We start from the raw sequence: 104,744 nt of genomic DNA, 5'->3' as shown, positions 1-104,744 counted from the left end.
CCTCTCTCTCTCTCTCTCTCTCTCTCCTGCCTCTCTCTCTCTCTCTCTCTCTCCTGCCTCTCTCTCTCTCTCTCCTGCCTCTCTCTCTCTCTCTCCTGCCTCTCTCTCTCTCCTGCCTCTCTCTCTCTCCTGCCTCTCTCTCTCTCTCCTGCCTCTCCCTCTCTCCTGCCTCTCCCTCTCTCCTGCCTCTCTCTCTCTCTCTCTCTCTCTCTCTCTCTCTCTCTCTCTCCTGCCTCTCTCTCTCTCTCTCTCTCTCTCTCTCTCTCTCTCTCTCTCTCTCTCCTGCCTCTCTCTCTCTCTCTCTCTCTCTCTCTCTCTCTCTCTCTCCTGCCTCTCTCTCTCTCTCTCTCTCTCTCTCTCTCTCTCTCTCTCTCTCTCTCTCTCTCTCTCTCTCTCTCTCTCTCTCTCTCTCTCTCTCTCTCTCTCTCTCTCTCTCTCCTGCCTCTCTCTCTCTCTCTCCTGCCTCTCTCTCTCTCTCTCCTGCCTCTCTCTCTCTCTCTCCTGCCTCTCTCTCTCTCTCTCCTGCCTCTCTCTCTCTCTCTCCTGCCTCTCTCTCTCTCTCTCTCTCCTGCCTCTCTCTCTCTCCTGCCTCTCCCTCTCTCCTGCCTCTCTCTCTCTCTCTCTCTCTCTCTCTCTCTCTCTCTCTCTCTCTCTCTCTCTCTCTCTCTCTCTCTCTCTCTCTCTCTCTCTCTCCTGCCTCTCTCTCTCTCTCTCCTGCCTCTCTCTCTCTCTCTCCTGCCTCTCTCTCTCTCTCTCCTGCCTCTCTCTCTCTCTCTCCTGCCTCTCTCTCTCTCTCTCTCTCCTGCCTCTCTCTCTCTCCTGCCTCTCCCTCTCTCCTGCCTCTCTCTCTCTCTCTCTCTCTCTCTCTCTCCTGCCTCTCTCTCTCTCTCCTGCCTCTCTCTCTCTCTCTCTCTCCTGCCTCTCTCTCTCTCTCCTGCGCCTCTCTCTCTTGCCTCTCTCTCCTGGCCTCTCTCTCTCTCCTGCCTCTCTCTCTCCTGCCTCTCTCTCCTGCCTCTCTCTCTCTCTCTCTCCTGCCTCTCTCTCTCTCTCTCTCTCTCTCTCTCTCCTGCGCCTCTCTCTCCTGCCCTCTCTCTCTCTCTCTCTCTCTCCTGCCTCTCTCTCTCTCCTGCCTCTCTCTCTCCTGCCTCTCTCTCTCTCTCCTGCCTCTCTCTCTCTCTCTCTCCTGCCTCTCTCTCTCTCTCTCTCCTGCCTCTCTCTCTCTCTCTCTCCTGCCTCTCTCTCTCTCCTGCCTCTCTCTCTCTCCTGCCTCTCTCTCTCTCCTGTCTCTCTCTCTCTCCTGCCTCTCTCTCTCTCCTGCCTCTCTCTCTCTCTCTCTCCTGCCTCTCTCTCTCTCCTGCCTCTCTCTCTCTCCTGCCCCTCTCTCTCTCCTGCCTCTCTCTCTCTCTCTCCTGCCTCTCTCTCTCTCCTGCCTCTCTCTCTCTCTCCTGCCTCTCTCTCTCTCTCCTGCCTCTCTCTCTCTCTCCTGCCTCTCTCTCTCTCTCCTGCCTCTCTCTCTCTCCTGCCTCTCTCTCTCTCTCTCCTGCCTCTCTCTCTCTCTCCTGCCTCTCTCTCTCTCTCTCTCTCTCTCTCTCTCTCTCTCTCTCTCTCTCTCTCTCTCTCTCTCTCCTGCCTCTCTCTCTCTCTCTCCTGCCTCTCTCTCTCTCTCTCCTGCCTCTCTCTCTCTCTCTCCTGCCTCTCTCTCTCTCTCTCCTGCCTCTCTCTCTCTCTCTCTCTCCTGCCTCTCTCTCTCTCTCTCCTGCCTCTCTCTCTCTCTCTCTCCTGCCTCTCTCTCTCTCTCTCTCCTGCCTCTCTCTCTCTCTCTCTCCTGCCTCTCTCTCTCTCTCTCTCCTGCCTCTCTCTCTCTCTCTCTCCTGCCTCTCTCTCTCTCTCTCTCCTGCCTCTCTCTCTCTCTCTCTCCTGCCTCTCTCTCTCTCTCTCCTGCCTCTCTCTCTCTCTCTCCTGCCTCTCTCTCTCTCTCTCCTGCCTCTCTCTCTCTCTCTCCTGCCTCTCTCTCTCTCTCTCCTGCCTCTCTCTCTCTCTCCTGCCTCTCTCTCTCTCTCCTGCCTCTCTCTCTCTCTCCTGCCTCTCTCTCTCTCTCCTGCCTCTCTCTCTCTCTCCTGCCTCTCTCTCTCTCTCCTGCCTCTCTCTCTCTCTCCTGCCTCTCTCTCTCTCTCCTGCCTCTCTCTCTCTCTCCTGTCTCTCTCTCTCTCGTCTCTGTGTCTTTCTCTCTCTCTTTCTCTCTCCTGCCTCTCTCTCTCTCTCTCTCTCGCCTCTCTCTCTCTCTCTCTCTCTCGCCTCTCTCTCTCTCTCTCCTGCCTCTCTCTCTCTCTCTCTCTCTCCTGCCTCTCTCTCTCTCTCTCTCCTGCCTCTCTCTCTCTCTCTCTCTCTCCTGCCTCTCTCTCTCTCTCTCTCCTGCCTCTCTCTCTCTCTCTCTCTCTCTCTCTCTCTCTCTCTCTCTCTCTCTCTCTCTCTCTCTCTCTCTCTCTCTCTCTCTCTCTCTCTCTCTCCTGCCTCTCTCTCTCTCTCTCTCTCTCTCTCTCTTGCCTCTCTTTCTCTCTCTCTCTCTCTTGCCTCTCTCTCTTGCCTCTCTCTCTCTCTCTCTCTCTCTCCTGCCTCTCTCTCTCTCCTGCCTCTCTCTCTCTCCTGCCTCTCTCTCTCTCCTGCCTCTCTCTCTCTCCTGGCTCTCTCTCTCTCCTGGCTCTCTCTCTCTCCTGGCTCTCTCTCTCTCTCTCCTGGCTCTCTCTCTCTCCTGGCTCTCTCTCTCTCTCTCCTGGCTCTCTCTCTCTCTCTCCTGGCTCTCTCTCTCTCTCTCCTGGCTCTCTCTCTCTCTCTCCTGGCTCTCTCTCTCTCTCCTGGCTCTCTCTCTCTCTCCTGGCTCTCTCTCTCTCTCCTGGCTCTCTCTCTCTCCTGGCTCTCTCTCTCTCTCTCCTGGCTCTCTCTCTCTCTCTCCTGGCTCTCTCTCTCTCTCTCCTGGCTCTCTCTCTCTCTCTCTGCCTCTCTCTCTCCTGGCTCTCTCTCTCTCTCTCTCCTGGCTCTCTCTCTCTCTCTCTCCTGGCTCTCTCTCTCTCCTGGCTCTCTCTCTCTCCTGGCTCTCTCTCTCTCCTGGCTCTCTCTCTCTCCTGGCTCTCTCTCTCTCCTGGCTCTCTCTCTCTCCTGGCTCTCTCTCTCTCTCTCCTGGCTCTCTCTCTCTCTCTCCTGGCTCTCTCTCTCTCTCTCCTGGCTCTCTCTCTCTCTCTCCTGGCTCTCTCTCTCTCTCCTGGCTCTCTCTCTCTCCTGGCTCTCTCTCTCTCTCTCCTGGCTCTCTCTCTCTCTCCTGGCTCTCTCTCTCTCTCCTGGCTCTCTCTCTCTCTCCTGGCTCTCTCTCTCTCCTGGCTCTCTCTCTCTCTCCTGGCTCTCTCTCTCTCTCTCTGCCTCTCTCTCTCCTGGCTCTCTCTCTCTCTCTCTCTCCTGGCTCTCTCTCTCTCTCTCTCCTGGCTCTCTCTCTCTCTCTCTCCTGGCTCTCTCTCTCTCCTGGCTCTCTCTCTCTCTCTCCTGGCTCTCTCTCTCTCTCCTGGCTCTCTCTCTCTCTCTCCTGGCTCTCTCTCTCTCTCTCCTGGCTCTCTCTCTCTCTCTCCTGGCTCTCTCTCTCTCTCTCCTGGCTCTCTCTCTCTCTCTCCTGGCTCTCTCTCTCTCTCTCCTGGCTCTCTCTCTCTCTCTCCTGGCTCTCTCTCTCTCTCCTGGCTCTCTCTCTCTCCTGGCTCTCTCTCTCTCTCCTGGCTCTCTCTCTCTCTCCTGGCTCTCTCTCTCTCTCCTGGCTCTCTCTCTCTCTCTCCTGGCTCTCTCTCTCTCTCTCCTGGCTCTCTCTCTCTCTCTCCTGGCTCTCTCTCTCTCTCCTGGCTCTCTCTCTCTCTCCTGGCTCTCTCTCTCTCTCCTGGCTCTCTCTCTCTCTCCTGGCTCTCTCTCTCTCTCCTGGCTCTCTCTCTCTCCTGGCTCTCTCTGGCTCTCTCTCTCTCTCCTGGCTCTCTCTCTCTCTCTCTCTCTCTCTGCCTCTCTCTCTCCTGTCTCTCTCTCTCTCTCTCCTGGCTCTCTCTCTCTCTCTCTCCTGGCTCTCTCTCTCTCTCTCTCTCTCTCTCTCTCTCTCTCTCTCCTGGCTCTCTCTCTCTCTCCTGGCTCTCTCTCTCTCTCCTGGCTCTCTCTCTCTCTCCTGGCTCTCTCTCTCTCTCCTGGCTCTCTCTCTCTCTCCTGGCTCTCTCTCTCTCTCCTGGCTCTCTCTCCTGGCTCTCTCTCTCTCTCCTGGCTCTCTCTCTCTCTCCTGGCTCTCTCTCTCTCTCCTGGCTCTCTCTCTCTCTCCTGGCTCTCTCTCTCTCTCCTGGCTCTCTCTCTCTCTCCTGGCTCTCTCTCTCTCTCCTGGCTCTCTCTCTCTCTCCTGGCTCTCTCTCTCTCCTGGCTCTCTCTGGCTCTCTCTCTCTCTCCTGGCTCTCTCTCTCTCTCTCTCTCTGCCTCTCTCTCTCCTGGCTCTCTCTCTCTCTCTCTCTCTCTCCTGGCTCTCTCTCTCTCTCTCTCTCCTGGCTCTCTCTCTCTCTCTCTCCTGGCTCTCTCTCTCTCTCTCCTGGCTCTCTCTCTCTCTCTCTCTCCTGGCTCTCTCTCTCTCTCTCTCTCTCTCCTGGCTCTCTGCCTCTCTCTCTCTCTCTGCCTCTCTCTCTGCCTCTCTCTCTGCCTCTCTCTCTGCCTCTCTCTCTGCCTCTCTCTCTGCCTCTCTCTCTGCCTCTCTCTCTGCCTCTCTCTCTGCCTCTCTCTCTGCCTCTCTCTCTGCCTCTCTCTCTGCCTCTCTCTCTGCCTCTCTCTCTGCCTCTCTCTCTGCCTCTCTCTCTGCCTCTCTCTCTGGCTCTCTCTCTGGCTCTCTCTCTGGCTCTCTCTCTGGCTCTCTCTCTGGCTCTCTCTCTGGCTCTCTCTCTGGCTCTCTCTCTCCTGGCTCTCTCTCTGCCTCTCTCTCTCTCTCCATTGCTTTCTCTTTTGCTCTTACTCTAGTGTGGTTACTGTATTTCACTTTTTCTTGATGTTTCTCTTTTGCTGTCTCCATCTCTCTCTTTTGCTGTCACTCACTCTTAAACTGTAAATAAGTTGTGTTTGTGGGTGGTTGTAAGTATGGAGGGTAGGTAGTAGAATATTATATTTGTGTTTAACATATTTTTTTTTCTTCACAGATCTAAAGAAGATGTACAAGTTTTTGTCTGTTCAGCAGAAAATGCACTTCTATAAGAATAAAATAAACTGTGTGTTATGTGCGTGATATATATCAGCAAAGTATCCTGATGAGATTTGTGTTCCTGTTCTACCTTGTTGTAGCTAATTGGAGTCTTATTTCAAGTGTCATTTGAGACTCATTCCTACTGACCCCTGCTCCTTTAGAAATAAATGCTTTTATCAGTGATATCATTTTAAACATGCATTAAACACTAGTTTTGTGATATAAAATGTTTAATAATGTGCAATTAAACAACTTTACAATATACTGTCATTATTTATCAATATGGCTGCACCATTACTTTTATGGAGATTAAAACTTTACTCTTACATTAGTTGTTTTAAAGGGAAAGTCTACTCTTTAATTGTTATTGTTTATAAAGATAGATAATCCCTTTATTACCCATTCCCCAGTTTTGCATAACCAACACAGTTATATTAAGTTACGTTTTACCTCTGTGATTAACTTGTATCTAAGCCTCTGCAAACTGCCCCCTTATTTCAGTTCTTTTGACAGACTAACATTTTAGCCAGTCTGTGTTGACTCATAAATAACTCCACAGGACTGAGCACAATGTTATTTGGCATACCTGAACTAGCACTGTCTAGCTGTAGAAAAACTTAAAATGCACTGAGATAAGGAGGCACAAAGTAGACTGTCCCTTTTATTATTTTTGATTAATTTAAATATATTGCATTTTATGTTATTGTGAATTGCATTAAAGGGACATTTCAGACAAAGTTGGAATCCGCATTGATGCATTTAAGTTTTGAATAGCAGCATTTCCGTAATATAGATGTATTAGCAAAAATGCTTCTAATAAAAGTTATAGCTGTTTCAAAAGTGTATTTAAGTATGCACCGTGCACCAGCATTTTATACACAACACATGCTCAGAGAGCCTAAGGTGCTTGTACCATCTGGTAATGACCCAATATGTTTGCTCTCTACAGCTGCAGTATTTAAAAAACTGTTGAACTGAGAATATCTAGCTATGCGTCACATGCACGTGCAGAGAAAAAATGTTAACACTAAAACAGTGATACCGTTTACTAGAAGCATTTTTGCCAAAACATGTATATTGCAAATATGTTTCTATTCAAGGATGTAATTCATCTGAGTGCATTTCAATTTTGACCGGAATGTCCCTTTAATATGTGTTTTCATACTTTGATTCTATATTATGCATTTTTTCACAATCCCCCTTAGATCCATAACACATTAAGGAGAATATTGACTATAAACAAAGATGTAGAAATTCTTATAAATGTTTATTTATTCTGTACAAAAGAAAAATTTCTCTGTTCCTACAAAACTGTCATCGGCACCACTATAAACGCACTATACACAAGCACTACTATAGACGCACTATACACAAGCATACTATAGACTCTCTATACACAAGCACTACTATAGACGCACTATACACAAGCATACTATAGACTCTACACACAAGCACTACTATAGACGCACTATAAACAAGCATACTATAGACTCTACACACAAGCACTACTATAGACGCACTATACACAAGCATACTATAGACTCTATACACAAGCACTACTATAGACTCACTATGCACAAGCATACTATAGACTCACTGTACACAAGCACTACTATAGACTCACTATACACAAGCACTACTATAGACGCACTATACACAAGCACTACTATAGACGCACTATACACAAGCACTACTATAGACTCACTATGCACAAGCATACTATAGACTCTATACACAAGCACTACTATAGACTCACTATGCACAAGCATACTATTGACTCACTGTACACAAGCACTACTATAGACTCACTATACACAAGCACTACTATAGACGCACTATACACAAGCACTACTATAGACTATACACAAGCATTACTATAGACTCACTGTACACAAGCATTACTATAGACTCACTGTACACAAGCATTACTATAGACTCACTGTACACAAGCATTACTATAGACTCACTGTACACAAGCATTACTATAGACTCACTATACACAAGCACTACTATAGACGCACTATACACAAGCACTACTATAGACTCACTATGCACAAGCATACTATAGACTCTATACACAAGCACTACTATAGACTCACTATGCACAAGCATACTATTGACTCACTGTACACAAGCACTACTATAGACTCACTATACACAAGCACTACTATAGACGCACTATACACAAGCACTACTATAGACTATACACAAGCATTACTATAGACTCACTGTACACAAGCATTACTATAGACTCACTGTACACAAGCATTACTATAGACTCACTGTACACAAGCATTACTATAGACTCACTGTACACAAGCATACTATAGACTCACTGTACACAAGCACTACTATAGACGCACTGTACACAAGCACTACTATAGACGCACTATGCACAAGCATACTATAGACTCACTGTACACAAGCACTACTATAGACTCACTGTACACAAACACTACTATAGACTCACTGTAAAAAAAACGACAGGGGTAATCGACTACGCCCAGAAAAGAAAACAAGCCCACTATAAAGTGACCTCCTAACAAAGGACCCAGCTAATTACGTGGGAAAAAAGTGACAGAGTAGGAGGGCCAAAGGCTAAAGTAATCTATCAGGGCTATACAAGAAACCTGCAACAGATAATGTTGCAGTGGGCCACTTAAAGACAAAAGATACAAAAAATGGTGACCTATCTAACAAATAGATAGTGGCCTATCTAACAAATAAATATTGGTAGCAGATATAAAAACAGATATTATTTAATTGTAGCAGATATAAAAAAACAGAAATATTTATACAGTTTACTAAATCTGGCTAAGCATAAGCAGATAAATTAGGACCTGTGATAAGTGTGTGCCACCTTAAGGTGCAAATTATGTGCCAGATATAGTGAGTTACAAATAAATAACAGACATTGGCATATGTACAATAATACAGTCAAGTGGGTACCCAAGTGAATAAACGCCCCTCTTGGGGCAAAAAAATGATTAATTCAAAAATGCAAAAATAGTGTACAAAAAGCATCTCTGATGAGTGTTTTTAATAATCCCAGTGACAGTCTGTTCTTAGAACATATAAGTGAAAGGATCCTGAATATTGTCCTTTAGAATTTACTGAGATAATATCCTAAAAGGGTGTCCTTAATAGTGCTGCAACAGCCTTGGTGGTGCGGAACAGCTAGGTATAACAACCAGTGGTCACGGGACCTGGATATGCTCAGCCTGTAACAGTAAAAACAAATGCAAACCCCATCTAACCAAGTGAGTAAAATAGGGAATTAACTCACCAGTGAAGAATACAAGCCTATCTAGCAATGATTTATTTGTTAGATAGGTCACCATTTGTTGTATATTTTGTCTTTAAGTGGCCCACTGCAACATTATCTGTTGCAGGTTTCTTTTATAGCCCTGATAGATTACTTTAGCCTTTGGTGCTCCTATGCTATATACTCACTGTACACAAGCATACTATAGACTCACTGTACACAAGCATACTATAGACTCACTGTACACAAGCATACTATAGACTCACTGTACACAAGCATACTATAGACTCTATACACAAGCATACTATAGACTAACTACACAAGCATACTATAGACTCACTGTACACAAGCATACTATAGACTCACTGTACACAAGCATACTATAGACTCACTGTACACAAGCATACTATAGACTCACTGTACACAAGCATACTATAGACTAACTCTACACAAGTATACTATAGACTCACTGTACACAAGCATACTATAGACTCACTGTACACAAGCATACTATAGACTAACTCTACACAAGCATACTATAGACTCACTGTACACAAGCATACTATAGACTCACTGTACACAAGCATACTATAGACTCTATACACAAGCATACTATAGACTCTATACACAAGCATACTATAGACTAACTATACACAAGCAAACTTAGCTATCAAACTATAAATGGACAAACCAATCACATGTTTATATGTAGAGAAATGTAAAAATAAAGTTACAGTATTGTTTGGTTTGTGGCCTTTATTGGGAAAAGCTACCTTACTGCTGCTATAGTCTGATGATTCAAATGGGGCTGATATTAATGAGAGAGTAAACTGACGAGTCAGACAGAACATGCAGTTTTAAACAATTTTCCTATTTCTATTAACTAATTTGCTTCATTCTCTTGGTATCATTTGGTGAATAGCAAACCTAGGTAGTCACAGGAGCAGCAATTCACTTCTGTCAGCTAGCTGGTGATTGGTGGCTGCACTAATATGCCTCTTGTTATTGGCTCACCCAGTTCCCAGTAGAGCATTGCTGCTCCTTCAAGAAATGATACCAAGACAATTAAGCAAATATCATAGTAGATGTAAATTGGAAATTTCTTTATAATTGGATTCTCTATCCAAATCGTGAAAGAAAAAATGTTTTTTTATCCCTTTAAGTGCTAGGAACATAATCTCAATAAACATGTAGAAGGGATTTTAACTTGGCGAAGAGAACATTCTAAACACGAGTTATATGATATACTGGTCTTATCAATACAAGTGTAGCATAAAAAACTAGTGAAACCATGCAAGGCGCAACTCCATTACCTGCTAGCATACAATTAGACACATTACACTGATGCATTACTGGTCTTATCAGTACAAGGGTAGAATAAAAAACTAGTGAAACCATGCAAGGCGCAACTCCATTACCTGCTAGCATAGAATTAGACACATTACAGAGATGCATTACTGGTCTTATCAGTACAAGGGTAGAATAAAAAACTAGTGAAACCAGGCAAGGCGCAACTCCATTACCTGCTAGCATACAATTAGACACATTACAGAGATGCATTACTGGTCTTATCAATACAAGGGTAGAATAAAAAACTAGTGAAACCAGGCAAGGCACAACTCCATTACCTGGTAGCATAAAATTAGACACATTACAGTGATGCATTTTGGTTTTAACAGACACTTTTTTACAATAGACTTGTATTAACAAAATAATTTTTCTGTCATCACTATATCAACAACATATGCACATATGCTGTTTATGCCTTATACACAAAGATTTAAACATGGCACCTTTTTAAAGACAGCCCTGTTGAATATTGCCCCCATTTATTTCATACAAAATGCCACAGTCTCTCTGAGCAGGGTGGTGTCTGATTGCTGGTGCATGGGGTGCACACAGCATATGTCATTGAAACACTTATAGCTTCTAAATACATACAAAGAATAATGTGGTTTAGCTTAGAAATGATCATTTAGACAAAGGGCCAGGTGTACAATTGGCCGTGTGGACAGGGTTCTAAACTTGAATCTGTATGTCCTCTATTTGTATGTACCAACATTTACCGAGTGTGTACTGCCACCCCCTTCCCGCAGGGTGCTCAGGGTGATTTCTCTCTGTCAACTCAGAGGTGACGGAGATTGTAAAAAGCAGCGGTTATCACACTACTTAATAAATGGAGCCCTTAAAGGGACAGTCTAGTCAAAATTAAACTTTCATGATTCAGATAAGGCATGCAATTTTAAACAACTTTCCAATTTACTTCTATTATCTAAATTGCTCAATTCTTTAGATATCCTTTGTTGAAGAAATAGCAATGCACATGTGTGAGCCAATCACACAAGGCCTTTATGTGCAGCAACCAATCAGCAGCTACTGAGCATATCTAGATATGCTTTTCAGCAAGTGATATCAAGAGAATGAAGCAAATTAGATAATAGAAGTAAATTAGAAAGTTGTTTAAAATTGGGTTTCATGTCCCTTTAAAGCCTGAAGAACTCCAGGGTTGTCTCATTCAATTGTCTTCTATTTAATGTGTAAATGTTAGCGGCTTCTATGGTCATTACAGAGAATTCACCACTTAAAATCCCTATGCATGATATTGATGAGGGGGCAAAATAACCTGCAGTCCCTGCTGCAGCTCTCCCAGCCCTTATAAATGTCCTGTTTTGCTGAGGACCGCTTGACCATGCCCTGATTTGCTTACTATCTGCCCTGCTTCACTCCTTTCTGGAGGAATCTTTTAAGGTTTGAAGTTTAATAGGGCATATTAGTAAAATAAAAAGTTATCATTCTGTACTAAAACGCCACTGAAATACCTATCTTATAACACAGTTACTATAAGAGATGGGACAATAAACAGCTGTATAAGCAAGCTTATATGGGCAACATGTTTTGCAGTATGTGATTTAGCTCTGTCCCTATCCCTATACAGGACATGACCACTAGGGGGCCAATGTCATTTAGCAGTATGTGATCTAGCTCTGTCACTTTGAACAGGCTAATTCCCATCCCTATACAGGACATGACCACTAGGGGGCAAGATGTCCTTTAGCAGTATGTGATCTAGCTCTCTCACTGTGAGCAGGCTAATTCCCATCCCTATACAGGACATGACCACTAGGGGGCAAGATGTCCTTTAGCAGTATGTGATCTAGCTCTGTCACCTTGAACAGGCTAATTCCCATCCCTATACAGGACATGACCACTAGGGGGCAAAAATATCCTTTAGCAGTATGGGATCTATCTTTGTCACTGTGAGCGGGCTAATTCCCATCCCTATACAGGACATGACCACTAGGGGGCAAAATGTCCTTTAGCAGTATGGGATTTAGCTTTTTCACACTGAGTGAGCTAAATCCCATTCTCAGAAAGGACAATGTCCTTTAGAGGGATAGAATCTAGTCTCAACCTTTTGCAAATGGATAGCATTCTTTTAAAATTTCTGCCGTATGGTGCTCCAGACATGTGCACACTCCTGAGCTTTTTTTTTCCCCCAATGAAAAAAAAAACCAAGAGAACAAAGAAAATTTGATAATAGAAGTAAATTAGAACGTTATTTGCATGATCTATCTGAATTATAAAATAAACCTTTTGACTGTAATAATCGTGTGTATTAGAGTTCATACATGTATCAAAACTTACAAGTTAATGCGTTATATTTTTTGGTATCTATGAAACCCAATTTTTTTTCATGATTCAGATAGAGCATGCAATTTTAATCAACTTTCTAATGTACTGCTATTATCAATTTGTCTTTGTTCTCTTGGTATCTTTATTTGAAAAGGCAGGAATGTAAGCTTAGGGGCCAGCCCATTTGTTTGTTTAGCACCTTGTGCTTGCTGATTGGTGGCTACATTTAGACTGAAAATCAGCAATCTATAAGATGCGTACTCTGGTCGCCTCACGCTACAGTGCACTTTTTTTCTCTGCCTTTTTGTCTATTAGCCAATCAACACGTTTGCCGAAAGGCATATTTACATTACACTAAGCAGAAACCATGACATGGAAGGGGGGCTAAGGAAGGACACGCAACTATTAAGAACTAATTTATAACTTTGTGAACATTTTTTTTATAAAAGTATTTCAGAAAGAGGTGTTTATGTACCATAAGTAATCTAACGTTTTCCAAAAACCTTAAATTTACCATCGCTTTAACAATAATTTAAAACCATTACTCTGAAGGAGGGAAAGGCTTTTTGAAAGGGTTCAAAAAAGTTACATTATTTATGTGGGAAAGGTTACACAAGTTCAAATTTAGACTTTTAAACAACTAATTCCAGCACTGTCCTTGTTAGCTCATTGATTCCTATGGCAGCCTACAAGCATGTAAGCTTCATCTTTGATTCTTACTAATCCTGACCCCATATTTTTTTTAAAGAAATCTTTTTTTTGTGAAGCTGCTGGAAGCAGTAGCACTGGCCACTAAAGGGATATTAAACACTTAGGGCCAGATTATGAATGGCGTGCTAACTTTTGCGCGCGTGCGATGTTGGGTTTATTACGTCTGCATGTATCAGAAGAAGCGTGCATATTACTAGTTGAACGTAAACAAGATCGCTTGAGCAGAATGGAAGTTAACGCGATTTGGGTTAGCGCAACCTCAGAGCCCTGGTTAACTGTTACGCTCAAATAAACAGTTGCACAAAACACCTCAAAATTACACGTAAAAGTACAGTTACACTCATAATAACACCATCTAATAAAAAATATTAAAACAAACTATTGCACAAAAAAGTTATAAGGGCTTAAAGATATGAGATATCTGATGTTAGGAAATAAAAAGGCAGGCAAAGGTCTTTAACATAGAGATACATATATAAATATATATATATAACTCACAAATATCAATTGCCTTAGGCAATTGCAAGAATGTACTTGTGTAGCACTCACCAGCAATTGATCTATTTTGGTCCAATGCTACCTTAGGTAAAGAAGCCCAAAGAGGGGCGATTAAAACTTAACTTTTATTTTGTTAGTTAAAATCTTTACAACACATTAAAATCCACAAACAGTGTGGGGTGAGGGAATGTTGTTCCAAAAAGGAGTAGACCATTAGTTTTATTGGCCAGCCAATAAAAAGCCCCAAGTTCGGCGGGCGCCCCACCTTTGACAAAGCCTTTGTGGCGAAACATGTCAGGGCAGCTGGAGAACTTTTCTCCTTTTTAAACTTTTCAAACAGTGTGACTTGGTGTATGAATGTTTAATTAGAAAAATAATTTAAAATGGTACATGTGTGAACCGTGTGTGGACTCGAGATCCTCTAGCCAGACAAGCTGTCAATAGTCAGTATTAGTACTTTACTAATCACTACCGTAAAAATAGACAAAACGAAATTAATATATTACGGTTAGAGGGTACTACAACCCTGAATGGTAAGGGATTGATTTTTGTGTTTATACTATAAGCTGGGAAGGCGAAAGGGTAACTCAAATTTTACCATCTAGACTATTATAACTGTTTAGCCACTACATTAACGCTGATTACAGAAAACCTCCGGCTAAACTAATCTCATTTGCATATTATACTGGGGAGCAAAACCCGAAAAAAAACGGGGGGTTTAATATAGACAGTAATGACTGATGAAGTATACTGATAAGTCCTACTTTACGATAAGGAATTTAAAGGTGTATCCGCAATACTAAGAAAACCTATATATATATATAATCAAGCAGGGGCAGGTTTTGATATCACAGATATAGAAACCAGTTATTCTGACCTACAGGAGATTAGTATCTAATAAAGCAACCAATTTTTTCTGAATACTACTACTGTCCTTTGACAGTTAAGCTCTGCTCATTTTCGCCATTCAGGCTCTCTAGATACCAAGTATTACAATACGAGTAGAAGCACCGCACACTATAACAGATATTCAGTATAAATTAACAGCGTACTTAACTTATATGTATATTTAGCTCTCTATATGGAATTATAATAACATGTGTTGATAACTATAAATAATTCTAATTAACCCACAGGGCTATCTATACACCAGTTAAGAATATTTGCAATATCAGATCAATACTGTAGCACGACCAACCTGATCCCACATATAAACAGGAGAATACCTCCTAACCCTCGTAGATAAGTGGGTTAAACAATTTCTCTACATAAACGTGCTATATTGTCACCCCCCAGTTATAATCTCCACAATATAAGCATATCCATCTAACCCAGCACGAAGCAGCTGATAGACTCCCTAGCACAGCCAGTCTGGTGATAATTCTATCCTATCCTTCAACAAAGGAGTGGCAAAGAACTGTAGGGGACCGTTACATTTTGGTTCCCAAATAAAAACCAAAATAAAACACAAACCAGAATTAGTAATCACACTCCCCACATTGCGGACTACACACAACTATTGGGGGATCAGCTACACCTGAGATATAACTCAGGACCCTACATATAAAAGGGTGACACCAGAGGTATATTGTAGCACCCCACATTAGTGAGGGTATTTTCCCCTGGATTTACCAAAAATGTACTAATGGTCTACTCCTTTTTGGAACAACATTCCCTCACCCCACACTGTTTGTGGATTTTAATGTGTTGTAAAGATTTTAACTAACAAAATAAAAGTTAAGTTTTAATCGCCCCTCTTTGGGCTTCTTTACCTAAGGTAGCATTGGACCAAAATAGATCAATTGCTGGTGAGTGCTACACAAGTACATTCTTGCAATTGCCTAAGGCAATTGATATTTGTGAGTTAGTCTTTCCCTATGTACAGCACCCGGTCTCCCTAATCACTATTGGTATTTCTCATATTCAGAGAAGAAATTTAAAAACCAGTGAGACACAGCATTAGTAGTGCCGTCGCCTTTCTCTTGTCAGTTTCTCAAATATATATATATGTTTACATATGAATTTATATATGTATTTACAGACACATATACACATATAAACACAAATACATATGTATACATATATAGACACCTATATATATATATATATATATGTGTGTGTGTGTGTGTGTGCGCATTGGAGCCCTTTGCAGTCAAGTAGAAGAAAACATGTAAAAGCATATTTATGCAATATTTATATTTAAAAAAGGTTTAATATGTATTTGCTGTAAATATTTCATATTCCAATGTTCTGCACATAGCAGAAAATGTTCTATGTATTTGTAAATATATATATATATATATATATATATATATATATATATATATGTATGTATGTATATATAGGTATAGATATATATTGTACAAAAAAAAATCAGATATATGAAGAACATTGGAATGTGAAATATATATATATATAATGAATATGCATTCAGGTTAGCGCACGAGTAAAGTGTTTGTTTTTTCCACTTTTTTGCTCCATTGACTTATATGGGGAATAGGATAACGCGTGTGCGATATTGGAAGTTTGGCTTTTTTGCACGCATCAGGTTAGCGAGAGAGAGAAAATGTTTTACTTACAATTTGTAATACGTGCTCTGCCCGACGCGCATGAAAAGCTTACTTCTTACCCAGAAAATCATATATATTTAAAAATATGTATTTCTGGTTTCACTGCAGGTATCAGAGTTTTTGCACATGTGCAAACATGTCAGCACTTGTGTATGTACACAATGTGATAAAGTAATGAGATCTGATTATACCTACAAGCTCAACCCATTTTATAAGGCTGTGGCTTCAAAACACACAATCAGCTAATTCATATACACAAATAAGTAGGGTTGCACCGATACCAAGTATTTGCATAAGTACTTGTACTCGTGCAAATGCACCGATACTTAAAGGGACACTCAGGTTTTATTAAATTTTCATGATTCAGATACAGCCTGTAATTTTAAACAACTTTACAATTTACTTCCATTAAAAAAAATGTGCACAGTCTTTTCTCATACTGAGCATGTGCAAGAACTCAGACTATACATATATGCATTTGTGATTGGCTGATTGCTATCACATGGTACAGGGGGAGTGGAAATATACATAACTTTAAAATGTGTTAGAAAATAATCTACTACTCATTTAAAATTCAGAGTAAATGCTATTGTATTGTCTTGTTATCTTGCATTTGTTGATTATGCAAATCTGCTGTGTTTACTGGTCCTTTAAACCAATACCTCAATTTCCTACCCATATGCTATCTTGTGGCGTTTTTAAGATGTAGTGGAGTGTTGTTTACTACTGTTCTGCCAATACAAATTGCTGTTATTTGTATTATTACTGGAGAGATTACTTTACCTCATTCAGACAAACCCCTGAAGTACTGGGCAGTTAATAAAATGAGATTTCCAGCTCTGGCTAAAATGGCCCAAAAATATATTTCTGACCCATGCAGTAGTGTGGAAAGTGAAAGACCGTTCAACTTAGAGTCAAACCTCCTTACTGATAGCAAAAACAGACTTATAGCTGAACATGCAGAGAAAATTATTCTAATTGCTAGATTGCCTGTTATATTGCTAGGTCTTATCTTGCACAATTATGTTCAAAACATACTGTACTCTGAGGAACATCCATAGCCAGGGTAGGTATCCTGGTAGGCCAATCCGGCCCTGTCCTTAGTTTATATAATTGCAGGAAGAGTAATCATATGAAAAATTAAGTTAATTCCAATGAACACTCATCCTGCAATTATAGCACTAGATTTAGATTACATTCGATTGGTAAGCTTTACCAATGCTATGTTCACATTTCCAAATCCATAGACTTTAATGGAGTAGGACATGTAATGAGAGCATTGGTAAAGCTTACCAGTCAAATGTAATCTAGCCCATAGTGTTGTTCCCCATGATTAAACAGTGCACTGTTATATTTTTTACTGTATTGCACTTTTGGTTGGTTGTTATTTTATATTTGTTATTTATTGTTATTATTAATATATTTTATTGTAATATTTATTTATAAACATGTTCTGTGAATTTTGTGACAAATAAAACTGTTTTATTATTTCATAATGTCTTTTGAGTTACAGTTCTTCATAATTATAAAGAAGGAATCTTAAATAATTAGTCTGAATTGTGCTTGGTAAACTGTCATGTGACATAAAAAAAAAAGTATCTGTAATTGGTATCGGCACGTATTTGAAATTAAGTATCAGTACTTGTACTCAGTCTTAAAAAAATGGTATCAGTGCAACCCTACGGGTAATTAGCATAGGTGGTATTTTTTTCCAAGAAAGTACTTTACATGGCAACAATTGTTTTTAAGAGATATACTCAGTGGTTCTTCAAAAATAGGCCCTAACATTTTCTCTGTGGGGGAATGGATTCTTGGGGCGAAATTACATATACTGAATAGGTTTCTGCGTAACTGCTGAAACCCATGCTGCCCATAAGTTCTCCTCACACATTGGGTGAATCACATATACGACGCCGGCAGATCATATACTGCCATAAGTCGGATAAGCTGGCGAGGTTCAGAAATGTGCGGAAATACACATTTCTGGAGTCGCCATTGACTTACGGCAGTATATGATCTGCCAGCACCTAAGTAAAAAACAAAAAAAATTTAAAGGGACACTGAATCCAAATTTTTTCTTTTGTGATTCAGATAGAGCATGCAATTTTAAGCAACTTTCTAATTTACTTCTACTATCAAATTGTCTTCATTCTCTTGGCATCTTTATTTGAAAAGCAAGAATGTAAGTTTAGATGCTGGCCCATTTTTGTGAAAAAACCTGGGTTGTCCTTGCTGATTGGACAGCACCAATAAACAAATGCTGTCCAAGGTTCTGAACCAACAATTGGCTGGCTCCTTAGCTTAGATGCCTTCTTTTTCAAATAAAGATAGCAAGAGAACAAATAAAAATTGATAATAGGAGTAAATTAGAAAGTTGTTTAAAATTGCATGCTCTATATGAATCATAAAAGAAAAAATTTGGGTTCAGTGTCCCTTTAATCGCCAGTAAAAGTCTAACCCGCCTCCAAAAAATTAACCCAACACGTCAAAACCCCTATATCCGCCAGTAGGGTTGCACCGATACTAGTATCGGTATCAGTGCCGATACCAAGTATTTGCATAAAAACTTGTACTCATGCAAATGCACCGATACTTAAGCCAATAAGTCCAATTCCTACCCATACTCCATCTTGTGGCGTTTTTTAAACTGCAATTTCTCATTTCATTTTTTTTTTTATTCTTTATTATTGAGGTTCAAAAGCAGGCATACATATAAAGTATATGTCATTAGGAAGTACAAACCCCCCCCCCCAGCTGTTTACATATTTATATGACATATTATGGAAATATAGGGCTGTACATAATTTGCCTAATAGAATTGTATACCTCCTGGAAGATGTCTGAGACCACTCTTGGACCCATATTGATGTAGAGGGTACCAATCTACAGGAAGTAGTCCTGAATAAAAGGAGACCACTCTTGGATCTCAACTGATGAACCTCCTTTTCTAAATGGTATAGGTAATAAACTCTCAAATAATAACAAACTTTGTCCCCCACTGAATTTTCTCAACAAAGTACAAAACACACACACACTGGGAGTTACAATTTCCCACATCGACTAGAGCTGAGCAAACACTATGTAAATATGCACAAACCTCCGAAGCCATCTAGATATTGAGTACTATCCATGCAATTAAGCTAGTGTAAGGTAGGGCAGTCTATTAGTGAGATTTAAAATTATACTCTCGCCTCTTCGGCCGCTAGGGGCGAGAACTGGAAACTAGGGAAAAAACCTGCCCAATGGCTTAGCTGAGAACGGAGTTCCTCTTTAAATTATGCCCAATTATATGTTGGGGTAATATGATTTATGCTAACCTAGCCTCAGGATGTAACAAAGGTCTGGAGGCTGGTCATACAAGCCTATTGGGAGTAAGCGCAAACTAAAGCAATAGTAGGTACTTATGTATTAACTGGGTTTAGCGAGATAGCAAGCTCATATGAGGCGTAGTATATAATATAACACGACCCATGGGGTCACTAGGCTTGGAAACAGCAAATAATGAATATAGAGTCTCTTAAAAGCACATGGCAACATAATAACAGTAATAGGTTAAAAGGTACCAAGGAGATTCAATAGTGCACACTAGAGCAAGAATATGAACTTTGTAACATTGAAAGGCATACGTACATGCTTAGAGTTCAAAATACTAAAAATGCAAACAATATAGGTATTCAGCTTACACAAGAGTATAAAATATAAGTGGAACAGCCTAATAGATCAGAGAGAAAATTATTTTGACAGCAATCCACCCAGGCGCTATCTTTCCCAAGTACTCTGTAACAATCCCACTCTCATAAGGCAGTTCAGATTAATTATACAGGAAAAGTAAGGGTGCTTAAAATAAGTGTGTATATATATAAATTTATGTTGATATAAATATATATAGTATAGCTACGCTATTATACTAAGATACAATTAGTTGGATTAGAGCCTTACGTAAATTTGTTGGTGTACCGTGTATGGGTGACTTCCCTTATTACTAGCTAGTGATGGCAGGGCAGTGACGACCACCTAATCCTATGTCAGCCATGTATTTCTCAATATCTATGCTAACAGCCTCAAGGTGTAACAAAAGTCTGGGCGGCTTGCTATATAAGCATATTGTGAGTGAAAGCTAATTGGAGCAATAGCGTGTTCATTTGTGGTATCTGAGGTTAACAAAATAGCAAACACTTAGTAGGAGCAATAAATGGCACGACACTTAGGACCACCAGACATAAAGGCATTTCCATTTCATTTTAAGCTGTTCTGCCAATACAAATTGCTGTTATTTGTATTGTACGTCAGAGCAGTGCTCCAAAAGCTGCTACTTTACAGCTGGAGGTCTACCTGGGAGAGATCACTGTACCACGTTCAGACAAACCCCTGAAGTACTGGGCAGTTAATAAACTGAGATTTAATGGCGAATAATATCTTTCTGACCCATGCAGTAGTGTGAAAAGTGAAAGACTGTTTAGCTTAGTGTCAAACGTCCTTACTGATAGCAGAAACAGACTTATAGCTGAATATGCAGAGATGCTTCTGTTCCTTAAAGGGACACAGAACCCAAAATGTTTCTTTTGTGATTCAGATAGAGCATGACATTTTAAGCAACTTTCTATTTTTACTCCTATTATCACATTCACATTTTCTTTATTCTCTTGGTATCTTTATTTGAAATGCAAGAATATAAGTTTAGATGCCGCCCCATTTTTGGTGAACAACCTGGGCTGTTCTTGCTGATTGGTAGATAAATTCACCCACCAATAAACAATCGCTGTCCATGGTCTCAACCAAAAAATATATCTTAGATGCCTTCTTTTTCAAATAAAGATAACAAGAGAATGAAGAAAAATTGATAATAGGAGTAAATTAGAAAGTTGCTTAAAATTGCATGCTCTATCTGAATCATGAAAGAAAAAAATGTGGGTTCAGTGTCCCCTTAATAAGAACTTGCCACTAACTTTTGAAAAATTATTCTAATTGCTAGATTGCCTGTTATACTGCTAGTTCTCATCTTGCACAATTATGCTTAAAACATACTGTACTCTGAGGAACATCCTTAGCCGGGGCTGAACTGGGGAAAAAAGCAGCCCTGGAAAAATATGAAGACCAGCCTTATTTTATATTAAATCAGTAGAATGCAAATTCCCCATTTTTCTCAAAGGGGATTACTGGGATACTCCTTCCCCAATATTATTTTCAGAATTAAATTATGTTACTATGTATTAAGTACAAATGCCAGATTGATGAGTTATATAGGCACCCTACAACCCAATTGCATCCAGTAATCACGCCTTTAAATTGTAGCTTTCCAGTCCCAGCTGCTGCAGCTGTTATTTATTGTTGTTATTATTAATATATTTTATTGTAATATTTTTATTTAGAAACATGTTCTGTAAACTTTGTGACAACAAGCACATAAAACTGTTTTATTATTTCAAAATGTCTTTTGAGATACAGTTCATAATTATAAAGAAGCGATCTTAAATCATTAGTCTGTATTGTGCTTGGTAAACTGTCACATGACATAACAAAAAGTATTGGTAATTGGTATTGGTGAGTATTTGAAAAAAGTATTGGTACTTGTACTCGGTCTTAAAAAAATGGTATCGGTGTAACCCTACAAATAAGCATTAAAAAAGCAAATCTCATACATTTTATACTCTGCAGCTGGTAAAAAAATAAATAATTGGAAACACATTAAGGGAAAAACAATTGTATAGTGTACTGTCCCTTTAAGTACGTTCAGCTCACAAAAAGAATCCCTATACTTTTCTTGGGAATAGTTTGACACTGCTATTCCGATCCTTCAGAAAAGTCATTTAGGATTGTTACATTTTTATTTTGTGTTTTTAATTCTACAACTTGGGCCCTCGACAAATCTATTTATTTATTTGTTTGCCCTTTTAAGCCCCTAAAACAAAGTGACATGGAAGAATAGTAATATTAAAGTTATATATCAAAAAACAAATGGGACCCTACTTGTTCTCACGTAGTGTGTCCAAAAAAAAATATATAATAATATTAAAGTTGTTGCACATGCTAGGTTTACATGTTTAAAACATTAAAGTGAAGGTAAAGTTTTGGTTAGTTGAATTAATTTTTTAATATATTATGTGACCAACATTATAGTCGCTAACTTTGTTTTTTAAAAAATAAAATTTATAATTATAATCATTTATAATTGAAAAAGCAAACAATATACTGTATAGCTTAGATCATACTTTCAAACTTAAAACATATACAAATTAATAATAATTGCACATCATTAATATTAGTGGTGAAGTGATCAAATTAAAACAAGACAGTTATCAATATATAATTATTTATCTGTCATGTATTATGTCTTCCTCACATAGCTTTTACTTCTGTAAAAATCCTTACAAGAGCCTACATGAAGAAAAGCCACCATATCCCTATTATTATTTGTCTTATCAAATGTATTTCGTTTTCTTGCTATCCTTTGTTAAAAAGTGTACCTAAGTAGGCTCGGCAGCATTGATGCACTTAGTGGGAGTTAAAAAGCGATTGGTGCCTTTTGTCACTGTCACACTAGATTTGTTTAGCTATCTCCCAGTAGTGCATTGCTGCTCAGGAGCCGTTGTAGGGATGAAACACTCATTTATATGCAGCACATTATTATTATTATTTATTTTACAAGTAGTAATTTATGTTTGTATAGGACCGGAAAAGTGGAGAAACGAGTATTCTGTTTCGGTTCTTTCCCATGTTTATAAAGGTAAAAAGTGTAACAGTTGCAAAAAAATGTTGCTGCTGCCAAACGCCTGTGGCAAAATCTGGTGTTGTATACTAATGTACTATTTTCTGCCCACCTCCAACATCATAGACTGCAACTGACAGAAATATATAGAATTTTTATAAAGTAAACAGATGCACAGTCATTGCTAAAAACCCGCTTACAAATCGTGACAGTTTCAACAAATAATACCGCCTAAGATTTTCTTTAAATTCCTAAATTTACAAAACTGTATTAAAATTATCTACCATCTGCATTAACAAATCATTATGAAATGATCATTCTTATCGTATAACAAATATTTAGCTACAGTGATTTTATTCTGCACTATCAGCGTTTCCATAACAGCGCTAATCCAATCCCTAAACAATTTACTCAACCGGAAACGGAAGTGACAAGTTCCTGGCACAGAATGTCTAGCTATGCCAGGTTGATGGGAAGGGTACATCCTTTTAGGATAACACATTTTGCCCTTTAATCTCAGCCATTGGAGCGGTTGTTTAGGTTTAAGTCATTATTGAAAAAGCTCCGGTAACTACCTGCTTGCTAATACTCAAGTCGGTCTTACTTCCCAGAGGTGCATTGCGAGCCCATAGAAATGAACAAGCAGGATATGGCTGATGAGGCTCTCTTCTTGCTCCTGCACAATGAGATAGTGTCCTGTGTGTACAAGTCAGGCGAGCAGGGAGATGTGGTAAGTGGCACTGCAGTGTGTACGGTTATATGTAGCCTTTTGCACCACCTACATCTTTGTGTTTATGTTCAGTAGGTCACCAAAAACAAGCTAATCTGCAAATAAACAATACTGGTCTGACTAAACTCAAACGTTCATTGATAAATCCTGTTTACGTTTTAGTGGTATCAAAGCAGATCACATTGATTACATGTAATTACAATCACTTCTAGTGTAAGGGAATGTGAAGGACACTACTCAAGCTTCCTACATGTTATATTTTACTTGTATGCCTTTGGTTGGCATTGGTAAATATGCCAGCTTTTCTGGTAAGCAATTGGTTACTCATGAAACCAGAAATCTAATAATATTTAGTATTTGTTGTAAAAATATATTTTTTTAATAAGAAATCACCCTTTGTATCAAAATAGACTTCCACAACGTTGTTCCTAAAAAGTGGAATTTAATATCATTTAACCCTTGAATTTGTATTTGATTAGATTACTTTGTTTTTATATAAAAATATATAATTAATCTTTTATGGATATCTGAAATATATAGTTGTCATAAATGAACAATAGTTTATGCTTCTAACTTTCTGAAACTCTCTACCCCGCTCCATCAAACTGTCTCCAACCTTGTCTCTTTGAAAACCCAGCTATTCAGAGAGAATTACCAGCTCTTCTCTGTCTTTTTTTTTTTTAAATATATTTTTTATTGTTTTACACAATGTTTACATTCAGGGATACCGTATATGGAATACTTATACATTCCTTATGCTGTATACCATACAACTTAAATAGACTGAAACATTTCCAAATCCCACAGCAAACTTCATATAACAATGAAACAAACAAAGGGGGAGGGAAGGCATAGTTTAAACCTTATTGTAGCTTCTCCTAAATTGGAGATAAATGATCACTTCCCTCCTAATAAGAACATACATTGGCTTCCAATTGATGCTCATATTTTTATTACCTAATAATTAAACTACTGTTACCTTGTTACTAACTAGGTCAAATGTCATTCAACGTATCCATATTGATTGTTAAAGGCTTATTTTTCACAAGAAATAGACACTAAACCAAAAAACAAACAGGGCAAAAGGAAAAGTGAATCCACCAGCCTTCTCCTCCAGGGCAAAGGCGGCAAAAGAAGAAAAAACAAACATATACCTAGCTGGTGTGCCAGGGGGTATGGGAGAATGACATATGGGAGGGGAGAACCCACTCTATAATATGTGTCTCCATGCGGTTGCTAACTCGTTAGTAGCTATCCAGTCTTTTACTGAATTGGATTTTGCTAAAGGCTTAATAATTTGTAATTGCATATTTATCGTTTGTGTCTCTATTACCTTTAACCATTTGTAGAAAACCCTTTTTAACTGTTTCTAAGAATCTAGTAATATGTTATATTGTTCCATTATCATTTGATTTAACATCTCAGATGTAAATTGTGCTATACTAGGCACTTGCACCGATTTCCACTTAGATAGTATTAAAGGGACACTGTAAGTAAATATTTTCTATGCCTGTTACTAATTAACTACCCCAAATACGCTTTTTATCAATAGCATTTCATTAACATATCTCTACCGTATATCAGAAATCTTGTCTGCAAATTTAATTGTTTTCCAAACCCACTCCATGGGTATCCTTTGCTCTGTACCAATCCGCTTACAATACCTAGGTTTCAAAATGGCGCTTTAAACACAAAGTTATTGGTTTAAGTATTTTGAACAAGCAGTGCTGAAAATAGTGGGCAGGATAACGTGACATCATCGGCGAATAAAAGATATAACTTTTAGAACGTTATGAAACTTCTTTTTGGAGAAAATATAGGTCAGTAGGTTTTAATTAATGTTTATTAACTTTAATATGTTAGTTGTTTAGCTTAAAAATTATAACAGAAAGTAATCCTTTAACATACGACCCTGTAGAATCGCAGTATTAATTAGTTTTGGGTTGGTTCACCAGTCTGCACTCTGGTATAAAAGGAAAACAGATCTGATCTGTTACTAATTTGGAAATTGTAATCTAACATCCTATTTAACCAGTATTGAATTTTTAACCAGAACTGTCTGATTTTTGGGCACGCCCAAAAACAATGCTCTAAATCTGCATATCTTGATCCACATTTATAGTGTACTATATCCTCTTCTTTATACCATTGTGCTAATTTACTGGGTGTAATATAGAGTTGATTTATTAATTTAAAGTGTGATTCTCTCCAGGAAGTTATATTATTTACAACGAGGAGAAAAAAGTGCAGGCACTACTTCCAAAAGGTGCAATAAAAAATAAAACTTTAATGAAAAAGTTTAAAAATACAAACACTGGCAAGACACAAGACAAGGGAGTAGGGGAAAAGAAACAGCCTGACGCGTTTCATGCACTCTAGTGGCGCTTAATCATAGGCTATAGGGCAAGGCAAGAGACACCCATATATAGGGCAATGCATTGACCCTTCCATTGCTTTACAAAATCAAGTAAAAAGAAACAATCATAAAAGCAATAACAAACATACAACAGGATCAATATGAAAAAGAAAAACAGGATGACCTGACTCTATATGATGTAGGAACATGGGAATATATAAATATGCTTACATATTTATTAAATTAAAATAGATTAAAGGGACAGTCAAGTCCAAAAAAAACTTTCATTTTTCAAATTAGGCATGTCATTTTAAACAACTTTCCAATTTACTTTTATCAACAATTTTGCTTTGTTCTCTTGGTATTCTAGTTGAAAGCAATCCTAGGAAGGCTCATGATAATTTCTAAGCCCTTGAAGGCCGCCTCTATTTTATTTACTTTCACAGCAGGGGAGAGCTAGCTCTTGTAGGCCATATAGATAGCATTGTGATCACGCCCGTGGCTAGTGGCAGACACTGCACTAATTGGCTAAAATGCAAGTCAATAGATAATAACTAAAAGTCATGTGATTAGGGGCGGTCAGAAGATGCTAGGATACAAGTTAGTCACAGAAGTAAAAAGTGTATTAATATAACAGTGTTGGTTTTGCTAAACTGGGGAATGGGTAATAAAGGGATTATCTATCTTTTTTAAACAACACAAATTCTGGTGTTGACTGTCCCTTTTAAATATCAAAAAATGTAAACAACAGGTCACCATCTTAACAAATACTAAGGATACAGTAAGTAGGGTTATATCGTCATAGCACATAAAAAGAATAATTGAAATATGTTAAGTTTAATACCCTCTTAAAACCATTTAAAGAATGTATCTATGTATAACAAGTGAAGATTTAGTCATCTATCAGATAATTATCACATTCTTTATTCATACCATTAGGTTATCTAGTATTTCATTTTAAAATCCAGAATATTTCTTTTTTATCTAGGATTTTATGTCTATTACCACCTCTAGGCTGAACAATAGCTATATCAATAATTTGTACAGACATATCTGCTATGTGGGAGAAGTGAACACTGTTGAAATGATTGGCTACGGCTGAGTCCTTACAATAGTTCTTAACATCTCTGGCATGTTCGCCAAATCTAGTTCTTATCTCACGTGTGGTTTTTCCCCACGTATTGACAATTGCAAATATTGCAAGTCAAGAGGTATACTGCAAATTTAGTTTTACAGTTGGCATAAAATGTAATGCCATACTCTTTGGTATCAAAACTAGAAGAGAAAGAGTCACCTTTGATTAAATAGGAACAGGTAACCCACTCTATAATATGTGTCTCCATGCGGTTGGTAACTCGTTAGTAGCTACCCAGTCTTTTACTAAATTGGATTTTGCTAAAGGCTTAATAATTTGTAATTGCGTATTTATCGTTTGTGCCTCTATTACCTTTAACCATTTGTAGAAAAACCTTTTTAACTGTTTCTAAGAATCTGGTAATATGTTATATTGTTCCATTATCATTTGATTTAACATCTCAGTTGTAAATTGTGCTATACTAGGCACTTGCACCGATTTCCACTTAGATAGTATCAACATACGACCCTGTAGGATCGCAGTATTAATTAGTTTTGGGTTGGTTCGCCAGTCTGCACTCTGGTATAAAAGGAAAACAGATCTGCTACTAACTTGGAAATTGTAATCTAACATCCTATTTAACCAGTATTGAATTTTTAACCAGAACTGTATGATTTTTGGGCACGCCCAAAAACAATGCTCTAAATCTGCATATCTTGATTCACATTTATAGCATACTATATCCTCATCTTTATACCATTGTGCTAATTTACTGGGTGTAATATAGAGTTGATTTATTAATTTAAAGTGTGATTCTCTCCAGGAAGTTATATTAGTTACCTTAAGGCTATCTATTACCTCTGCAGGTGTAAGCGTGCTATATAATTTTAACCACTTATTCTGTACTACCTGCAGGGCCGCCATCAGGGGGTGACAGGGGTGACTCCTGTCAGGGGCCCAATGAGCCAGGGGGGCCCCATGAGGCAAGAACTAAAAAAAAAAATTTTTTTTTTTTTAAAATTTGGGCAGCCACCAGTGCAGTGGGTACTACAGCAGAGTGCTAATTGAGCATGGGAAATGTTATTACAAGAAGTAAAGTATTAGCATTTGAGAGGATTTCTTAGTGTGCACTAAACCACTATGCGCAATGTGAGACAGACTTGGCACTTTGTACAGTGTGTGTCAGTGGTAGTAGTTTTTTTGGGGCTAGGGGTCCATAAAAACACGTTTTTAGCAGCAGTGTATTTATGATTATTTGACAATGCTGTAGAAATTCTATATTTAAAACCATGCAGAAATGTTTCCTCCTCAATACACAAATGGTAGATGCCCTTTTGGCAGATATGCATTATATATATATATATATATATATATATATATATATATATATATATATCATTCCAGTTTACTGCCCCTTCATGCAAGGACTTTCCAGATGCAAGGAGGCATTTTATCTAAGATTTTTACATCTGCATAAAATTTTATACTCTCAGACTAAGATTGCTCAGTGTTTGAAATGAGACAGGTTAACTTAAAACTGTTCAGTTTACACTACAGCTGGCTTAATTTTGAAATACATACCAACAAGCCTAAATCCTGCATTTATCCAGATCTAATGGTATGAGTACCACAGCTTATGGTCCCACCAAGACCATATAGAGTACAGCATTTTCAAAATCCATAAGTACAGCTGACAGCTGGGAAAATGTGTACACTATAATTGAAGTGGGGCGCTTGGTTGGGGAAAATGGGGAAAAAACAAACAAACATCATATGTCAACCTTTTAAAGGTACTTTTCTTCATCTAGCCATCTACCCAGCTCATTAATGTACAATTTTGAATTCACAGAATTATTTTTGTTTGCACATTTACAAATATGATTCTTTAAAAAGTGATCTCTTAATTTCTAAAAAAATTTGTATCATGCATGTCACACACTGTTGATTTAGGGGATGCAAGGAGCATAAATGTTATCTCCTGTGAGTGTTTCTGTGGGTGTCTGTGTTTGTCTTTGTGCTTTGGTTTGTGTCTCTGAGTGTGTATGTATTTTTTATCTGTGGGTCTCTCTGTGAGGGTGGGTGTATTTATCTTTGTGCATTTTCTGTGGATGTCTGTGAGGGTGTGTGTATGTTTGTCTTTGTGTATTTTCTGTGGATGCCTCTGTGAGGGTGGGTGTGTATGTCTGTGTTTTCTGTGGATGTCTCTGTGAGGGTGTGTGTGTATATGTATATATGTCTGTGTTTTCTGTGGATGTCTCTGTGAGGGTGTGTGTGTATATGTATATATGTCTGTGTTTTCTGTGGCTGTCTCTGTTTGGGTGTGTGTTTTATGTGGGTGTCTTTGTGTGTTTTCTGTGGATGTCTCAGTGAGAGTGTGTGTATGTATGTCTTTCTGTGTTTTTTATGTGGTTGTCTCTCTGTGTATGTATGTCTTTGTGTGTTTTCTGTGGGTGTCTCTGTGTGTGGGCAAGTTTGAGTTTGTGTGTGTGTGTCCATTGTCTGTTCCTTTTTAGGACATTTTGACCTTACTACTAATTCACATCTTTCTACAGACTTTGAGACTAACAAGACCTTTCCGGAAGTAACCAATCCACCATTTAACCTTTAAATTATTGTTTAGGCAGTTCAGGGCCCTTCCTTTCAGCCACTGCATGCTGTTGTCATAATTTAGTTGTCATCTTCCTTTACAAAAAGTTAATCAGAACTCCATATTTTGTTTTCTAATTCTCCTTACAAACTGTAGTTTACCTCATTACTTGTCAGGTCAATGTAAACGAGTGCTAAGTGTCTGTTTGGGTGTCTGTGTCTGAGTGTGTTTCTTTGCGTGTCTGCTAGAGTGTCTATATGTGAATCCTTATGTGTGAGTGTGTGTGTGTGTTTCAGTGTATGAGTGTGTCTGTGTGTTTGTATGTTACTAACTTTACAACATTTCCAAGTTTAAATAGACACTTAAGAATAAAGTGCATATACGTTTTAGTCACTTGGTCAAAAATTGCACATGTCAAAGGGGGGGGCCTGATCAATGGTTGAGTCAGGGGCCCCAACATTTCTAGTGGCGGCCCTGACTACCTGTATATATGCTTTTGATTTATACCCCATGTGGATGTTATATATCGTGTTAATTGCATATTTCTTTTGTGGGAAGGTTCTGATAACTTTTTCTAGATCTCCTAATTGCCTGTTGTTCCCAAACCTTTCCTGTAGCTCATTAAAAAAAATGTCTAATTTGCAGATATGCAAAGAAATCCGTTTTAGGTAATTGAAATTCTCTGCTTAATGTTTAAAATGATTTAATCGATTTTAATGAAACATACTGCAGTTGTATCATATTAATAAGGCCCTTGTTATACCATCTTTGAAAAATTCCCTTTTTGGTACATCCTGGCCTGAAGTTGGGGTTACCCATAATTGGTAGGAATCGAGAGACACACGCTTTCACTCCTATCCCGTTACCAAATCTGTGCCAAGCCACTATCACATTCTTACTCACTATATATTGGGAAATTGCTTTTGGTACGTTTTTAGATTCACAGTGCAGAAGCGCTTTTAAGGAAAGGGGTGCGCACAGGTCAGATTCTAACTGCCAGTATGTCACGTAATCCCCTTCTAGAATCCAATCTATGGCATATTTGGCCAATGCCGCAAGATTATATATCTTTATATTAGGTAGCGCCAAACCCCCTGCTTTAAAAGGAAGACAAAGCGTCTCTGCTGCACATCTTATTTTATTTCCCCCCCCATAAAAACCTAGCACATATCTTTTTAAACTTGATACAATATTTCTGTTTTAAAATTATACTGATGTTTTGTAATAATTAAAGCATACAAGGGAAAACAAATTAACATTTTTTTTTACATTTTTATTAACATTACTCTAGCCGAGGTAGAGATAGGCAGGGCTGTCCATCTTTTGCAGTCTGCTTAGCATTTATCTAAGCTGCCTTGGCATACCATTGTCTAGGGTTTTTTGTGATAACTAGTCCCAGGTATTTAATACAATCCACCTTTTTGAATGGACACTGAACCGATGAGCCACATAATCTCTGATTTGTCTACGTTGATCTTATAGCCTGAAAATGAGCTGAATTGATTAATTATATCAAGGAGATGGTTAATACTTTGCAAAGTATTGGTAAGAAATATCAGCAAGTCATCTGCAAAGAGAGACAGGACTATCTTATGCTGCTGTATAATAACACCCGATAGTTCTTGTCTCAACATGGTAGCCAATGGTTCTATTGAGAGATTAAAAAGCATGGGCGATAAAGGGCAGCCTTGCCTTGTTCCCTTCTTTAACTGTATATTGGGTGTTAATTTGTTATTTATAATTAAATTGGAGGTCGGGTTCCTATAGATCAGTTTTATAAAAGCGTTTATATTTCCTTGCAAGCCAAACTTGTCAAGCGCTGTGAATAGATGAGCCCATGTTATGGAATTGAACGCTTTTTCAGCGTCTACAGCCAAAACAGCTGTATCTGAGTTAGCGTAACTTATGCCTTGCTTTGAATATTGCCAACAGTAATTCAACATTGTAAATACTTTGCGGGTATTCCTAGCAGGGTTACGTCCCGTCATAAAGCCAGTTTGAAGCTCTTCTTTTGTCTTTCTTGCTACACAAAATAAATCTTTAACTGCCTTGATTCACTGCTACAACAAAAAAAAACAAAAAAAAAAAGCTTAGAGGCCTTCTTTTTCAAATAAAGATAGCAAGAGAACGACGAAAAATTGATAATAGGAGTAAATTAGAAAATTGCATGTTCTATTTGAATCACGAAAGAAAACATTTGGGTTCAGTGTCCCTTTAATAAAGTATATTCTTTGTAGTGTTCTCCACATATTTTTTTTCCAGATGGGGGAATTGTAATACTTTTGCAATATTATAAAGTTTTCTGTAATTTATAAATGTTACTTAAAGTGATGGTAAATCCTAGCGTTTTTGAAACGCTAGGATTTACCAGTGCAACAAATAAAGGGGACTTTCAGTCATGAAGTTTAAAATATTTCATGCTGAAAGTTCCTTTATTTGCCTGTAGAGTATGCCGCACTGATCGCTTCAGACCGCCCACAGCAGAACGCTATTTTTTTCAATGAGGTGACGTTTACGTTTACTCTTAGCCAATAGCCGTTCAACCCAGCAGGCATTATGCTGAATATTAGAACATATAGAATTTTTTTTTTTTTTACAGAGTTAAGAAATATATCGCAGGTATTGATTTTATGTAAATATACTTGTATTATAAATACATGGATTTATATTATTATTAATAATTTTGAAATCAATGCCTGTTGTGGAGTCTTAATTTAAACAAGACAACTAGATAAACTAATTGTAAGTAGAGATACAATTTAGTATGTTGCAATAAGCTCCACAATTATAGAATACACGTAAACTCTGCAAGACATGAGGTTAGATGAATCAAAAAAACTATTAGTTAAAAAGTTCCATCACATTCATTCATTTTTAACCTTTATTGAATCAACTAGGAACAACCACGCATACAGTAGCAAAGGCTGAGGTAAGTTAAAAACACTTAAACCCGGTTATTTAAGAGTGTCAGATATTATCACTAATGTTTATTAGAGTATACTTACAGTCTGCAGTCAAAGGTAAGCTTAATTAAACTAAGCCCTTACAATCCGAGGGCTAGATTACATTTAACAATTAATAGCTAAGACTGGCAGCTGTAGAAATGATTACGATATAGTTATTCAGTCATATTTTAACCAAGGTAAGCAATTCAAAGGATAACTAGAAGAGACAACGCTACCCCTGTCGGGCCCCTGACACGCGTTTCACAAAGAACGCTTCCTCAGAGGGAGTGCGGGCCGCTGCTACAGAATATTATTTATTCCGATCTATCGCCCACCTCCCAAACGTGATAGGTTGGTATGGTAATGCCAAAGATATTTGATAGGTTTCAATGTCTGTCACTCATCTTGACACGTTCTGACGTAACGGGCCCTCGTGATGAAACGAGGGTGTGTATAAGGCAACAAATCACTTTCAGCTGCTAACATCAATCCTCGAACCGACTTGCCACGTCAGAGGGGGATGAGTTACTAAGAGTAAAATTGATTGAACAATCTAACACCAATCCTAGATCCGACTTGCCACGTCAAAGGGGGATGTGTAGTTATGAATAAAATTGATTGGACGATCTCGTTTGCATGTAAACAAAGTAAATGCTTACGTACCATTTATTGTGACAGCTGCAAAAATGTCAAATTGGGATCGGTACCTACCGATATTATGTCTGAGAGTTAGATCTATTTATGTAGACATCATATCATGATGCATATTTCCTTCTGTTAATCTGTAGATAGCCATAATAACTATACTATGTACACCTGTTGGACATCATCACATATTGATATCACTGCTTATTACATAAATACAGGAGAATGAAGGATTGAAATCCAACTGACATACAACTATATGAATTGTCGCTGTAAGTTGGATTATTGCTTACCTTGGTTAAAATATGACTGAATAACTATATCGTAATCATTTCTACAGCTGCCAGTCTTAGCTATTAATTGTTAAATGTAATCTAGCCCTCGGATTGTAAGGGCTTAGTTTAATTAAAGGGACATGAAACCCATATTTTTTCTCTCATGATTTAGAAAGAGCATGCAATTTTAAACACTTTTCTAATTTACTTCTATTATCTAATTTACTTTCTTCTCGTGATATCCTTTGCAGAAAAGCATATCTAGATAGGCTCAGTAGCTTGTGATTGGTGGCTGCACATAGATGCCTCATGTGATTGGCTCACCCATGTGAATTGCTATTTCTTCAACATAGTATATCTAAAGAATGAAGCAAATTAGATAATAGAAGTAAATTGGAATGTTGTTTAAAATTATATTCTCTACCTCAATCATGATAGAAAATGTTTGGGTTTAGTGTCCCTTTAAGCTTACCTTTGACTGCAGACTGTCAGATATTATCACTAATGTTTATTAGAGTATACTGACACTCTTAAATAACCGGGTTTAAGTGTTTTTAACTTACCTCAGCCTTTGCTACTGTATGCGTGGTTGTTCCTAGTTGATTCAATAAAGGTTAAAAATGAATGAATGTGATGGAACTTTTTAACTAATAGTTTTTTTGATTCATCTAACCTCATGTCTTGCAGAGTTTTCGCGTATTCTATAATTGTGGAGCTTATTGCTACATACTAAATTGTATCTCTACTTACAATTAGTTTATCTAGTTGTCTTATGCTGAATATATCGCACACTATTCGCTATGATCACCTCACTGAAAAATAGCGTTCGGCTGTGGGCAGCCTGAGGCTCTCAACGCGGCATACGCTGCAGACAAATAAAGGAACTTTCAGCATGAAGTATTTTATACTTAATGACTAAAAGTCCCCTTTATTTGTTGCACTGGTAAATCCTAGCGTTTCACAAACACTGGGATTTACTGTCACTTTAAAGGAATAGGAAACCTAAAAATTTATTTCATGATTCAGACAGAGCATGGGATTTTTTACAACTTTCTAATTTACTTCTTTTATCAATTCTTTGTTCTCTTGGTATCTTTTGTTGAAAAGCAGCGGCATATGCTTAGGAGCCGCACAATTTCTGAAGCACTGTGGCAGCAGTTTGGCAAGAATGTTATCCATTTGCAAGATCACCAGATGGCAGCACTATTTCCTGCTATGTAGATTTCTACCTAGGTATCTCTTCAACAAAGAATACAATAAAAAACAAAGCAAAATTGATAATAGAAGTAAATTGGCTATCCAATGTACAAATGAATTGCATAATTTAACATAAATTGATTAAATGATAAGTTGCGCAACAAATATTGAAAACATTAAGGGACAGATTGCGAGCGGAGCGCTAACAGTTACGCGCGAGTGCTAAGGGGTATATCGCTGGTGTTTGCGCCTGTCAGGAAAGTAAACATGCTCACTTGAGCGCATTTGAAGGTAACGCTTGTCAGGTTAACGCTTCCTCAGAGCTCTAGTGAACTGTTTCACAAAACAAAAAAGTGTCACAAAAAACATCAAAAATACATTACAAAGTACAGTTACACTCATAATAATGAAATAATAATAAAATTGCACAAAAAAAGTTATAACTTCTCCGGTATTAGAACAAAAAGCAGACAAAAGGCTTTAGCATAGAGATACATACATATACATGTCTAAAATATGTGTGTATATGTATAGTAAGTGATTTTTGTGTTTTGCAATAATCCTGTTAAGGGATTTACTTTTGAGACATGGAGGATTTTAATCTCAGATTTTTATCTCCCCCATAATTTTAATGAATTTTGATTTAACCCTGAAATTAGGTTTAACAATGCAACAACCAGAAATCTATCTCCTACTGACAAATTCTAAAAAGAACAAAACTAGCTTGTCTAGTGAGTGATTTTTGTGTTGTTGCAATAATCCTGTTAAGGGATTGCTGTGTTAAAAGAGTATTTGAAGCAAAAAACCTGAGATTTTGCGTATATAATTTGCATAACTTACCCAGAATTCTCTGGTGCATTGGTAACAATGTATATGGAGTTTTACTGGGGAATCGTAAGCGGGGTACTTGCCTAGATGTGCTAATTTTCTATACAAAAATTTATATTGAGATATATATATATATATATATATATATATATATAAATATATATAAATGTGTGTATATATGTATTTACTAAAATATATACACACAAATACATATAATATATACATATATAGACACATATATAAGTGCATTGGGTCCCTTTGCAGTTAAGTAGCTGTAAACATGAAAAAACATAGTTATACAATATTTATATTTAATAAGGGTTTTAACTATGCATTTACTGTAAATATTTCACATTCTTATGCTCTGCACATTGCAGAATATGTTCTAAGTATTTGTAAATAGATATTGCTATGTATATATCTAAACCTGTATATAATTATATATATATATATATATATATATATATATATATATATATATATATATATATATATATATATATATATATATATATATATATATATATATATATATATAATAAATAAATAGAACCTATACTATGTGAAGAACATTGGAATGTGAAATATTCATATTTTCATGTCGGGTTAGCGCACTTGACAATATGCTATCGGGCTAGCACATTAGTAGGGTATTAGGTTTTTTTCCAATTTTTTTTTTGCTTCATTCACTTCTATGGGGGAAGAGCGATATTGTAAGTTTGGCTTTTTACGCTCGGCTGGTTAGCGTGCGAGAGGTAACTTTTTACTTTCAACTTAAGCTTGCAAAAAGCTTACTTCTAGCGCTGCCGTATAATCTTACGGCTAGATTACGAGTTGTGTGTTAAGGTAAAAAAACTAAATTTATGCTTACCTGATAAATTTATTTCTCTTGTGGTGTATCCAGTCCATGGATCATCCATTACTTGTGGGATATTCTCCTTCCCAACAGGAAGCTGCAAGAGGATCACCCACAGCAGAGCTGTCTATATAGCTCATCCCCTAACTGCCACTACCAGTCATTTGACCGAAGACAAGCAAGAGAAAGGAGAAACTATAGGGTGCAGTGGTGACTGTAGTTTAAAAATAAAAAACACCTGCCTTAAAATGACAGGGCGGGCCGTGGACTGGATACACCACAAGAGAAATAAATTTATCAGGTAAGCATAAATTTTGTTTTCTCTTTTAAGGTGTATCCAGTACACGCATCATCCATTACTTGTGGGATACCAATACCAAAGCTATAGGACACGGATGAAGGGAGGGACAAGGCAGGCGCTTAAATGGAAGGCACCACTGCCTGCAAGACCTTTCTCCCAAAAATAGCCTCCGAAGAAGCAAAAGTATCAAATTTATAGAATTTAGAAAAAGTATGAAGCAAAGACCAAGTCGCCGCCTTACAAATCTGTTCAACAGAAGCCTCATTTTTAAAAGCCCATGTGGAAGCTACCGCTCTAGTAGAATGAACTGTAATACTTTCAGGACGCTGCTGGCCAGCAGTCTCATAAGCTAAGCGTATCATACTCCTTAGCCAAAAAGAAAAAGAGGTTGCCGAAGCCTTTTGGCCTCTCCTCTGTCCAGAGTAGACAACAAACAATGCAGATGTTTGACAAAAATCTTTAGTAGCTTGTAAATAAAACTTTAAAGCACAAACCACGTCAAGATTGTGTAAAAGACGTTCCTTCTTTGAAGAAGGATTAGGACACAGTGACGGTACAACAATCTCCTGATTGATATTTTTATTAGATACCACCTTAGGTAAAAAACCAGGTTTGGTACGTAACACTACCTTATCTGCATGAAAAATGAGATAAGGGGAATCACATTGTAAAGCAGATAACTCCGAAACTCTTCGAGCCGAGGAGATAGCTACTAAAAACAGAACCTTCCAGGATAAGAGCTTAATATCTATGGAATGCAAAGGTTCAAACGGAACCCCTTGAAGAACCTTAAGAACTAAATTTAAACTCCAAGGCGGAGCAACAGGTTTAAACACAGGCTTGATTCTGACTAAAGCCTGACAAAACGCCTGCACGCCTGGAACCTCAGCCAGACGTTTGTGCAAAAGAATAGACAGAGCAGAAATCTGTCCCTTTAAGGAACTAGCTGAGAAACCCTTCTCCAATCCTTCTTGGAGAAAAGATAATATCCTAGGAATCCTGACCTTACTCCATGAGACACCCTTGGATTCACACCAATGAAGATATTTACACCATATTTTATGATAGATTTTCCTGGTGACAGGCTTTCGTGCCTGTATTAAGGTATCAATGACCGACTCTGAGAAACCACGCTTTGATAAAATCAAGCGTTCAATCTCCAAGCAGTCAGCCGCAGAGAAATTATATTTGGATGGTTGAAAGGACCCTGAAGTAGAAGGTCCTGTCTCAGAGGCAGAGTCCATGGTGGAAAGGATGACATGTCCACCAGAGCTGCATACCAAGTCCTACGTGGCCACGCAGGTGCTATCAAAATTACCGATGCTCTCTCCTGTTTGATCTTGGAATTCAGACGAGGGAGCAGAGGAAACGGTGGAAACACATAAGCCAGGTTGAAGAACCAAGGCGCTGCTAGAGTATCTATCAGCGCTGCCTTGGGATCCCTGGACCTGGATCCGTAACAAGGAAGCTTGGCGTTCTGGCGAGACGCCATGAGATCCAGTTCTGGTTTGCCCCAACGTTGAATCAACTGTGCAAACACCTCCGGATGGAGCTCCCACTCCCCCGGATGAAAAGTCTGTCGACTTAGAAAATCTGCCTCCCAGTTCTCTACTCCTGGGATATGGATAGCTGATAGATGGCAAGAGTGAATCTCTGCCCATCGAATTATCTTTGAAACCTCCAACATCGCTAGGGAACTCCTTGTTCCCCCTTGATGTAAGCTACAGTCGTGATGTTGTCCGACTGAAATCTGATGAACCTCACTGCCGCTAGCTGAGGCCAAGCCTGAAGAGCATTGAATATCGCTCTTAGTTCCAGAATGTTTATTGGAAGGAGTGCCTCCTCCTGAGTCCACGACCCCTGAGCCTTCAGAGAGTTCCAGACTGCACCCCAGCCCAGAAGGCTGGCATCTGTTGTTACTATTGTCCATTCTGGCCTGCGGAAGGTCATATCTTTGGACAGATGGTCCCGAGATAGCCACCAGAGAAGAGAATCCCTGGTCTCTTGATCCAGATTTAGTAGAGGGGACAAATCTGTGTATTCCCCATTCCACTGACTGAGCATGCAGAGTTGCAGTGGTCTGAGATGTAGGCGGGCAAACGGAACTATGTCCATTGCCGCTACCATTAAGCCGATTACTTCCATACACTGAGCCACCGAAGGGCGAGAAGTATAATATAGAACATGGCAGGAATTTAGAAGTTTTGACAACCTGTCCTCTGTCAGGTAAATCCTCATTTCTACAGAATCTATCAGATTTCCCAGGAAGGAAACTCTTGTGAGAGGGGATAGAGAACTCTTTTTTTTTTTTTCGTTCACTTTTCACCCATGAGACCTCAGGAATGCCAGAACAATGTCCGTATGGGACTTGGCAATTTGGAAATTCGACGCCTGTATCAGAATGTCGTCTAAGTAAGAGGCTACTGCTATGCCCCGCGGCCTTAGGACCGCCAGAAGTGACCCCAAGAACCTTCGTAAAGATTCTTGGTGCCGTAGCTAACCCAAAGGGAAGAGCCACAAACTGGTAATGCCTGTCTAGGAAGGCGAACCTGAGAAACCAATGATGATCTTTGTGTATCAGAATGTGAAGATAATCATCTTTTAAGTCCATCTTTTGGCAATTCGGAAATTCGACGCCTGTATCAGAATGTCGTCTAAGTAAGAGGCTACTGCTATGCCCCGCGGCCTTAGGACCGCCAGAAGTGACCCCAAGAACCTTCGTAAAGATTCTTGGTGCCGTAGCTAACCCAAAGGGAAGAGCCACAAACTGGTAATGCCTGTCTAGGAAGGCGAACCTGAGAAACCAATGATGATCTTTGTGTATCGGAATGTGAAGATAATCATCTTTTAAGTCCACGGTAGTCATGTATTGACCCTCCTGGATCATAGGTAGGATGGTTCGAATAGTCTCCATCTTGAAAGATGGAACCCTGAGAAATTTGTTTAGGCTCTTGATCACTCCCATAACTAGGAGGTCTTGAACACAATGTAAGAATGCCTCTCTCTTTATCTGGTCTGCAGATAATTGTGAGAGGTGAAATCTTCCTTTTGGGGAAGAAGCTTTGAAGTCCAGAAGATATCCCTGGGACACAATTTCCAACGCCCAGGGATCCTGGACATCTCTTGCCCAAGCCTGTGCGAAGAGAGAAAGTCTGCCCCCTACTAGATCCGTTACCGGATCGGGGGCTGATCTTTCATGCTGTCTTAGAGGCAGCAGCAGGCTTTTTGGCCTGCTTACCTTTGTTCCAGGCCTGGTTAGGTCTCCAGACCGGCTTGGACTGGGCAAAATTTCCCCAGAAAGGAAGTTGATGCCGCGCTCGTCTTAAAGTTTCGAAAGGCACGAAAATTAATTTGTTTGGTCCTTAATTTATTAGACCTATCCTGAGGAAGGGCATGACCTTTTCCTCCAGTAATATCAGAAATGATCTCCTTCAGTCCAGGCCCGAATAGGGTCTGCCCCTTGAAGGGAATGTTGAGAAGCTTAGACTTAGAAGTAACGTCAGCTGACCAGGATTTAAGCCATAGCGCCCTACGCGCCTGAATAGCAAAACCTGAGTTCTTAGCCGTTAGTTTGGTTAAATGAACAACGGCGTCAGAAACAAATGAATTGGCTAGCTTAAGCGCTTTAAGCTTGTCAAGTATATCATATCATCCAATGGAGTTTCTACCTGTAAGGCCTCTTCCAGAGACTCAAACCAGAAGGCCGCAGCAGCAGTGACCGGGGCAATGCATGCAAGGGGCTGGAGAATAAAACCTTGTTGAATAAACATTTTCTTAAGGTAACCCTCTAACTTTTTATCCATTGGATCTAGGAAAGCACAACTGTCCTCGACGGGAATAGTTGTACGCTTAGCTAGGGTAGAAACTGCTCCCTCCACCTTAGGGACCGTTTGCCATAAGTCCCGTGTAGCGGCATCTATTGGAAACATTTTCTTAAAAATAGGAGGGGGAGAGAACGGTACACCTGGTCTATCCCATTCCTTAGTAATAATTTCTGAAAACCTTTTAGGTATTGGAAAAACATCAGTGTAAACAGGCACTGCATAGTATTTATCCAATCTACACAATTTCTCTGGCACTATAATGGTGTCACAGTCATCCAGAGTAGCTAAAACCTCCCTGAGCAACACGCGGAGGTGTTTACGCTTAAATTTAAATGTAGACATATCAGAATCAGGTTGAAGCATATTCCCTGAGTCAGAAAAATCACCAACAGAAAGAAGCTCTCCGGCCTCAGCTTCTGCATATTGTGAGGGGATATCAGACATAGCTACTAAAGAGTCAGAGAGCTCTGTATTTTTTCTAGTCCCAGAGCTGTCTCGCTTTCCTTGTTACCCTGGTAATTTGGACAATACCGCTGTAAGGGTATGATCCATAACTGCCGCCATGTCTTGTAAAGTAAACGCCATGGGCGCGCTAGATGTACTTGGCGCCTCTTGAGCGGGAGTCCCTTGAGCGGGAGTCAAAGGTTCTGACACGTGGGGCGAGTTAGTCGGCATAACTTCCCCCTTGTCAGTTTCCTCTGGTGATAAATCTTTTAAAGACAGAATATGATCTTTATAACTTAAAGTAAAATCAGTACATTTGGTACACATTCTAAGAGGGGGTTCCACAATGGCTTCTAAACATAATGAACAAGGAGTTTCCTCTATGTCAGACATGTTTAAACAGACTAGCAATGAGACCAGCAAGCTTGGAAAACACTTTGATAAATGTAAACAAGCAAAAAATAAAAACGGTACTGTGCCTTTAAGAGAAACAAATTTTGTCAGAAATTGAAAAAACAGTGATAAAAAGCAGTAAATCTTACGAAATTTTTACAGTGTGTATAATAGACTAACAGAGCATTGCACCCACTTGCAAATGGATGATTAACCCCTTAGTTTCAAAACCGGATCAAAAAAACGATATAAACGTTTTTAAACAGTCACAACAAACTGCCACAGCTCTGCTGTGGCCCTACCTGCCCATATAACGATTTTGAAAGGCACAAAAACCCCTCAGAGAGGTCCCAAGTGTTCAGGAGACTCCTTCAGGGAAACTGGATGTCTCAAGCTGCAAAATCTGATGCGCATTTATAGGCCCCTCCCACCCTGTATTCACAGTGAGAGGGCCTAACAAAACTAACCCTAGACAAAATCTAGCTAGCCATGTGGAAAAAACTGGGCCCCAATAAAGTTTTATCACCAATATGTATAAAAAAACGTTTAAAACACTTTCCAGCAAACGTTTTATTTTTCAGTAATGTGAGAAAGTAATAAGAATTACCTTTTACAGCAAGCATGATACAAGTCGTTATTAAATCACTGTAATCAGGCTTACCTTAAATAACTCCGGTATTAACAGCATTTTCTAGCATATTCTTTCTCTAGAAAAATTTAAACTGCACATACCTCATAGCAGACCCTGCACGCCATTCCCCCAGCTGAAGTTATCTCTCTCTTCAGTTATGTGTGAGAACAGCAATGGATCTTAGTTACAACCTGCTAAGATCATCAAAGACCACAGGCAGACTCTTCTTCTATTTTCTGCCTGAGGCTAAAATAGTACAACTCCGGTACCATTTGAAAATAACAAACTTTTGATTGAAGATAAACTAAATAAAAAAACACCACATCTCTCTAGCTACTTCCTTACTTGTCGAGAGCTGCAAGAGAATGACTGGGAGTGGCAGTTAGGGGAGGAGCTATATAGACAGCTCTGCTGTGGGTGATCCTCTTGCAGCATCCTGTTGGGAAGGAGAATATCCCACAAGTAACGGATGATCCGTGGACTGGATACACCTTACAAGAGAAAGCACCGTTAACAGGTCCTAACGCTGCTTTTTTTTACGCCCCCTGGTATTATGAGTCTTGAAGGTTTAGGGTCACCGCACACTTCTTTGGCCTTACCGCAAAACGATTAACGTAAACTTCGTAAAGTATTTTTTCTATGGGACTTCCATAGCGCCGGTATTACAAGTCTTTCCTGGGAGGCCAAAAAGTGAGCGGTACACCCTACCCCATCAAGAGTCCTAATGCATTTAAAAGTCAGTAGTTAAGAGTTTTATGGTACAACGCCATAACATAAAACTCATAACTAAAGTGCTAAAAAGTACACTAACACCCATAAACTACCTATTAACCCCTAAACCGAGACCCTCCTGCATCGCAAACACTAAAATAAAATTTTTAACCCCTAATCTGCTGCTCCGGACACCGCCGCCACCTACATTATACTTATGAACCCCTAATCTGCTGCCCCCAACATCGCCGACACCTACATTATATTTATTAACCCCTAATCTTCCGCCCCCAATGTCGCCGCAACCTACCTACACTTATTAACCCCTAATCTGCCGCCAACGTCATCACCACTATAATAAACATATTAACCCCTAAACCGCCGCACTCCCGCTTCGCAAACAGTTAAATATTATTAACCCATAATCTGCCGTCCCTAACATCGCTGCCACCTAACTACATTTATTAACCCCTAAACTGCCACCCCCAACGTCGCAGCCACTATACTAAATGCATTAACCCCTAAACCTAAGTCTAACCCTAACACCCCCTAACTTAAATATAATTTAAATAAATCTAACTAAAAATTCCTATCATTAACTAAATTATACCTATTTAAAACTAAATACTTACCTATAAAATAAACCCTAAGCTAGCTACAATATAACTAATAGTTACATTGTATCTAGCTTAGGGTTTATTTTTATTTTACAGGCAAGTTTGTATTTATTTTAACTAGGTAGAATAGTTACTAAATATTTATTAAATATTTAATAATTACCTAGCTAAAATAAATACAAAAGTACCTGTAAAATAAAACCTAACCTAAGTTACAAAAACCTAACACTACACTATAATTAAATAAATTAACTACATTAACAACAATTAAATAAATTAAATTAGCTAAAGTACAAAAATAAACAAACACTAAATTACAGGAAATAATAAACAAATTACAAGACATTTAAACTAATTACACCTAATCTAATAGCCATATCATAATAAAAAAAGTCCCCCAAAATAAAAAAACACCTAGCCTAAACTAAACTACCAATAGCCCTTAAAAGGGCCTTTTGTTTGGCATTGCCCCAAAGTAATCAGCTCTTTTACCTGTAAAAAAAAAAATACAAACAACCCTCCCAACAGTAAAACCCACCACCCACACAACCAACCCCCCCAAATAAAATACTATCTAAAAAAAACTAAGCTCCCCATTGCCCAGAAAAGGGCAGTTAGCTCTTTTGCGGCCCAAAGTCCCTTACCTATAAAATAAAACCCACCCAATACACCCTTAAAAAACCTAACACTAACCCCCTGAAGATCGACTTACAGTTCTGAAGACCGGACATCCATCCTCAAGGAAGCGGCAGAAGTCTTCATCCAACCGGACCGAAGTCCTCAACGAAGCTGGGAGAAGTCTTCATCCAAGCCGGGCGAAGTGGTCCTCCAGACGGGCAGAAGTCTTCATCCAGACGGCATCTTCTATCTTCATCCATCCGACGCGGAGCGGCTCCATCTTCAAGACATCCGAAGCGGAGCATCCTCTTCTTCCGACGAATAAAGACGAATGAAGGCTCCTTTAAGTGACGTCATCCAAGATGGCATCCCTTAGAATTCTATGAGCCAATAAGAATCTATCAGCCAATCGCAATTAAGGTAGAAAAAATCCTATTGGCTGATGCAATCAGCCAATAGGATTGAAGTTCAATCCTATTGGCTGATTGCATCAGCCAATAGGATTTTTTTCTACCTTAATTCCGATTGGCTGATAGAATCGCACTGCTTCTCTTATTTCAATAGTAAATCCAAAATAGAATCTTAGTTAATTGTTGGCCTTATTTGGCATTTTTTGTTTAGCCTGTGGAACAGTTAGTTTATAGACTGTTGTTTCGGATATCATAACATAAGTGGGGATATAGTGACCTTAAAATAGCAGTCCGTCTTAGACTCGCACTGTCATATGTAACAGCGCTATTGTACTGCTAACCATATAATTATACCCAATGGGGAAATAGTCTGCTCGCTACACGGTCTATTTCTTACTATCCATAAGGACTAACTAATTCATATATTTGGTATTTAATAAGTTTCCTTGGGAAAATGGATTTTCCCCCTATTCATAAGAGAAGCTAGTGCCGTAATAAATACAATTTCTGTTATCTAGGGTGTGGGTTTTTTTTTCTCCCGACACACTTTTTTTAACTTGAATTTTCATGTTTTATACATAGAATGAAATAGATGACATTCCTTTTTGTCATCCTAGGTATACCAATTGAAGACCTATACCAGATGTCTTCTAGTAATAAAAATTAGTTCGGTAACGTAATGTGCACATGTAAATAATCAATTCATGATATTTCTATGCTCGCCTAACCCACTTCCTGTCCGCCAACTCCTTGCTTGACCCCCTGCAATCCGGATTCCGCCTCAAACACTCAACTGAGACTGCCCTTACCAAGGTTATGAACGATCTTCTCTCTGCTAAAAATATTGGCCACTACTCCATACTCATCCTACTTGACCTTTCAGCTGCCTTCGACACAGTTCACCACCCCCTCCTCCTACAGACCCTTAGCTCTTTTGGCCTCTGTCGCACTGCTCTTTCCTGGTTTCACTCTTATCTTTCTCACAGGTCTTTTTCTGTGTCATTTGCCAATGACTCCTCCTCTCCAATGTCTCTGTCTGTTGGAGTACCTCAAGGATCTGTTCTGCGTCCTCTACTCTTCTCCATTTATACTTCTTCTCTGGGTAAACTTATCAACAGTTATGGCTTCAAATATCACCTCTATGCTGATGACACCCAGATCTACCTCTCCACCCCTGCTATCTCTCCCTCTGTCCTTTCTCATGTCAGCAACTGCTTATCTGGTATTTCTTCCTGGATGGCCTCTCACCACCTAAAGATAAACATGTCCAAAACTGAGCTCCTTCTTATCCCCCCCTCAAGCTCTACACCGACCTGTGACTTCTCTATCCCTGTTGACGGCATTACAATTTCCCCATCGCCCCAAGTCCGCTGCCTCGGAGTTACACTTGACTCAAATCTATCCTTCACCCTCCATATCCAATCGCTTTCTACATCCTGCTGCAACCATCTACGCAACATTTCCAAGATTCAACCTTTTCTGTGCGCTAACACCACAAAGCAAATAATCCACTCCCTTGTTATTACTTGACTACTTCAATAACCTACTTACTGGCCTTCCTCTTTCCCGCCTCTCCCCTCTTCAATCCATCCTAAATGCCTCTGCCAGGCTGATCCACCTTTCCTGTTGCTCTGTATCTGCTGCACCTCTCTGCGAGTCCCTTCATTGGCTCCCCATACACAGCAGAATTAAATTAAAAATTCTCACCCTTGCATGCAAAGCGCTCACCAACGCCGCTCCCCTCTACCTATCCTCTCTAATACACAAATATACTCCAGCCCGCCCACTAAGATCCAACAATTACCTGCTCCTTGCTTCTGCGACTATCACCTCCTCTCATGCTAGACTGCAGGACTTCTGTCGTGCAGCACCTACCCTCTGGAACACTCTCCCTCGTGCTGTCAGGCTTTGCCCAAATCTTTCTTCCTTTAAATGCTCTTTGAAGACTTTTCTGTTCAGAGAAGCCTACCACCCAACTCAATAATATTCCTTTAAGCTAACAACATTTCCCTCCTCTAACTCTGCATTAACTAACATCTTTAACATCTTTCTCAATATTGCAGTCCTCACCTCCTGTTTCTCAACCTCCTACCCTATAAGATTGTAAATTCCCACGGGAATAGGGCCCTCAATTCCTCCTGTATGTGTTTGTAAATTCTGTCCTGTCTCTTAGTCCTAGAAGTTTTATACTATTGTTTTATTTAAATGATCTGTATCCATGGACAGCGCTGCGGAATATGATGGCGCTTCATAAATAAAGTATAATAATAATAATAATAATAATACCTATTTGAATTGTTACCACATTATAATATAACAGCTATACCCTATTTTAATGCACCACAGTCCTATTTTAATTTTATTTTTTTAATAAATAAAAGTTATATTTTAATATTTCCTGTCCTTTGTGCTCACCTAGATTTTGATTATTTAGGCTCTCACTTCAAGTGTGCCACGCGATACCTCTGTTCTTTCCCTTTCTTTATTACTAATATCCAATACCTGTATCCAGGCACTGCCCTTTAGGGATACATAGGATTACCCTACAGGGATTTTTTGAGAGTCCTAAATTTGTTCCCCCCCTGTAACTTCCCCTTTTTAAGAGGAGCTACTATCCAAAACTGTTAATAAATGTAGGTAGGTGGCGGCGATGTTTGGGACGGCAGATTAGGGGTTAATAATATTTAACTAATGTTTGCGAGGCAGGAGTGCGGCGGTTTAGGGGTTAATATGTTTATTATAGTGGTGGCGACGTTGGGGGCAGCAGATTAGGGGTTAATAAGTGTAGGTAGGTTGCGGCAACATTGGGGCCGGCAGATTAGGGGTTAATAAATATAATGTAGGTGTTGGCAATTTTGGGGGCAGCAGATTAGGGGTTCATAACTATAATGTAGGTGTCGGCGGTGTCTGGAGCGGCAAATTAGGGGTTAATAAATATAATGCAGGTGTCGGCGATGTCAGGGGTGGCAGATTATGGTTAATAAGTGTAAGATTAGGGGTGTTTAGACTCGGGGTTCATGTTAGGGTGTTGGGTGTGGACATAAATTTTATTTCCCCATATGAATCAATGGGGCTGCGTTACTGAGTTTTACGCAGCTTTTTGGCAGGTGTTAGACTTTTTCTCAGTTGGCTCTCCCCATGGATTCCTATGGGGAAATCGTGCACGAAGACGTACGACCAGCTCACTGCTGACTAAAGCAGCACTGGTATTGGAGTGCGGTAACGCTCACTTCTTGTCTTTTAACGCCGGGTTTAGAAAAACCCGTAATACCAGCGCTGTAGGTAAGTGGGCGGTGAGAGAAATCTGCTTGTTAGCACCGCATAGCCTCTAACGCAAAACTCGTAATCTAGCCGTTAATATTGACTAATGTTAGCTTAATAATGGCTTACATTTTAGCCAGGTAGTGAGCAAAATCAGCCGGGTAGTGCGCCTGCTAAAAAGCCCCTGGTAAAAACACTGCTTTCTATAGTTCACTTTATAGTGTTATGGTTTATTTTCAGTTCTAAAGTAATACAAGAGTAATTAGACAGTACTGTAATAAGAGTAATTAGACAGTACTGTAATAAGAGTAATTAGACAGTACTGTAATAAGAGTAATTAGACAGTACTGTAATAAAGTATTTCTTTGGTACAGGCAAAGCTGGAAGACTGGTCTCCTGTATATATACATTTTTATTTTTAATGGGGTTTTTTTTATTATTATTTTAATGGTTTACTTGATAGACACTTAGGGCTTATGTACCTCTTGTTAGTTTTCAATCTTTTTTTAAACATTATTTAGCTTGGTACTTGGTACATGATGTTATATTCTCATAAAGACTTATATTTTGTTTTAGGAAAATGGACGGTGCATCACCAAACTGGAAAACATGGGATTTAGAGTAGGGCAGGGCCTTATAGAAAGGTAAGTAGCCACATTTGTTTAATTTCAATCAAGAATGTTATCTCAGTATTCAAGCTTTGCATGGGAGTTTGTCTAGCGTTAAAGTGGAATTAATGTGCAATCACTTAAATTCAGTAAATATATTTGCAATATACCAAACACACACACACAGATATATATATATATATATATATAACAGTGCTCGACAATCCCAGGCGCCACTGGCGCCTTTTAATTATGGCCTGGTTTGAAGCCCCTAAAATACCCTTTGGTTCCCCCCCCCATTTGCCGCCGCCGATCACTGCCAGCCGCACCTCAAATTCAGCCTGGTGCAGCTGGTTCCTTTTTAGGCCATGCGCCTAAGTGCTGGAATGCCGCACAGCCAATGAAGGAGCAGTCCGGCTACTGGACGGATGTCCTCTCCAACGCAGGGGGACTCCTAGCCTGAGCGACACAGAGCGTAGCACAAGCTTGGAGGTAGAGAGGCAGCTTTCTGTGCTGGCATGAGCAGAGTGCGTGCAGAGTCTGGATGATGCAGATAGGAGCTTATTTAGGTGCAGGACACGATTGAGGTACAGCACACTCTTACTGGAGATATGCATTAGAAGCGTAGTGGATCTAACCCATAAATAATCTGCAGCCACAAAGTTCTGCACATTGCCCCCTCTGTCTCCCATTTCTTCTCTCTCTTGGTTCACTTCCTTTGCATCCACATACATCACTTAAAGGGACATTAAACACTTTGAGATGGTAATATAAAATGATAAATTGTATATATAAAACAACTCTGCAATATACTTTCATTATTTATTTTGTCCTCTTTGCCAGTAATTCCATTCTGAAATTGTGAGCTTTTCAGTTCCTGTTAGAAATGGAAGTGCAGAACACTGTTAAATCCAGCACAGCCATTGGCTGCACACTCTAGTGACCTATTTATAACTGACCCTAATTGGCCACAGCAGAGAAGGTAACACAAGTTACAACATGGCAGCTCCCAGTGTTTTATAGACACTAAAACTTTACACTTATTCTGTGACTTTTTAAACAACTAATGAAACTTTAAAAAACATCTGCATGTTAGTCATGGACCAATCTTTTTTTTGAATGCATCATTCTATCTAGCATGTATTTAGTGTTTAATGTCCCTTTAACTGCTACAGTGGCACTAACGGTCATGATTTTATTTAAAGGGACAGTCTAGGCCAAAATAAACTTTCATGATTCAGATAGAGCATGTAATTTTAAACAATTTTCCAATTTACTTTTATCACCAATTTTGCCTTGTTCTCTTGGTATTCTTAGTTGAAAGCTTAACCTAGGAGGTTCATATGCTAATTTCTTAGACCTTGAAGCCCACCTCTTTCAGATTGCATTTTAACAGTTTTTCACCACTAGAGGGTGTTAGTTCACGTATTTCATATAGATAACACTGTCCTCGTGCACGAGAAGTTATCTGGGAGCAGGCACTGATTGGCTAGACTGCATGTCTTTCAAAAGAACTGAAAAAAGGGGCAGTTTGCAGAGGCTTAGATACAAGGTAATCACAGAGGTAAAAAGTGTATTATTATAACTGTGTTGGTTATGCAAAACTGGGAAATCCTATACTATAAAAGGCCAAGTGTGTTTGTCCGAAGCTTTCATGCGCAGTAGAGACAGCACGAGGACAAACACACCTGGCCTTAAGTCCCTACCTGATCTGCCGACTGCCGCAAGCAGAAGTGGGCGTGGCCGAGCATGTGCGGGGGGCGTGACCGGAGGTGAAGGGGCGTGGCCTAGCGGAAGATCCGTTAAGGGACGGAGCCTAGCGTGGAGGTGCGTGAAGGGGGCGGGCCGTGAAAGATCGTGGAGAGAGATCAAGAGGTTAGAAAGAGAGAGAGGGGAGAGAGAGAGAAGATGTGGACAGAGGAGAGAGAGAGGGGGAGATAGAGATAGAGGATGTGGACAGAGAAAGAGAGGGAGGAGAGAGAGAGGGGAGAGAGAAAGAGAGGGGGAGATGGGTGGAGAGAGAGAGATGGGGGAGAGAGAGAGATGGGGGAGAGAGAGAGACAGAGGGGGGAGATAGAGAGAGAGGAGGGGGGAGAGAGAAGGGAGATGGGGGAGAGAGAGAGGGGAGAGAGAAAGAGAGAGGGGGAGATGGGGAGATAGAGAGAGAGATGGGGGAGAGAGACGGGGGAGAGAGAGAGAGAGAGAGGGGAAGAGAGATAGGAGAGAGAGAGAGAGAGAGAGAGAGAGAGGGGGGATAGAAAGAGGGTGGAGAGAGAGAGAGGGGAAAGAGGGAGAGAGGTTGAGAGAGGGGGGAGAGAGAGAGAGAGCAAAAGAGGGGGAGAGAGAGATAGCACAAAAAAGAAGGGGAGAGAGAGGAGAGGGGGAGTGAGAGAGCGCAAAAGAGATGGGGGAGAGAGAGCGCAAAAGAGATGGGGGAGAGCGCGCAAAAGAGGGGGGGAGAGAGAGCGCAAAAGAGAGGGGGAGAGAGCAAAAGAGGGGAGAGAGAGCGCGCAAAAGAGAGGGGGAGAGAGAGAGAGCGCAAAAGATGGGGGAGAGAGAGAGCGCAAAAGAGATGGGGGAGAGAGAGAGCGCAAAAGAGATGGGGGAGAGAGAGAGCGCAAAAGAGATGGGGGAGAGAGAGAGCGCAAAAGAGAGGGGGAGGGAGAGAGCGCGAGGGCTGGGACCGCTGTACTGCAAAAAATGGCCCGTGTGAACGGGCTTTAGGACTAGTGGGTAATAAAGGGATTATCTATCTTTTAAAACAATAAAAAATGGTGTAGACTGTCCCTTTAAAAGTTAAAAGTGCACCATGTAAAAAAAAAAAAAGGCAAGCTGCAATGTTGTTCCTATGTTCAAATGTGGTAGCGCTGCGCTCGCTTACATCGCACTAGAGTTTAAAGGGTGGCATTTTGTATATTGGGTCAGTTGATTGTAACCCCCCACACACAGTATTATACTTTTTAACTGCTCCGCTAATGACATGGTACAGCAGACCTGAAGTAGTTGCACAGAGAGGGTGCTGGATGCAGGCAAAAAATGAATGAGAAAGAAATAGGTTCAATCCAGGGACAACAATCTGGAGATTTATTGGCATGGGGAAGGGCAAAACAAGCAAAAGACAGTACATACAGTACTGCAAAGATGATATTCCATTTTTTTTCTTTCCAAGTGATAATACAAATCTTTACTAAAGACATCATTTGTTAATGCAGAGGTCCTTGCAGGACAGAACAGTTGCTTGATTTTTAACCCTTGGAAGTTTGATATTTATGTCTATTTGGTATAACAGGTTTTTTTATTATTTAAAAAAAGCATGCCTTGCTTTTGTATCATATATATAATGTAGAGGTTGTTTGTTTTGCCACAAGCATCAACCTTTTTCCTGTTAAAAGTGACAACCTACACAAAAAAATGTTTCAAATTTGTTATGTTAAAGTGGCTTATCTTAGTTGTTCTGATAGTGAAGGGAGCTGCTTGTATGTAACATTGAAGGGTGTTGAAATGCACAAATAAACATAGTTACAACCATGCACAAACACAGTAAAGTTTTACTTGGTGAAAAAAAAAATTATATTCCAGGGATCACATTTTTCAACATCAAACCAAACCAAATGCTTATATCGCTATGGCAACTAGGGCTGCAACAACTAATCGGTAAGATTGATCATGAAAATAGGTGTGTATGAATCTCATTATCAATTAGGTGGTCACTAATCACTAGCTGCTTCACTCTGATGTACTCCTGCACGTGGTATGTGCAAAAAAATGTTGTTGTTTTTTTTTATCCGATTAATTGGATAATAATCAGCTGATTAATCGGGTAAAAAAAAAAAAGAATGAATACCATTTTTGCACAATGCCATGTGCAGTAGTTCATCGGCGTGAAGCAACTGGTATTGTGCAACTGACCAACTAATCGCAGACCACCTTATTGATGATTAGATTTGCTGACAATTATTTTCATGATTCATTTTATTGATAAGTTGCAGCCCTAATGGCAAGCTTGCACTTTATCAGCTTGTGCCAGGAGTTGATAAAGGTATATTAGTTATATAATACATAGAAGCCAGCCACACATTTTATTATATTTTAAAATTAAATTACATTATTCATCTATGTGGTCTGGTTTTAATATTGAATAAGCAGGCCTGAATTTTTATTTTTTTTATCAATAAGAATTTTTTAACAGTAATTATAAGTGAATCCCTTTGCACAAAAACAGATTTGTGGAAATTACATTTATTCAGTTTTCTTCTCCCGTTAGATTCACTAAAGATACCGCCAGGTTCAAAGATGAACTGGATATAATGAAATTTGTCTGCAAGGATTTCTGGACAACCGTATTCAAGAAGCAAATAGACAACCTTCGGACCAATCATCAGGTGATAAACAGAGGCTGTTTCTGTCTTGGTTAAAATTCAGGTTTTGCAGACTTTTTCCATAGATGCTGGGGACTTTTTGCTGTGTATGCTTTCCATGGTTGAGCTGATTCTAGCTTAAAGGAACACTGAACCCATTTTTTTTTCTTTCATGATTCAGATAGAGCATGCAATTTTAAGCAACTTTCTAATTTACTCCTAGTATCAATTTTTCTTCGTTCTCTTGCTATCTTTATTTGAAAAAGAAGGCATCTAAGTTTTTTTTTTTTTGGTTCACACTCTGGAAAGCACTTTTTTATTGGTGGATGAATTTATCCACCAATCAGCAAGAGCAACCCAGGTTCATCAAAAATGGGCCGGCATCTAAACTTACATTCTTGCATTTTAAATAAAGATACCAAGAGAATAAAGAAAATGTGATAATAGCAGTAAATGAGAAAGTTGCTTAAAATGTCATGCTCTATCTGAATCACGAAAGAAAAAATGTGGGTTAAGTGTTCCTTTAAGGAAGGGCAAGAAAGTAACACGTTGTTCTGCAGCACATAGAGGAGGAAACAGTAGGGAAATAGGTATTGCTATGGGAAGGGTCCTGGAAGAGAGAGGAAACAATGAAGAATATGGATTATTATTTTCATTATTAATTTACCAATATCAGATGATCCTTCACTTAAAGAGATATGAAACCCACATTTTTTTCTTTCATGATTCAGATAGAAAATAGAATAAAAAAAAAATGCTTCTATTATCAAATTTGCGTTGTTCCAATGTTATTCTTTGTTGAAAAGATACATGCACATCTGTGAAGCACTACATGACAGGAAATGGTGCTGCTATCTAGTGTTCTTGCTAATGTATAACATTGTTTCAAAACTGCTGTCATACAGTGCTCCACACGTGCGTGCTCCTGAATTAACATTTTTGCTTTTCAACAAAGGATAATAAGAAAACAAATGAAAACTTATAGTAGAAGGACATTGGAAAGTTGTTTAAAATTGCATGTTCAATCTGAATCATGAAAGACATTTTTTGGGTTTTATGTCCCTTTAATGTATAAAAATATACAGGGCAGCCGTTTCGCTCCCTTGTTAAACAGTAGCTCTAGGTTGAACTACACGTAAGTTGGTCTGGTGCCTCCTTTTCTGCGTATATTTTCAAAAGTTACATAGGAATTCTGGGTAGGCCAAAACTTCAGTTATAATTTGTGTTATGTTTTGGACGCACCTTATTTATATCTATCCCTACGACATAACAGGAAATAAGTTTAACAATACACATTTCAAGGTCTGTGTCCCAGGACCGCAAAACTTTGCTAACAAAATATTAGTTTTAATTGCTTTTAAAACCTGTATTTTGTATGCAGCTCTTTTTCAGTGCAACGATTCCTTTCTGATATTTCTGTTTTATATAAATAAATTACTAATATCCATTTAAGGAAATTTTATTTCTCCCCTTCCATGTCATTAACAATAATGATAATAATAAATGTGTTGTAGCTTGTTAATTCTGTTTGTGTTTTTTGTTTGTTTGTTTGTTTTTTAAATAACAATTGTGTTTTAAATAAATATTTTTGTGTTTGTTTGTGGGGTATGTCACTGTCCTCCTAGTAGAGCTTTGGAAGTTTTCCTTATTAGCCAATGAACAATCTGTCCATAGGCATGATTCATTTTTAGTTTTCAAATCAATTTAGATGGTTCTACCTTAGCCTATTATATTGGTATATACACACACCACAATGACTTTTCCCTGGGATCTGCATGGGAATAAGTTAAATACCCCTGGGGGTTTATCTGCTTACAAAGTATGTTGGGGGGAGGATTTACTTGTAAAAAAATAAAAATCCCAGGTGCTTACCCACCGTAAAGCACACATCCCCAGGCTCTCTCCCACCGTCAGGCATGCCTCCCAAGGCTCTCTCCCACCGTCAGGCATGCCGCCCCAGGCTCTCTCCCACCGTCGGGCACGCCTCCCCAGGCTCTCTCCCACTGTCAGGCACGCCTCCCCAGGCTCTCTCCCACTGTCAGGCACGCCTCCCCAGGCTCTCTCCCACTGTCAGGCACGCCTCCCCAGGCTCTCTCCCACTGTCAGGCACGCCTCCCCAGGCTCTCTCCCACTGTCAGGCACGCCTCCCCAGGCTCTCTCCCACTGTCAGGCACGCCTCCCCAGGCTCTCTCCCACTGTCAGGCACGCCTCCCCAGGCTCTCTCCCACTGTCAGGCATGCCTCCCCAGGCTCTCTCCCACTGTCAGGCACGCCTCCCCAGGCTCTCTCCCACTGTCAGGCACGCCTCCCCAGGCTCTCTCCCACTGTCAGGCACGCCTCCCCAGGCTCTCTCCCACTGTCAGGCACGCCTCCCCAGGCTCTCTCCCACTGTCAGGCACGCCTCCCCGGGCTCCCTCCCACCATCGGGCACGCCTCCCCGGGCTCCCTCCCACCCTCGGGTACGCCTCCCTTTGCTCTCTTCTACCGTCAGGCACATTTCAAATGACAGTCTATATTTATGTAACCAACAGCTATTACCTTTCTGATTACAGTGATGTATGATCTTTCTGCTGGTACTTACGTAGACAAAAGTACAACTGATATAAAACTACCTTTATGTTACACGTATAAGCTGTAGTAGGACATGTTAATATTAGCTAAATGACACCAGATATTTTCCACTTGGTCCCATCCGCTCTCCAAGTTGTCCCACTTTACTGATGCAAACATACAAATATTTTAAAATCCAAACTTTTCTGAAATCCAAACCTTTCTCTTGCAAGATGTATCCAGTCCACGGATTCATCCTTTACTTGTGGGATATTCTCATTCCCTACAGGAAGTGGCAAAGAGAGCTGTCCATATAGCTCCCCCTCTAGCTCCACCCCCCAGTCATTCTCTTTGCCTGCTCTAAGCACTAGGTTCTCTCTACGGCAGGGTAAAGTGAATGTGGTGTTAGAATTTTATTTTTATATCTTCATTAAAAAGTTTGTTATTTTTAAATGGTACCGGTTTGTACTATTTACTCTCTAGCAGAAAAGTGATGAAGATTTCTGCTGAAAGGAAAATGATTTTAGCATGTTGTAACTAAAATCCACTGCTGTTCCCACACACGACTGAGGAGTACCAGAAAACTTCAGTTGGGGGGAACAGTTTGCAGGCTTGACTGCAATGAGGTATGTTCAGTCATTTATTTCTAGACAAGACTGAGATAATGCCAGAAGACTGACACGATCCCCATGTGGGGAGGGTAAGCTATGTTCTGAGACTTGGTAAAGAATTGAATGCTTACATAACAGGGCTAATTAGGCTGGTTGACACTAATTCAGGGCAATCGATTATTTGTTTAAGAAATACTCGTTGGAGACACTTTTTTTAAGCACTTTGGAGTGTTTTCTGGGGTTATTATCCACATGGCTTAAATTTAGTCACTCAGAAGTGATTTTTGTAGGCCTTACAACTCCGGAGTGGAGTGGGAGGGGCCTAATTTCGCACCTCAGGTGCGCAGTTAAAATTGACAGACAGTTCATGCTGCTTCATATGGAGGGTCCAGCTGCTGATTGAGGGCTTAAAAGAAGTTTTTTTTCCCCAAAAACTGATCCCTAAGGGCAGGTAGGGCCACAGCAGTAAGCTGTGGCAAGGTGCTGTAGTTGTTTAACCGGTTGCTGGCTTTAGGCTGCTCCGGTTTGGGCATTAAGGGGTTAATCATTCTGCAACTTGTGGTGCAATCATTTTAAAGCATTAGGTACATACTGTGAAAATTTCAAAAGGATTGCTGCATTTTTCACTGTTTTGTAAAATTGTGTGCCCTTTTTATTTCTTAAAGGCACAGTAACGTTTTTTCAAATTGTGTTTTTTATTTGATTAAAGTGTTTTCCAAGCCTGCTTGTGTATGCTACTAGTATGTTAAACATGTCTGACACTAAGGAAAATCCCCTCTCAGAATGTGTCCCAATTGCACTAATATGTCTATACACTTTAAAGATCATATTGTTGCACTTAGAAGTGTGGCCCTAGATGATTCTCAAGCTGAAGGTAATGAGGATAGTCCGTCTACCTCTCCCCATGTGTCACAACCAGTTACGCCCGCTCAAGCGATGCCTAGTACCTCTAGTGCGTCTGCCCCTATTACATTGCAACAACTAGCGACAGTCATGGATAATTCCCTTGCGGCCTTTCTATCCAAACTGCCAGTTTTCCCTGCAAAGTGCGTAAGCGCTGTTTTAAGAACAGATTATGAGCAGTCTGAAGCTTTGGTAGCCTTATCTGATGTGCCCTCACAACGCTCTGAAGTGGGGGTGAGGGATTTGATGTCTGAGGGAGAAATTTCAGATTCAGGAAAGGTTTCTCATCAGGCAGAATCAGATTCATTAGCGTTTAAATTTAAATTGGAACACCTCCGCGTATTGCTCAGGGAGGTATTAGCTACTCTGGATGATTGTGACCCTATGGTCGTCCCAGACAAGTTGTGTAAAATGGACAAGTACCTAGAGGTCCCTGTATACACTGATGCGTTTCCGATCCCTAAGAGGGTTGTGGATATTGTTACTAGGGAGTGGGATAGACCTGGTGTCCGTTTTGTTCCCCCCCCCCCTATTTTTAAGAAAATGTTCCCCATAACTGACCCCAGGCGGGACTCGTGGCAGACGGTCCCTAAGGTAGAGGGGGCTGTTTCTTCACTTGCTAAACGCACAACCATACCAATTGAAGACAGTTGTGCTTTTAAAGATCCTATGGATAAAAAGTTAGAAGGTTTACTTAAGAAAATTTTTGTTCAACAAGGTTTTCTTCTCCAACCTATTGCCTGCATTATTCCTGTAACTACTGCAGCGGCTTTCTGGTTTGAGGCGCTGGTGGAGTCGCTCCAGACAGAGACCTCATATGACGAAATTATGGATAGAATTAAGGCTCTAAAGCTGGCTAATTCTTTTATCACAGATGCCGCTTTGCAATTAGCTAAGTTAGCGGCAAAAAATTCAGGTTTCGCCATTATGGCACGCAGAGCGCTTTGGCTCAAGTAATGGTCGGCCGATGTGTCGTCAAAATCAAAATTATTAAATATCCCTTTCAAAGGAAAGACCCTTTTCGGGCCAGAATTGAAAGAGATTATTTCAGAAATCACCGGGGGAAAGGGCCATGCTCTCCCTCAGGACAAGCCCTTTAAGGCTAAAAACAAAGCTAATTTTCGTTCCTTTCGTAATTTCAGGAGCGGTCCCGCTTCAGCCTCTACAGCTGCAAAGCAAGAGGGTAACGCTTCACAGCCTAAGGCAACCTGGAAGATTATCAGGGCTGGAAGACAGCATGAAGGGGTAGCCCCCGATCCGGGACCGGATCTAGTAGGGGGCAGACTTTCTCTCTTCGCTCAGGCCTGGGCAAGAGATGTTCACGATCCCTGGGCTTTAGAGATTGTTACCCAGGGATATCTTCTAGAATTCAAGGACTCCCCTCCAAGGGGAAGGTTCCACATTTCTCGTCTGTCTACAGACCAGACAAAGAAAGAGGCGTTCTTACACTGTGTAGAAGATCTACATACGATGGGAGTGATATACCCAGTTCCAATTGCAGAACAAGGACTTGTTTTTACTCAAACCTGTTTGTGGTTCCCAAAAAAGAAGGAACTTTCAGACCAATCCTGGATCTAAAAATTCTAAACAGATTCCTCAGAGTCCCATCATTCAAGATGGAGACCATCCGGACAATCTTACCTATGATCCAGGAAGGTCAATATATGACTACTGTGGATCTAAAGTATGCGTACCTGCATATCCCTATCCACAAAGATCATCATCAGTTCCTCAGGTTCGCTTTTCTAGACAAGCATTACCAGTTCGTGGCTCTTCCATTCGGTTTAGCCACTGCTCCCAGAATTTTCACAAAGGTGCTAGGGTCCCTTCTGTTATTTGGACGACATTTTAATTCAGGCGCCGTCCTTTCACAGAGCCAAGGCTCACACGGAGATTGTATTGGCCTTTCTAAGGTCTCACGGGTGGAAGGTGAACATCAAAAAGAGTTCTCTGTCCCCACTCACAAGGGTTCCCTTCCTAGGAACACTAATAGATTTGGTAGAAATGAAAATATTTCTGACAGAGGTCAGAAAGTTGAAAATTTTAACTACTTGCCGAGTTCTTCATTCCATTCCTCGGCCATCTGTAGCTCAGTGCATGGAGGCAATCGGATTAATGGTAGCGGCAATGGACATAGTCCCTTTCGCTCGGATACATCTCAGACCACTGCAACTATGCATGCTCAATCAGTGGAATGGGGATTATGCAGATTTGTCTCCTCAAATACAGTTGGACCAGGAGACCAGAGATTCTCTTCTCTGGTGGTTGTCTCAGGATCACCTGTCTCAGGGAATATGTTTCCGCAGACCAGAGTGGATCATTGTAACAACCGACGCCAGTCTGTTAGGCTGGGGTGCAGTCTGGGACTCCCTGAAAGCTCAAGGCTTATGGTCTCAGGAAGAGTCTCTTCTCCCGATAAACATTCTGGAACTGAGGGCGATATTCAACGCGCTTCAGGCATGGCCTCAACTAGCTGCGGCCAAATTCATCAGATTTCAGTCGGACAACATCACGACTGTAGCTTACATCAATCATCAGGGGGGAACAAAGAGTTCCCTAGCGATGAAGGAAGTAACCAAAATAATCAGGTGGGCGGAGGACCACTCCTGCCATCTCTCAGCAATTCACATCCCAGGAGTAGACAACTGGGAGGCGGATTTTCTGAGTCGTCAGACTTTTCACCCGGGGGAGTGGGAACTCCACCCGGAGGTATTTGCCTAGCTGACTCAGCTATGGGGCATTCCAGAGTTGGATCTTATGGCGTCCCGTCAGAACACCAAGCTTCCTCTCTACGGATCCAGGTCCCGGGACCCCAAGGCGGCATTGATAGATGCTCTAGCAGCGCCTTGGTCCTTCAATCTGGCTTATGTTTTCCCACTGTTTCCTCTTCTCCCTTGTCTGATCGCCAGAATCAAGCAGGAGAAGGCGTCTGTGATTTTGTTAGCGCCTGCATGGCCACACAGGACTTGGTATGCAGGCCTAGTGGACATGTCATCTGCCCCACCATGGACACTGCCAATGAGGCAGGACCTTCTAATACAGGGTCCGTTCAAGCATCCAAATCTAGTTTCTCTACGTCTGACTGCTTGGAGATTGAACGCTTAATTCCATCAAAGCGTGGTTTCTCTGAGTCAGTTATAGATACTCTGATTCAGGCTAGAAAGCCTGTCACCAGGAAAATCTACCATAAGATATGGCGGAAATATCTTTGTTGGTGTGAATCCAAGGGTTACTCATGGAGTAAGATTAGGATTCCCAGGATATTGTCTTTTCTCCAAGACGGATTGGAGAAAGGATTGTCGGCTAGTTCTTTAAAGGGACAGATATCTGCTCTGTATATCCTTTTACACAAGCGTCTGGCAGAGGTACCAGACGTTCAAGCGTTTGCACAGGCTTTAGTCAGAATCAAGCCTGTCTATAAACCTGTGGCTCCGCCATGGAGTCTAAGTCTAGTTCTTTCAGTTCTTCAAGGGGTTCCGTTTGAACCTTTACATTCCATAGATATTAAGTTGTTATCTTGGAAAGTTTGGTTTTTGGTAGCTATCTCTTCTGCTCGAAGAGTCTCAGAATTATCTGCCTTACAGTGTGATTCACCTTACCTGGTGTTCCATGCAGATAAGGTAGTTTTGCATACTAAACCTGGTTTTCTTCCTAAAGTGGTTTCTAACAAGAATATTAACCAGGAAATTGTTGTTCCTTCTCTGTGTCCCAATCCTTCTTCGAAGAAGGAACCTCTGTTGCTCAATCTTGATGTAGTTCGTGCTCTAAAGTTCTATTTGCAAGCAACTAAGGATTTCAGACAAACATCTTCCTTGTTTGTTATCTATTCTGGTAAGAGGAGAGGTCAGAAAGTGACTGCTACCTCTCTTTCCTTTTGGCTGAAAAGCATCATCCGTTTGGCCTATGAGACTGCTGGCCAGCAGCCTCCTGAAAGAATTACTGCTCATTCTACCAGAGCTGTGGCTTCCACATGGGCTTTCAAGAATGAGGCTTCTGTTGAACAGATTTGTAAGGCAGCGACTTGGTCTTCACTGCATACTTTTGCCAAATTTTACAAATTCAATACTTTTGCTTCTTCGGAGGCTATTTTTGGGAGAAAGGTTTTGCAAGCAGTGGTGCCTTCCGTTTAAGGTACCTGTCTTGTTCCCTCCCTTCATCCGTGTCCTAAAGCTTTGGTATTGGTATCCCACAAGTAAAGGATGAATCCGTGGACTGGATACACCTTGCAAGAGAAAACAGAATTTATGCTTACCTGATAAATTACTTTCTCTTGCGGTGTATCCAGTCCACGGCCCGCCCTGGCAATTAAGTCAGGTAAACATTTTTTTGTTTAAACTACAGTCACCACTGCACCCTATAGTTTCTCTTTTTTCTTCCTAACCTTTGGTCGAATGACTGGGGGGTGGAGCTAGAGGGGGAGCTATATGGACAGCTCTGCTGTGTGCTCTCTTTGCCACTTCCTGTAGGGAATGAGAATATCCCACAAGTAAAGGATGAATCCGTGGACTGGATACACCGCAAGAGAAAGTAATTTATCAGGTAAGCATAAATTCTGTTTTTTCGGGTCCCAGGCAGTGGTTTTGCACCTGTGTGTGGGTTTTGTATATATACATACTAAATGTAGAATTATTTATTTTTTAACTGCCTTTATATTTTTATAACAGTTTAATTTTATTTATTTTTTTCTAATTCTTAAGGGTATTTATGTACTTCAAGACAACAAATTCCGCCTCATAACACAGATGTCTGCAGGAAAGCAGTATTTGGAACAAGCACCTAAGGTAATATGTGATTGCAAATATCATAGATAAGAGGTAAATAAAAAATAAAAAAAGAGAGTGAGAGGATCTACAGTATAAAATGCTCATATACACTGGCACTCTACACAGTCAAGTTTACTAAATAATAATATTAATCTTATTTAGCTAAGGGTATACTCAACCCCGGGCACAGTGTAATTTAACATCATTTAGAAACGGTATTCAGTGTGCCTACATTCTAAAATGTACAATAAATTTTGATGCAATACCTTTGTTAAAGGGACAGTCTACCTTAGAATTGTTATTGTTTTAAAAGATAGATAATCCCTTTATTACCCATTACCCAGTTTTGCATAACCAACACAGTTATATTAATATAGTTTTTACCTCTGTGATTACCTTGTATCTAGGAACCTTCTTCCAGCCCCCTGATCACATGACTGTGACTGTTTATTATCTATTGTCTTAAATTTAGCATTGTTTTGTGCTAGATCTTAAATAACCCCCTGTGCCTGAACACAGTGTTATCTATATAGCCCACGTGTACTTTCTGTCTCTTTGTGTTGAAAAGAGATTTAAAAAGCATGTGATAAGAGGCAGCCCTCAAAGGCTTAGAAATTAGCATATGAGCCTACCTAGGTTTAGTTTAAACTAAGAATACCAAGAGAAAAAAGCAAATTTGATGATAAAAGTAAATTGGAAAGTTAATTAAAATTAAAAGTCCTATCTGAATAATGAAAGTTTAATTTATACTAGACTGTCCCTTTAATACTGGACCTCATTCATATCAGTCAGAATTTCCATGAGAAATGCCTTGAATTACTATATCCGTTTCTTTCTCTTTCAATTTCAAAGTTATTCCAGTCCCTTTTGAAAACTATACATTTACCCATTTATCATAAGACTTTCAAATTAAACCAGGACTCATTAACAAGCTCATATCATTAAAATAAATAAATAGCAGGTTCTAAGATCATCTTTGTACTTTTCTAAATCCACTTTTCTTCTGTTAAGTGTGATCAGTCCACGGGTCATCATTACTTGTGGGATATTAACTGCTCCCCTACAGGAAGTGCAAGAGGATTCACCCAGCAGAGTTGCTATATAGCTCCTCCCCTCTACGTCACCCCCAGTCATTCTCTTGCACCCAACGACTAGATAGGATGTGTGAGAGGACTATGGTGATATATTTAGTTTTTATATCTTCAATCAAAAGTTTGTTATTTTATAATAGCACCGGAGTGTGTTATTCCTTCTCTGGTAGAATTTGAAGAAGAATCTACCTGAGTTTTTCTATGATTTTAGCCGGAGTAGTTAAGATCATATTGCTGTTTCTCGGCCATCTGAGGAGAGGTAAACTTCAGATCAGGGGACAGCAGGCAGATTAATCTGCAAAGAGGTATGTAGCAGTTTATTATTTTCTGACATGGAATTGATGAGAAAATCCTGCCATACCGTTATAATGTAAACTCAGCCTTGAATGCAGTAGATGTAGCTGATATCAGGCTGTCATGTATGTATATTTTACACTTCAGTTTTCTGGGAAATGGTACTTCTCTGGCTTTTAAACTGTATACATAGACTTAACCTATTTTGCAGGGACTTGCAATAGGTTTTAAATGACAATTAATTATTGAGGTAAAACGTTTTTTTGCTGGCATGTAAAAACGTTTTTTTCTCTGAGGTACTGGGTGAAAAAATGTTTTGGGCACTTTTTTTCCACTTGGCAATAGTTTTGATTTAAATTAGAGCAGTTCACTGATCCCTCTCACTGTTATGTGTGTGGGGGAGGGGCCATTTTGGTGCTTTCACTATGCATCAGAAAAACTCAGTCAGAGGTTCATTTTCTTCCTGCATGATCCGGTTCATCTCTACAGAGTTCAGGGATCTCAAGAGTCTTTTTTGAGGGAAGTAATCATTCACAGCAGAGCTGTGCTGATTGTATTGACTGTGATATAAAAAACGTTTATTTGTGTATTTTTTTTTTTCTGCTGCCTGGGTTAGTTATCATTTGCTGAGGGGAACAATCCTTTGCTAAAACTGTATATTCTGACAAAGATTGATGCTATAACTTAATTATTTTATCTGTTATAATATTTTCTGTGCTTCTTAAAGGCACAGTTCGTTTTCATATTATTTGTAAATTACTTTGAAAAGTATTTCCAAGTTGCTGTTTATTTGCTAGTGTGTTAAACATGTCTGATTCAGAGGAATATCTCTGTGCTATATGTGTTAATGCCAAAGTGGAGCCCAACAGAAATTTATGTACTAAATGTATTGATGCTACTTTAAAAAATAGTCAATCTGTACAAATTGAACATATTTCACCAAACAACGAGGGGAGAGTTATGCCGACTAACTCGCCTCACGTGTCAGTACCTGCATCTCCCGCTCAGGAGGTGCGTGATATTGTAGCGCCGAGTGCATCTGGGCGGCCATTACAAATCACATTACAAGATATGGCTACTGTTATGACTGAAGTTTTGGCTAAACTACCAGAACTAAGAGGTAAACGTGATCACTCTGGGATGAGAACAGAGTGCGCTGATAATGCAAGGGCCATGTCTGATACTGCGTCACAGTTTGCAGAACGTGAAGACGGAGAGCTTCATTCTGTGGGTGACGGTTCTGATCCAAATAAACTGGACTCAGACATTTCAAATTTTAAATTTAAGCTTGAGAACCTCCGTGTGTTACTAGGGGAGGTATTAGCGGCTCTGAATGATTGTAACACAGTTGCAATCCCAGAAAAAATGTGTAGGTTGGATAAATATTTTGCGGTACCGACGAGTACTGACGTTTTTCCTATACCTAAGAGACTTACTGACATTGTTACTAAGGAGTGGGATAGACCCGGTGTGCCTTTCTCACCCCCTCCTATATTCAGAAAAATGTTTCCAATAGACGCCGCCACACGGGACTTATGGCAAATGGTCCCTAAGGTGGAGGGAGCAGTTTCTACTTTAGCTAAGCGTACCACTATCCCAGTGGAGGATAGCTGTGCTTTTTCAGATCCAATGGATAAAAAATTAGAGGGTTACCTTAAGAAAATGTTTGTTCAACAAGGGTTTATATTGCAACCTCTTGCATGTATTGCGCCTGTCACGGCTGCAGCAGCATTTTGGTTTGAGTCTCTGGAAGAGACACTTCAATCATCCACACTAGATGACATCACACACAAACTTAAATTCCTTAAGTTAGCTAATTCATTTATTTCAGATGCCGTAGTACATTTAACTAAACTTGCGGCTAAAAATTCAGGATTCGCCATTCAGGCACGCAGAGCTCTGTGGCTAAAATCCTGGTCAGCTGATGTTACGTCTAAATCTCAATTGCTTAATATTCCTTTCAAAGGGCAGACCTTATTCGGGCCCGGCTTGAAAGAGATTATTGATGACATTACAGGAGGTAAAGGTCATGCCCTGCCTCAGGACAAGGCCAAAGCCAAGGCTAGACAGTCCAATTTTCGTTCCTTTCGTAATTTCAAAGCAGGAGCAGCATCAACTTCCTCTGCACCAAAACAGGAAGGAGCTGTTGCTCGCTACAGACAAGGCTGGAAACCTAACCAGTCCTGGAACAGGGGAAAACAGGCCAGAAAACCTGCTGCTGCCCCTAAGACAGCATGAATTGAGGGCCCCCGATCCGGGACCGGATCTAGTGGGGGGCAGACTTTCCCTCTTCGCCCAGGCTTGGGCAAGAGATGTTCAGGATCCCTGGGCATTAGAGATCATATCTCAGGGATACCTTCTGGACTTCAAATCCTCTCCCCCAAGAGGGAGATTTCATCTGTCAAGGTTGTCAACAAACCTAACAAAGAAGGAAGCGTTTCTACGCTGCGTACAAGATCTTTTATTAATGGGAGTGATCCATCCAGTTCCGCGGTTGGAACAAGGACAAGGGTTTTACTCAAATCTGTTTGTAGTTCCCAAAAAGAGGGAACCTTCAGGCCAATCTTGGATTTAAAGATCCTAAACAAATTCCTAAGAGTTCCATCGTTCAAGATGGAAACTATTCGAACAATATTGCCCATGATCCAAGAGGGTCAGTACTTGACCACAGTGGATTTAAAGGATGCTTACCTTCACATACCGATTCACAGAAGTCATTACCGGTATCTAAGGTTTGCCTTTTTAGACAGGCATTACCAGTTTGTAGCTCTTCCATTCGGACTGGCTACGGCTCCAAGAATCTTCACAAAGGTTCTGGGCACTCTTCTGGCGGTACTAAGACCGCAAGGAATTTCAGTAGCTCCGTACTTAGACGACATACTGATACAAGCTTCAAGCTTTCAAACTGCCAAATCTCATACAGAGATAGTACTGGCATTTCTAAGGTCGCATGGATGGAAAGTGAACGAAGAGGAAAGTTCTCTCTTTCCACTCACAAGAGTTCCCTTCCTGGGGACTCTGATAGATTCTGTAGAAATGAAGATTTACCTGACAGAGGACAGGTTAACAAAACTTCAAAATGCATGCCGTGTCCTTCATTCCATTCAAGAGACCAGAAATTCTCTTCTATGGTGGCTTTATCGGCCACATCTGTCCAGGGGAATGCCATTCAGCAGGCCAGACTGGTCAATTGTAACAACAGACGCCAGCCTACTAGGTTGGGGCGCTGTCTGGAATTCTCTGAAGGCTCAGGGACTATGGAATCAGGAGGAGAGTCTTCTTCCAATAAACATTCTGGAATTGAGAGCAGTCCTCAATGCTCTTCTGGCTTGGCCCCAGTTAGCAACTCGGGGGTTCATCAGGTTCCAGTCGGACAACATCACGACTGTAGCTTATATCAACCATCAGGGAGGGACAAGAAGCTCCCTAGCAATGATGGAAGTATCGAAGATAATTCGCTGGGCAGAGTCTCACTCTTGCCACCTGTCTGCAATCCACATCCCGGGAGTGGAGAACTGGGAGGCGGATTTCTTAAGTCGTCAGACTTTTCATCCGGGGGAGTGGGAACTTCATCCAGAGGTCTTTGCCCAAATACTTCCACGTTGGGGCAAACCAGAGATAGATCTCATGGCGTCTCGACAGAACGCCAAGCTTCCGCGCTACGGGTCCAGATCCAGGGATCCGGGAGCGGTCCTGATAGATGCCTTGACAGCACCATGGACCTTCAGGATGGCTTATGTGTTTCCACCTTTCCCGATGCTTCCTCGATTGATTGCCAGAATCAAACAGGAGAAAGCATCAGTGATTCTAATAGCGCCTGCATGGCCACGCAGGACTTGGTATACAGATCTGGTGGACATGTCATTCTGTCCACCTTGGTCGTTACCTCTGAAACAGGACCTTCTGATTCAGGGTCCTTTCAAACATCAAAATCTAACTTCTCTGAAGCTGACTGCTTGGAAATTGAACGCTTGATCTTATCAAAGCGTGGTTTTTCTGAGTCAGTTATTGATACCTTAATACAGGCTAGGAAGCCTGTCACCAGAAAGATTTACCATAAAATATGGCGTAAATACCTATATTGGTGCGAATCCAAAGGTTACTCTTGGAGTAAGGTTAGGATTCCTAGGATATTGTCTTTTCTACAAGAAGGTTTAGAAAAGGGGTTATCCGCTAGTTCCTTAAAGGGACAGATCTCAGCTCTGTCCATTCTGTTACACAAGCGTCTGTCAGAAGTTCCAGACGTTCAGGCTTTTTGTCAGGCTTTGGCCAGGATTAAACCTGTGTTTAAAGCTGTGGCTCCACCATGGAGTTTAAACCTTGTTCTTAACGTTTTACAGGGTGTTCCGTTTGAACCCCTTCATTCCATTGATATAAAGTTGTTATCTTGGAAAGTTCTATTTTTAATGGCTATTTCCTCGGCTCGAAGAGTCTCTGAGTTATCAGCCTTACATTGTGATTCTCCTTATTTGATTTTTCACTCGGATAAGGTAGTTCTGCGTACTAAGCCTGGGTTCTTACCTAAGGTAGTCACTAACAGGAATATCAATCAGGAGATTGTTGTTCCATCCTTGTGCCCAAATCCTTCTTCGAGGAAGGAACGTCTTTTGCACAATCTGGATGTAGTTTGTGCCCTTAAATTTTATTTACAGGCAACTAAAGATTTTCGACAAACGTCTTCCCTGTTTGTCGTTTACTCTGGTCAGAGGAGAGGTCAAAAAGCTTCTGCTACCTCTCTCTCTTTTTGGCTTCGTAGCATAATTCGTTTAGCTTATGAGACTGCTGGACAGCAGCCTCCTGAAAGAATTACAGCTCATTCCACTAGAGCTGTGGCTTCCACTTGGGCCTTTAAGAATGAGGCCTCTGTTGAACAGATTTGCAAGGCTGCAACTTGGTCTTCGCTTCATACTTTTTCCAAATTTTACAAATTTGACACTTTTGCTTCCTCGGAGGCTATTTTTGGGAGAAAGGTTCTTCAGGCAGTGGTTCCTTCTGTATAAAGAGCCTGCCTATCCCTCCCGTCATCCGTGTACTTTTGCTTTGGTATTGGTATCCCACAAGTAATGATGACCCGTGGACTGATCACACTTAACAGAAGAAAACATAATTTATGCTTACCTGATAAATTCCTTTCTTCTGTAGTGTGATCAGTCCACGGCCCGCCCTGTTTTTTAAGGCAGGTAAATATTTTTTAAATTATACTCCAGTCACCACTACACCCTTGGCTTCTCCTTTCTCGTTGGTCCTTGGTCGAATGACTGGAGGTGACGTAGAGGGGAGGAGCTATATAGCAACTCTGCTGGGTGAATCCTCTTGCACTTCCTGTAGGGGAGCAGTTAATATCCCACAAGTAATGATGACCCGTGGACTGATCACACTACAGAAGAAAGGAATTTATCAGGTAAGCATAAATTATGTTTTTTGCCAACTTCCAGCTATTCCTTTTCTTTCAAACAAATCCCCAATTCACAGTTTTAACCATGAAACTTGTACCTAGCTAAAATATGGTTAGAATGTTAACTGATTGCAATGAATTGTTTGGATTTTTAAAATGTTAACTTTTAAGGTTCCTTAAACCGATTATGAAATTGTTAATTGCACATCTTAAATTGATATTATTGTGGAAAGGGACAGTCTAGTCAAAATTAAACATTCATGATTCAGATAGGGCATGTCATTTTAAACAACTTTCCAATTTACTTTTCTGATAAAATTTGCTTTGTTCTCTTGGTATTCTTTGTTAAAAGCAAAACCTAGGTAGGCTCATATTCTAAGCACTTGAAGACTGCCTCTTATCGCAGTGCATTTTGACAGTTTTTCAACGCTAGACAGCTGCGCCATATAGATAACATTGTGCTCACTCCAGTGGAGTTATTTATGAGTCAGCATTTATTGGCTAAAATACAAGTCTGTCAAAAGAACTGAAATAACGGCATCTTTAGAGGCGTAAATGCAAGGTAATCACAGAAGTAAAAAGTGTATTAATATAACAGTGTTGGTTATGCAAAACTGGGGAATGGGTAATAAAGGGATTATCTATCTTTTTAAACAATAAAAATTCTGGTGTAGACTGTCCCTTTAAGTGAAAAAAACTTAACACATTAGACAGTCACTAGCAATATTATATCAGTTGCCAAGTTTTTTTTCTCACATTAACATATTATTCTGGGAAGTCTGAAAATCCAAGCAAGGTCATCTTTAACCCCTTAACGACGCATGTCGTACAGGGTACGTTGCACACAACCTGGTCTTAAAAGACCAGCGACGTACCCTGTACGACATTAGGGGTTTAAAGCGGCTGGAAGCGAGCTTTCCGGTTATTGCAGTGATACCTCGATATCGAGGCATCCTGCAATAACACCCCTTGGCCATCCGATGCAGAGAGAGCCACTCTGTGGCCCTCTCTGCACCGGATATTGATGGCCGGTATCGTTGGTGGGTGGGAGCTTACGTGGGAGGCGGGTGGGCAGCCATCGATGGGCCATATGACGTTGAGGGGGCGCGATACACTACAGAAAAAATTAATAAAATATAAAAAAAGGATTTTTTTTAGTAAACTGGGTACTGGCAGACAGCTGCCAGTACCCAAAATGGCTACCAATAAGGTAGAGGGGGAGGGTTAGAGAACTGTTTGGGGGGGATCAGGGAGGTTGGGGGCTAAGGGGGGATCCTACACATCAGCATATGTAAATATGCTATTTAAGAAAAGACTTTCTGCCAGTACTTGAGATGGCGGCGACAATTGTGGGGTCGGGGAGGGAAGAGAGCTGTTTGGGAGGGATCAGGGGGTGTGATGTGTCAGGTGGGAGGCTGATCTCTACATTAAAGCTAAAAATTAACCCTGCAAGCTCCCTACAAGCTACCTAATTAACCCCTTCACTGCTAGACATAATTCACGTGTGATTCGCAGCGGTATTTAGCGGCCTTCTAATTACCAAAAAGCAACGCCAAAGCCATATATGTCTGCTATTTCTGAACAAAGGGGATCCCAGAGAAGCATTTACAACCATTTGTGCCATAATTGCACAATTGCACAAGCTGTTTGTAAATAATTTCAGTGAGAAACCTAAAATTGTGAAAAATGTAACGTTTTTTTTTCATTTGATCGCATTTGGCGTTGAAATGGTGGCATGAAATATACCAAGATGGGCCTAGATCAATACTTAGGGTTGTCTACTACACTACACTAAAGCTAAAATTAACCCTAGAAGCTCCCTACATGCTCCCTAATTAATCCCTTCACTGCTAGACATAATTCACGTGTGATGCGCAGCAGTATTTAGCAGCCTTCTAATTACCAAAAAGCAACGCCAAAGCCATATATGTCTGCTATTTCTGAACAAAGGGGATCCCAGAGAAGCGTTTACAACCATTTATGCCATAATTGCACAATTTGTTTGCAAATAATTTCAGTGAGAAACCTAAAGTTTGTGAAAAAAATTGTGAAAAAGTGAACAATTTTTTTTATTTGATCTCATTTGGCGGTGAAATGGTTGCATGAAATATACCAAAATGGCCCTAGATCAATACTTTGGGATGTCTTCTAAAAAAAATATATACATGTCAAGGGATATTCAGGGATTCCTGAAAGATATCAGTGTCCCAATGTAACTAGCGCTAATTTTGAAAAAAAGTGGTTTGAAAATAGCAAAGGGCTACTTGTACTTATTGCCCTATAACTTGCAAAGAACGTGTAAACAATGGGTATTTCTAAACTCAGGACAAAATTTAGAAACTATTTAGCATAGGTGTTTTTTGTTGGTTGTAGATTTGTAACAGATTTTGGGGGTCAAAGTTAGAAAAAGTGTGTTTTTTTCCTCATATTTTATAATTTTTTTTATAGTAAATTATAAGATATGATTAAAATAATGGTATCTTTAGAAAGTCCATTTAATGGCGAGAAGAACGGTATATAATATTTGTGGGTACAGTAAATGAGTAAGAGGACAATTACAGCTAAACACAAACACCGCAGAAATGTAAAAATAGCACTGGTCCTTAAGGGAAAGAAATTGAAAAATGGCCTTGTCCTTAAGGGGTTAAAAGGACCGTAAACATTTTGAGATTTTGATATAAAATGTTTATGTAAAGTAAAATAATTTTGCAATATATGTTTATATTTATTTTGCCGCCTTTTTTTGTAATTTAAGTCTGAAAGTTAATATTTTTATCAATTCTGAGAACTGGACAGGCTTCACAAGTCTAACCGTGCCACATATCTGTCCCTGATTGGCTTCAGTAGAGACTATTAGATAAGGAACTGCAAAACAATGATTTTGCCAACATAATGACCACAGCTAGCTGTGTCTAGTCCAATAACAAGTCCTGTTTGGCTCCTCCTAATAAGATAAGTATTGGGTGGAGTTTAGCTGTCAGACTACTGCAGCAATCACAATGTTAATGTGTTCAAAACATTTTTAAAGTCACCAACTATGTTAATTGATAGTAAGACTGCAGAAAAAAATCTTGTAATTACAGGGCTTGTAAAAACTATTTGTTATAGTTTTTGAGATGTTTAAATAGGTTTTTCTGTTAAATTCTTTAGTTAATTTTTAACAAAAATAAATAAACAGCAGCTCTTCTAATAGAGTGGAATGGCTTAGAAAATGAAATTAAATCACTTCTATACAGAGTTTTCTTTCATGTAATTAGCAAGAGTCCATGAGCTAGTGACGTATGGGATATACATTCCTACCAGGAGGGGCAAAGTTTCCCAAACCTCAAAATGCCTATAAATACACCCCTCACCACACCCACAATTCAGTTTTACAAACTTTGCCTCCTATGGAGGTGGTGAAGTAAGTTTGTGCTAGATTCTACGTTGATATGCGCTCCCCAGCAGGTTGGAGCCCGGTTTTCCTCTCAGCGTGCAGTGAATGTCAGAGAGATGTGAGGAGAGTATTGCCTATCTTGAATGCAGTGATCTCCTTCTACGGGGTCTATTTCATAGGTTCTCTGTTATCGGTCATAGAGATTCATCTCTTACCTCCCTTTTCAGATCGACGATATACTCTTATATATATATACCATTACCTCTGCTGATTTTCGTTTCAGTACTGGTTTGGCTTTCTACAAACATGTAGATGAGTGTCCTGGGGTAAGTAAGTCTTATTTTCTGTGACACTCTAAGCTATGGTTGGGCACTTTGTTTATAAAGTTCTAAATATATGTATTCAAGCATTTATTTGCCTTGTCTCAGGATGTTCAACATTCCTTATTTTCAGACAGTCAGTTTCATATTTGGGATAATGCACTTGAATCAATTATTTTTTCTTACCTTAAAAAATTTGACTTTTTCCCTGTGGGCTGTTAGGCTCGCGGGGGCTGAAAATGCTTCATTTTATTGCGTCATTCTTGGCGCGGACTTTTTTGGCGCAAAAAATCTTTTCTGTTTCCGGCGTCATACGTGTCGCCGGAAGTTGCGTCATTTTTGACGTTCTTTTGCGCCAAAAATGTCGGCGTTCCGGATGTGGCGTCATATTTGGCGCTAAAAAGCATTTAGGCGCCAAATAATGTGGGCGTCTTATTTGGCGCCAAAAAATATGGGCGTCGCTTTTTGTCTCCACATTATTTAAGTTCATTTTTTCTTTGCTTCTGGTTGCTAGAAGCTTGTTCATTGGCATTTTTTTCCCATTCCTGAAACTGTCATTTAAGGAATTTGATCTATTTTGCTTTATATGTTGTTTTTTCTCTTACATATTGCAAGATGTCTCACGTTGCATCCGAGTCAGAAGATACTTCAGGAAAATCGCTGCCTAGTGCTGGAACTACCAAAGCTAAGTGTATCTGCTGTAAACTTTTGGTAGCTATTCCTCCAGCTGTTGTTTGTATTAATTGTCATGACAAACTTGTTAATGCAGATAATATTTCCTTTAGTAATGTACCTTTACCTGTTGCAGTTCCATCAACATCTAAGGTTCAGAATGTTCCTGATAACATAAGAGATTTTGTTTCTGAATCCATCAAGAAGGCTATGTCTGTTATTCCTCCTTCTAGTAAACATAAAAAAATCTTTTAAAACTTCTCTTTATACAGATGAATTTTTAAATGAACATCATCATTCTGATTCTGATGACTCTTCTGGTTCAGAGGATTCTGTCTCAGAGATTGATGCTGATAAATCTTCATATTTATTTAAAATGGAATTTATTCGTTCTTTACTTAAAGAAGTACTAATTGCTTTAGAAATTGAGGATTCTGGTCCTCTTGATACTAATTCTAAACGTTTAGATAAGGTCTTTAAATCTCCTGTGGTTATTCAAGAAGTTTTTCCTGTTCCTAGTGCTATTTCTGAAGTAATTTCCAGAGAATGGGATAAATTGGGTAATTCATTTACTCCTCTAAACGTTTTAAGCAATTATATCCTGTGCCGTCTGACAGATTAGAATTTTGGGACAAAATCCCTAGAGTTGATGGGGCTATTTCTACCCTTGCTAAACGGACTACTATCCCTACGTCAGATGGTACTTCGTTTAAGGATCCTTTAGATAGGAAAATTGAATCCTTTCTAAGAAAAGCTTATCTGTGTTCAGGTAATCTTCTTAGACCTGCTATATCATTGGCTGATGTTGCTGCAGCTTCAACTTTTTGGTTGGAAACTTTAGCGCAACAAGTAACAGATCATGATTCTCATAATATTATTATTCTTCTTCAACATGCTAATAATTTTATCTGTGATGCCATTTTTGATATTATCAGAGTTGATGTCAGGTTTATGTCTCTAGCTATTTTAGCTAGAAGAGCTTTATGGCTTAAAACTTGGAATGCTGATATGGCTTCTAAATCGACTCTACTTTCCATTTCTTTCCAGGGTAACAAATTATTTGGTTCTCAGTTGGATTCTATTATCTCAACTGTTACTGGTGGGAAAGGAACTTTTTTACCACAGGATAAAAAATCGAAGGGTAAGAACAGGGCTAATAATCGTTTTCGTTCCTTTCGTTTCAACAAAGAACAAAAGCCTGATCCTTCATCCTCAGGAGCAGTTTCAGTTTGGAAACCATCTCCAGTCTGGAATAAATCCAAGCCTTCTAGAAAGGCAAAGCCAGCTTCTAAGTCCACATGAAGGTGCGGCCCTCATTCCAGCTCAGCTGGTAGGGGGCAGGTTACGTTTTTTCAAAGAAATTTGGATCAATTCTGTTCACAATCTTTGGATTCAGAACATTGTTTCAGAAGGGTACAGAATTGGTTTCAAGATGAGACCTCCTGCAAAGAGATTTTTTCTTTCCCGTGTCCCAGTAAATCCAGTGAAAGCTCAAGCATTTCTGAATTGTGTTTCAGATCTAGAGTTGGCTGGAGTAATTATGCCAGTTCCAGTTCTGGAACAGGGGATGGGGTTTTATTCAAATCTCTTCATTGTACCAAAGAAGGAGAATTCCTTCAGACCAGTTCTGGATCTAAAAATATTGAATCGTTATGTAAGGATACCAACGTTCAAAATGGTAACTGTAAGGACTATCTTGCCTTTTGTTCAGCAAGGGCATTATATGTCCACAATAGATTTACAGGATGCATATCTGCATATTCCGATTCATCCAGATCATTATCAGTTCCTGAGATTCTCTTTTCTGGACAAGCATTACCAGTTTGTGGCTCTGCCGTTTGGCCTAGCTACAGCTCCAAGAATTTTTACAAAGGTTCTCGGTGCCCTTCTGTCTGTAATCAGAGAACAGGGTATTGTGGTATTTCCTTATTTGGACGATATCTTGGTACTTGCTCAGTCTTTACATTTAGCAGAATCTCATACGAATCGACTTGTGTTGTTTCTTCAAGATCATGGTTGGAGGATCAATTCACCAAACAGTTCATTGACTCCTCAGACAAGGGTAACCTTTCTGGGTTTCCAGATAGATTCAGTGTCCATGACTCTGTCTTTGACAGACAAGAGACGTCTAAAATTGATCTCAGCTTGTCGAAACCTTCAGTCACAATCATTCCCTTCGGTAGCCTTATGCATGGAAATTCTAGGTCTTATGACTGCTGCATCGGACGCGATCCCCTTTGCTCGTTTTCACATGCGACCTCTTCAGCTCTGTATGCTGAATCAATGGTGCAAGGATTACACAAAGATATCTCAATTAATATCTTTAAAACCGATTGTACGACACTCTCTAACGTGGTGGACAGATCACCATCGTTTAATTCAGGGGGCTTCTTTTGTGCTTCCGACCTGGACTGTAATTTCAACAGATGCAAGTCTCACAGGTTGGGGAGCTGTGTGGGGATCTCTGACGGCACAAGGAGTTTGGGAATCTCAGGAGGTGAGATTACCGATCAATATTTTGGAACTCCGTGCAATTTTCAGAGCTCTTCAGTTTTGGCCTCTTCTGAAGAGAGAATCGTTCATTTGTTTTCAGACAGACAATGTCACAACTGTGGCATACATCAATCATCAAGGAGGGACTCACAGTCCTCTGGCTATGAAAGAAGTATCTCGAATTTTGGTTTGGGCGGAATCCAGCTCCTGTCTAATCGCTGCGGTTCATATCCCAGGTATAGACAATTGGGAAGCGGATTATCTCAGTCGCCAAACGTTGCATCCGGGCGAATGGTCTCTTCACCCAGAGGTATTTCTTCAGATTGTTCAAATGTGGGAGCTTCCAGAAATAGATCTGATGGCGTCTCATCTAAACAAGAAACTTCCCAGGTATCTGTCCAGATCCCGGGATCCTCAGGCGGAAGCAGTGGATGCATTATCACTTCCTTGGAAGTATCATCCTGCCTATATCTTTCCGCCTCTAGTTCTTCTTCCAAGAGTAATCTCCAAGATTCTGAAGGAATGCTCGTTTGTTCTGTTGGTAGCTCCGGCATGGCCTCACAGGTTTTGGTATGCGGATCTTGTCCGGATGGCCTCTTGCCATCCGTGGACTCTTCCGCTAAGACCAGACCTTCTGTCGCAAGGTCCTTTTTTCCATCAGGATCTCAAATCCTTAAATTTAAAGGTATGGAGATTGAACGCTTGATTCTTGGTCAAAGAGGTTTCTCTGACTCTGTGATTAATACTATGTTACAGGCTCGTAAATCTGTATCCAGAGAGATATATTATAGAGTCTGGAAGACTTATATTTCTTGGTGTCTTTCTCATCATTTTTCTTGGCATTCTTTTAGAATTCCGAGAATTTTACAGTTTCTTCAGGATGGTTTAGATAAAGGTTTATCCGCAAGTTCTTTGAAAGGACAAATCTCTGCTCTTTCTGTTCTTTTTCACAGAAAGATTGCTAATCTTCCTGATATTCATTGTTTTGTACAAGCTTTGGTTCGTATAAAACCTGTCATTAAGTCAATTTCTCCTCCTTGGAGTTTGAATTTGGTTCTGGGGGCTCTTCAAGCTCCTCCGTTTGAACCTATGCATTCATTGGACATTAAATTACTTTCTTGGAAAGTTTTGTTCCTTTTGGCGATCTCTTCTGCCAGAAGAGTCTCTGAATTATCTGCTCTTTCTTGTGAGTCTCCTTTTCTGATTTTTCATCAGGATAAGGCGGTGTGGCGAACTTCTTTTGAATTTTTACCTAAGGTTGTGAATTCCAACAACATTAGTAGAGAAATTGTGGTTCCTTCATTATGTCCTAATCCTCAGAATTCTAAGGAGAAATCGTTGCATTCTTTGGATGTTGTTAGAGCTTTGAAATATTATGTTGAAGCTACTAAGTCTTTCCGAAAGACTTCTAGTCTATTTGTTATCTTTTCCGGTTCTAGAAAAGGCCAGAAAGCTTCTGCCATTTCTTTGGCATCTTGGTTGAAATCTTTAATTCATCATGCCTATGTTGAGTCGGGTAAAACTCCGCCTCAAAGGATTACAGCTCATTCTACTAGGTCAGTTTCTACTTCCTGGGCGTTTAGGAATGAAGCTTCGATTGATCAGATTTGCAAAGCAGCAACTTGGTCCTCTTTGCATACTTTTACTAAATTCTACCATTTTGATGTATTTTCTTCCTCTGAAGCAGTTTTTGGTAGAAAAGTACTTCAGGCAGCGGTTTCAGTTTGAATCTTCTGTTTATGTTTTTCATTAAACTTATTTTGGGTGTGGATTATTTTCAGCAGGAATTGGCTGTCTTTATTTTATCCCTCCCTCTCTAGTGACTCTTGCGTGGAAAGATCCACATCTTGGGTAATCATTATCCCATATGTCACTAGCTCATGGACTCTTGCTAATTACATGAAAGAAAACATAATTTATGTAAGAACTTACCTGATAAATTCATTTCTTTCATATTAGCAAGAGTCCATGAGGCCCGCCCTTTTTTGTGGTGGTTATGATTTTTTTGTATAAAGCACAATTATTCCAATTCCTTATTTTATATGCTTTCGCACTTTTTTCTTATCACCCCACTTCTTGGCTATTCGTTGAACTGAATTGTGGGTGTGGTGAGGGGTGTATTTATAGGCATTTTGAGGTTTGGGAAACTTTGTCCCTCCTGGTAGGAATGTATATCCCATACGTCACTAGCTCATGGACTCTTGCTAATATGAAAGAAATGAATTTATCAGGTAAGTTCTTACATAAATTATGTTTTTGCTATTTTGAAACAGCATTCCAATTTACTTCTATTATTATTGTATAACTCGTTCTGCCGCTTTGTGCTACAATGTAACTACAGGAACCACCATTGTGACATGCTAAAAGAACTAAACTGGCTGTCGCTGGAATCCAGATCTTTCCTGCCTTGTGTTTAAGAGCTTTTCTGGGAAGCTCCCACCCTACCTGAGCAGAATGCTCTCCCCGGCTGTTCCCATCTCCAATAACCTCCGATCCAGTACCAGCACATTATTTAGTTTGCCACCATACAAAAAGAAAGCAGCTCGATCATCCTTTTCCTACAGAGCATCACAATTATGGAACGACCTCCCGCACACTTTCAAACCTTCCCCAAGCCTAAAATCCTTTAAGAGATCCCTCTCTACATATCTCAAAACAGAATGTGCCTGTCATGGTTGTTTATATATTTCCTACCTGTTCTATGTTACTTTTTGCATATATTATGTATTAATATTGTTTCTGTATTTTATTGTACCCTATTGTAACAATGCAATGTTTTGTGGACCCAGGGCATACTTGAAAAAACGAGAGAAATCTCAATATATCCTTCCTGGTAAAATATTTTATAAATAAATAAATCTAAATGGCTTAATTCTTTTGATATCCTTTTGTTGAAAAGCATATCTAAATAGGCTCAGTAGCTGCTGATTTATGACTGCAAAAAGATGTCTTGTGTGATTGACTCTCCCATGTGCTTTGCTCTTACTTCAACAAAGGATATCTGAAGAAATGAAGCAAATTAAATAATAGAAGCAAATTGGAAAAAATAAGTAAATGATGATAAGTGACAATGATTATCATTATCAGTTGTATAGCCAGTTTCTGCAGTTTGTGTGGCCTACACATGACTGTTGCTGATTTTCTTTTTCTTACCTCTTCATTACAGTATTTAGCTTTCACATGTGGATTAATCAGAGGAGGGTTATCTAATTTAGGAATAAAAAGTATTGTGACCGCAGAAGTCTCTGTAATGCCAGCATGTAAGTAAATCTCTCTTCTGTAAAGTAAACCAGACAAAAGCTGCTCTATGATTGTTTTAATATAGTTATCATTTTTTTGTCGTCATTTTACGGTTTCCCATTTATGAAAAGTATCCCTTAAATAGAATATTGCCTTGGCCTAAAACAATGTTGATCTTTAGTGCTTCATCACTTGTAGCAGTCTTTTTTTACTATTGGCATTTACCTTTTGCCCTCTCTGTCACTGGTTATGTGATGCCTAAGGATCTTATCTGATTTGAAAATAAGGATTATTGATACTAAAGCATAGTACCATGATATCAATAAGCTTTTGGCCCATGCCCCCTAGAGAAGCCAAAAATCTAAATCTGTAACCTAGTTTCTCAAAACTCTGCAAAATACCCATTCCGGAGTGTTTGTAAATCACCGCTAGCACCATTCAGTGGCAGCGCTCCCATGGTGGATGAAGTCATCAGCTGCTGCAATAGACAGGCGGGTTTTCATTTTAGCAACAGAAAACGGACACACAACCCTCTATTGTGCACATACTGTATAATAATGTTAAAAAAATATTTATGTAACGTTTACAGTGTCTTTTTAATGGACATGAGTCAAAATTAAACCTTAATGATTAAGATAGAGCATGCTATAAAAATAAACATTTTGTAGTGTACCTCTATTGTCAAATCTCCTTTGTTCTCATGGTACACTTTATTGAAGAACATACTTAGGCTGAGGAACATGCACGTGTCTGGAGCACTATATTCTAGCAGACTTTACAATCCATTTGTGTTTGCCACATGAAAACTTAGAATTCGTCTTGGTTTTGTTTTTGGTTTTCTTCTTTATAGAAGTTTGAATAGCAATTGGCTGTTTGAATTAGTAAAGCCATCTGAATTGTGTATTCAATATATCCAGAATCAGCTTTCTTATACTCAGCAGGTAATTCTTATAGGTACATAGTATACAATTTGCATAAATTAAGAGAGAAGCGCTCAACCTGGGAACAAACAATAGCATAATAGCTTGTTCTATGGATAGTTACCACCAAAGAAGCAGCCTCTTTTTGCTCAACATGTGCCTTTCACAGAGAAGAACTTTCCTGAAGCATATCAGTCTGATCCTGACTTAACAGTACAGTCCAGCCCTGAAATACCAGGAAATCCCTCTCTGAACAAGGGAAGCAAGCTATTATGCTATTGATCGTTCCCAGGTTGAGCGCTTCTCTCTCTTAATTTATACGTAGTACAAAATGTCAACAGTTAAACATATTTTTTTTGCATGAAAAAGCTGAATATGTCTATTTCAGTTTGAAACAACCTAACAAGACGTACCTGTGTTTCTTCCTAGGACTCTTGCCCACTGGCTGATAGGGATACCTCTCTTATTCAGAAAAAGAGCAACCAAAACTCATTAATACATTTTGGAATAGTCTCTTATAGATGGGAAACATTTTGAGTTATTAGATATATATACAAATGCTGTATGTAGCATCCACATCCCAAAGACACCCTCAATGCTGCAAATCTTAATCTCTTTTCATGTCTCTCTCTATCTTGCTAATACTGTCTGATGATCATATCGCTCCCAATCCTGGGGCCCCTTCACATTATTATATTCATCTGCCCACTTATGCCTTATTAAACGCACAAGATCCAGAGCCCTAGAAACCTAACTCCAATTCCTTGTGTATCTAACGTCAGCATTCCATTTACTTATGTTTTGTGTAAAGGCTGTGACACACTGCAAGTGATGCGGCGCGAGGCGATGCAGCTGCTTCGCACCGCGCCGCATCGCTTCTGAAGTTCAATTATTTCATCTCTGAGTGCTCAGCTACGCGACCTGATGCAGCAGAGTGCTCAGAGATGAAAAGGCAGGACACACTGAGCGCGCACAGCTGCATCTACACGCTGCGCACCGCTCCGCTTGCAGTGTGTCACAGCCTTAACTTTTGCTCTGTTTGTAACTAGCTCACTACTATACATGTCATCTCCTTCAACATTCTAGCTCTCCCAGAAACCTGTCTCTCTCCCTTCCCTGCCACACTTTATTCTCTCTGCACCTTTCAACATATACACTCTTCCCTTACATTTTCTTCCTTCAGAACCCACATGATTTGCTTATTCTCTCCCCTCTCCCTACATGTCACAGTTATATATTGCCCTCCTGGCTCCTCAACTCAATTTCTTGTTCAATTTACTGCATGGCTACTGTACTTCCTCTCCTCAGACACCTCTGCTTTCATTCTTGGCAATTTCAACCTCCTTGTTGGCACCTGCCTCTCCATGGAGCAACAAAGCTTGTCCAGCTCACATCCTCTTAAAGTGATGTTAAACAATCACTAATCTATACTATATGTATGCATTCACTTTTATTTCTAGATGTTAATCACATCTTTTTTTTTTTTTTTTTTTTTTTTTTTACATTTTATTCAATATAATTAATTTTCTTACCTGTCCGTCAACAGCTTTCCCTCCTCCCACTTAGAATCTTCATTATTCGATTCTGTGACGTTCATGGTAGGTTGATCATTGAAACGTCACATATTTGGGCGATGGTAAGCTGAGTGACTGACAGCACAGTTACAAACATCATTCAATGTTACAGGACTAGAGTGGTAGTACGCATGCATGTTTTTGGGATGCGGTTACTCATTGAAAACAGCGAGGCGGCTGACTTTGCTTAGGATTTGTGGATCGTGCTGAAGAAAAAAAGTACTACAGAGCGTGGCCGGTTATGGAGCGCAGATGACAGCTGAAAAACAATGTAAAATATAAGTGTTTGGAGTTAGTAGTAGAAAAAATATATATACTTTAACTTTATTTATTATAATCTTAATGATGGCACCTTCGAGATACATTGTTTACCGTAACTTTAAGGTCTGTCACAATGGACCAACTCACCAAAGATGGACACTCCCTTGACCTGATCTTCAGCCATTGATGCACTCTCTCACACCTCACAAAATACCTTTTAATGATCATCTTCTTCTCCCAAGTTGCATCACAGCAGTCCTAACTGTCCCTCCAACTATCCCTCTGCCAGATTTCACAGAAGCAAAAAATCATTATACCTGCATCATCTGTCTCTTTCAAACCCCTGCTCTCCCCTATTCCCTTCTCTTTCCTTTTCAGAACTATCACTCTCTGACTACAACTTGACTCTCACATAGGTCCTTGACAATTTGGTAATTCCTACTACATTTTGCAAATCATGTACTCATTGTCAACCTTGTCATACTTGGCTACCACACCACCTACACATATGTTTCCACATTGCTGAGCGACATTGGAGAAAGACTTGCTGTTTGTGATGTAAAGAGGGTTAACCAACCCTGCAACAGTCAAACCAGTTTGCCACAGAAAGAGTTAACCAACCATTTCCTCTTTAACCAGTTTGTCACAGTGTAGTCACTCCAGGCAAGCCTGTGACTTAGTTCAGTGAGTGCAAGGGATAAAGAAAAAGACTCTTGTCTGTACAAGACCTAGAAAATGCCCAAAACTCCCATCTTTGTGTCACCCACACTAAACTGTCTCTGATTCCACCACCTTATGATTATTATATGATAAATTCTAAGGAAAAACCCAGACTATTAGATTAAAATCTCAATACACAATTTGACAAAAATAAATCTAGAAAGAAAATACTCTTATTAATAGTCTCTTCGGTAATGTGGTTCAAATATTAGACAAAGGCAAAAACTGAATAAAGGAATAAATTTATATAAAAATTAATAAACAAACGCATTTACACACAAAGTAACAGTTTACAGTTTAAAGGAGTAAAATAACAGAATGTAATACTGTACTAGCATAGATCTCTGTTCTAAGGGAGCTTGGCAAGAAAGATGGTCTCTTGCTGTTGTCTGCAGCCTCCCATGTAGAATGACAATAGTATTTAGTTGAATTCAATATTAAATACATTATTTCCTGAGGTCAGGTTTCTTGCCAGGCCCCTTCCAGAGAGGGGGCAACGGATGTAACCACCCATTTTATGGAAGGATATAAACCAAATTGGAAGCACTGGCTGAAGTTATATGATACCTTATAATTGTATTTAGGTATACACAGTACACATACACTTTTATAAGCAATCCCATCATGATACCATGAGGATCAGGGGCGGAACTACCTTTGGTGCAGCAGGTGCAGTGACACCAGGGCCCAAGTGCTGGGGGTCCCATAGCATCCAGTCTATACATAGTCATGTGTACAATCCTAATGCAGGGGAACCTTTTATTAGTGCAGGTTATTTATTGTATCTATCCTCAAAATCATTATACAGAGCAGCATGTATATTATTACTATTGCTTACTACTGAGTTAGCTTTGGAGGGCCCCAAAAATGTAATGTACCAGGGCCCTCTGTTGAGAAGGTCCGCTACTGATGAGGATTATTTTGATATCAAACATATGCCTGTCATATTTGGTCACCCAGTAACATCAATATGATTAAAACAAATGGTGAGACATCCTAGAGTCTCAACTCTAATTGACCTCATGTCTGTGTCTTGATAGAGGACACTGTCTCCTGAGAAGAGTGAATTGCACATTGTATCTAGTTCACCAGATGGAGGTAATAAAAATCATTCTTCTTAAAAAAAAAAAAAAGTTTGACTTTTTTTTTTTATAGTGCTCTTATAAAGAGTTGTATATAGCAAACATGGACCACATGACACAAAAAAGAAGAAAGAAAGATTAACTCTGACATACTAAAAGCATAAGGTTTTCATGACACTGTTCAGCTGACTTTCTTCACAGGTTCATCTTGCCCCCCTACTACTCTGCCCTCAATCTCTCTAAGCAGTATTACTTCTATTCCTAGCTCCACTTTTCATGAAAACCCAAATGGTTGTTCTCCCCTTTTAAATTACAATCTCTGCCCACTCCCTTCTCTTATTACCACCTTCTTTTTTTGCTAACCACTTCAACATCAAAATAGACTCCATCAGAGGTGAAATAATCTCTCACCATACTAGCAATCTCCACTGCCTCATAACTGTTTACATACATCCAAAACCCACGTAACCTCAAACTCGTATCATTGCTTCGGTTACAGAGGCTGAAGTATCTGCACTTATAATGTGCTCCCATCTCACTATCTGTCCCCTGGATTTCCATCCCCTCACAAATACTAGCCTCCCTCTCACCTACTCCTGTCCTCACACATATAGTCAATCTCTCCCTCAACACTGGTATATTTCCCGTGTCTTTTAATTTACACTTATCCCTGTTCACTAACCACACCTATTGTCAACAAATAAATGTCTCTCCATCCAGTCTCCCCTCCAACTATCTCCCTGCTTACCTTTGCCTTAAAACTTCTGGAAAGCCTAGTATATACACGTCTACCACATGTCCTCATATTATACCCCCTTCTTGATCATTTGCAATCTGGATTTCAGTCTAACTCTCCACAGAGACTGCAATCAATAAGGTTAATGACCTAATCACTGCAAAATATAAAGGCCATTTCTCCCTGTTAATCCTATTTAATCTGTCTGCAGCCTTTGGATCTTCACTCTAACTATTTCAACAGAAGTCACACGTCACATTGTGTAATATATTAGGGGCCATAAAGGAGTAGAAAAATTATACTGAAGGGTTAAGGTTTAACAACTTCCATAATCTTAAAATTGTTTGAAATGCTATTACTCTGAATAATATTACCCACAATACTGTGTAAACACCCCTCTACACCAGAATGTTGTGCTTCCTTCTGATGAATCAGCTAACTGGATCTCTCTTTTATAGGTAAATTCCAAGTGATGATACAAAAGCTATAAAATGCACTCGAGTGCCTGCATCCAGCTTTGCAGAAGATTCATTTTCATAAACCCATGGACTGTACAGATCACTACACAATGAGCATTTTAAAGCAATACTGCGCTCATTAAGCAGCAGCTGGTTCACCAATTATCCACATTTATTTGCTTGAGTCATACTGGTAAACACATTTTGACTTTGCCATTTTATGAGGGAATCTGTGTCACTTGGACATTTGGGTTATTTTATTGTGCTGATAAATTCATGTGTCCAGAACAGAAGAAAAGACATGCACAGGCAAAACATTACCTTAAAGTATAATAAAACTGACATAAATATAGTGGCTTATAAATATATTGTTAAAGACGTGATGGCCAACTTCCTTACGCATGGGTGCCACAGATTCATATTGTAGAAGCCACATATAAAATGTATGGCTATGATAAACACAAATAATAATTTATGTTCACGTTTTTTGTTCCTGGGGCCATAACAAATTGTGCAGAATGACACCAGTTGGTCATCCTTAAAACAGATTGAACTGCTCTTCATCTTTTGAAGAAAAACATGCAGCCTGGGAACCGAATGATCTCTAAACTGGATCACTTCCTGAAAAATAACTGACAATTGTTTGAACCTTTGCAGCTTGAAACGGACTTATGGTTTATTTAAACCAATTGTGTAAATCTATTAATGTATCTGCAAAAATGTAATTGACGGTGGAAAAATGCTGATAACTCTCATCATGCACACAAAATGGAAGTTCTATGAAATTGTATATAATCACAGAGTAGGTTTTTGCAACAAATCCGCACAAGAATAAACCACAAAAATATATAATTGAAGATAAACAATCCATTTCTTAATAGTCTAATCAGTCCAGTTTTTTTACATTCTATTAGGGATGTGCATTCTCGAGTTTCGTTATAAAACAAATGCTGAATATGACCACTGCCAGCAGCATTCAGATCTTTACTGAGACGGATTTCTTTTTGCGAAAGTGCAACACAAAAAGATCTGTGCAAATCCAGTGTTTCACTTTCACAAGAAGAAATCTTGCTCTGAAAAGAGCTGAATGCTGCTGTTGGTGGCGGACATAGTTGGCATTTGCTTTATAACGAAACTCCAGAATGCACATCCCTACATGATATGATAATATATAGTTCAAGATACACAATATTTAAAACTATATTTTAAATGTTATATTATGGATTCCTTAACAATTTGCAGTAAATACTCGTCCAAGCAAAGTTAGAAGCAGCACTAAATAATCCATTATAACAATTGGAATTGGCTTCTCCGTATAAATGTGGGAATGCTATTTTGTGCTGCCTAAATCAAAATCTTGATCAATTATGGAGCACTTGAGCTGTGGACTGCAAGGGCAACAATCACAATTTAACTTGTCATATTTTTCATGTAAAAATATATATATATAAAGCACTTTTTTTTATAAATTATTTATAAGAAAAAAGGAAATTGAATGTAACTAATCCTATCAAATGAATATACAATGAAGAGAATCTGCATGTACGCTAAAGGGACATTATGAATTTTTTTTATATAAATTTCACTATTGGGATATGTACATAATTTTAAAGATTTTTAAATACTGTGTAGGCATCCCAGTACCTATGGAAGTATGCTGCTTCCTCTCCCAGGCATAAGGGCACTCCTGAGGCCTATAGTCCACACCTATAGTCTGGGGGATAAAAAAAAAGGCATTGTCATTTAAACTTGCACATTGTTGTTTTTACATTATTGTGTATTTGGAAGCAAACATCTGAATTTAAAGTCATTTTAAGTATAAAACAGTTTGAATGTCTTAGAATGCTAATGCAACACCATTGAATTGGGATTGTCGGCACCTCAGCAACTCAGGGGGATAGTCGGCACCTCAGCTTGTTAGGGAAACCTACCTGTGTCCACATAGGGTCTTATGATCAAAAACTCACCTGCATGGAGAGAAATCACACACAAGCTTTTGGGGTTATTTATTGAGCATTATATTGTAATATATGTTTGTCTTCATTACATCTAAATCCCTGCATAACTAGATTAATAGCTATCAAGGTAAAAATGTGCCTTTCTGAAATTCTTTTGAGGACCCTTGCAGTACTGATGAGACTTGTTAGATAATCTCGCTAGAGTGGAGCGCTTTAGATAATCTGTCCCATAAAGAGATCATGAAGTCCTGACCTTTTGTGTTGTTCTGTAGGACAGAATTGAGAAATCCTGGCTTACTACCCTATCAGTTTTGCTCATTTAATATCATTGTACTGTTTTGCCAAAGAACAAAATGAACATTAATCTTTTTAGCAATTTTAGCCATCGTTTTAACATTTTGTAATGTTTTAACGATTTGTACAAATGTTAACAGTTGTTCTCTGTATATTCTAGAAATGTATGATTTATTCAAAATTAATATATTAACAATGTGTAGAACTGCACAATTTATTTTAATACATTAGCATAACATTACGTATAGTTCATTCCTTAGGATTAACTTTATTGGTTTAAGCTTTGTAGAGCAACTGAGTGTCGCTTCCATAACTAATCCTCTTTATTTTTATAGATGCAATCTTCATTTAATTCTTTAACCATCTCGAGGCTTATGTTTCACCTCATTTGAATTAGTGGTCTCTTCACATTAGATACCCATATTAGGGGAATAATAGATACATTTCCTTTTTTCCCAAGAATTGATGGCAGGTTCAGTGCCCTCTTTTTTATTTTTTTTTAACCTTGTGCACATTGACCAGCTGATATGTAGAGGGCTATGAGACTTCTTATTGGAAAGTGGTTGTGCTTCAGTAATAAACATATATGGGTAGAGTTACCTGAGGTTCAGACAGATGGGTGGGTATAGATACATGCTCAAGCCAAGAGGAGCTTTTGCCACCTCTTTCCTTCCCTGTGGAAACTCATAATCTCTTCCATTAGCATGTGAACCATTTAAGTATTGCAAATTGTGTTTGGTAGTCTTGACAAGAGGTTTTTGTGGCACTTCATGTGGCCCTTGTAGGTGGCTACTCATGGGGCTTGTACCTTGTGTCTCTGTACCCATATATGTTTATTACTGAAAAGAGGTGGCTTGTGTTGATCTATTAAAGTTGGGCATTATGTATTTTCCATAGTCAATTTGCAAACAGTTGTTTGTATCTTCCATCAAGGTTTGAGGACACACGGTGAAGGGAATTAATTTAAGTTTTTGTCCTACCTTTTATGGAACTTTCTCTCTTATGCTGCACAATACAAGACCATTCCACATAGCCAAAACTATCATGTTCCTTATAGACCTGACATAACTGCTTATTAGTTGATGTGCAATTTTCTAATGTGCTAATACTGACAAACATTCTGTAGAAAAAGTTTAGTTTATCTTCTAAAAACATTGTCAGATCATTCAAAGTTCAGATGAAATGAGTGATGCTCTTACCATTATCAAAATACCTATAACATTAGTGCAGATAATATAATTTATTTAATAATCTAGTGTTGTGCCACTTTTTGTGTGTATAATTAACAGTTTATGCATAAAAGGCTTGCCCAACCTTGAGCCCAGGGGCCACGAAGCTTCTAATTTAAGTAATTCTAATTTTTAAAACATTGATCTTAAAATAATATTTAACTTTTTAGCAGCAATTGTGATGGAAACTGGGGGGACATCCAATATTTTTGTGTGTGCATTTGAGTTTGTACAATAATTTTGGATAATTGTTCCAAATGTCCTGCAGATAGTGGCACTTGTTTAATATATATAACATATGTCTAGAATACTGCTTTTTTTTCCGTTGAAGGAACTTTGGAGCCATAAATAATTAAAATCCTTTAAGCTATCTATACATTCAATTAATATTTCCAAAATTTGTTCACAGCTCCTGAAAATAAAAACAAAATGAAATGTGGCCCATCACTATAAAAGTTCGGACACTCCTGGACTATATAAATCACTTGGAAATGTTTTGCAAAATATGAGATCAGTGGATTGTAATTTGCACCTTTAAATAATTACATCATTTGTGTTTTTTTATTGTGACAGTATTATATTGTTCATTTGTCTTCTCAATGTATATTAAAATTACACTTATGAAATGATTTGATTGCAAGTAGATTTTACTAGTATATAGTTTAATAATTTATAATTATTGTTGTAGTTAAATGTATACTTTTTAATTAAATGTTCTAGTACGAAAAGTTACCAGGACACCCCAAAATATATTTTGTATGTTATAATAAGTGTAAACAAAATAACCAGAACTATTGATTTTTCTCCAACATAGGTGTGTCCGGTCCACGGCGTCATCCTTACTTGTGGGATATTCTCCTCCCCAACAGGAAATGGCAAAGAGCCCAGCAAAGCTGGTCACATGATCCCTCCTAGGCTCCGCCTACCCCAGTCATTCTCTTTGCCGTTGTACAGGCAACATCTCCACGGAGATGGCTTAGAGTTTTTTAGTGTTTAACTGTAGTTTTTATTATTCAATCAAGAGTTTGTTATTTTAAAATAGTGCTGGTATGTACTATTTACTCAGAAACAGAAAAGAGATGAAGATTTCTGTTTGTATGAGGAAAATGATTTTAGCACCGTAACTAAAATCCATGGCTGTTCCACACAGGACTGTTGAGAGCAATTAACTTCAGTTGGGGGAACAGTGTGCAGTCTCTTACTGCTTGAGGTATGACACATTCTAACAAGACGATGTAATGCTGGAAGCTGTCATTTTCCCTATGGGATCCGGTAAGCCATGTTTATTAAGATAGTAAATAAGGGCTTCACAAGGGCTTATTAAGACTGTAGACTTTTTCTGGGCTAAATCGATTCATTATTAACACATATTTAGCCTTGAGGAATCATTTATTCTGGGTATTTTGATATGATTATATCGGCAGGCACTGTTTTAGACACCTTATTCTTTAGGGGCTTTCCCTAATCATAGTCAGAGCCTCATTTTCGCGCCGGTATGGCGCACTTGTTTTTGAGGACAGCATGGCATGCAGCTGCATGTGTGTGGAGCTCTGATACATAGAAAAGTCTTTCTGAAGGCATCATTTGGTATCGTATTCCCCTTTGGGCTTGGTTGGGTCTCAGCAAAGCAGATTCCAGGGACTGTAAAGGGGTTAAATATAAAAACGGCTCCGGTTCCGTTATTTTAAGGGTTAAAGCTTCCAAATTTGGTGTGCAATACTTTTAAGGCTTTAAGACACTGTGGTGAAATTTTGGTGAATTTTGAACAATTCCTTCATACTTTTTCGCAATTGCAGTAATAAAGTGTGTTTAGTTTAAAATTTAAAGTGACAGTAACGGTTTTATTTTAAAACGTTTTTTGTGCTTTGTTATCAAGTTTATGCCTGTTTAACATGTCTGAACTACCAGATAGATTGTGTTCTGACTGTGGGGAAACCAAGGTTCCTTCTCATTTAACTATATGTATTTTATGTCATAAAAAAATTTAGTAAAAATGATGCCCAAGATGATTCCTCAAGTGAGGGGAGTAAGCATGGTACTGCATCATCCCCTCCTTCGTCTACACCAGTCTTGCCCATACAGGAGGCCCCTAGTACATCTAGTGCGCCAATACTCCTTACTATGCAACATTTAACGGCGGTAATGGATAATTCTATCAAAAACATTTTAGCCAATATGCCCACTTATCAGCGAAAGCGCGACTGCTCTGTTTTAGAAAATTCTGTAGAGCATGAGAACGCTGATGATATGGTTTCTGAAGGGCCCCTACACCAGTCTGAGGGGGCCAGGGAGGTTTTGTCTGAGGGAGAAATTTCAGATTCAGGAAACATTTCTCAACAAGCTGAACCTGATGTGATTACTTTTAAATTTAAGTTGGAACATCTCCGCGCTCTGCTTAAGGAGGTGTTATCCAATTTGGATGATTGTGATTATCTGGTCATTCCAGAACCACTATGTAAAATGGAAAAGTTCTTAGAGGCCCCGGGGCCCCCCGAAGCTTTTCCTATATCCAAGCGGGTGGCGTACATTGTTAGTAAAGAATGGGACAGGCCCGGTATACCTTTAGTACCTCCCCCCATATTTATAAAATTGTTTTCTTATAGTCGACCCCAGAAAGGACTGATGGCAGACAGTCCCCAAGGTCGAGGGGGCGGTTTCTACTCTACACAAGCGCGCCACTATACCCATAGAAGATAGTTGTGCTTTCCAAGATCCTATGGATAAAAAATTAGAAGGTCTGCTAAAGATGTTTGTTCAGCAAGGTTCCCTTCTACAACCAATTGCATGCATTGTCCCTGTCACTGCAGCCGCGTGTTTCTAGTTTGATGAGCTAGGAAAGACGATTATTAGTAATTCTTCTTCTTATGAGGAGATTATGGACAGAATTCGTGCTCTTAAATTGGCTAATTCTTTCACCCTAGACGCCACCTTGCAATTGGCTAGGTTAGCGGCGAAAAAATTCTGGGTTTGCTATTGTGGCGCAGAGCGCTTTGGTTAAAATCTTGGGCAGCGGATGCGTCTTCCAAGAACAAATTGCTTGACATTCCTTTCAAGGGGAAAACACTCTTTGGCCCTGACTTGAAAGAGATTATCTCTGATATCACTGGGGGCAAGGGCCACGCCCTTCCTCAGGATAGGTCTTTTCAAGACCAAAAATAAACCTAAGTTTCGTCCCTTTCGCAGAAACGGATCAGCCCCAAGGGCTACGTCCTCTAAGCAGGAAGGTAATACTTCTCAAGCCAATCCAGCCTGGAGACCTATGCAAGGCTGGAACAAAGGAAAGCAGGCCAGGAAACCTGCCACTGCTACCAAGACAGCATGAAATGCGGGCCCCCGATCCGGGACCGGATCTGGTGGGGGGCAGACTCTCTCTCTTCGCTCAAGCTTGGGCAAGAGATGTTCTGGATCCTTGGGCGCTAGAAATAGTCTCCCAAGGTTATTCTCTGGAGTTCAAGGGGCTTCCTCCAAGGGGGAGGTTCCACAGGTCTCAGTTGTCTTCAGACCACATAAGAAGACAGGCATTCTTACATTGGGTAGAAGACCTGCTAAAAATGGGAGTGATTCATCCTGTTCCATTAGGAGAACAAGGGATGGGGTTCTACTCCAATCTGTTCATAGTTCCCAAAAAAGAGGGAACGTTCAGACCAATCTTAGATCTCAAGATCTTGAACAAGTTTCTCAAGGTTCCATCGTTCAAGATGGAAACCATTCGAACACTTCTTCCTTCCATCCAGGAAGGTCAATTCATGACCAAGGTGGATTTCAAGGATGCGTATCTACATATTCCTATCCACAAGGAACATCATTGGTTCCTAAGGTTTGCATTCCTGGACAAGCATTTCCAGTTCGTGGCGTTTTCTTTCGGATTAGCCACTGCTCCTAGGATTTTCTCATAGGTACTAGGGTCCCTTCTGGCGGTGCTAAGACCAAGGGACATTGCTGTAGTACCTTACTTGGACGACATTCTGATTCGAGCGTCGTCCCTTCCTCAAGTAAAGGCTCACACGGACATTGTCCTGGCCTTTCTCAGATCTCACGGATGGAAAGTGAACGTGGAAAAGAGTTCTCTATCTCCGTCAACGAGGGTTCCCTTTTTGGGAACTATAATAGACTCCTTAGAAATGAGGAGTTTTCTGACAGAAGCCAGAAAAACAAAACTTCTAGACTCTTGTCGGATACTTCATTCCGTTCCTCTTCCTTCCATAGCGCAGTGCATGGAAGTGATAGGTTTGATGGTAGCGGCAATGGACATAGTTCCTTTTGTGCGCATTCATCTAAGACCATTACAACTGTTCATGCTCAGTCAGTGGAATGGGGACTATTCAGACTTGTCTCCGAAGATACAAGAAAATCAGAGGACCAGAGACTCATTCCGTTGGTGGCTGTCCCTGGACAACCTGTCACAAGGGATGACCTTCCGCAGACCAGAGTGGGTCATTGTCACGACCGACGCCAGTCTGATGGGCTGGGGCGCGGTCTGGGGATCCCTGAAAGCTCAGGGTCTTTGGTCTCGGGTAGAATCTCTTCTACCGATAAATATTCTGGAACTGAGAGCGATATTCAATGCTCTCAAAGCTTGGCCTCAGCTAGCGAGGGCCAAGTTCATACATCAACCATCAGGGGGGAACAAGGAGTTCCCTAGCGATGGAAGAAGTGACCAAAATCATTCTATGGGCGGAGTCTCACTCCTGCCACCTGTCTGCTATCCACATCCCAGGAGTGGAAAATTGGGAAGCGGATTTTCTGAGTCGTCAGACATTGCATCCGGGGGAGTGGGAACTCCATCCGGAAATCTTTGCCCAAGTCACTCAACCGTGGGGCATTCCAGACATGGATCTGATGGCCTCTCGTCAGAACTTCAGAGTTCCTTACTACGGGTACAGATCCAGGGATCCCAAGGCGGCTCTAGTGGATGCACTAGTAGCACCTTGGACCTTCAAACTAGCTTATGTGTTCCCGCCGTTTCCTCTCATCCCCAGGCTGGTAGCCAGGATCAATCAGGAGAGGGCGTCGGTGATTTTGATAGCTCCTGCGTGGCCACGCAGGACTTGGTATGCAGATCTGGTGAATATGTCATCGGCTCCACTATGGAAGCTACCTTTGAGACGAGACCTTCTTGTTCTAGGTCCGTTCGACCCACTCCAGCTGACTGCTTGGAGATTGAACGCTTGATCTTATCAAAGCGAGGGTTCTCAGATTCTGTTATTAATACTCTTGTTCAGGCCTGAAAGCCTGTAACCAGAAAAATTACCACATAATTTGGTATATCTGTTGGTGTGAATCTGCAGGATTCCCTTAGGACAAGGTTAAGATTCCTAAGAGTCTATCCTTCCTTCGAGAAGGATTGGAAAAAGGATTATCTGCAAGTTCCTTGATGGGACAGATTTCTGCCTTGTCTGTGTTACTTCACAAAAAGCTGGCAGCTGTGCCAGATGTTCTAGCCTTTGTTCAGGCTCTGGTTAGAATCAAGCCTTTTTACAAAATTTGGACTCCTCCTTGGAGTCTCAACCTAGTTCTTTCAGTTCTTCAGGGGGTTCCGTTTGAACCCTTACATTCCGTTGATATTAAGTTATTATCTTGGAAAGTTTTGTTTTTGGTTGCAATTTCTTCTGCTAGAAGAGTTTCAGAATTATCTGCTCTGCAGTGTTCTTCTCCTTATCTGGTGTTCCATGCAGATAAGGTGGTTTTGCGTACTAAATCTGGTTTTCTTCCAAAAGTTGTTTCTAACAAAAACATTAACCAGGAGATAGTTGTGCCTTCTTTGTGTCCTAATCCAGTTTCAAAGAAGGAACGTTTGTTGCACAACTTGGATGTAGTTCGTGCTCTCAAATTTTACTTAGCAGCTACTAAGGATTTCAGACAAACTTTGTCTTTGTTTGTTGTTTATTCTGGTAAACGGAGAGGTCAAAAAGCAACTTCTACCTCTCTCTCCTTCTGGATTAAAAGCATTATCCGATTGGCTTATGAGACTGCCGGACGGCAGCCTCCTGAAAGAATCACAACTCACTCCACTAGGGCTGTGGCTTCCACATGGGCCTTCAAGAACGAGGCTTCTGTTGATCAGATATGTAAGGCAGCGACTTGGTCTTCACTGCACACTTTTTCTAAATTTTACAAATTTGATACTTTTGCTTCTTCTGAGGCTATTTTTGGGAGAAAGGTTTTGCAAGCCGTGGTGCCTTCCATTTAGGTGACCTGATTTGCTCCCTCCCTTCATCCGTGTCCTAAAGCTTTGGTATTGGTTCCCACAAGTAAGGATGACGCCGTGGACCGGACACACCTATGTTGGAGAAAACAGAATTTATGTTTACCTGATAAATTACTTTCTCCAACGGTGTGTCCGGTCCACGGCCCGCCCTGGTTTTTTTAATCAGGTCTGATAATTTATTTTCTTTAACTACAGTCACCACGGTAACATATGGTTTCTCCTATGCAAATATTCCTCCTTAACGTCGGTCGAATGACTGGGGTAGGCGGAGCCTAGGAGGGATCATGTGACCAGCTTTGCTGGGCTCTTTGCCATTTCCTGTTGGGGAGGAGAATATCCCACAAGTAAGGATGACGCCGTGGACCGGACACACCGTTGGAGAAAGTAATTTATCAGGTAAACATAAATTCTGTTTTTTATGATCATCTGTTGGTGAAGGTTAAGTTATTTGCTTGTCTGATAGAAAAAGACCTATTATTTTTTGCTCCATTAAAGGAACAGTAAATGCTAACATAACAAAGTCGGATGTAAAAGAGGTTATGCTGTGTTGAAATCTTTACTTGAGCATAGAAAAAAAAATGTTTAAAAATGTTGTCCTATATTATGCCCCATTTTCTGTAATTTATGCTAAAATCTGGGGGGGGGTCTGATTACCATAACAAAGTTCATATACCAGACTTAACAAGATTTCATTGTTTGATTACTGTCACATGTTATTTATATCTGAAGGCTTTAACAAGAGTAGTAAAAAAAAAAAAATGGTGCAATAAAATGTTAAAATACTGATAAAAACATAGATTGATTCATTCAATGTATGCTTAAAGGGACATTATAGTGCAAAATTGCATGCTCTAATTCTTTAAAAACATGTTATTTTAGCACAAGTAACCTGGCAAAACTATCTGTTTAATTCCCAGAAAAGGGGCTATGTAGCTATTCCCTGTCTCCCTATAGTCATTAGTGCCAACATGTTAAAATGTATCTTTCACTGCATTCCAATGCTTTCGTACATCTGCACACGTGCAGCAACTCTCCTTCAGATACCTGCAGTGTGACCTAGGTTCCAAAATGGTAACATAGTAGATGAGGTTGAAAAAAAGACCACAAATCTAATATACTTACAAAAAAGCTCCAGTTGGTGATATCCATAATTAGAGGGAGGTGCATAAAAAATATGTTTTCTGTTTAATTTCCTTTTAATGTACAGATCGGTAGCCACATAGAACTGTTGGCCCTGAGCGGATACAGCCGCTGAGCCTACTAGCAGTAGCAGGTGCACAGCTGGGTCATGTGATTACCGCTGCTGATTGGCTAACCAGCTGCATCCGCTTGAGCTAGTGCTTAAAATACTCCAACGAATTAGAGCATGTCATTTTTGCACTGTAATGTCCCTTAATTAAAATATCACCATCATGCTCATCTCTGATTGCAGTTAAGAGATTGGATGTTCACAAAACTGTCAATTCTAAAATGATAAAAAAAAATATGACATTGATAACGTAAAGAAACATTAAAGTCAAAATAAACTTTCTTTTTTCTCTTCAGATTCATTGTTGAAAAGCATACTTAGGTAGGCACAGGAGCAGTAAAGAGCTAGCTACCTATTTGTGGCTGTAAATATATGCCTCTTGTCATTGGCTCACTTGATGTACTCATCTAGCTCCCAGTAATGCATTGCTGCTCCTTAAACAGAGGATAACAAGAGAATTAAGCAAATTTGATAGTAGAAGTAAATTGGAAAGTTGTTTAAATCTGAATGCTCTGTCTGAATCCTGAAAAAAGCCACATTGTTTTATGTTGTCCCTTTTTAATAAAAACTCCTCCAGCAAAATGACCAAGAAAAGCTTCTTTCTATAGAGATTTTTTTGTGTGTGTTCACTGTAGTCAAGTGTAAGAAAACCAGATTTTCCAGTTGATCATATTGATAATTTGTGGCTTTCAACTTGAAGCCCAAACCCATTCTTTCATGATTCAGATAGAGCTTACAATTTTAACTCTCCAGCTTACTTCTGTTGTCAAATTTGCACCATTATCTTGGTATCCTTTGTTTAAGAAGCAGCAATGCACTACTGAGACCGAACTGAACGTATCTGGTAAGACAGTGATAATAAATATGCAGTCACCAATCAGCAGTCAGCTCCCAGTAGTACATTGCTGCTCCTGAGCGTACATAGTTATACTATTCAACAAAGGATAACAAGAGAATGAAGCAAATTAGATCAGAGAGGTAAATTGGAAAGTTGAGTAAAATTGTATCTGAATATTCTATCTGAATATTAAAATAAAGAAAAATGTTAGGTTTCATGTCCCTTTAAAGGGACATTAAGCACAAACTGTATGATGCACAATAATGTACATTCCTATCTGAGAAGAATTTTACAAAGACTAATGTTGCTTTATTTTGTCAAATGAGTATATTGTGTTTTTGCTATACACTGATTTCCCTGTCCCCAGAACTAAAGGACCAGTGCTAACCAATCACATATATAGCAAGAAACGGTCGTTTGCACATGTGCAGTTTGAGATTGGGGTAGCCTGCCTTCTCTTTTCTTAAGGTGATTTAACATTTATTCAGGTAATATTTTAATCTCCATCTAATCGCTAAATATATATTTATATATACACAATAATATTCACATCTGATCTACCTAGTATGGCCACTGCCATTGCAAAGATTTTTTTTCTTATGATTTTAAGATGCAAAACTGATAATCCACCTTAAAAGACCATTAAATATAGTAGAATTGAATGACTGACACATATACAATAAAAATATTTGAATTTTAAATGAGCAGTAGAATATTTTTTGGCAAATTTCAAAGTTAATCCAGTTTTTCCTCCCACCATCCAATCACAAAATGCATGTACAAATATACTGTGTACTTCTGCACATGCTCAGTAGGTGCTGGAGCCTCAGAAAGTGTGCATATGAAAAATTTTTGCAAGTTTTGATAATAGAAGTAAATTTGAAAGTTGTTTTAAATTGCATGCTCTATCTGAATCAGGAAATTTTTATTTTGACTTTAGTATCCCTTTAAAAGAAGAAATTGCGGGGGGGGGGGGGGGAGATAAACGATAGTTCACAAAAACGTAACCCTCTCTAGGAAAAAGTGTAACTAGCTCAATTGTCAGATGTATTTTGCAGGAAAATAACTATTGAATACATATTGCAATAAAGTAATACTTTTAATAATTAAACATTTTATGTGTTGTTAAAAAAATATATCAGTTTAATGGTCCTTTAAAGTTAGAATATAGGAAGATTAAAATACAACAGAGTTGCTAAAGCATATTCGAAGAAGTAGAGAAGGATAACACCATCTGGGAAGGAAACAATCTATAGCATGAGGTAAGTGAACAATGGTAAACTATGAATCTGACAGACTTTTACTTAAAGGGACATAATACTCATATGCTAAATCACTTGAAACTGATGCAGTATAACTGTAAAAAGCTGACAGGAAAATATCACCTGAGCATCTCTATGTAAAAAAGGAAGATATTTTACCTCACAATCTCCTCAGCTCAGCAGAGTAAGTTCTGTGTAAAAAGTTATACTTCACCTGCTCCCAGCTGCAGGTAAAAATAAAAAAAAATGAACAGCAGCCAATCAGCATCAGCAGTGCTGAGGTCATGAACTCTTACTGTGATCTCATGAGATTTGACTTAACTCTCATGAGATTTCATAGTAAGCTTCCTTTACCTGATTGGTGAAATAATATGAGAGTTCACGAGGCTCATCCTTTCAGCTGTCCCAGGACAGACACACTAAAATGCTGCTTAGAAATCCTTTACAATGGGAGGTGGCTACTGAGGAACTTTTGAGGTAAAATATCTTTCTTTTTTACATAGAGATGTTCAGGAGATATTTTCTAGTCAGCATTTTTACAGCTATGCCGCATCACTTTCAAGTGTTTAAACATTTGGGTATTATGGCCCTTTAAATTCCCTCTAGTTTTGACACTTGTGAACTAAAAAATAAATAAAATAAACACTTTAAAGTTTCAGTAAGACAACAAGTAGTGGGAGAAGCATTTGAAGCAACAGATATGAGGGGCGTGAAAATTCATTAAAGGGGACAACATTTGGTCCTTGTTGCAAGACCTCATCAACCTGTATGGGAAAAAATAATTGTACAATCAATGTCTGTCTTGCAACTTTATTCACATCACACATTATTCTACAGCAGTACTAGGCCAAGAATAAACTGCACCAAATGTAAACATTTCTGGGCTAATGCCTCTTTTACAAGTACACGTTTTAAAGGGATAATATGGCAAATATTAAGTTAAAGTTGTTTCTTTTGAATTGACTAGGAAATGCAACAACTGGTCCTTAACCCCTTTACACCGTTAAGATGTTTCATACTGTGCTAACAGCGCTGGGCTCTCACGCCTTTAGGATGGCATGGAACGTCCTACCATATGTCGTCCTGCAGCTTCCCCCTTTGAAGAAGGCAAGGATTGGCCTAGCAGTGTAGGCAGTCCCTCATGATCCGATCCCAGCCTTGAAATCACGTGATCGCATCGACAATCACGATTTCTTTTTTTTTAATAGTGTTTACACTCTGTATTCTCTTCTGTCTGTGCAACATATAAAGTTGCCTACTGCCTTTAATTGTGACAACCACATATTTAGGTTCGTCCTGGCCAATAAACTTGCTGCTTTTTTTGCTGTGTTGTCCTCAGCATCAGTTGTGAGATAATCCCATATGGGGCACTGTTGGCTCATGAATTAAGAGCACCGAAATGAACAGGATGAAGGTTTTCCTGTTTGCGTTAATCTTTGGAAATAGCCCGGCAAATCCTTTGTAGTTGTGAAGTATCGTGTGCCAAGATTACTGCTTTATTTTGTTGTTTGATAATACTTCCTGTACCAACTTGTTTAAGATGAAACTCATTATCAACATCCATATGCATCATCTCTGCGGAATCTGTTGGCGCTCTACAAATAACCGATAATAATCTTGTAAATATATTTGGCACCATCCATATGCCTGTGTGTTTATATATATATATATATATATATCAGAACTGTTTTATTTTTCTTGTATGTAACAATAGCGTTGTATGGCTTCAGTTTACTCAGAAGTAACTTGGTCATATGATAAACAAAGTAACTGGACATTGTATGATTAGATAAGTAGGAAAAACTTATTTGTATTCAATACAAGCAGCAAAGTAAAACGTATTGTTGCTGGTAGAATGAAAGCTGACTTTCTTTAATAAGCAGCAATACGAAAGAGGTGCTTAGCAAGAATGAACACAGCTCATGAGCTTTTTCTATGACATGTAGCCAACCCAACATAATGCTATTTTTAAGCCAACTTGTGCTTTTCACAGGAGAGAACTTGAATTTCTTAAATAAAGAACTGTCTAAGCTGAAAATACAAGGCAATCTTGAGAATAAGACATTTGCACAGACAATTCTAGAATAGATTTGAGCATGTATATACTTTGTAAGTGGAGCCGCTGAGTTTAGTGAGGAGTACACGGCACAAAAAGGGTAAATTTAGCACACTTTTTTTTTACAAAATGATCACTGAAAGTCCTATTTTTTAGTGATGGTAAATCTTAGAGTTTTTGAAACACTAGGATTTACAATCACTTTAAACGAGAAATAGAATTCACAGATTTGCAGAAAGTTGTTAAATGTATTCAACTAGACTCTTTGAATGAAGAGGATTTTTATGACAAATTCTGTTGTACCAAACTGTATCAAATTGTATTGATTGGATTGATTCCTTAGTTTTCCTTATTTTCTTCAAAAAGAACATCTCGGGTTTGATCACAAGCAAAGGTGTCATAATAAAAGACATTACACATAAGTTAAAAAGGGACTGTACTGTAAAATCGTGTTACCCTTAATTTGTTTCCCATGACTTGGTATACCAGCTGCTGAGTATAAAATATATGAGAAATCGATTCTTCAATTTTATTTTTGTAACTTAAATGGCTTGTTTTGTTCTTTAAAACCACAGCCCATTAAAATAGCTTGAGCTTGCTGGGAATTCATATTTGCTTATTTTATCACTTGATGTACAAACACATGCTTCTTTATATTCAGAAAAAATAGGGTTGAATTTTAAAAGCTTTCCACTCAAAAGAATATACCAATAGCACTCAAAAAATCCAAGTAGTTAGTGATGGGGGGGGGACATGTTACAACCATTCACTTTGACTAAGAGTGTGTATTAATCAGTATGTACTAGTTACATTGTGTCGACATACCTACGCCCATTCCCTACAAGGAATATGATACATTGTTTCAACCTAGGGTTTAGCACATAGGTTATGTCTGTCAAATCTCTTAGTGCGCTTTATTATCAAAGCAAATCATCCACATATCTGATTCCATGTATCCTATACACTAGTCGTGGTTTAAATTTAAATTTCCCAGTTTTAATTGTGCATCATTAAAAGTTACGTTTTATTCCATTGTATTTTCTGAATACTTTCTTGTCCCATGAGGCATCCTTAATATTGACACAATCAGATTATCTGATACATTAGACTTTTTGCGTCCTATTGGTGTATTCTTTTGAGTGGAAAGCTTTTCCATTCATCCGTGTTTTTCGGAATAGTAATTAATACACAGCACCTCTCCCTACTTTCACTCGCCTGCTGGCAACTTAAATATATATAAGGAATAGTCTGCTCTACATAACTAGTAGTGCCATTGGTCCTTTCTACTTGTACATGCTTCTTTATATTATCTCTGTCTGTATACAAAATCTAAAACTAAGGGCCCGATGAGCTAAAGCTCTCTGGGCTAGCGAGATTATTAAAGAATGCTCGCTAGTCCTTCTATTTCCCAGGTGGAATGATCTAAAGTCACTTTTTACCCTAAAAACAGGGTGTCTCACTAAGGGGCGTATATTGCATTTTCGTATCAAAAAGTGCACAATAAAATTTGTATTTTAAACATCATACAAAACAAATAATTTGATCATTCACACAAAAATAAGCAGGAAAATATTGTATCATTAAGATGAATAAAAAAATTACATTTTACAAAAAAACGTTAATTACACAAAAATAAATATGCACAGTGTAAATTGTAATTTCAGTACACTGAATGCTCAAAAATCACTTAGAAAATCCTACTTATAAGTACATCATACAAAGCGGAATTGTTATTTTTTCGTAAAAATGGGTTGAACATGGGCGTTCTATGGGTGTATATGAAACTGTCTCTCTATTCCCAATATAATTATTTAATGAGTTTCACACTGCAAATCTTACAGGGTTTTTTTTCTAACTAAAAGGTGCAAACTTTTCTCAAAAACACTCCAAATACCTAAAGTGATGGTAAACTTTAAATTAACTTGAAATATTCAAATGCCATAAGTGTAATCTTTGCCATTAAAAAAGTATATGTGTACCTTTTTTTTGTTTTTAATCCATCTGTGAAAGGGTTAAATTAGTTCATATAATAATGCTTCTATTACAATGTTATGCCGGCCCACATGGATGAACTATTTTTTTCTTTTTAATGACAAATCTTTTGAACATCCAATCAACATGTGTGTCATTTGAAGTCCAGCCCCTTTAAAGCCCTTAGAAAACCTATGTAAAGAATGGGTGGAACTGCTCTACACATTACAGCCCAGCCAAAGAGGAAATGAAGGGGGGCAGAGGAACAGACAAACCAAATTAAGATTATAAATCTTTTATTTTAAAATATATATCGAAAAAATTATATGGTTTTACTTGCAAACTGTTATATTTTTTATTGCAACATTCTTATAGTCTGACGTTTACCATCACTTTAATATTTTAATAGAAAATATAGGCAAATGTAAGATGGTATACTCAGAAAGCAGCATCATGTGATTTTTATTGGCTGCAGCATTTAATTTTGAAAGTGCGCTATCGAGCGAGCTCCATTAAATTCTATAGGAGCCATCTCGTTACTCGCAGGGACTGCCCCTTTTTTACGATCATTCCACCAGGGCAACCCCCTTGAGTATCGGCAAGAAAAAAAACATGTCTGATCTGCCAAGGTTTAGATCATCGAGCCCTTAGAGAGAACAATTGAAAATGAACATTGTATTGTTTTTCTCAGTCTCATGCCTTCCACTGTGAGTGTAATTTCTTCTGCTGGCTATGTTTACATAGCTTTTCTCTAGCTTATTCTTAAAGGGACAGTTTACTCAAACATTTTCTCCCCTTTAATTTGTTCCTAATGATCCACTTAATCTGGTGGAGTGTATTAAATTGTTTACAGGTAGCACCTTTGCCCTTATATTGGCATTTGAAATAGTTGATTTAGCATGTGGTATCCCCACCTATTCTGAAAGTTTGTGGCCGCAGGTCCAAGCTAAAGATAAGCTGTGTAAACACAACCAGCAGAAGAGATTACACTCCTAGTGAGATATAGCAGAGATAAGGTAATACAATTTTGATTTTTCCATTGTTTTCTCCAAGTACTGGTGATTGTTTAACGGACAGATATAAGATAAAGAAACAGGTATATGTACACAATGTGATACAGTAATGAGATCTGATTATACCTACAAACTCAACCCATTTTATTAGGTTGTGGCTTCAAAACACAAAATAAGAGCTTTAATATACACAAATAAACCTTAAAAAGCTAATTTTCATACATTTTTTACTCTACAGTTGGTAAAAAAAGCAATTGTAAACACATTAAGGGAAAAACTATTTTACAGTATACTGTCCCTTTAAGTACAGAAAATGTCATTATAGGTAGGGATGCCACGGGCAAAATCAGCTATTTCAAATGTTGATATCAAGATAATGGAGCTATTTGTAAACAATTTAATACACTACAGCAGCTAAAATGGATTATTGGGAACAAATTAAAGGAGAGAAAAATGTAGGGTAAACTGTCCCTTTATTTGGATATGAAAAGAAAATAGTTTTCTATGCTGCAACAAATCATAATTGTGTTTCAGTTATAGTAGAAATGAATAGTGCAGGATATGCTGCATGTGTAATACATCTAAAAAAATACTTTAAAATAAATTATGTTATAAACAGCTTCCTTAATAGCCAAGAGTAATCAAATGATTTTTCAAAAGAGCCTTGAGACATGATAGTTGTGGAACATGTTTGTGAGTCATAATACAGGAAGTGTTGGATATTGTTAACGAAAGATAATTTCAGGTCACATGTTAAATAAAAGTGCTATGAAGAATATCATATATTATCATTTACCATAGTCCAGACAGAAGCATTAAAGCCAGTTTAAATTTCCCAGTAATGTTAAATTAGTTAAAAAAAAGAATTATATAAAGATAACAAGGCTAATGCCCAGCATAAGTTTGTTTATAAAAAAATAAACATAAAAAGTTAAATTTCTTTAAGAAAGGATTTTCATTTCCAACTAAATATAGTAAGATGCCCTTTATAACTGATTCCTGAATTCTGACTTACGACACAGAAGAGCTTTCAGATCTCAATAATGACACCGTTAGGGGTCTCCACTCTAGAATACACAATTGATGACTCTTTGGGGCCGATTTATTAAATGGCTGTAGCGAATCATGTCCGCCCGACATCAATAAATGCCGACAGCATATGCTTTCGGCATTTATCATTGCATAAGCATTTCTTGTAAAATGCTTGTGGAATGCCGCCCCCTGCACATTAGCGCCCAATCGGCCTCTAGTAGGGGGTGTCAATTAACCCGATCGTATCTAATCAGGATGATTCCAGTCCCTCACCTCAGAGATGGCGGACGAGTTAAGGAGCAGTGGTCTTACGACCGCTGCTTATTAACTCCTGTTTCCGGCGAGCTTGAAGGCTCGCGAGGAATGAGCACCATCCGCTACTTAATAAATCGGCCCCATTGACTATTCTAACACTTTGAAAGAGTTGTCAAAATTCAAATTATGAATGTCTCTATCAGAGAAGGTGGAGCCCATACTGCATACTGAAGAATGCTGCAATTTGCCATACCCAAATACATGTTACACCATCATTTTACAAAACTCATTTACACCCGACCTTACTAGCACACAGGGGACAAAATGAACATATTGAAAAGGTGTATCCTTAGACTAATTTGAAATAAAATAAATCCTGCAAATTTTAAATTGTTAACTCTTAACGCTTCTCTGCAGTTAAAGGGACACTGAACCCACATTTTTTCTTTTGTGATTCAGATAGAGCGTGCAATTTTAAACAACTTTCTTATTTACTCCTATTATCAAATTTTCTTCGTTTTCTTGCTATCTTTATTTGAAAAATAAGGCATCTAAGCTAAAGAGTCAGCCAATTTTTGGTTCAGAACAATAGATGGCACTTGTTTATTGGTGGGTGAATTTATCCACCAATCAGCAAGAACAACCCAGGTTGTTCACAAAAAATCTGCCAGCATCTAAACTTACATTCTTGCTTTTCAAATAAAAATACCAATAGAATGAAGAAATTGTGATAATAGGAGTAAATTAGAAAGATTCTTAAAATTGCATGCTCTATCTGAATCACGAAAGAAAAAAATTGGATTCAGTGTCCCATTAACTTTGACTTAATTTCTTTCCTAAGATATGGTGAGTCCATGAAATCATCAATTACTGTTGGGAATACCACTCCTGGCCAGCAGGAGGAGGCCAAGAGCACCACAGCAAAAGCTGTTAAATGTCACTTCCCTTCCCACAACCCCCAGTCATTCTCTTTGCCTTTGGTGCGAGGAGGTGAAGTTTTGTGGCACGATCCGATATACGACCCAGGTTTCGGCACAAGCGTGGAAACCTGCGCCGCCCATAGTTTCACCTTGCACATCGGGCTATCACATATACTGTGCCAACAGTTGCTAAAGTGCCGTAAGTCGGATAACCTAGCGATGTCCAGAAATAAGCGTAAGTACAAATTTCTGGAGTCGCCAGTGACTTACGGCACTTTAGAAACTGCCGCCACCTAAAAAAACTAACTAAAGTCTTAAATCTCCCGTAACTGTCTAACACGCCTCCCAAAAATAGCCTGACACGTATACCCCTCTATCCCCCCTCTCACTCCTAACAATAAATGTATTAACCCTTAGACCGACAACCCCCCACAACGCAATAAGCCTAATTACTAACCCCTAAACCGCCGCCCCCGGACCCCGCCGCCACCTACATTAAATGTATTACCCCCTAATCTGAGCCCCCTACACGCCGCCACCTATATTAACCCCTAATCTGAGCCCCCTACACCGCTGCCACCTATATTAACTATATTAACCCCTAATCTGAGCCCCCTACACCGCCGCCACCTATATTAACTATATTAACCCCTAATCTGAGCCCCCTACACCGCCGCTACCTATATTAACTATGTTAACCCCTAAACCTAAGTCTAACCCT

The 104,744-nt window shown here is 39.4% G+C and overlaps 1 protein-coding gene across 1 annotated transcript; it reads left to right on the top strand.

Annotated features, from left to right (window-relative positions):
- The first annotated feature begins 23,058 nt into the window (after window positions 1–23,058).
- Window positions 23,059–87,848, top strand: TRAPPC6B (trafficking protein particle complex subunit 6B). The gene is made up of 6 exons (XM_053697831.1): window positions 23,059–23,340; window positions 47,891–47,958; window positions 52,187–52,304; window positions 61,041–61,124; window positions 77,914–78,007; window positions 83,739–87,848. The coding sequence occupies exons 1-6, from the start codon at window positions 23,245–23,247 to the stop codon at window positions 83,768–83,770; spliced, it is 492 nt and encodes a 163-aa protein (XP_053553806.1). The 5' UTR covers window positions 23,059–23,244; the 3' UTR covers window positions 83,771–87,848.
- The last annotated feature ends 16,896 nt before the right edge of the window (window positions 87,849–104,744 follow it).

Source organism: Bombina bombina, chromosome 1 (genome assembly GCF_027579735.1).
Source record: "Bombina bombina isolate aBomBom1 chromosome 1, aBomBom1.pri, whole genome shotgun sequence".
Lineage (NCBI taxonomy): Eukaryota > Metazoa > Chordata > Amphibia > Anura > Bombinatoridae > Bombina > Bombina bombina.
Note: the sequence above shows the minus strand (reverse complement) of the source record. Positions and strands in the feature narration are given on the sequence as shown.

Coding starts and splice junctions, on each gene's coding strand:
- TRAPPC6B (XM_053697831.1), top strand. CDS start 23,245: ATGAACAAGCAGGATATGGCTGATGAGGCTCTCTTCTTGCTCCTGCAC. Junction 23,341..47,890: donor CAGGCGAGCAGGGAGATGTG/GTAAGTGGCACT, acceptor ATTTTGTTTTAG/GAAAATGGACGGTGCATCAC. Junction 61,125..77,913: donor ATTTGGAACAAGCACCTAAG/GTAATATGTGAT, acceptor TCTTCATTACAG/TATTTAGCTTTCACATGTGG.